Genomic DNA, 144,179 nt, shown 5'->3' on the forward strand with positions numbered 1-144,179 from the left:
TATTTTATTTCACCTTTATTTAACCCGGGTAGCAAAGATTATAGCAAACACCACTGAAACTGAATTGGTGCTCGCTAGCTTTGCAAATTCAGCTATTGTTGGAAGCCAGCCAATATGAAACAAACTATTAAAATTACAAAAGGTTGCAGCATATGTTGTGTAAATGGTGAACTCATACAGCTGTCAACTCTTGTCATTTTAATCCGTTTCACATTTGCTAGCTACCTTTTAGATCGAAGCCCAAATAGAATGATTGAAGATGATAGAAGCCCATCTCCTACTGTAAATAACCTACACACTGTGTGTGTAGCCAGCCAGCCAGCCAGGTAGAAAAATGGCAGAAAAATAAGACGGACATCAGAGTATTTTTCAATGCACCAAAACGCATAGTAAGAACCCTAGTATCTCAAAGACTAGTTGATAAAATGTTCATAAGAAAGAAATTAAATTCTAATGGAAATGTTTCACAATGATGTCATTAGGCAGAGCAGGCAACAGATGGCACACAGACAGCAGAGTTGGGGACAGATATGCAGGGACAGACTGGCAGAGACAGGGAGTCTCAGGTAAGTTTGTTGAGTCTTTGTTTGGCAACATTATGAAAGGTTCTCCATTTTTTTTACTTGTAAAATAGGAACATATTTTAAACTTAAACTGGTGACTGAACTAAGATTTGTTAAAGGCAATGGTATTGCTGTTGTGATTAGTTGTGTAGTTTTGGGTACCGGTAGTTAGGAGTACGGCAAACACCTTATTTCTTTGGTTCCTCAATATACATTTACCATATTACAATGTAGGCTATGTGTTACAGCACTATTTTTGGTGTCCCCCTCAGGAATTGCTCTTGAAAGAATTTCATGTAATTGTCCCCTCCAAAGTGGATATCAGATTTTTGCCCCTGATGGGACCACACAGACGTCATACCGCTCAGGAAGGAGACGCGTTCTGTCTCCTAGAGATGAACGTACTTTGGTGAGAAAAGTGCAAATCAATCCCAGAATAACAGCAAAAGACCCTGTGAAGATGCTGGAGGAAAAAGTTACAAAAGGTTCTATATCCACAGTAAAACGAGTCCTATATCAACATAACCTGAAAGGCCACTCAGCAAGGAAGAAGCCACTGCTCCAAAACTGCCATAAAAAAGCCAGACTACCGTTTGCAACTGCACATGGGGACACAAAGATTGTACATTTTGGAGAAATGTCCTCTTGTCTGATGGAACAAAAATAGAACTGTTTGGCCATAATGACCATCGTTATGCTTGGAGAAAAAAAGATGAGGCTTTAAGCTGAAGAACACCATCCCAACCATGAAGGATGGGGGTGGCAGCATCATGTTGTGGGGGTGCTTTTCTGCAAGAGGGACTGGTGCACTTCACAAAAAGATGGCATCATGAGGATGGAAAATTATGTGGATATGTTGAATCAACATCTCAAGACATCAGTCAGGAAGTTAAAGCTTGGTCGCAAGTGGGACTCCCAAATGGACAATGACCCCAAGCATACTTCCAAAGTTGTGGCAAAATGGCTTAAGGACAACAAAGTTAAGGTATTGGAGTGGCCATCACAAAGCTCTGACCTCAAACCTATAGAAAATGTGTGGTCAGAACTGAAAAAGCATGTGGGAGCAAGGAGGCCTACAAACCTGACTCAGTTACACCAGCTCTGTCAGGAGGAATGAGCCAAAATTCGCCCAATGGAAGGCTACCCGAAACGTTTGACCCATGTTAAATAATTTAAAGGCAATGCTACCAAATACTAATTGAGTGTATGTACAGTAAACTTCTGACCCACTGGGAATATAATGAAATAAATAAAAGCTGAAGTAAATCAATCTCTCTACTATTATTCTGACATTTCACATTCTTAAAATAAAGTGGGGATCCTAACTGACCTAAGACAGGGAATATTTTTACTAGGATTAAATGTCAGGAATTGTGACAAACTGAGTTTAAATGTATTTGGCTAAGGTGTATGTAAACTTCCGACTTCAACTGTAAGTGTGCAGAATTATTAGGAAACTAAATTACAAAAATAATTTCTCCCGACTCACTTGCTTATTCTCAATTTGTAGAGTAAGTGTTACAAATAAGTAACACAAAATGACAATTAAATAACATTTTTGGCCTTTCAAAAATATTCAGTGAGCAATGTAGCCACCCTTCTTTTAAATAACTGCCTTGAGCCTTCCATCCATGGAGTCTGTCAGTTTTTTGATCTGTTCACGATCAACTTTCGCTGAAGCAGCAACCACAGCCTCCCAAATGCTGTTCAAAGAGGTGTATTGTCTTCCCTCACTGTAAATCTCACGTTTGGGAAGGACCCACAAGTTCTCAATAGGATTTAAGTCAGGTGAGGAAGGGGGCCAGGTCATTATTTGGGCATCTTTGAGGCCCTTGCTGGCTATCCAAGCAGTGGGATACTTGGATGCATGCGATGGAGCATTGTCCTGCATAAAGATCATGGCCTTCTTGAATGCTGAGGACTTCTTCCTGTACCACTGCTTGAAGAAAGTATCTTCCAGTTTCAGTCCATCTTCAAACCGAAAAGGTCCAACTACCTCATCCTTAATGATAGCAGCCCATACCAGTACCTCTCCTTCACCTTGCCTGACTCGAAGTGGTGCCCTGTGTCCATTATTGATCTAGCCATGGGCCCATCTATCTGGTCCATCAAGAGTCACTCTCATTTTATCTGTCCATAAAACCATTGAAAAATCTATCTTTAGGTATTTCTTTGCTCAATCTTGACGCTTCAACTCTTGAATCTTATTCAGTGGTGGTCGTGTTTCAGCCTTCTTGACCTTGGCCATGTCTCTGAGCACTTGACACCTTGTAGATCTGGACACTCCAGGTAGGTTGCAGTTCTGGATTATGGTGGCACTGGAGGATAATGGGTTCCTGGTACCTTGACGGTTAATTAAGTATTTTGCAGTTAGTTTGCGCCTTTTCTTCTCCATGCATTTTTTGCACCCCAGTTGACTATTCGCAACAAAACGTTTGATTTTCCGGGGGTCACGCCTCAATAGTTTAGCTATTTCAAGAGTGTTGCATCTGTCTGAAAGGCATTTGACCATTTTTGACTTTTCGGTGTCAGTTAAATCTCTTTTGGCCAATTTTACCTGAGGTAATGAAGCTGCCTAATAATTATGCACACCTTGACATAAGGTGTTATTCACTTTCGCCACACCCTCCCTCATTACACAAATACATATCACCTGAAAATGATTCAATCCAATAAGCATTCAAGTGTATATGGTTTGGAGTTGGAAAATGTGCATAGAAATAATGAGAAGATCAGAATACTCACTTGTCTAATAATTGTGCATGCAGTGCAGAAACAGATTGAAAGCAGAAAATGTTGACTCATTGGGATGTAAACTTTAGGCACTGTACTTGTTTTGGGAGATTGTTAATACATGCACTTTGACATTTTCATTAGTGTACCTCTTGGGCACATGGATTTTCATTGGGTGGTGTTTGATGATTTCAAACCCAAAGGTCACGGGCAGTCCAGTAAGATCAACTTTGATCAGTTGAATCAATGTGTTGTCCCAGGTAAAACACATAGGAGGAAGGAACTTGTCAAACCTTGTTAGTGCTTCTTTCCACTGAGATAATTAGACAGCCAGGACTGAGTCGAGTTTGTTTGCAACGGTGCATGAAGATGCAATTGTGTGATGGCAGGATAAACAAGAGAACAATTTCCTGTCTGAGAGATTCTTAGTTGCTCCCTCTTAGACTGAATACTTCAGCCGCTGTGAGTTATCAAATTAGAGAGAGAGAGAGAGAGAGAGAGAGACAGAGAGAGAGAGAGAGAGAGAGAGTTGTTGTCTATAGTTCCGCATCTGATATGAACATACCCACAATTAATGCTCAAACTGACATGAAATGACCTGTCACTCATTCCATCTCTAGCAGCTGTCCTAATTTAGCTGCCTTTGGGATGCCTGTGATGTGTTACTGGGACAGAGAATAAGTCACATAATCAGGTCTCTGAGTCTGGACAGTCTGCCATATAGACCAGTCCGCTCATCTCCTGACCCCCTTCGTTCCCTCTGACCAGCCCTGCTAGCCCCCCATCTCCTCTAGTCAGGCTTCCAGTCACGTGGGCCCAAGGAGCCCCAGTCAGAGAGGCCCCATCACAGGCTCTCATCAGGGACAAGATAGCGGTCTGTGTTCTCCTCATAATCAAAGCAACAGATGCCATTAGTCTGTGGTGGGTTGGCACAGTTTGGCCTACCCCTGGGTAATCAATTTGCAATGGCAGATGCTCACAGGGGTACAAATTTCCATGCCTCGCAGCAGCTGTTCCCAAATAAATATCAAGGATCGTTCTTTTTCCGTCTCCCTCTCTTTTCCAATCTACTTTTATCTCCCTGAACTATGTTGTTTGGTATGCCAGCAGTAATCCCAATGCATGTTTGTATATGTATTGAAAAAGTTTGATCATATGCTTTTGTTTCTTTATCTTGTGCAAACAAGTCCGTCTGCAAATCACCCCCTCCTTTTTCTCTCTATTCTCCTGTCTCTTCAGTCCACGCTTTCCCTCTCTCAGGGATACGTGGTGCATCTGAGATCGATATCTCTCTCTGAGCTGCCAGCAGAGGATGGGTGGAGACAGATGAGATAACTTTGGCAGCCGCTCAAAAAAAGTTTCCTCCAACATCAACACTGATTAATGGCAATTAAAACATCAGCAGGTGAATGGATGAATGTATGAACCCACCAGTGGAGCAAAGTGGCAAAGCAAAGGCACTCATAAAACAAACTCAAGTCATTCATGTAAAGTCCAGGTTTGTTCAGCACAACTATGATAAATGTTACATCAACATCAGCATGCCTACCTGTCTTTACCTCCATGACTCTGCAGGACACTGGATTCATCAAGCCCTCCCTGTATAGCGTACAGCCCCAATCTGGCAACCATGATGGTGGGCTATTCTCTGAACCTTACGCATAGTCCACCTTCAATGACTCTAAATGTCTCGTTATTGTGATGAAAAGGCAATTATTTCCATTGTGCTTGTCACACACCCGAGGAGTTTTGACAGATGGCGGTGTGTCGCCTGGCAGCCGTGTCCATCCATTCTAATTAAGTGGTTGTGTTGGTGTGGTACCGGCACAGCGGGGAGCAGGCCGCAAGGAGAGGGCTGGGGTAGTGGTGGGTCGGGGACTGGGGAGGAGTGGTCAGGAGAACAGCGCCACCAAACAGGAGGTGCCAAACCTGGCATTCCAGCTGGTACACTGGCTGTGGTGAGACCTACTGTACACAAACCACCCAGAGGAGAATTACTGAAGGTCTGGCTAGGATGGGACGTCTGCTCAACTTTCTGGTGAAACATTCGTTAACTTTGTTAAACATGATTGGAACACCTCCAATATCCTTTGAGTGCAGAGTGAGAGAGGGAACATGGCAAACAGACAAGGTCGTTGGATGATCCCTGCCCTTTTCTGCTCACTACAGAAACTCTGGTGTCAGGGGGCCAACCAAGGAGTGGGCAAATGTGTGTTGTCCTTGACTTATTGACTCCAGGAGTCAAGACCTGTGGGAATTGAGACACACAACACAGGGCTAAAAGTGGCTGAGAGTAAGGAACACACTCAGCTCTTGTTACTGTCACAGAGCAGCAAACACTGGTGCAAGTTCTTCATCCAGTTCCTTTCTCTCTCTTCTTCTCTCGTTCTCTCACACTCTTTCAAATTAGTGATCTATTAAAGTGTGATTAAATGTAGATGAAATGGCCTTCTGTTGCTGATAAAGAGGGCCTTACTACCAATCTCTCTCTCTTTCTCTCTCTCTCTCTCAAGCTCTAACCTCTGTGAGTAGGAAAATATAGACGGTAGTGCTGAAGGGTTTGCTCATTGAGCTGTCTGGACTGTTTTGCCTTATCTCTGTGTGAATTGCACTCAGAGAAAATTGGAATGGTGTCCCTGGTCTCACTGGGCGTGTCTTCCCTTCCTCACCAGGCTCAGTGTTGTAGCTAGTGGAGTCACACAGACCCATTACTGCTGTCTCAGTGGGCGCTGTGGACGAACTGTCAAAGCACTCTCACACCTGGGGCTTCTCTCTTGCTGCCGCCTCACACTACACTAGTAGAGGTTTACTGCTGTTTGGTGGTTACTGAAGTCTGAAGTCATTGACACAAGTAATATCTGCTGTGTTTTTGGTGGTAAAATACATTAGATAGATACAGCAAACACCTTTGTAGCAGAACCCTGATCTGTTTCCTTGAGTCTATTTATATCATTGTGATAAGATGATATTGATGTAGTCATTCATGACAATATGTTGTATCTCATTCTCTGGTGGTTACACTATATTTCCACTCTTCATCTCAGACTGAAATACGCTGATAAGGAGTTCAGAAATAGAGGGGTGTTGCATAACAACCACGTGGGGCAAAGAGTAGCTCTTAGCTCCGGGGTCAAGGTTGATGTGACCCTGCATCCAGAGATGTGGGGCTCGTATGGGATCGTTTACCAGTGATAGGGAGAACCGAACACATGAATGAATTTGGCTTCCCAGCTGATTTCCTTTGGGGAAACTTCCATCCGCCGCTCCAAAAAGCAGCATCCAGGGCACTGTAAACCCACTCTGTTATCTTTCCACCTCTCTCTCTCTCTCTCTCTCTCTCTCTCTCTCTCTCTCTCTCTCTCTCTCTCTCTCTCTCTCTCTCTCTCTCTCTCTCTCACACAAAACACTCTCTTGATCCCCCTCTCTCACTTTCCTCCTCCTCCGTTTCATCCCACGGTGTCTCCACACTCCTGCTTTTTATTAGCTCTTTTTAAGTTTCCAATTGAACGGTTGAAGAGCAGTACAGAGAAAAAAAGAGTTGATCCTACAACGCAAACAATGAGATTTCCCTCCCTCTCTCCTTCCTTCTCCTCTATCTGGGAGTGGAGAGGAGATTAATGAGACTCAAGCACTTCCTAATTAGACAGCCATTTGTTTCCGAGCGCTCCCCAGTAGGGTTGTGAAGTAGTGCCTCGCTCTTCAACGGGACCCTGCAGTGCTACGTCCTGGGGTTGGGTAATTCACTACTTACAAAGAGCCAAGCCTACCACTGGTGGCTCTGTACCCCACACAGGACATGGAGAGGAGCTGGAAGGGAGACAGAGGTGGAGTTTAGGCTGCTCGCTAGCTTGCCTTATCAGCAGACTGGTGTCAGTCAGAGTGATGTGGTGAGGCGCTAGCTAAAGCTGCTGCAGAGTCATTGACAGAGGATGAGTTGGACTGGCCTCCATCCATGTCCTTCAACCTCTACTTAATGTATACTGCAGTGACAATTACATTAGGGGTGGCGAACAACAATACATGGCTGTTTGCTGATGATGCTTGAGGGTTTTAAGCAGAGGAGGCTGCTTAAAACCACAGTGTTGTGTATGTATAAAGCCACAAAACCTTCCTACTGCATAGGAAACTTCACCGGGCTAAATAAAGCGTGTTTGGCACTGAACACATCTTTTGAGAGAGAGAGAGAGTTAACTTTGTGGAGTGGAACCTCCACTGTGCTGTACTTATCACAGTAGATTAATGTGGTAATTTCTCCCGAGGTGTCACAGGCCACATTTGGCCTTGTGAGGAAAATCAATAACAAAAATGATCAGGAGTCAACCATCTGGAATGTGTGTGATAGTGAAATCCATAGGAGCGTATGAGGATGAGTCGATTCCATGTAGCCAGACTACAGGCTCATTGACTGCAGGGCAGAAAACAATAAATGTATCAACCAGCGCTGATGGATCGTGCTGCCTACAGAGACAAAGGGAACTTGGAATGTGTTCTCGATGACACGGCTAACTGCATTTCCCTCTTTGCGGAAGGGATTTGAGATTTTAAAACCAGTGTGTCACCGGTGGGTGTAGCTGGTGCATGGAAGTCAGGCGCAGGAGAGCAGAGATGAGTGAACAAAGAAGCACTTTACTGAGGCAATTGTAAGAACAGAACGCAACCGCATCACAAAAACAAATGCCCAAAGAACAAGTGAGGCAGCACAAAGTACAACAACCTAGTACAAAGTACCGGCTGCCACAAATCATGGGTACAAAATAAACCCGGCGCAAACCAGCCGGAAGCGTGCCAACCTAGACAATAAACAATACCCCACACAGACATGGAGGGAACAGAGGGCTAAATACACATAGTAATCATGAGGAGATGTAAACCAGGTGTGCGGGAAAACAAGACAAAACAAATGAAAATTAAAGGTGGAGTGGCGATGGCTAGAAGACCGGTGACGTCGACCGCCGAACGCCGCCCGAACAAGGAGAGGGACCAACTTCGGCGAAAGTCGTGACACAGTGTTGGAATGGGAAAAATGGACAATTATGGATCAACAGTTGTTAATTGAAGATTGATAATTCAGGGCTGCTGTTCATCATTTCACATTGCATTTTGTTCATCTAGACTAGTCTGCCACAATTGTGAATAGTAAGGTTGTGATGAATCCATATTCAAATAGGAAATAAATATTTGATAACATTTATTATTTTCTAAGTTGTCTCTATTCTTTATCAGACCAGATTGATTGACATGTTGAGAAGTGGGACATTCATCCACTGATATGGATCATTCAGATGCCATTAGTTCCACTTTGATCTATTTTTGACTTGGTATTACCAACACAATCTCTGGCATGCATACAAACACTGAACACAGTCCACCAATAGCATTAGCATGTCTCTCTGCTATGCATGTAAGTTGAAAAGTCAGGGGGAAAGTAGGAATGGAGTGAGGGAGGGAGGGGAAGGAGGGTCCAAGTCCCATTAGGGCACTCCCATTGCCCTTGTCTTGGGCACTGCCAAAGGCATGCTCGACAGGGGTTTACAGTCAGTAGTAAAGCTAGCAGCCAGTGGTAGAGCCAGCAGTGGAGCCAGCAGCCAGCCTTAGAACCAGCCAGCAGTAGAGCCAGCCAGCAGTAGAGCCAGCAGGAAGCCTTAGAGCTTGGAGCTAGCAGCTAGCAGTAGAGCCAGCCAGCAGTGGAGCCAGCGGCCAGCTTTAGAGCCAGCCAGCAGTAGAGCCAGCCAGCAGTAGAGCCGTAGAGCTAGCAGCTAGCAGTAGAGGCAGCCAGCAGTGGAGCCAGCAGCCAGCCGTAGAGCCAGACAGCAGTAGAGCCAGCCAGCAGTAGAGCCAGCAGTAGAGCCAGCCGTAGAGCCAGACAGCAGTAGAGCCAGCAGGCAGCCGTAGAGCTTGGAGCTAGCAGCTAGCAGTTGAACCAGCCAGCAGTGGAGCCAGCGGCCAGCTTTAGAGCCAGCAGTAGATCCAGCAGGCAGCGTAGAGCTAGCAGCTAGCAGTAGAGCCAGCCAGCAGTGGAGCCAGCAGCCAGCCGTAGAGCCAGACAGCAGTAGAGCCAGCCAGCAGTAGAGCCAGCAGTGGAGCCAGCAGCCAGCCGTAGAGCCAGCCAGCAGTAGAGCCAGCCAGCCGTAGAGCTAGCAGCCAGCAATAAAGCTAGCAGCTAGCAGTAGAGCCAGCAGTGGAGCCAGCAGTCAGTCGTAGAGCCAGACAGCAGTAGAGCCAGCCAGCAGTAGAGCCAGCAGGCAGCCGTAGATCTAGCAGCTAGCAGTAGAGCCAGCCTGCAGTGGAGCCAACAGCCAGCTTTAGAGCCAGCCAGCAGTAGAGTCAGCTAGCAGTAGCCAGCCAGCAGTAGAGCCAGCAGGCAGCCGTAGAGCTAGTAGCTAGCAGTAGAGCCAGCCAGCAGTGGAGCCAGCCGTAGAGCCAGACAGCAGTAGAGCTAGCCAGCAGTAGAGCCAGCAGTGGAGCCAGCAGCCAGCCGTAGAGCCAGACAGCAGTAGAGCCAGCCAGCAGCAGAGCCAGCAGGCAGCCGTAGAGGTAGCAGCTAGCAGTAGAGCCAGCCAGCAGTGGAGCCAGCAGCCAGCTTTAGAGCCAGACAGCAGTAGAGCCAGCCAGCAGTAGAGCCAGCAGGCAGCCGTAGAGCTAGCAGCTAGCAGTAGAGCCAACCAGCAGTGGAGCCAGCAGCCAGCCGTATAGCCAGCCAGCAGTAGAGCCAGCCAGCAGTAGAGCTAGCAGCCAGCAGTAGAGCCAGCAGTGGAGCTGGCGCCTGAGGGGATGGCTGCCATTTTACGGGCTCCTAACCAACTGTGTTATTTTGTTTGTTTTTTCGCATTGTTTGTAACTCATTTTGTACATGATGTTGCTGTCAAACTGGACGATCATTTTTTCTTTAATGAGTCCAATGCAAAGGATATAATGCTTTATCAAGACAAGGCCCAAATCTCTGTCATCAACGTGAAGAAAAGACGGAGAAAAGAGGGAGGAGGGTGGGGTGCCTTGTAAGAATTTGCCGACGAGTATGTAAACCCCCACTACCCTCCTTATTATTGGCCAACGTGCAATGATTGGAAAACAAACTGGACGATCTACGATTAAGTGTCACGATCGTCGTTGTAATGAGTAGACCAAGGCGCAGCGTGCGTAGAGTTCCACATGTTTTAATAAATGAAACTCACCAAAAGAAATACAGCAGCAAACGAAACATGAAGTAATGGTGTGCACACAGGCACAACACAAAAACAAGATGCCACAACTAAAGGTGGAAAAAAGGGCTGCCTAAGTATGATTCCTAATCAGAGACAACGATAGACAGCTGCCTCTGATTAAGAACCATACTCGGCTCAACACAAAGAAATAGACCAACTAGATTGCCCACCCCACATCACACCCTGACCTAACCAAACTAGAGGAAAATAAACGTCTCTCTAAGGTCAGGGCGTGACATTAAGACTGTCCTACCAACGGGATGTGGCTGAACGACGACACGGATATTATAGAGCTGACTGGCTTCTCCGTGCATCGGCAGGCAGGACAGAGCAGCTACGTCTGGTAAGACGAGGGGCGGGGGTGTGTGTCTATTTGTCAATAACTGCTGGTGCGCGATGTCTAATATTAAAGAAGTCTCACGGTATTGCTCGCCTAAGGTAGAATACCTCATGATAAGCTGTAGACACTGAAGCAACACTGAAGCATGCATGATGCACTTTACAAATTACTTCGACTAACCTGTACCGCTGCACATTGACTAGGTACTGATACCACCTGTATATAGCCTCGTTAATGTCAAGTGGAACCATCCGGTTGGATAGAAATAACACCATTTTCGATGCACGGTCATTTGCAAATTGCTACTCTAAGAGCTTTGGATAAGAGCTAGGTAAATGAGTAAGCCGTTAGGATAAGGGGAATGTAAATATAAATGACAATTGTTTTAGATATATTTGACCTTATGGTCGCTGGAGACAAATGTGAAACCAGTCATATGGCAGCAAACTGAAGTCTATCAACATCTTTTCCACTGTGAAGTTTATAATATGTTGGCCTTATAACTTGCATTTGCAGGCCACGGATGCAATTTGGAGACCTAAGCTATAGGCTACTGTAGTCATGCGCAAATGACAGTAAACCCACGGAGTTGATTTATGATTCATGGAATGTTTTAATTATATGCCCAGACTTTTCACTGTTTTTAAAAAAAATATTAGCTACTATCCACCGTCAGTTATACCCACATACATTTATATCTGTCACTGACTTTACTGTTAGTTTCCTTACATTTTGTATCATTCCATTACATCATGTAGCCTGTCTGAATCATTATGGAATGTAGACCATATGTAGCAGTTTAAACCTGGAGCATGGCGCACTGTTTACGACTGGACCGTTGTCATCACAGTTCCTTGATTAGTGATGGTTATTAGGGTAGATTTTATAAGACTACTGTTCAACACCTATTGTACACTTTTCTCACCTTCCAATATTTAATGGATTGAATAATTGAATATGGTAACTTTCAGGATTAATCAAACCACTGTATGTTTTATTCACCAATATATTTAGTGCATAAAGGCTCTCCAACCCTGTTTTTTTTATTAATAAATACTTTCCTAACCCTAAATAATATACAAGATCAGAGTAAAGTACTGTAAAGGAGACTAATATGTGTGTATTTATATGGCTTTCTTTCATTTATGCCAAATATTCTGAACGTTCTCTTCATATATTCTAGTGCAGGGCTCTCCAACCCTGTTCCTGGAGAGCTACCTTCCTGTAGGTTTTCACTCCAACCTCATTTATAGCTAACCTGATTCAGTTTATCAACCAGCTAATTATTACAATCAGGCAGTGCTCTAGGAGCAGTGAGTCTGTCCAGAAAATTTCAAATTAAAGGTACACCAAATTTAAAGGGATGGCTTTAGATAAATGTACTGAAAACCCTATTGAATGAAAACTCCTTCAGAAAATCTATTGCCTAGCAAGTGGGAGGGTTTTCAGTAGTGTTTTCATCTTATTCCAACCAGTGTTGTAAACATTGAAATTAAATACATTGACTTCGTCATCAGAAATAGGTATACATTGAAATTGCATTGAAAATTCCACATAGAAATGTTAAACATATTTTTCATCCTATATTCAATATATATATATATTGGGTGGTTGAAATTACGTAGAATTTTAAATTTGATTATACATTTTATTTGACCTTGTTTCAAGGTTGATAGTAAAATGTTATGCTTGAATCAACATCCCTCACAGTCCAATGATTTCTGCCTGGTCAGGGACTCCTACTGGTATAGGAGGAGTAATGCATTTCAGTGAGAACAAGTCCACCATCCAGATGCCTACCTCTATATACCCTGCTAAGCAAACAAGCTGTGTTGGTTTCAGCTGAACTATCATGTCAACACATTTAGACATTGATCAGCTTTCATACTCCTTTGTGTAGACTACCTAAATAACATAGAATAGTCGAAAGTAATTCTAACTTTTCATACCCAAGCAGTATGTGGAAGTAAATTCAGGGTGAGGTTGGGTTTATGACTACATTGACATCTGATTTGCCCAACAAAGGACACCATCATTTCAACGTGTAGCTAGATATACTATCATTCATCCATGGTTGATTGGATTATGGGATGTTTAGAAGTTGTTACCATTAGCCCTGTAAATAGGATGTCAAATTCATGATAATAATAAAACTCTTTTACCATAGGCGATGGTTGACCCCAGGTAGTATCAGGATAATCGAATTACATCTTCCAATTACTGCTACAGCAGATAGGCTGCTACGGTGTGCTACTGCTACTGTGGTGTCTGGGCTGTGATGAGAAATGAGGAGGAACACAAAGCAGTAACCAAGTGTTGCCAACTTTATTACTATGCCCTGCTGGCATAAGCAATGGCCCTGATTAGATTTAGAGCAGTCCTCCACACAGAGGCCTTTTCAATGCCCCATGAATCATTAGCCCATTACAACCCAGGCTACGGTCTGAGGAGGATCCTGTCGTTTTAATGTATTTGTTTACTGTGTGATGGATTAGTATTTCATCAGATATTGGCGAAATGTTACAATTTGATCGACTTTAAGATAATTTACTATTCAGTTTGAATAGTAAAATATTTTGTGGATGATTTTTTTTTATCACTACTTGATTGCTACTTCACTGGATTATATTGTAATGGTCAGCCTAGAGGATATTTCTGTAGCCTACACAGACGGACACAAATCTACTGTGCCCTTGCCCTTGCCATATACAGAATTTTATGGCTATTTTATTAAAATGCTCCACTACAAACACAGAGAAAGAAAGATTTATTCTGTAGCGTCCTGTTGTATATGTTTGAGGGATAAGTGAAGATTGTGCACACAGTCATGTGTTTTTTTTTAACCCTCCTGGATACAAAGTTTATGTGTGTGTATTTTTCATTTGCAAGCATTTGACAGCCATTTTCAGCTGCTCATGTTAGCTGGACTCTCTCTCTGGCTCGCCCCCTCCCCTGCCCTCATCCCCCCCCCCCGCCACCACAACTGATAGGATCCTAAGCCCTATACTCAAGGTGACTTAGTGTCTGGGAAAATGTATGGAGTGTGAGGTACTGTAATTAATTCAAAGCACGGATGTGCCGAGAATGCCGTTACACAGCCCTTCTGTAGATGGCGCAGGACTCAGCCTGGAGTGTGGGAACGTATTAGCCAGCTGTGTGTGTGTGTGTGTGTGTGTGTGTGTGTGTGTGTGTGTGTGTGTGTGTGTGTGTGTGTGTGTGTGTGTGTGCATGTTTACAGCTCACTGATCCACATCAGAGATAAGTAACATGACATGAGCACTGTGAGAGGGGGAAGGGAGCGGAGCAGAAGAGTAATACAATGAAATGCGTTTTGAAACAGTCTGACTGCCATACGGATTAGAGGTCGACCGATTAATCGGAATGGCCGATTAATTGGGGCCGATTTCAAGTTAACAATCGGTAATCGGCATTTTTGGACACCGATTATGGCCGATTACATTGCACTCCACGAGGAGACTGCGTGGCAGGCTGACTACCTGTTATGCGAGTGCAGCAAGGAGCCAAGGTAAGGTGCTAGCTAGCATTAAACTTATCTTATAAAAAACAATCAATCTTAACATAATCACTAGTTAACTACACATGGTTGATGATAGTTTATCTAGCTTGTCCTGCGTTGCATATAATCGATGCGGTGCCTGTTAATTTATCATTGAATCACAGCCTACTTCACCAAACAGGTGATTTAACAAGCGCATTTGCGAAAAAAAGCACTGTCGTTGCACCAATGTGTACCTAAACATAAACATCAACGCCTTTCTTAAAATCAATACACAAGTATATATTTTTAAACCTGCATATTTAGTTAATATTGCCTGCTAACATGAATTTCTTTTAACTAGGGAAATTGTGTCACTTCTCTTGCTTTCTGTGCAACAGAGTCAGGGTATATGCAGCAGTTTGGGCCGCCTGGCTCATTGCGAACTGTGTGAAGAACATTTCTTCCTAACAAAGACAGCCAACTTCGCCAAACGGGGGATGATTTAACAAAAGCGCATTTGCGAAAAAAGCACAATCGTTGCACGAATGTACCTAACCATAAACATCAATGCCTTTCTTAAAATCAATACACAGAAGTATATATTTTTAAACCTGCATATTTAGTTAAAAGAAATTCATGTTAGCAGGCAATATTAACTAGGCAAATTGTGTCACTTCTCTTGCGTTCATTGCACGCAGAGTCAGGGTATATGCAACAGTTTGGGCCGCCTGGCTTGTTGCGAACTAATTTGCCAGAATTTTACATAATTATGACATAACATTGAAGGTTGTGCAATGTAACAGCAATATTTAGACTTAGGGATGCCACCCGTTCGATAAAATACGGAACAGTTCCGTATTTCACTGAAAGAATAAACGTTTTGTTTTCGAGATGATAGTTTCCTGATTTTACCATATTAATGACCTATGGCTCATATTTCTGTGTGTTATTATATTAGAATTAAGTCTATGATTTGATAGCGCAGTCTGACTGAGCGGTGGTAGGCAGCAGCAGGCTCGTAAGCATTCATTCAAACAGCACTTTCCTGCGTTTGCCAGCAGCTCTTCGTAATGCTTCAAACATTGCGCTGTTTATGACTTCAAGCCTATCAACTCCCGAGATTAGGCTGGCAATACTAAAGTACCTATTAGAACATCCAATAGTCAAAGGTATATGATATACAAATGGTATAGAGAGAAATAGTCCTATAATAACAACAACCTAAAACTTCTTACCTGGGAATATTGAATACTCATGTTAAAAGGAACCACCAGCTTTCATATGTTCTCATATTCTGAGCAAGGAACTTAAACGTTAGCTTTTTTACATATTGCACTTTTACTTTCTTCTCGAACACTTTATTTTTGCATTATTTAAACCAAATTGAACATGTTTCATTATTTATTTGAGACTAAATTAATTTTATTGATGTTTTATATTAAGTTAAAATAAAAGTGTTCATTGTTCATTCAGTATTGTTGTAATTGTCATTATTACACACATATATATATATATATATATATATATATATATATAAAAATCGGCCGATTAATTGGTATCGGCTTTTTTTGCTCCTCCAATAATCGATATTGGTATCGGCGTTGAAAAATCATAATCGGTCGACCTCTAATACGGATTAATGGATGAAACTGGTAGTTAATTGATGGCATGCCACTTCACTGGAGAATAAATAGCCATGGAGTCACAGGGTCAATAAGTCAACCTGACTTTGCCTTAGGAAATAATATGCAAGTATCATCCTCACCATTATCACCATTATCATCATCATCATCATCATCATCAACATTCTTCTTCTTCTTCTCATTCTTCCCATACTCATGTTGTGTCCTTTCCTGTGTGTCCCTTTGGCTGTTGTCCTCAGTAAGTGGTTCCACTTACACCGCCGTGGGAGTAGAGGGACCCATCTGCAGGGCCTGGGTAATGAATGATCACAATCAGCCTCCATCAGGACCCTCAATCTGCTACAGGGAAGACTGCATGCCAACGCACCTCCAGCACCAGCACACCCTGATGGGCTCGCACTAACCCTGGGACAAGATGTCAGGGCATCTGCCCCTCACAAACCCAGAGTAATGCTCATACCCTGGGGGACCAGCTCAATGTGGACAGCCTGGACTGGGGGCTTGATCATCAGAGGCCACCGGCCGGCTGGTCGGCCCAGAGACAGTCCCATGGTCTGATGGGGTTATGGGTCGGCAGTACAAGAGAGGCTAATATGTGCTCACGACAGTATGTGTTCCATCCAGACTCATTTCAACTTTGGCAAGAGATGAGACATGATGAGATGGACCATGAGGATCACATTTCATTATAAGGAATTTCAGTTGAATAGTCTCAGAAAGAGTACAATCTGTTTTGGTTAGTATTTGTCTCCTCAAGGGCAGCTGTCCAATAGACGTGATAAAATCTTCAGTGTCAATTTCAAAGTCAATGTGAATCATGAAGGTTTTTTACTACACGCCTCACTAATCTACAGGTGTCCTCTGTATGTTGTGCCACCCTGTTCCACCCATACCCAACAAGATCGGGCTAACACTGGCAGCGTCTCAGATCTCATCACCCTGAAAGCCTTTTAATGTCCACTAAAGCCTAGTAATGCCCCATAAACCTGATTCCCTTCTGGCCCTGGCCCTGCCATTCAACTGCCACTCAACACTGGCACCTCCTGTCACTGTTTGCCTCTGGGACTGTGAGCCAAGAATCAACAGTTTCAGTATGTGTTGTGGGTGCAACAAGTATCAGTCTCTCACATGGATGTATGTCTTCTATATTTAAGAAATGTCCATGTTATGCCCACTTGTCGGAAATGCATTAGCCAACAGAGCTAAGCGAGAATTTTTAATCTGAGCCAAAATGCAACCCAGCTATGAAAAATGATAATTCATATACTGTAGATATTTTGTATTGATATTTTCTCCACTGAGCAGTTCCGTCCACACATTACTTTAAACCTGAGGTATGATGAACAGGGGCTGATTTGGTGCTTAACCTCTATAGGCTAGGTGGGACGTGACGTCCCACTCTATTCAACAGCCAGAGGAACAGCGTGGCGCGAAATACAAAAACCTAAAAAATGCAATAATTTCAATTTTTCAAACATACAACTATTTTACACCATTTTAAAGATAAGACTCTCGTTAATCTAACCACATTGTCCGATTTCAAAAAGGCTTTACAGCGAAAACAAAACATTAGATTATGTCAGGAGAGTACCCTGCCAAAAATAATCACACAGCCATTTTCAAAGCAAGCATATATGTCACAAAAACCCAAAACACAGCTGAATGAAGCACTAACCTTTGATGATCTTCATCAGATGACACTCCTAGGACATTATGTTATACAATACATGTATGTTTTGTTCAATCAAGTTCATATTTATATCCAAAAACAGCTTTTTACATTGGCGTGTGATGTTCAGAACATGCATTCCAACCAAAAACTTACGGTGAATTTACTAAATTACTCATCATAAACGTTGACAAAATACATAACAATTATTTTAAGAATTATAGATACAGAACTCCTTTATGCAATCGCTATGTCAGATTTTAAAATAGCTTTTCGGCAAAAGCACATTTTTCAATATTCTGAGTACATAGCTCAGCCATCACGGCTAGCTATTTTGACACCCGCCAAGTTCGAGGCACACTAAACTCAGAATTAGTATTAGAAATATTGTATTACCTTAGCTGACCTTCGTCAGAATGCACTCCCAGGACTGCTACTTCCACAAGAAATGTTGTTTTTGTTCCAAATAATCCATAGTTATGTCCAAATACCTGCGTTCAGGTCACTATCCAAAGGGTAACGCGCGAGCGCATTTCGAGACAAAAAATTCAAAATGTTCCATTACCGTACTTAGAAGCATGTCAAACGCTGTTTAAAATCAATTTTTATGGTATTTTTCTCGTAAAATAGCGATAATATTCCAACCGGACAATAGTGTATTCATTCAAAGAGGAAAAGAAAAACAGCATGCTTGCGTGAAAGCGCATATCCAATCTCTTTGTCACCAGGCAGACCACTGAGAAACTGAGCTACTATACTCTGCCCAGAGACAGAAGACACCTCAATCCGCTTTCTGAAGGCTTTAGAGAGCCAATGGAAGCCTTAGAAAGTGCAACGTAACCCCACAGATACTGTAGTTTCGATAGAGAATCAAGAGAAGAACTACAAATTCTCAGACAGGCCACTTCCTGCTTGGAATTTTCTCAGGTTTTTGCCTGCCACATGAGTTCTGTTATACTCACAGACACCATTCAAACCATTCAACCATTTTAGAAACTTCAGAGTGTTTTCTATCCAAATCTACTAATAATATGCATATTCTCGTTTCTGGGCAAGAGTAGTAACCAGTTTAAATCGGGTACGTTTTTTATCCAGCCGTGAAAATACTGCCCCCTAGCCCAGACAGGTTAAAATCATATCCGTTCCCTTTCCCAACATCTTTTCCCCCTTTGTAACTCTTGACCTTCAACCCCTTCATCCTCCCTGCACCTCACCAGCAGTATGTTTCTGCTAGAGCCCTGTATAGAACCAGGTGAAATAGATCCATCCATCCACATGGTGTCCTCTACACCACCACACTTAGTCATGTAACTCTTTATCCCTTCACTTAGCCTCGCCTGTCATTACCACCTGATTTATGTTGCATGAAAGATACATTCCATCATGAGAATACAATTTTGATGATAATTGTTGGAGCGAAATAGAAAATAAAGGGAAGGGGTATTCACATGGGATCTAGATTGCTTTTCCCCCACTATGATGATATTTATCTTCAAGATGAGACAATATATCAGGAGAAAGTATCAATTATAAAATTCTATGGAAATTAATTTCATAGTTACGTTCCAGAGGAAGATATAATCTAATGAGTATCTGTGTCTGTTTGGATGTTCTCTGATGTGTCATCGCATTTGTATGGAGGTGGTGGTGCAGTGACTACAGTAGTAGTAGTTGTAGCAGCAGTAGCAGTAGCAGTAGCAGCAGTAGCAGTAGCAGTAGTAGCAGTAGCAGTAGTAGCAGTAGTAGCAGCAGTAGCAGTAGTAGCAGCAGTAGCAGTAGTAGCAGTAGTAGCAGTAGTAGCAGTAGGATCAGTAGCAGTAGCAGCAGTAGTAGTAGTAGCAGTAGCAGCTGTAGTAGCAGTAGCAGTAGTAGTAGTAGCAGTAGTAGTAGTAGTAGTAGCAGCAGTAGCAGTAGTACCAGTAGTAGTAGTAGTAGCAGTAGTAGCAGCAGCAGTAGTAGCAGTAGCAGTTGTAGCAGTAGTAGCAGCAGTAGCAGTAGTAGTAGCAGCAGTAGCAGTAGTAGCAATAGTAGTAGTAGTAGCAGCAGTAGTAGTAGTAGCAGCAGTAGCAGTAGCAGTAGTAGCAGTAGTAGCAGTAGCAGTAGCAGTAGCAGAAGCAGCAGTAGCAGTAGTAGTAGCAGTAGTAGTAGCAGTAGTAGCAGTAGTTGTAGTAGTAGCAGTAGGATCAGTAGCAGTAGCAGCTGTAGTAGCAGTAGCAGCAGTAGCAGTAGTAGTAGTAGTAGTAGCAGTAGTAGTAGTAGTAGCAGCAGTAGTAGCAGCAGTAGTAGTAGCAGTAGCAGTTGTAGCAGTAGTAGCAGCAGTAGCAGCAGTAGCAGTAGTAGCAGTAGTAGTAGTAGCAGTAGTAGTAGCAATAGCAGTTGCAGTAGTAGCAGTAGCAGTAGTAGTAGCAGCTGTAGTAGTAGTAGTAGCAGTAGTAGTAGCAGTAGCAGTAGTAGCAGTTGTAGTAGTAGTAGTAGTAGCAGCAGCAGCAGTAGTAGCAGTAGTAGTAGTAGTAGTCGTAGGAGTGTATAGCATGAACAGCTATTATCTTTCCCACCTATCCATGTACATGTATATGTAGCTAGCTGTCATCAGTGTGGTGGAAGGAGAGTTCAAGGATTCGTTAGACAAACTCCCAGCAGGGCCTGGTTTTGGTCTCCATGGTGACCTGCCCTGTTGGTTAGTTTGGGTCCACACATCATGGCTGGGCTAATGAGGGAGGGCTGCACAGGTCTGAACATGTTGATTAAACATACCACTAACCCTGTCCCAGGGTTAATCAGTCTATTCATCCAGCCATGCCTCATTGACCCCTGTGTTCTCAGATCCCTGCTCTGGGCCTGCCTGGGTGGGATTATACATTTGGGGCTGACCAACCTGTATGTTTTGTACACTCCAGCCCAGCACACGTAGGGCCAACAGAACCAGAACCATGGAGGAAGCAGCAGTCAGTGTGGCTGAGATAGGATGGGGTGAGGGGTAGTACTAAGGCAGAATTAAACCTATTTGCCACAGGATAAGGGGGTTAAGGTTTGCTGCAACTCTCACAGAATGAAAATCCTGTTTTGAATGCCCTCTAAAGTAACTGTGCATGAAGAACAGATAGATATATAGACCTTGGGTTTCTCTGACTACAGCTGTACATCAGGAGGGCTTCAGGCATCATCTTTTTTTTGTGATCTGGGCCTGAATGAACAGTAAAATATGTAGCACCATGCTGAGGGAATCAAGAGTGAAATTGTATTCATAAAATATTCCCTCAGGTTGGATATAATCTTGTCCTATATTTATGTGGTAATTCTGAGAAGTGAATTGGCGGGCATTGACCGCCTTTGTAGGCCTACCCCTCGTGAATTTCAACATTTCAAGAAGGAGCGCGAGAGGGAGCACATTTGTCACATTACAAAGCACGCAGATCACAGAATTAGTCATTAATTACTGTGTGAAATGAAAAAGATTGTTCTGAGCAGTGAGCATACTGAAAGAGTGCCTATATTGCTCTGAAAAGGTTCATTTTGGGGAACTTGAAAGGGTTTTATTCAGCCACGATGCGTTTCTCACACTTATTAAGTGCTAAATGCATTAATCTCTCTTTGTTGAATTAGAAATCACGTTTCAATGATATTTGGCTTAGCTGAGAAGCACTCATCGCTCAGTGATATCAGTGAAGGGATCCCAAGAGCTGGAGCATAAGAGCATAAGATGTTCAAATGAAGACCTTCAGAAATATTACCTCAATAGCACATCTTGATTTTCCCTCTTTGTATTGTACTGCATACAGTGCATTCTTTCATACAGTATCTTGAATACATAATACCTATTGTTGAATAATAATGTTTTTTACTAGACAAGTGGCATTCACACACATATTATAAAAACACCTGTGACTTAGTTGAACTAGCAGAGAAATAATCATCTTTCCATAGTGTGCAAAGCTGTCATCAATGCAAAGGGTGGCTACTTTGAAGAATCTAAAATCTAAAATAGATGTTGATTTGTTTAACACATTTCATGATACCATATGTGTTATTTCATAGTTTTGATGTCTTCACTATTATTCTACAATGTAGAAAATAGTAAAAATAAAGAAAAACCCTTTTGACTGGTACTATATAAACTCAGCAAAAAAAGAAACGTCCTCTCACTGTCAACTGCGTTTATTTTCAGCATACTTAACATGTGTAAATATTTGTATGAACTAGAGGTCGACCGATTATGATTTTTCAATGCCGATACCGATACCGATTATTGGAGGACCAAAAAAGGCCGGTACCGATTAATCGGACAATTACATTTTTTACATGTATTTTATTTATTTGTAATAATGACAATTACAACAATACTGAATGAACACTTATTTTAACTTAATATAATACATCAATAAAATCAATTTAGCCTCAAATAAATAATGAAAGCTGGTGGTTCCTTTTAACATGAGTCTTCAATATTCCCAGGTAAGAAGTTTTAGGTTGTAGTTATTATAGGAATTATAGGACTATTTCTCTCTATACGATTTGTATTTCATATACCTTTGACTATTGGATGTTCTTATAGGCACTTTAGTATTGCCAGTGTAACAGTATAGCTTCTGTCCCTCTCCTCACTCCTACCTGGGCTCGAACCAGGAACACATCGACAACAGCCACCCTCAAAGCAGCGTCACTCATGTAGAGCAAGGGGAACAACTACTCCAAGTCTCAGAGCGAGTGACGTTTGAAACGCTATTAACGCGCACCCGCTAACTAGCTAGCCATTTCACATCGGTTACACCAGCCTAATCTTGGGAGTTGACAGGCTTGAAGTCATAAACAGCGCAATGCATTGCAAAGAGCTGCTGGCAAAACGCACAAAAGTGCTGTTTCAAAGAATGCTTACGAGCCTGCTGGTGCCTACCACAGCTCAGTCAGACTGCTCTATCAAATCATAGACTTAATTATTATATAATAAACACACAGAAATACGAGCCTTAGGTCATTAATATGGTCGAATCCGGAAACTATCATCTCGAAAACAAAACGTTTTTTTCTTTCAGTGAAATACGGAACCGGTCCGTATTTTATCTAACGGGTGGCATCCCCAAATCTAAATATTCCTGTTACATTGCACAACCTTCAATGGTATGTCATAATTACGTAAAATTCTGGCAAATTAGTTCGCAACCAGCCAGGCAATGAACGCAAGAGCAGTGACACAATTTCATATTAGCAGGCAATATTAACTAAATATGCAGGTTTAAAAATATATACTTGTGTATTGATTTTAAAGAAAGGCATTGATGTTTATGGTTAGGTACATTGATGCAACGACAGTGCTTTTTCGCAAATGCGCTTGTTAAATCATCACCCGTTTGTCGAAGTAGGCTGTGATTCGATGAGAAATTAACAGCCACCGCATCGATTATATGCAACGCAGGACACGTTAGATAAACGGATAATATCATAAACCATGTGTAGTTAACTAGTGATTATGTTAAGATTGATAGTTTTAATAAGATAAGTTTAATGCTAGCTAGCAACTTACCTTGGCTTCTTGCTGCCCTCGCGTAACAGGTAGTCAGCCTGCCATGCAGGCTCCTCATGGAGTGCAATGTAAGGCAGGTGGTTAGAGCGTTGGACTAGTAACCAGAAGGTTGCAAAAACGAATCCCCGAATCCCCCCTGAACAAGGCAGTTAACCCCCGTTCCTAGGCCGTCATTGAAAATAAGAATGTGTTCTTAATCTGATTTGCCTAGTTAAATAAAGGTGTAAAAAAACAAAAATAATATCGGCAAATCGGTGGCCAAAAATACCGATTACCGATTGTTATGAAAACTTGAAATCGGCCCTAATTAATCGGCCATTCTGATTAATCGGTCGACCTCTAGTATGAACATAACAAAATTCAACAACTGAGACATGAACTGAACAAGTTCCACAGATATGTGACTAACAGAAATGGAATAATGTGTCCCTGAACAAAGGGGCGGGGGGGTTCAAAATCAAAAGTAACAGTCAGTGTCTGGTGTGGCCACCAGCTGCATTAAGTACTGCAGTGCATCTCCTCCTCATGGACTGCACCAGATTTGCCAGTTCTTGTTGTGAGATGTTAGCCCTCACCCTCCAATCCAACAGGTCCCAGACATGCTCAATGGGATTGGGATTGAGAACACTGACATTCCTGTCTTGCAGGAAATCAGGCACAGAACGAGCAGTATGGCTGATTACCATTGTCATGCTGGAGGACCATGTCAGGATGAGCCTGCAGGAAGGGTACCACATGAGGGAGGAGGATGTCTTCCGTGTAACGCACAGCGTTGAGATTTGCTGCAATGACAACAAGCTCAGTCCGATGATGCTGTGACACACCGCTCCAGACCATGATGGACCCTCCACCTCCAAATCCTCCAAGGCCTCGGTGTAATGCTCATTCCTTCAATGATAAACGCGAATCCGACCATCACTCCTGGTGAGACAAAACCATAATTTGTCAGTGAAGAGCACTTTTTGCCAGTCCTGTCTGGTCCAGCGACGGTGGGTTTGTGCCCATAGGCGACGTTGTTGCCAGGTGAGGAACTGCCTTACAACAGGCCTACAAGCCTTCAGTCCAGCCTCTCTCAGCCTATTGCAGACAGTCTGAGCACTGATGGAGGGATTGTGTGTTTCTTGGTGTAACTCAGGCAGTTGTTGTTGCCATCCTGTACCTGTCCCGCAGATGTGATGTTCAGATCTACCGATCCTGTGCAGGTGGTGTTACACGTGGTCTGCCACTGTGAGGACGATCAGCTGTCTGTCCTGTCTCCCTGTAGTGCTGTTTTAGGTGTCTCACAGTACAGACATTGCAATTTATTGCCCTGGCCACATCTGCAGTCCTCATGCCTCCTTGCAGCATGCCTAAGGCACATTCAAACAGATGTGCAGGGACCCTGGGCATCTTTCAGAGTCAGTAGAAAGGCCTCATTAGTGTTCTAAGTTTTCATAACTGTGAACTTAACTTATTTTTTTTTTACCTTTATTTAACTAATCAACTCAATTAAGAACACATTCTTATTTTCAATGACGGCCTAGAAACAGTGGGTTAACTGCCTTGTTCAGGGGTAGAATCACAGATTTTTACCTTGTCAGCTCGGCTATTTGATCTTGCAACCTTTCGGTTACAAGTCCAACGCTCTAACTGCTAGGCTACCTGCCACTCCCAATTGCCTACTGTCTGTAAGATGTTAGTGTCTTAACGACCGTTCCATAGGTGCATGTTCATTAATTGTTTATGGTTCATTGAACAAGCATGGGAAACAGTGTTTAAACCCTTAACAATGAAGATCTGTGAAGTTATTTGGATATTTACGAATTATCTTTGAAAGACAGGGTACTGAAAAAGGGCAGTTTCTTTTTTTGCTGAGTTTATATGGGTGGGGACTCAGTCAGGGTCTCAACTTAATGTTGAGGGTTAGAATAGTAGAATACACAAGTAAAAATGTTATATACACTGAGTGTGCAAAACATTAATAAGACCTGCTCTTTCGATGGCGTAGACTGACCAGGTGAATCCAGCTGAAAGCTATGATCCCTTATTGATGTCACTTGTTAAATCCACTTCAAAATGTATAAATGAATGGGCAAGACAAAGGATTGAAGTGCCCTTGAACGGGGTATGGTAGTAGGTGCCAGGCGCACTGGTTTGGGTGTGTCAAGAACTGCAACACTTCTGGGTTTTTCACGCTCAACAGTTTCCCGTGTGTATCAAGAATAGTCCACCACCCAAAGGACATCCAGCCAACTTGACACAACTGTGGGAAGCATTGGAGTCAACATGGGCCAGCATCCCTGTGGAACTCTTTCGACATCTTGTAGAGTCCATGCCCCGACAAATTCAGGCTGTTCTGAGGGCAACTCAATATTAGGAAGGTGCTCTTAATGTTTTGTACACTCAGTATATTTTTTGGAAGTTGATCCGGGGGCCATTTGCCCATCCCTGACCAGTGTGGACAATGATGGATGTGGTGTGCCAAAGCTCCCCCTAGTCATTGGTAAATAAGTAAAGTGAGGTGTTGATGAACACCACCCTTTGAAGCCTGTGTGTGTGTGTGTGTGTGTGTGTGTGTGTGTGTGTGTGTGTGTGTGTGTGTGTGTGTGTGTGTGTGTGTGTGTGTGTGTGTGTGTGTGTGTGTGTGTGTGTGCGCGTGCGTGCGTGCGTGCGTGCGTGCGTGCGTGCGTGCGTGCGTGCGTGCGTGCGTGCGTGCGTCTTGGCAGAATCACTGATAGGCTAATGTCATTGGAATCCCATGATGAGCCCTGAGGGAAGATTTACTGTCACAGGTATCACTGCTCAGACAATAGCATGGCCATCCTGGTCATATAGACAATTCAAAGCCTCTGTTTGGATTTGTTACCTAACTGAACATGTTTCTATTCCACTTCATCTTTTTAAAATGTATTTACGATGTTCAGCAGAATACTCATACAGTGATTTGATAGATTGATGACATATCACAGTTTCTGAACAGATTTTGTGGGGTGTTAGTAAAATACAAATGTGTTCTTGTCTTTTAAGGAGCTGTAGTTTACTTGTCTGCCCTATTGTTGGCATGTGAACTGAACACAGCGCTGTCTAGTGGATCTGATATCCAGTGACCTTTCTGGATGAGTCAACAGAGGTGGCCCACTTAATGAACTGAAGCAGACACAAACATCTAGAGTGCTGGGACCTGACCTGCTATTCCATTCTGCTGGCATTACAGACCATATGTGGAGTTTTACTCAGAAAAGGAAAATATAGACAATTCCAAAAGGGCCTTGTGGTGGCCTTGTCATTTATTAAAGAGTAGAGTAACAATGGAAATACAGATGATAATTAAAAATGTTCCCTTTTAAAATCCAAGTCAAATTACATCAGTGACCACGGGAGCCAAAAAGCCTTAAACAGACAGCTTTCCCTAGAGCTCCTGGACTTACAAAAGTTGTGGAAGACATTTATGTGGTTTGATAACAGAAGTATTATTTTCTTTTTATATGTGTCTAAATTTAAATGGAAGGATACCGAAATGATTGAAGAGAAAAGTAAAATGTGTCTAAACTGAGTGAGCGGCTACAGTGTATTGTCATCCAGGTCTCTCTCTCTCACAGCAAGACAGCATTTAAAAATATTTTAAATAACAATCAGCAGGTTAAATTTGAAGGTATTAAATACTATTCAACATTGTCTTTTCTTTTCGTATCGCTTAATGTTTACTTGACAATGTCCCAGCAGTAACAGCCTTTCAATGTCCTCTACTTCCTTCCATCAGCCAAGGATATTATTGCACTGAGTAAACACTCTCAAGTCATCCATATTCATAGCTAATTCATTCATTTTTGCCTAAACCAAAGGCTGAGGGGGAGGCCCCAGGTAGGCTTCCCCCTCCCCAGAGGGAGGGATAGTCCATCAGCCTGAAGGTATGAAGGGGGAGGGGCTTGGGGCTCAGACCTCAGACTCCAGACTGGATACCCTGCCCCAGGTCTTTGGCACATAGGGACTGTTGACTCTTCTGGCTACCAGGACCTCCCTTCGATCCCTGCTTCCAGATCCGGGTAGGGGGGGCTCCTCCCGTGACCGCCCCACCGCACCCTCGTAGCCCCCAAACATATTGTTCTGGTACACTACCTGCCGGTCCCCCATACGGGGCAACAGGGCATTGTTGTTAGGGCAGTGGCTTGCACAGGGGAACAAGTGGCACATGTCCTTGTCGTAGAACGGGCCGGGCCCCTGGGGCAGCGGCCCCACGTATACCGGCAGGTCTGTGTAGGAGTTCAGGTAGGTGGAGTAGTGTCTGTGCACCACAGTGGAGGAGGAGCGCCGCAATGCGGCTGCGTTCTGCAGGATAGCCTCCCTGTAGGATGGTAACCGGGTGGACTGGGAGCACTTGAGCTTCTGCTGCTTGTAGGGGTAGGAACGCATATGGGCTGGGTCTAGGTAGGCAGGCTCAGCGGCCAGGGGGTAGCACAGGTTGTTCCCCTGGCTGCCGTACAGCTTGTGGGGCTTGGGGTTGGCCACCACTACGCGGGGGAACAGGTCAGGCATAGTGGAGGTGGAGGGCTTCTCGCCCAGCTGGCGAATCCTGTCACTGCTCCAGGTGGCCTTGAGAAAAGAGGCCTGGCGGTTGACCTTGTCCTTCCCCAGCAAGGGCACATCCTCCATTTCAGGCTCCAGGTAGGGCTTCAAGCAGGAGTTGCAGCTGCCGCTGCCGCTGGGGTAGTGGCCCCCCATACAGGCCAATGTTGATGCAGAAGGGGCATGGTTGTTCAGGAGGTGGTTGGCCCTCAGCTCAGCCAGACAGGAGGTTGGCTCATCATAGTCGTTCCTCCCCCTGGTGTCTTGGGCCTCAGAAAACACGTAGCTGTGGGACCTCTTCTTCCTGCCCATGTGGTCAGGGGGGTAGCTGAACTTCCGTCCCAGGGGCCGCTTGTGGTGTTCCACATAGATGTCAGGCACCTGGAACTCTCTGTAGGGGACAAACGGGGAGGTGGGGTGCCGGGGATGGCTCTCCACGTACAGCCTGCTGCTGTGGTGGGGGTGTGGGTTGTGACTGGAGGTGCTGGGGGGAGCAGGGTCCCTCATGGCGATGTGGGGGCTGCTGAGGCTGGAGATGGGTAGGGTCCTCTCGTAGAAGTGGTGGCTGCCACGGGCCGGAAGGGTGTAGCGGAGCGGGGTAGGCCGTGTCACCACCCTGGATTTGTCCAGCAGGGGCTGGGTGGCGCTGTCCGAGTAGTGGATGGGGAAGGTGGAAGCGAGCGCCCTCTGGGGGTAGGGCGAGTGGTTGTCTGTGATGCTGGAGATGTAGGGCAGGCGGCTGTGGCCCATGTCTATAGTGGTTGCCACCCGAGGCGGAAGGCCAACCCGCACATTGTCGGCTCCTCGCCGGCTCCAGTTCTCTATGGTCTTGGTGGCATTGTCCAGGGAGTTCTCCACTCTGGTCGAGGTCACGATGTCCTTGGCTGTCTGCAGCATCTTCAGCATGTTGGCCTGGGTGTAGTTGGTGGTGACATCAGGGTTCTGCAAGTTTCCGTTGCGGTCAGATTCCTCCACACCGTTGAAGCAGCTGTAGATTCCCTGCAGAGACAGCGAAGGAGGAGGAGATTAGCATCCATCAAAAAGCCTTGTCAGGTGTTGGAACAGATCCACATTTCTCACCCTACACAAAGTTTGACAAGATTAAATCCCACAGGTGTTAATTATCTTTGGCCATTGTTTCTAATCATGACTTTACAAAACATTATTGCTTGTGTTGATAACATTCACTTTGAGCAAATGCAATTTCTATTAACCTGTCTGACCAATGAAGTGAAGACAATTACACAGAGAAGTGTGAAAGCCAAATTAGATTCAGTATTGTCCAAAAGAGTTTATAGACAATATGTTTTGTTTTGAAAGCTTGTATGCATTCAGGTCGGTGTTAAACACACACAAAACTGTGCAAGACAGTAAATGAAAAAGCAGGAGCTGACCATGCACTTGCTAAATTAGTTTTCCAGTTTTTATTCGGACGGCTTTATGTTACTTTCAAATTGGGTCTCAGTCTAGAATGCTTAATCTCACCTCACCACTGTCAACACTGAGATGGATTGTTAATGGGCCTATTTAAATTCAATTTCAGATGGATCAGGACCGTAACAGTATTGCATGGTCTCCATAAATTAATTTTATGGCTTTTTACTCATTTTATTTTTGCATCAATTTTATTTTAGTGCCCTTGAAATATCCTGTTCATGTACACCTTTGACTTAGTGCATTACCAATATTTCCCAAGCATTACTGTGAGGCAAAAATCTAAGAAAGACTGAGAACTTTATGGTCAGGAAGTAGAAGATTTTTTTCTGCTGTGTTTGTGAAAAGAGAAACAACACATTTTGTGGTTTCTTAGACATTGCAAAATTATGCCGTTGTTGCTGCTTTCATTGAATTGTTGCTTACACTGTATGTAATTTCTTTATGGAATTCATTACTATAAAAAACGGGTTTGTACCTTAGATTAACAGATCAACTTTCCCATGGTGATTGGACCACATTCTCTCTGCAGAACCCAAGGCCTTCGCAATCTAAGACATGCCTCAGTGTGTACATCCCATTAGGCCTATGTACACCCCTGTCCCTCGGAAGAAGGATCAGCCACACCTACCCTGCTGATGGCGAGCAGGAAGTCGAGGCGTTCAGACTTGCGTACTGAGTGTCTCAGCTTCCAGTAGAGCAGATGTTCCCAGCTGAACACCAGGAGACTGAGCCCCATGGCCACCAGCAGCATGTAGAAGACGCCCGCCATGTTATCTATGTCCAGCTTACTGCTCATCACTTCCTTCTTCTCGTTACGACAGATCCCTGTGAGCCACACCGTCTGCAGCTTCTGTGTGTCACCTGCAGAGAGTGGGAAGAACAGAACACAGAGAGGCTTGAAGGTGTTCATTAAAACACTCTTGCGCCGGTTGTTGTCATTGTGTGTCAATGCCAATCTCACACCCTCATCACTCCCCTCGACACACCCTGACTCAGCATTTTACACTTGGATCACAGTCAAAACTCTATGTTACAGTACCTCTGAGTGATCCATGGTGCAATGTACGCCAGTATTTTCATTAAAGTTGAGTTTTTTCTAATCTTGAGGCTCTGCGGGCCTATACTAGCTTACTTGTGTGAGTTACGCATTTTTATCATTAATGGGCAGTTTACCAGTTTAGCAAATTTGTGAGTATTTGGGAACTAAAAGGATAAGTACACCTAAGAAGTACAATTAGCCGCCCATCCCACTCCACACGAGGTTAATTGTAATTTACCATCAGCTAGAAACTGGAGCAGGGCCAGGTCTATAGGACGTTTCCATCGGGACTCCTTCTGCAAGGCGATGCCGTAGCCAGTGGTGGCAAAGACCTTCCCACTGCCGATGGTCACCAGCTTACAGCCCTCGTCTTTACCTGCCATGTAGTTCAGCACAGCAGCGTCATAGATGAAGGCATCCAGTTTCCTATATATAATAACAATAGGGATTTATCTTGTGGGAAAATGCAATGATAGACAAATGTATTTTTAATTACTATTTAATTACCATGTAATAACTTATCTAATGAATTATAATTTCATCAAACATAAAATATTTACTTAGACATTTCAGAATGTGTTACGCTGATGTCTGTTTTCTGTCACTATAATGATTATTTACAGAGTGTTACCCTGATTTGAGGCTGTTGAGGGCGTCCTCCACACCCTTCTGGTTGTATTTGACCATGTGGGCATGCATCTCAGGGTAGTTGCTCCGGATGTTCCTCTCTGTGCTTCCATTTGGGACCGTACCAAAACGAAATGGTGGATACTGCTCCTGTGGCTTCTGGAACTGTTTGGGAAATGTAGAAGTTTGAATTATAAATGCATGAACAAGAAACATTTTGAACAGGATACCCAACATGTCTAGGAAGAATATATGCACTATTCATCATTTTTATATATTTTTTAAATATCAAATACATTGACATACTTGCATATTAAGTAATAACATTTTTTTTTTTCCACCCTCTCCTAAGGTCTGATGTCTCAACCCTTTTAGGTTCAAGATAGCACTTTATTTATAAGAGTGTATGATAGATATGCCAAGCAAACCCAGAGGAGTGAATATAAACCTCAAAGAAACGAACACAACGACACTGATGACCTTGTCCTTGACTACACTAGACCACTGTCTCTTTGATATCTGCCTGTACCCTCAAGTGCTGTTCACTCAATTAAGTGGTCAGCTAAGGTTACCCTCTCTATAATTCCTCTCTCAATTCGACAATTAGAGGGCACAATGAACAGAAATGAAGTCCAGGCCATACTTTCCAGAGAATTAGAAAATTACTTCTTCCCCCTTGACTGTAATAAAAACTCCTAATTTCTCCTTATTTTGCCATGCCCCTTTGACACAGAGTGGACCATGTTCATTTAAATACCCTGACTGTGCAATATACTGGAAATAAATTGTACTTGTTCATTAACGCAAATACTTCAGTGAGCGATAATTCCTAGTAACCTTGGCTTGTCAGAATGAGAGAAATGTCCTCTGAGCCATTTCACATGAATTAATGAGACCCTTGGTGCCAGTCTTATGCATCCCACGTCTCACTGCTGTCTGGTGGAGGAGCTGGAGAGATGACAGAGTGTTGTCCTCGTTCCCATTTGTCCTGTATCCTGTACACTGGCTGCATTAGGACACTCAGCCTGTGTTCCTCATCTCACCCAACAGACCAAGGTTACACTGCTGCTATGTGAATGAGGGAATGCTGTAGCAGTGTGATAGTGCCCCCAGGGCACAGGATGTCATACAGTGCTCTGTGTTGTAAATGCCTGTTGGGAAGCAGTGAAAACCCTGACTAAAAGTATGGATGACGGTTGACCCATAGAGCTTGAGTCTAGCTGGCCAAAGTTGTGTATAGGATTCTTACAAAAATCTGTTAACATCTGACAGCTTGTACAGAAAGGAGAGACTAGCACAGACAGGGTCTAAAGAGGGAGGTGCCTGTCTGTACATGATGTCACTCTGAGGAAATGGCAAGGTCTTGTCCATGCATGACTCCATGCCTGTGAAGTGAACAGTCCCAGGAGGAGAAACAATCATCTGTCACTACATAAACACCAGTTACTGTCCTTTAACCAGTTTGTATTCCGCACAAGCCTCTAGTTTGAAACACTTTCAGAGAACGTTCCTTTTTAGAGATCATACACCTCAATTTAAATGTTCCACCTGCAGTGTCCAGTCTGTCTATTCTCTCTGAGCTTCTGTGGAATCTGCCCTGGTTTTGATCTGTAGACTCACTGTCAAAAGACACTTTATGGGTTCTCGTCTTTTTTTCACAAAGTAGAGCTAATGGATTATGTGGGAAGAATATTAAATGAGTTCCCGGAATTATAATGAGCAGTGGACAGCTTGGTCTTTTCCCTCAAATGCCTCTCTAATCCCTCAGTGCCTTAAAGCAGAGAGTCTACAAATCATTTCTAACACTGAAGGTTTAACATGGATTTCCTTGTCAATACTGGTGTAGAGCACCTCCACAGGCCACACAAATATGCATAAGTTAATACTAGAATATATAATCACTGGCAGCTTGGCAAATCCACTGGTGTAATACAATCCAGGGGATTTTCACAGACATCATACCTAAAGACTTCAGGGATCTAATTTAATTTCACCACAGACGCTGGGTATCCTATTATGTTTTTAGTATGAGTGGAAAAAGTCACAGTCATGACATTGAGGCTTTGCCCGTGGTTATTTGTATTCTCTCAAACCGTTCGCAGCCAGGCACTGTTTGCTCATCAGAAATAGGCCACTCTATATTTTGCCTAAGCCTAACATCAAACACTACAGTATGTCCATAATTATTTTCCCTTTCAAAGACTGAACACAGACAGAATCACCAATGACTGATGAATCCTCCTACCTTTTTGTCACTCAGTCCAGAGACTGTGTCAGTGTATTGCTCCTGGATCATGAAGGCTGCCAGGTTGGCAGTGTAGGAGGCCAGGAAGATGACAGCGAAGAAGGCCCATACCAGGACCATGACCTTGCTGGTGGTGCCCTTGGGGTTCTCAATTGGAACAGAGTTGTTGAAGACGATGCCCCACAGCAGCCACACAGACTTCCCAATAGTGAAGGTGGGGCCTCCGGGATCTGGAGAAGACAGGATGGTGGTTGTGGTAAAGACAGAAGGGATTCAGAGCGGGCGTATATAACATGCGTTTGCATTCCATTTCAATGTCATTTAATATTTTCTGTGATATAATATAGAGTTCTTTCAACCTACTTTGCCGTGACTTTCTACCTTTGCTGATACGGGAGGGTAGAGGTAGAGGGAAAGGTGGTCGGAGCTGACACTCACCCTTGGCGCTCACCAGACTCCGGTTGTACCCCACAGGGCTGCAGTACTCAAAGATAAACACTGTGACAGCTACCACCGTTAAGCACATCACAAACATCATCACCCACACCGCCGGACTGTAGGGCTCTATAGAGGAGGAGGGAGAGAGGAATCAGAACACCTATAGAAGAATCAGAACATCTTTCTGGTAATTGTTGAAACCATGTGCTCTGACAGCTGCTTGCTAGATAATGGCTAGGACAACGTGGTATTGTATTACCATAGTAGCACACTGTCAGCAGCTTCTGAAAGGGATGCTCTTTAAGAAGTATTAAAGTAAGTAGCGTAGCCTTGAACGAGCCTTGAGCTTTTGCGAGTCGGAACCACTCATAGGAGAAGAATCTCCTGTTTCTGTAGCGTGAGGCAGCTTGTTGTACAATAAACTCAGTTTTGAGTTCTAAACTCTGTCCAGAGAAAGTACCATTTGCCATCTCTGTTTTCAGATGGTAAAACAAGCTTTTTTAAGCCAAGTCATTTGTTATCTCTGTAGAGAAACGTTTTGTTTGTTTACATGAGCAGGTTTAACATGCTCACCAAGAAAGGCAGAGGGTGAGACGGTCCCATTGCTCCTGGCGACCATCACACTGATCCCCGTCTCCACGAACGGCACGGAGAAGTCGATAATTTCTGAGCGCTCTTCGTTTATGGTCAGCGAGCCAATGGCCATGTCCGCCCGCTTGTATACCACCTAGGGAGAACGGAAGAGGACATTTTTATGACATAGAAAGTCTACAGTCTATATGTTCCATGATCTGTAATAAATCGAACACTGTAGTAGGTGGGATTAGGGATGCCCCCTGTTGACCTGTTTGATTCATTTTATCCATAAACATTGATATGCAAGACTTAAATCCCTGTAGGTGATATACAGTGTGTACAGTGTTATCCCTGATATACTACACAACCCATCCAGACAGATGCAGATAACAGCCCATGGCATCTACCCACCCATTCATGCAATGTCATCCATCATGCAATATCAATCCTAATTCCTAATCCATTAGATATTGTTGCATATAGCATAGACCTAATACCTGTTACATTAGTCCCTGACTCCGGCTGACAAATTGGGCATTGTAAACACTGGCATACCAGACACCCCCCGCAAGGCAGAGGGCCCACGAGCCATGGGGGCCCCACGAGCTCTTGGGGTCCATGCGCCTGCCATTGATGTCATCCTTTTGACAGTAACCCTCCAAAAAGTAATTCATAAAACTTTTACATTTTTCAGGAATGTGACTGAAAAAGTGATTTTTTTTTAATAAACTGATTAAAGGTATAATGGGATTACAGTGAACAAATGCTGTGGTCAAGGCTACGACGGCGCCATTGCAACGAGTGGCACTTACTCAGGTGTTCAAAAGCACATATCAGACTGAGAGCCTAATGCTTATTAGGTCGTTCTTCATCAGTTTTAGTTTATAAAATAATCTCTCTGCAGAAGTGACAGTTACAGAGATGGTAAAAAACAACTTGATTGCCATAGCAACATCAAGGAAACTGGGCAGAAGGGAGTTGTGCCAGTTTTGTAACATCTTTAATTGAGCCTCTCATTCTCCTTAATTGCCGGCCTCAAGATGTTAAAGAAAGAGATTAACTGTATAGGAAGCTATGGGGACAGGTCGTCTGGATACAGGACGGTCAATAAATTGGCAGATGCAAACAGATTATCATCTTTAGCAGACAACAGTTCCTGAGGGCTTGAACAACAAAAAATTGTTTGCAACTTCATTCATACTTGTGAATTGGCGTTTGACTTGTGTGGCTACAATATCAAGAGTCCCTTATCTCGGGTATATCTTGGCCTGCATCGTTCAAGACTAAGTTTAAATTGTGTGCAGCTGTCTTTCCTGACAGTCTCAGGAAAGACTGTCTGGGTTGGCAATACTCAGTACAGAAAAACAGTCTGGCCCGCAACCTGGACCTACAGGCTGTGGTGAAAACATTTACAGACAAAAAAAGGAGGACTTCAGGACACCAGGTTCAGGATCAAATTAAGGTAAATTTAATTGATTTAATGAAATTTACCTTGAATATTGCAGCCCATTTGTGTAGGCTATTAGCCAGACAAAACCCGCTGAGTTCAACAATAAAGAGTGACTGAATTTATCTTCAAGCCGATAACTTTTTTTACCTATAGTTAGGCTATTTGATGTGACATTTTAAAAAAGTTTATAAATAGCAGCTAAATACGGTATATAGTTATAGATAGTATACTGCATAATGAAACAATCCCTAGTAAGCTAGTGTTTTCAGGGTGGACTGATTGTATTATTTGGCATTATTGGTCTGGTTTTGTGCACAACTTTCTATCCAATCTGGGAGAGAGCGCGAGAACGTCTCATGTCATGCAGGTTAAGGTAGCCTATACAGGACAGTTGTATATTTAAAAAAAATCTATTGGTAGCTGATTAGTATGCTGTTGCATCTAATATTTATCTTACAATCTGCAATGGTTGAATTTCCAACTGTAATTACTGTAATTACATTATTGCCACGAGCCAGCAGTCTAAATATTACAGTGTATAGCTTTGTGAAATGTTAAGCTTAACATGAGAAAATGATGACGAAATAGGCCTACCAATAAACATTTATCCACTAGCTAATGCAAAGCTAAACCCTGGCACCACAGAAAGCCTATCATTGATTTGATAGGCATGCAGCTGCATAGACCTTGCGGAGATCCAGAGAAACTGCGGCATGCCAGTGGTTGTGAAGCTGATAACCCTATATAAAGGTTGTTGCTAGTCTAGTCAGAGTCAGTCCTGTTGTTCTACCCCTCCTTTCCCCGCAGTACGATATCTCCTCTTAATAACCTCTACTGACGTTTTCCCCTACACAACTGTAATGTTTAACATGCTGATGGACTCGCCAGTGGGTTTACAGTCCAGGCACTCTGCCTGGCATTGTGTCAGCCGTTACCGGTGCTACTGTGGCCAATGCCCCAGTGAGAACAATAGCTTCCCTGAAAACTAATGTTGTAACCTCAAACTCTTCCGGAACACGGTCAGCAAGAAGAATGAACTTTCAACAACTTCCTTCTGGAAAACTTCCCTGGTTTTCCAGAAATGATGGTTGGAGGATTCCAGATCTCCTGCTTATGCCCTCCTGATTCTGAGAATACACCAATGGGATTTTGGGAAAACCAGGGAGTTTATTGAATGTTGCAACCCTACACTCTAGTCTAGTTTCCCTTTATTTGGATTTGGACCATAATACCTATTTGTTTTTATTAAGGGCAATTAATTCATTGTTATTCATGACTTTTTCTTTTTAATGTTTATCTGAACTCAGCGCCAACATTGTCACACCCTGATCTGTTTCACCTGTCTTTGTGCTTGTCTCCACCCCCTCCAGGTGTTGCCCATTTTCCCCATTATGTGTATTTATACCTGTGTTCTCTGTTTGTCTGTTGCCAGTTTGTCTTGTCTCGTCAAGCCTACCAGCGTTTTCCCGTACTCCTGTTTTCTCTCTAGTCCATGTTTTCTTTTTCCCCCGGTTTTGACCATTCTGCCTGCCCTGAGCCTGCCTGCCGTTCTGTACCTTTCGGACTCTGCTCTAGATTACTGACCTCTTCCTGCCCTTGACCTATCGTTTGCCTGCCCCCTGTTTTTGTAATAAATGTTTGTTACTTCGAACTGTCTGCATCTGGGTCTTATCATGAGGTCTGATAAACATAAACCTAAATCATGTCAAGAATTGAAACACGACCACTTTTGAATGGTGTCTCTGAGCTCAGAGGAGGCAGAAAATGCTCTGTCATCAGTTATATGAAATGGGGCTAAATTGATCATATTTATTTTACAGTTATAGGAAATGTGAAATCTTACAGTAAGTCATTTATAATTTGATTGTTACTATATTTAGAAAGCATTTCAGTCATTTCAAGCCCTATTCCCACACTTTTGATGAATAGGAAAAAAAATCATATATGGTTTTTAATATTTTAATAATATTTGTACTATATACTTGAGCTTGTCCTCAAAATCCACCTCAGCAATTTATAACACCTTTTTACCAAAAAGGTGAGTGCCAGACATTTCTAGAACTATGCAGCATCACTAGTTATTGTTTATGGCCATCTCATGAGAAATAATTACTTTTGGGTATGTCTATATAAATGGAAATAAAAGTTTTGTATTATCCTTCAATTTAATTGGCTAAATCTAATGTATTTAATATGCTAACTTTTTAGCAGGTGGCTAATTATAATGCTTGTTAGAATAACCATCATCTCCTTACCTCTCCGATCATGCCGTTCCAACTGCCTCTGACCAGCTTGCCGTGCTTCCCGTTGGTGACCAGGTAGAGGTCGTATGAGAATTTGGTGGTGCGGGACAGCTTCTTCAGGATGTCTATGCAGAAACCCTTACAGCACAGTTTGGTGTAGGGCTCAGTATGACCTACAATACTGGGGAGACAGAGGACAAAATAATACACTAGAATAGTAAAGATTTCCAAAGCCTTCAACAGTAGCAATTTTATCACTTCTACTGTGACCTGGGTTAACACTAGAAGAGCTAACCCAGCAAACCAAAATTGGTTCTGTGAAAGTTACCAGAACATTCATTAGGTTGCGGCAACTGTTCTCATAAAACAAAAACTGTCCAGTCGTGCTGATGATTCAGGAATGTTTGTATAAAACATTTGCTCGATGTTGCAAGAACATTCCTAGAACGCATTTAATCTCTTCTTTAAAGGTTCTCAGAATGTTTTTTAGGTTGTGGGAACAATCTGGTGAGAACATTGTGGGGCCATAAGAAAAGATATGTTCCCAAAACACAAAATCTGTCCAGTTGTGCAGATAATTCTGTTTCTTTTAGGATAAAAAAAATACAAAGTATGCTCAGTTGTGATAACATGCATACAATGTTTAAGTTAGGTTGCACAGCACATTCCTATAATGTTGTAAGAATGTTGACAGAACACCTGGTATAAGTTCTTTAACCTCCCTGGGCAAGGTGGGACGTTTGCGTCCCACCTAGTCAACAGCCATTGGAATCGTGTGGTGCGAAATACAAATACCTCATAAATGCTATAACTTCAATTTCTCAAACATATGACTATTTTACACCATTTTAAAGACAAGACTCTCGTTAATCTAACCACACTGTCCGATTTCAAAAAGGCTTTACAGCGAAAGCAAAACATTAGATTATGTCAGGAGAGTACCCTGCCAAAAATAATCACACAGCCATTTTCAAAGCAAGCATATATGTCACAAAAACCCAAACCACAGCTAAATGCAGCACTAACCTTTGATGATCTTCATCAGATGACACTCCTAGGACATTATGTTATACAATACATGCATGTTTTGTTCAATCAAGTTCATATTTATATCAAAAAACAGCTTTTTACATTAGCATGTGATGTTCAGAACTAGCATACCCACTGCAAACTTCCGGTGAATTTACTAAATTACTCATGATAAACGTTTACAAAATACATAACAATTATTTTAAGAATTATAGATACAGAACTCCTTTATGCAATCGCGGTGTCAGATTTTAAAATAGCTTTTCGGCGAAAGCACATTTTGCAATATTCTGAGTAGATAGCCCGGCCATCATGGCTAGATAATTTGACACCCACCAAGTTTGGCCCTCACCAAACTCAGATTTACTATAAGAAAAATTGGATTACCTTTGCTGTTCTTCGTCAGAATGCAGTCCCAGGACTTCTACTTCAACAACAAATGTTGTTTTGGTTCGAAATAATCCATAGTTATATTGAAATAGCTCCGTTTTGTTCATGCGTTCAGGTAACTATCCGAAGGGTGACGCGCGGGCGTATTTCGTGACAAAAAAAATCAAAATATTCCATTACCGTACTTCGAAGCATGTCAAACGCTGTTTAAAATAAATTTTTATGCGATTTTTCTCGTAAAATAGCGATAATATTCCAACCGGGCGACGTTGTATTCGTTCAAAGACTGAAAGAACAAAATGGAGAATTCAGATGAACGCGCATCTCCAGTGTCACTGTCCCCAGGCAGGCCAGTAAGAAACAGAGCTGCTGTACTTAGCCCAGAGACTGCAGAGCTCTCATTCCACTTTCTGTCGCCTTCTGAGAGCCAATGGAAGCCTTAGAAAATGTCACGTTACAGCAGAGATGCTGTATTTTTGATAGAGATAACCTAGAAGGACAACAAATTGTCAGACAGGGCACTTCCTGCATGGAATCTTCTCAGGTTTTGGCCTGCCATATGAGTTCTGTTATACTCACAGACTAATATATGCATATTCTAGTTTCTGGGCAGGAGTAGTAACCAGATTAAATCGGGTACGTTTTTTATCCGGCCGTGCAAATACTGCCCCCTAGCCCCTACAGGTTCCCAGAACATTTAATTAAGTTATGGGAGTTGTCTGGGATGTTGCAAGAATATTCTTGTGATATTCATACAGGATGGAAAAAACATTCCCAGTGTTGCACAATTTCCAAATAAGTCAGTTTTTATGACGTTCATAGCATATTTATTTTAGGTTTAACATAATATTCCATTGAGGTTCACACAATATACATTTGACCTTGCCTTGAAGGTCCTCAGAAATGTTCAAAAATGTTATATTTAAGTTTTACCTAATATTACCACAACATTCTCAGCATGAGAATTTGTAGCTCCTTAAAGCATGATAAAGCAGACTGGAATACATCCCCATTATGTTTTATCTTCTGATTTAATGGCAATTTGCATTTGAAGGTGATCTAGAGTCACATGGCATGTTAATTTCTTTCAAAGGACATTGAACATTAACACATTATTTAATTCAGTCGCACATGACTCCAACACCATCGTTAAGTTTGCAGATGACACGACTGTGGTAGGGCTGATCACCGATGATGATGAGACAGCCACAGGGAGGAAGTCAGAGACCTGGCAGTGTGGTGCAAGCACAACAACTTTTCCCTCAACGTCAGCAAGACAAAAGAGCTGATCGTGGACTACAGGAAACGGAGAACCGAGCACACCCCCATTCACATCGACGGGGCTGTAGTGGACCGGGTCGAGAACTCCAAGTTCCTCGGTGTCCACATCACTAAGGACCTATCATGGTCCAAACACACCGACACAATTGTGAAGAGGGCACGACAACGCCTCTTCCCCCTCAGGAGGCTGAAAAGATTTGGCATGGGCCCTCAAAAAGTTATACAGCTGCACCATCGAGAGCATTTGACTGCCTGATCACCGCTTGGTATGGCAACTGCTTGGCATCCGACCGCAAGGCGCTACAGAGGAGAGTGCGTATAGCCCAGTACATCACTGGGGCCGAGCTCCCTGACACCCAGGACCTCTATATCAGGCGGTGTCAGAGGAAGTTGTCAAAGACTCCAGCCACCCAAGTCATAGACGGTAAGTGAGTATTTCACAGTAAAGTCTACACATGTTGTATTCAGTGCATGTGACAAGTACAATTTTAATTTGATCATAGGACATTTCATATGTTGACAATCTGCACATGTGGGTTCTGAACCTGCAATGTTCGGTTCTCAAGCCAGGTCTTTTATCCTCTGCAACACCAGGGAAGCTCTCTTACATTTTCTTTTTTCAGCATATAGCCATGGCAGTGTGGTCAGTCAGGAATTCCATTCTTCCTTTTTAGTTTTCTTAGACGTGTCACGTCCTGGCCAGTATAAGGTTAATTGTTTTTGTAGTTTGGTCAGGACGTGGCAGAGGGTATTTGTTTTATGTGGTTCGGGGTGGTGTGTTTGTGTAAAGGGTGTTTGATTTAGTATTTCCGGGTTTTTGGTTGATGGTCTATGTGTTTGTATTCTATGGTTAGTCTGGTGTGTGTGTTTCTATGTTTGGTTAATTGGGGTTGGGACTCTCAGTTGAAGGCAGGTGTTGTCTATCTGCCTTTGATTGAGAGTCCCATATATTAGGGTGTGTTTGTGTGTGTGATTTGTGGGTGATTGTTCTGTGTTGAGCCTATGCTTTGCAGACTGTCAGTTTATCGTTCGTTTTCTTGTTTGTTATTTTGTATTAGTTTTGATTGAATTAAATGTTCAAATTGAACAACTGCACACCTGCTGCGTATTGGTCTACCTTTTCCGACGATGATTTCGTTATATCGTCAGAAGACGAAGAAATCCGTGACAAGACGTGACTAAGCCAGGGAAATACTGGTAGCTGGGTTATACACCATCACATCACCCATCCTCTTTATATGCTGCGTACTTGGGGGCCCAAATTTACAAAGTATCCAAGACTATGAGTGCTGATCTAGGATCACGTTTGCTTTTCAGATCGTGAAAAATAGGGCAGGGGGACCATGGGAAGCGTCGCAAAATAGGAATTATATCGGATGTGTTTTTGATAAGTTGAACAGTCAATTTTTACACAACGCAATTTTTTTTACGGTTAGTCTAAATTCTGCATTTCTGTTGGATTTATACATTTGTATGAAATAAAGACTATCTTTTAGTAGATTATATCTGAGCCTCAATTTCATTAAAAAAAAAGAAACATGGTTAAAGAAAATGTGGGATTGAACCTGCAATCTTGCAGCCAAATCATTAACCATGTGCCACCAGGAGATAGCTGTGGTATTGTGGGGGTTTTCAGTCTAATATGGTCAATCAGGACACAGAACACAATTTCTGAGTTATTAAAAATGTTCCCATCCTATTCATAGTACGTGTAAAATATGGTTGTATTTCTATGATTAAATGTTGTTCAAATGAAATAATGTGCATTTTGTCAACATATGAAGTGTAAAAAATATGGTTGTCTTTGTAGGATAAACACTGTTCAAATGTCCTATTAATCAATTAAAATGCCATGTATTACCTTATAGTGGGCCTACAATATCTCACGCCCTGATCTGTTTCTCCTGTCCTTGTGATTGTCTTCACCCCCTCCAGGTGTCGCTTATTTTCCCCAGTGTATTTATCCCTGTGTTTCCTGTCTCTCTGTGCCAGTCTTGTATGTTTCCAAGTCAACCAGCGTTGTTCCCGTTCTCCTGCTTTTTGCATTCTCCTTTTTATAGTTCTCCTGGTTTTGACCCTTGCCTGTTTCTGGACTTTGTACCCGTCTGCCTGACCATTCTGCCTGCCTTGACCACGAGCCTGTCTGCCACTCTGTACTTCCTGGATTCTGATCTGGTTTTGACCTTTTTGCCTGGCCATGACCATTCTCTTGCCTACCCCTTTGGATGAATAAAAATTAAGACTCCAACAATCTGGCTCCTGTGTCTGCATTTGGGTCTCGCCTTGTGCCTTGATAAATAGTCTCAAATTTGGACTCATCAGACCAAAGTACAGATTTCAACGGGTCTAATGTCCATTGCTTGTGTTTCTTGGCCCAAGCAAGCCTCTTCTTATTATTGGTGTCTTTTAGTAGTGGTATCTTTGCAGCAATTTGACCATGAAGACCTGATTCACACAGTCTCCTCTGAACAGTTGATCTAGAGATGTCTCTGTTACTTGAACTCCGTAACTCTGGGTTTTCCTTTCCTGTGGCGGTCCCCATGAGAGCCAGTTTCATCATAGTGCTTGATGGTTTTTGCGACTGCACTTGGAGAATCTTTCAAAGTCCTTGAAATGTTCCGGATTGATTGACATTCATGTCTTAAAGTAATGATGGATGGTCATTTCTCTTTGCTTATTTGAGCTGTTATTGCCATAGTATGGACTTAGTCTTTTACCAAATAGGACTATTTTCTGTATACCACCCCTACCTTGTCACAACACAACTGATTGGCTCAAACGCATTAAGAAGAAAAGAAATTCCACAAATTAACTTTTAACAAGGCACACCTGATAATTGAAATGCTTTCCAGGTGACTACCTCATGAAGCTGGATGAGAGAATGCCAAGAGTGTGCAAAGCTGTCTTCAAGGCAAAGGGTGGCTACTTTGAAGAATCTCAAATATGAAATATGTTTGGATTTGTTTAACACTCTTTTGCTTACTACATGATTCCATATGTGTTATTTCATAGTTTTGATGTCCTCACTATTATTCTACAATGTAGAAATAAAGATAAACCCTTGAATGAGTTGGTGTGTCCAAACTTTTGACTGGTACTGTATATATTCTGCGTGAACATCATAAAAACGTACTTATTTGAAAATTGTGGACCATTATGCAACATTGTGGAAATGTTCTGTGCAACCTTCGTGAATATATCACAAAATATTTCTTGCAACGTTACGTGAATGTCCTGTGAAACCTAAGTTAAACATTGTATGAATGTCATCACAACTGAGCATATTTTGTGTTTTAGGAACCTGTTTCTTCGAATGTATCCACACTGTTCCAACAACCGAATGAAATGTTCTGGAAACCTTTAAAGAACTCAGAAAGGCTGTTCTGTTGACATTTTTGCAACATCAAAGGAATGTTTTGTGCACCCTGATACAAACATTATCTGAATGTCAGCACAACTGGACAGTTTTAGTGTTTTGGGAACCTATCTCTTGTCATATCCCCACAATGTAATCAATCATTCTGTGTAGATGTAATTCTGTGTGATTATTTAGGTATTTAGTAAATAAATAATTAAACCAAATTTTGTATTGCTGATTCAACTTGTTAGCCAGGGTTCGTAAAGATAACCAAGAATTTACAACTTTCAGATGAGACGAAATAAGGTGAAGATTAAATATATATATTTATTTTTTTATTTTTATTGACTGCTACTGATGTAAAAGATTACTAGGTCTTAATAAGAGTTTATTCGGAAGATAACAGCTCTATAAACATTATTTCGTGGTGCCCCGACTATTCTGGGAAATTTAATCGAACCAGTTTTGGCTTGCTGGGATAACATTACTGGTACATTGTGTTATTACATTACCTGGAAACATAGTGAGAACTTTTGGGGAATGTCCTGTGGTGGTTGATACATATGTTGTTCACAACATTTTAGTGAATGTTAGGAGAATATTACAAGGATATTTAATTTAAAACATAAAATTGTATAAATATATAAAAAAAACATTCATTAAATTATTTTGGAATGTTATCAACCCTAACTGGAACTTAAAGGGAATCTTTGCTAATGTTCGGGAAATGTTCACAGTTTGCTTGGAAGTGTGTCATTTTGACTCAATATGAATTTAAAATTGAAATATCTCTACCATTTTTGAAGTCATCCCCCACTCCGTACTTGACTTTTAAGAGTCACATGCAGGTAAAACGTTTTAAGCGTTTGGAGACATGAGCTCTATTTCAAAATATCACTTTTTCCAAGAATAACCACTGTTCCAGGAGCTCCACACTTGAGCATGAGGCAACAGATATCCTACAGTAACATAAACTCATGAAAATTATATACTTTGTTCTTTGAAATAATACTTTTTTCATTATCCAAGGCCTTCATTTACACAACCCAAATATTTTTTTCCCGATAGCATATATGAAATGTATGATCATATCTCCCTCAATGTGATCAAGACAAAGGAGATGATTGCGGACTACAGGAAAAGGAGGACCGAGCACACCCCCATTCTCATCTGTAGTGGAGATGGTTGAGAGCTTCAATTCCTTGGTGTCCACATCACCAACAAACTATCATGGTCCAAACACACCAAGACAGTCATGAAGAGGGCACGACAAAGCCTATTCCCCCTCAGGTGACTGAACAGATTTGGCATGGGTCCTCAGATCCTCAAAAAGTTCAAAAAGCTCAAAAAGTTCTACAGCTGCACCATCGAGAGCATCCTGACTGGTTGCATCACTGCCTGGTATGGCAACTGCTCAGCCGCTGACCGCAAGGCACTACAGAGGCCAGCCACCCTAGTCATAGACTGTTCTCTCTGCTACTGCACGGTAAGTGGTACCGGAGCGCCAAGTCTAGGTCCAAAAGGCTTCTTACCAGCTTCTACCCCCAAGCCATAAGACTCCTGAACAGCTAATCAAATGTCTCCACAGACTTTGCATTTTACACTGCTGCTACTCTCTGTTAATTATCTATGCATAATCACTTTAACTCTACCTACATGTACATATTACCTCAATTACCTCGACTAACCTGTGCCCCCGCACATTGACTCTGTACCAGTACCCCCTGTATATAGCTTCGCTACTGTTATTTTACTGCTGCTCTTTAATAATTTTTTATTTGTATTTTTTACTTATCTATGTTTTACTTAAAATCTCTTTAGGATCGGCCCCTTTTTAAAATGACGAACCCAAATCTAACTGCCTGACCTCAGGCCCTGAAGGAAGGATATGCATATTCTTGGTACCATTTCAAAGGAAACACTGTGAAAGGAATGTGAAAGGAATGTAGGAGAATATAACACAATAGATCTGGTAAAAGATAATACAAGAAAAAAAACATTATTTTGTAATTTTTTTTAACCATCATCTTTGAAATGCAAGAGAAAGGCCACAATGTATTATTCCAGCCCAGATGCAATTTAGATTTTGGCCACTAGATGGCAGCAGTGCATGTGCAAAGTTTTAGACTGATCCATTGAACCATGACATTTCTGTTCAAAATTTTGTATCAAGACTGCCCAAATGTGCCTAATTTGTTTATTAGTAACTTTTCGTGTTAAAAATTGTGCACTCTCCTCAAACAATAGCATGGCATTCTTTCACTGTAATAGCTACTGTAAATTGGACAGTACAGTTAGATTAACAGGAATTTAAGCTTTCTACCTGGGAAATGTTCTTGTTATTTACAACCTCATGCTAATCGCATTAGCCAACGTTAGCTCAACCGTCCCGTGGACGTGACACCGATCCCGAAGAAGTTTTAACACTTATTTTTCTTAAAACTGCATTGTTGGTTAAGGGCTTGTAAGTAAGAATTTCATTGTAAGGTCTACAACAAAAATTTCAAAGATTTGATTTGATTTGATATTTATTGGACCGTTAGAATGTTGGAGTCAAAATGACTAGGTTTGGCTTGAATGGGTTCCCTCTAGGCCAGGGTTTCTAGTGTTAAGGCCAATACAAAGGCAGTCTAATTATTTCCTAGATCTGAAAGGAACAGCTATGATTGAATCAAGAATGCAGACAACAAAAATATTGTTGTGAAATGTAATTAATCTGTTACCATTGCAGCTTGTTATTGATTGAGACAGACAGGTGTGAGTTGATTAATATAAAGGTGGCCATTTGTCGCTCTTCCAGGGTTATTAATCGGTGGAGAAATGTTATTGGCTGAGAGTTTTTGGGGATATTCACAAGTCTTCACCTGATTCATATTCTTATTGAATAGCGACTACAGAGCTCCTGTACATGGATTGGATGTGAATGGAAGAGATGAGTGACCAATGGCATGTCATAATGATTCGATAATGCATGGGGATGAATTAGGAACTCAGCTAATGTGGCCATTTTCAATCAAGATAGTCGATGCACCAATTCCCCCCATCAGGTTACAAACAGTAATAACATCTATTCTCGTTTCATAAAAGCCCATCGTTAACTTCATGCTCCTGGAGCAATAGAGCAAGAGGCTCCAGCTTATATGGCAAACATCTCATTAGCATGATTTCCTAAAGGAGATGTAGGAGGAAGAAACATACCAGAAGAAGGTGGAGGAGGGAGAGTGACAGAGAGAAACAGAATGGTATAAAAAGGCCTCCTTGATGTGTGCCCAGGAGCTGATGTCAGGAGTGGGGTTGCAGGGACAACTGGAGGGACTGGGACTGGGCGGCTCCACAGGCCTGCACATTATGTCATGGCTGCGACAGATGGACGGACAGCTGGGGCTGACCAAAACAAATCTGACACAAATTAATCACAAACAAACAAAGGCAGGGGTGAAACACAATGCTGTATTATTTGCTGCCTGGCTAATGGCGGGCTCATCCATGGCAGATAACCAGCCTACATACTCAGTCCTGTAGACCTTGCACCATTACCAATGTCTTTGGGGCTCAGGCATTGCTCTGTCTCTTTATCTCGACCCCCCCCTTCCCTACCCTGGGCGAAACGATTTGACCTAAACCTCAATGCAACACACACATCCTTATGCTAAACCATGGTAACGAAGTGTACACCAGCATGGGGCCCACTACATGTGGAGCGGCTGGAATGACCCTGACAAAGTAGCTTTACCTGTATACACAACCACTGTAATGATCTACAGAGAGAGAGAGAGAGAGAGAGAGAGAGAGAGAGAGAGAGAGAGAGAGAGAGAGAGAGAGAGAGAGAGAGAGAGAGAGAGAGAGAGAGAGAGAGAGAGAGAGAGAGAGAGAGAGAGAGAATCCAAGGGAACTAAATGGACAGCACTAGCTGTGCATATCAAGTGGAGGAAGCTGACGCTGGTATAATCCATGCCCTCCAGTTTCACGCTAACTGGATTATGGGAGCGTCGTTGGAATATGTGGGTGGAAAACATAGTGACGTCATTATCAAGTTGGAGACTTGAATAGGGTTCAAATTAAACATTGACTCTTGGGGGTGCCAAACGTCTCTTAGGGGCACACAATGTCTCTAGGAGGCGCACAACGTTGGCACATTGATATTGCAGCAGTTCGAGGATGTTAGAAACCTCCAGTATAGAGCGAAGGAGAAAACAGACAGTCAGAAAGAGGAGGGGCTCATTCCATAGCTCACTGACAGTGGCACATAGGGAGGGGCGGTGTGGGGGACCAAGTGAACCATGATGAGATGCAGAGAGCACTAATGACACATCACCCTTAACCTCCCTCAGACCTTCAGACTAATGGAGTGTGCCCTCAGCCCTCAGACACAGGGAAGAGGAGGAGGGCGAGGGGCAATGAGACGCGCAGACAGCCGATGGAGGCGCAGAGCTGCAGCCGCAACAAAAGGAAACAAATTAAGTGTTTGGAGGAAACGAGCGGGTGGTGTGAGACATCGCAGAGTAAACAGACAGGTCCCAACATCCCCTGTCTCACCAGCTGCTAGGGATCACCGCTGGGAGGTTAAGTGGGCTTCTGACTGCATCCAAACAGGTTTGGGAATATAAGAGAATGTGTGTGTGTGTGTGTGTGTGTGTGTGTGTGTGTGTGTGTGTGTGTGTGTGTGTGTGTGTGTGTGTGTGTGTGTGTGTGTGTGTGTGTGTGTGTGTGTGTGTGTGTGTGTGTGTCTGTTTGTGGTGTGTGGTGTGTGTTTGTGTGCATGTGGTGTGTGTGTGCGCATGTGTGTTCACGTGTTTGTGTGTTTGATACACATGTTTGTGTGTAGTTGTCACCACAGAAACAATTATTTGTGTAAATAGGTATCTGCTTGTTGTCTGAAAGATATCCAAAGGCACTGTTGTTTTGGGTCCCTATATCCAGCAGGAATCCCTTGAAACATTCACCTTTGAAACAAACTTAATTGGACTACGGTGCTGTGCATTGTTCCTGCCAATGTGTGGCTCGGAGGGGGCTCACCCACTGCTGAACCCAGTCTCAGTTTTAATCAAATCAACCGATTATCATCTCGCTCTAATTAGGCAAAATTGTTATATGATGACATCATCGTCTAACGTCAACGCTACTGTTCACCTAGGGATCACCAGCAATGGCAAGAGGCTAATGCGCTGACGTGTGGTCACTGTAAGGGTCTGTAACAAGCTAGTGAAGTGAAAAACGTTACAAAGAGCTTTACAGAAGAATAGGACTTGTCTCTCTGGACAACCTGACACATAAGGAGGAGTTATATCAGTCTGACCACAGTGGAGCAGAGTGAACAGAGTGACTGTTTGTTTTGTCTCTTCAAGGAGGAATAAGCGTGTCTCCATGCGAAGCCGCACAGATGGTCCGGTACGCAGGCTTCTCTCGTCTGCTGAGGGCTTGAGGGATTGGAACAGAGGGCCCAGAAATACTCCCGCCTGACGGATGGATCGTGGCGCTGGCACCCAGCTCGGACGAGTCGAGTAGGTGTGAGTTATGGGCGATACGTGCCTCGGCGGGAGTCTCGGGGCATGGAAGCGGTTTCTGAGAGAGGCCGCTGATGGCCCTTAATAAATGAGAATGCCAGGTCCTCTTGCTCCCTGTCCTGCCGGCCAGGAAATATGACTGGCGGCCAAGATTAAAAAAAACACCACAGCCCTGGGGTCCATTATTAGCATCAGCCCCCAGGGCTGGTCTTTAGTGGCAGGGCTGTTGGTGTTTTAACATTATCAATCATTGGGCCTCTATCTCAACCCACTAACTGCATCATTTAGTTGCTCACTTGGTTTAGCCAATTTCTCCCATATGAACTCAAGGAAAATGTTTCCTTGTTCAACATGGCAAACTGCAATCTAAGTCAACACAAAACACACTAGAACTATGCCGATTATAATAATGGGGTGTTTTGGTCAGTGCAAGCTAAAAAAAGATCTGGTCTGCTTCCCAAGCAGATTTTCACTGAATTGAGCTCATCCCGTCTTCTCATTAACAACCATTGTCAGTAATGGATAATGTTTCCTTTCCCCATATCCATTCACTAATGAACATCACTATCAGTCTCTAGGTGTCCAGGATTGATGAGGCGGCCTAATCGGCCCATCTAATTGATATCCCAGCAAGCAGCACATATATTTCCCTTATTGGGTCACACTGTGATTACTGTGATGTCGCACTCTGGCTGTCTGCTTTAATGAAGATCTCACCCCATTGTATGATAAGAACTCATGGCTGGGCTAATGGTAGGGGAAGACACTGTTCATCCTCTTCACACCTTATGGCACTCTCCAAGTTACAGTCCAAACGAATCAACCACAGCATGTTCTACATGTTGGACCGTATGTGGGATTGTAACACCAATGGGTTAGTATGGTGGTTATTAATATGGTGTCTGTAGTAGTTCTTAGCTCAGTTTACGTTCAACAAGTAGTGGTGACCCGTCATTCAGGGAAGGTGGGGGAGAGCCCCACCTGATTTGAGCCCCACCTGTTCAGCTAAATAATGTGTTGCCTGTTTTTTGTTATTTTGGGATCAATATGTGTCACTACGGGACACTACGTTACTGCAATATCTACAGGGAGAGCTCGAAAATTCAAACCCCATTGGGTGCTGTAATATTAGAAGTGCCCATCCAAGAAGGCTCAAGGTCATTGGCCACAGATAAAATGATGTCAAATCACATTATATCTACAATAGCTTTGATTGGACTCATCATGTCAACATCATACTTTCAAAATCTTAGCTAGCAAGCTAGACAAGCAGTCATCATCATGAATTACGTCAACAATCTACTGGCAAATTATTTTCATTCCTTGTCATATGAAGAAAAATTATAGATAAATTGTATCGGTGCTCATCGGCCATTCCACATAAACATTACACAACAAGTTGGAAATCGCAAATTCAACAATGAGTGTTTTGGAATAAATCAGTGGATAACTGCAAGCATTGCAAAGCAATCACTAGCCTGCTATTCAGTGGAGTGGGTGTGTGGTCCAAGTCTGGGTTTAAGGGTCTCTTTTCCAAGCTTAAAAGGATAAACACTCACATGCCATGAGCCAGAAAAGGTTGAATACATTGGTCATGCTGGGAACTCTGAAACAACTGGGAACTGGAAACTTTGAAAAAACCGAGCTCCGACTGGGAAAATACGTTTTGAACGGTCATCCAACTCGGAACTCCGGCCTCTTTCTAGAGCTCTGACCTGAAGATCACTGACTTCATGATTTGACCTTATTTATTTCCGAGTTCCCAATTGTCTTGAAAGGACCATAAATCCAGAGAATGCCAGACTTTGATGACAAAGTTTGATTACAAAATTTGCCCACAAATATTCCTGTTCAAGTGAGCACAACACAAGAAGTTGAGTCTAAAAAGTATTGTATGCTACTGCATAAATTATGTAATATGCCAGGGAGATATGTATACTGTAGCTAAGAAAGTAATACTAAGTGTATGTTGTGAAGTAATCTGTTAGTAGCCCATGTGCCTCACCCTAATAATTTGGCCCCTTTCCCCATCATAACTTAGCCAACTGTTCTGACTTAGTGATGCACATGTAGCCTATAGCCTGTTTTAGAGAAATGTAATAATTGAATATTGTAAGAGCTTTCATTGTCTGCTTATATGCCCCCTTTATTTATCCTATGCTTCTGACTTGGTATACAGGGAGAATACTGTAAGAACGACCCATGTTCTGAACTCTGTCACTGTACATTTCAAAAGTGGTGAACAAATAGTTATATTGACTATGTCCATCCTAGATCGCTCATTGTTGTCTTAATCAAAATTACCAATTGCCTCTTATCAGCTTGTGCCATAGTTTGTACATCTCAATTGTCAGTAGAAACCACATTTTTTTAAGCAAGTCAGCCATATCAGTTATGTGTTTTTTTTAAAGGCAGTAAACGAGGCTGAATGAACTGTTTCGCTGCCAGACAAGGCTCCACTGATAGCCAGGTGTAGCGGTGGTAAGGATTCACTGCATGGTGCTGAACAGCTTTATGCAAGCCCTAATGCCACTCTAAATAATGCCACTTTAATAATGTCTACATATCTTACATTACTCATATCACATGTATATACTGTATTGAGACCCAATCACTGGACACTTTAATAAATGGATCACTAGTCACTTTAAATAATGGCACTTTAAATAATGCCACTAATAATGTTTACATATCTTACATTACTCATATCACATGTATATACTGTATTTTATATAATCTACTGCACCTTGCCTACGCTGCTCGGCCATCGCTCATCCATATACGTATATGTATATATTCTCATTCACCCCTTTAGATTTATGTGTATTAGGTAGTTGTTGGGGAATTATTAGATTACATGTTAGATATTACTGCACTGTTGGAACTAGAAGCACAAGTATTTTGCTACACTCGCATTAACATCTGCTAACCATGTGTATGTGACCAATCAAATTTGATTTGAACAGATTTTGGGCACTGTTTGTCACCGTTATAGTGCAATTAATGTATTATTTAGTGTTGTTTTGTGTTGTGTAGTGGCTTGGCTGGAATGCATCTAAAAATGTTTTTCGGAGTTTGCCCCACCAAGATATACATGCTAAAATCGCCACTGACAACAGGTAATGGTTAGTGAAACAGGATAATGGATGTACATGACCATAGTAGTACACAACACTTTTATGCTCTGTTTCATCCTTCTCATCAGAAAACGTTTGTCGTCATTAATATCAGAGAAGACCAAAAGGTTTCAAGGAATATTGTTCCACTCACGTCTCTGTCTTGTTGGACTGGCGGCGGCAGGGCACAGTGTTGCTGACACAGGTCCCAGTCATGGGGTCGACAGCCTCCACTATGACAAAGGGACGTTCCTCCAGTGTGGCCACAGTCAAGTGTCTGTTATCTGATACGGGCTCCAGATAGGTGCCGTAGCGAGGCCACACCGGGTATCTCATCTGCAGGATCCCCATCTCATAGTTCCCCACCTGGAAGAGGAGAGAGAGAAGGGAAAATAACAGGCATGAGTCATACTTTAGCTTATCGGTATTCAAACCTGCAATACAATCACATCTCAAACTACTCCTCAGAGATTCGTGTCTGATTTTCATGCAGCCGTGTGGGAAATGCCAGGATAGATTATGTCGAGGAAATGTTATTTCCAGGTCTGCATTTTTTGTTATCAATTTTCCTGTGTATTTTATTATAGAAAAAAACTAAATACATTTTACTGTTGAATGCTAAGTGATGGATTCTCTCATTTCCACAAGGAAAACATACAGTCGATCAAATATATATCAGGATGCAGAAAGACAAGATCTTTGCCCATTTTAAATAGACCTCAAAAATCCTGAGGGACACACTGAGGAGTTGCACCACCTGTGACGTCTCCTTGCACTAAGTTAGAGAAGTTTGTCTAGTCTCACTCTGAACATCTGTACTTAAGCTGTGAGGATCAGCCGGTCACAGAGGACCAAACTCTTTATCTGTTGTTTCCTCCATTACCAAACACAGTTGTCCATCTCAGTGGTGATGAAGTAGTTCAGTATGCTGAACAGCACTTCTCTGCTTCATTGCAGTGACTCAGAAAAAAAGTGATCACACGCAGTAATTAAACTGTGGCTTTCACAGAGCCCAAAGCAGTAACACTTCTATTATTGTTCTCTGTGGTTTTATGTGTTGAGAATGAGGTTGTAAACTTTTACATAGTGATGATGATTTAACCGTTCTTAATGGCACACATATTGTGCCTTTAATCAGTGAAGTTCCATAATTAAGAGTTGTTTAAGGTTAAACAAAGAGTCGAATAAGTATTCTCTCCAGAATGTTTTTGTGTTAATTGTTTTTTATGCCTCCTAATTATTACGGAGCTACATTAAAATGGATCGTGAACTGTGTTGATAATTGTATTCATTGTTACTGTGTTTGCACATAGAGCATATTGATCCACTTTTATGTTTCTGTCAATATATTGGTGGATTGTCACATGTATCAGCAACAAAAGGCTGCAGGGTAAAACCATTTCATTGCTCACATTAACAACATGTTTGTGTTCAATCAACTACCTCTACAATGGCAGATACTGGTCAATAACTTTTTAGAATGTATGGATTGCACTGCCATCTTTAATTCATGTCAGGGGTCACTGAAAGGATGCTTGGCCAACTCTGAGGCATCTAAGATGCAATAAAGTGACCAATGAAGTTACAACCTTACAATAACAATAATACTATTTGACATATCCCGGCTGCCGAGCGGTCTAAGGCACTGCATCTCAGTGCTAGAGGAGTCACTACAGACACCCTGGTTCGAATACTGGAAGGTATCTGATTATTGCAGTCATTATTGTCAGATGTCACAAAGGACAACAAAATACAACTATTAGAATATCCTCTGTTTTACTGGTATGCTTAGTTATTCCTGTCTCTCCTGCTGGACTCTTGATTAATCCTCTTGTTTTCCTTTCTCACAGTTTATGGGCCTTGTCAATGGATCACAATGGTAAAAGAGAGCGTAAGAGTGTCCCCTCACTCTTTTTGCTGGCTTTACAGAGCCAAACCTCTTTGTTTGTGTCAAAGAACAGACTTGTCAGTTTGCCTTTGTAACATATTGGAGATGAGAGAGGAAACCAAGATCTCAAATACCTATAGCCTGTCTGGATCCCCAGACTTCTTCTCCTCCTCTTCTTCTTGTTCTTCTCTTCTTATCCTTCTCTTCTTCTCCTCCTCCTCTTCTTCTTCTTCTCCTCTTCTCCTCCCTTCTTCTCCTTCTCTTCTCCTGTTCTTCCTCTTCTGCTTCTTCTTCTCTTCTTCTCCTCCTCCTCTTCTTCTTCTTCTCCTCTTCTCCTCCCCTTCTTCTTCTTCTTCTCCTCTTCTTCTTCTCCTTCTCTTCTTCTCCTTCTCTTCTCCTCTTCTTTTCCGCTTCTCCTTCTCCTTCTCTTCTCCTTCTTCTTCTTCTCTTCTTCTCCTCCTCTTCTTCTCCTTCTCTTCTTCTTCTTTTCTTCTCCTTCTCTTCTTCTTCTCCTTCTTTTCTCATTCTCTTCTTCTTCTTTTCTTCTTCTTCTCTTCTTCTCCTTCTCTTCTTCTCCTCCTCTCCTTCTCTTTGTCTTCCTCTTCTTCTCTCATCTCCTCCTCTTCTTCTTCTCCTTCTCCTTTTCTTCTTCTTCTCCTCTTCTCCTTCTCCTTATCTTCTTCTTCTCTTCATCTCTTCTTCTTCTCCTATTTTTCTTCTTCTCCTCTTCTTCTCCTTCTCTTCTTCTTCTCTTCTTCTCCTCTTCTCCATCTCCTTATCTTCGTCTTCTTGTCTTCATTTCCTCCTCTTCTTCTCCTTCTCTTTTTCTTCTTCTTCTCTTCGTCTTCTCCTTCTATTCTTCTTCTTCTTCTTCATCATCTAATCCTCTTCTTCTCCTTCTCTTCTTCTTCTTCTTCTCTTCTTCTCCTTCTCTTCTTCTTCTTCTTCTTCTCTTCTTCTCCTTCTCTTCTTCTTCTTCTTCTTCTTCTTTTCTTTTCCTTGTCTTCTCCTTCTCTTCTCCTTCTCTTCTTCTCCTTCTCTTCTTCTTCTTCTTCTTCTCTTCTTCTCCTTCTCTTCTTCTTCTTCTTCTTCTTCTTTTCTTTTCCTTGTCTTCTCCTTCTCTTCTCCTTTTCTTCTTCTCTTCTTCTCCTTCTCTTCTTCTCCTTCTCTTCTTCTCCTTCTCTTCTTCTTCTTCTTCTTCTTCTTCTCTTCTTCTCCTTCTCCTTCTTCTTCTTCTCTTCTTCTTCCCTTCTCCTTCTCTTCCTCTTCTCTTCTTTTCTTATTCTCCTCCTCTTCTCCTCTTTTCTTATTCTCCTTCTCTTCTTCTTTGAACCTCAATTCGTTGGGGCATGGACTCTACAAGGTGTCGAAAGCGTTCCATAGGGATTCTTGCCCATGTTGACTCCAATGCTTAGTTAGCTTGATGTCCTTTGGGTGGTGGATCATTCCTGATACACATGGGAAACTGTTGAGTGTGAAAAACCCAGCAGCGTTGCAGTTCTTGATACATACCTGCTGCGCCTGGCACCTACTACCATACCCTGTTCAAAGGCTCTTCAATATTTTGTCTTGTCTATTCACCCTCTGAATGGCACACATACACAATCCATGTCTCAATTGTCTCAAGGGTAAAAAAGTATTATTTAACCTGTCTCCTCCTCTTCATCTACACTGATTGAAGTGGATTTAACAAGTGACATCAATAAGAGATCATATCTTTCACCCGGATTCACCTGGTTGGTCTATGTCATGGAAAGAGCAGGTGTTCCTAATGTTTTATACACTCAGTGTAAGTTTGCCTCATTGATCTGCAATTGATCTGCAATGAGCTGAGCTGTGAGGGGTTGTTTCCGAGATGGCTGAACATAATGCGATGAGTGGCTGGGACTTCTAGTATAAATGACAAAAGCAATCAGAAGGAGAGATTGATTCTAAGCTCTTGGTGAAAAGACACAAGTAGTTTATCAGCTGTAAGAGGAAAAGAGAGCGTAAGAGTGTCCCCTCACTCTTTTTGCTGGCTTTACAGAGCCAAACCTCTTTGTTTGTGTCAAAGAACATACTTGTCAGTTTGCCTTTGTAACATATTGGAGACGAGAGAGGAAGCCAAGATCTCAAATACCTATAGCCTGAGCTTGGATAATACTTGGAGTGAGCAATGTTCCTAATGATTTGGTATTTTTGGTATCTTATTAGGATCCCCATTAGCTGTTGTCAAATCCAGAAACATACTTTAAGGCTCAGACTGGCTAAAATTAAGGAAAGATAAAGACTTCTTCTCCTTGTCTTCTTCTTCTTCTCTTCTTCTCCTTCTCTTCTCCTCCTCTTCCTCTTCTCTTCACTTCTTCACCTTCTCTTCTTTTCTTTCTCTTCTTTTCCTTCTCTTCTTCTTCGAGCCTCAATTCGTTGGGGCATGGACTCTACAAGGTGTCGAAAGCGTTCCATAGGGATTCTGGCCCATGTTGACTCCAGTGCTTCTCACTGTTGTGTCAAGTTAGCTTGATGTCCTTTGGGTGGTGGATCATTCCTGATACACATGGGAAACTGTTGAGCGTGAAAAAACCCAGCAGTGTTGCAGTTCTTGACACACCCAAACCGGTGTGCTTTGCAACTACTACCATACCCTGTTCAAAGGCACTTAAATATTTTGTCTTGTCTATTCACCCTCTGAATGGCACACTTACACAATCCATGTCTCAATTGTCTCAAGGGTAAAAAAGTATTATTTAACCTGTCTCCATCTACACTGACTGAAGTGGATAAATAAGTGACATCAATAAGGGATCATATCTTTCACCCGGATTCACCTGGTTGGTCTATGTCATGGAAAGAGCAGGTGTTCCTAATGTTTTATACACTCAGTGTAAGTTTGCCTCATTGATCTGCAATGAATGAATGAGCATGTTTTCTTGTTATTCTTTTGAAGTAACACTTCAGGTAATTTTTTGAGTAGCTCAGATATTTCCAGTAACAGAGTTTAAAGAGGAGTCTTTTAGATCACGTCCAGCAGTAAGTTTGTTGACTTCTCAACCTCAAAGTGGACTCACTACACTGCAACAGCTACGTTCATTTTCTGTTGTATTTTTAATTGCAACCTTTCCATTGGCACAAGCTGTCAATAGACTACTACTCTCTCTCTCTCTCTCTCTCTCTCTGACCAACCACACATCTGATAGCCTTCAGTACAGCCTGCTGTCAGACCCTCCAAATTACAGAGGCATAGGCCTCAGTTTCAATAACATACCTGAAATTAATAGGAACCAACCTTGAGAGAACATCGATGGCATGTAATAAGCTGGAGAAGGCCTGGAGCTGTTTACCCAGAGATGTGGTTTGGCCCAACATGCTCTGACACACATCAACCTCCATTCAACCACTGACTTCATTTAAGGAAGAAAACTAACCTCCACCTCCCTTCAGTGTCTACTCCCTACTGGGAACCTCCTGACAATATCAACCGTCAATAAGAAGGGCGTTACAGGGAGAGGGAAGGTGTGTTGTGAAGTTGGGATGAATATGTGAGACAAGGTTCCGTTCGCTAAGAGTCGGTGGCTCTGAGGTAGTGAAACGCTAGGCAGGCTCATTTGAATAGCTGGTGTTTGTAGAGAGATCAGTCAGACGTGTAATCACACTAGGCCTGTGGTATGGAGAGACACTGGGTATAGTGGCCGGTTAGGACACTGTGATTGGTAGGAGGCAGTTAGAGCAAAATGCTAGCCTATTAGGTGGACAGTCTGTATTTTGTAACAGGTGATGCAAAGGAAACGTAACAGCCCACAATATGCCCAAGTCAAGACCTGTCAGTGATAGTTCATGATAATACACAGTGAATGAGGCAGTAATTCATGTGTTGTTAATAACACTTTGTGGAGTTTTTCCTTTCGTAATGAGCAGAGTCAGATAACACAAAGACTAACCCTAGTTTTACTGATTGGGAGGAAAATAATGAAGTGTAATGTCTCACCTTATCCCACTGTCTCTCTCGATCTAAGGTGATGATGACCATAGCTGGGTTGATCAGGTACCCTTCAGGGTTGAACGAGAAGTCATTGTGTTCCCATGTTACGTTTAACATGTGCCTGAAAACAAAGGAAATCAATCAAAGAGTTAAATACTATTACAACATTATACTAATAGTCGTTACTGTCCATTAATCTAATCTTCCAATGGTTTCATCCTATTTCTAAAGCACTACCTGCTGCTTGTTGTGCACAAAGCTATCGACGTGTTGTGAACTCCCTGTCATCACGCCCTGCCAGGCTGCTCTCTCACCTCTCCTCCCTCTCTTTCAGTAAGCAGAGGTGATGAAAGCATGCTGGGTAATGAACGGGCCCTCTGTCTAGTCCATGTGAAAAGCTCGTTTAATCTGGTAATCTGTGATAATCTTATTAACAGGCGGAGTGATTTATAATCAAAAGCTCATTAAAAAGGGACCTAATTAAATGAGGTGTTGAGTCTATTGACCGCCGAGGAGAGAGCGAGGCACTGCACCGTTTGAAGCGCCTCCCTTTGAATAGGGAGGTCTGTCAGAAAGAACAACATTGTACCAGGGAGGGAAATAAAAGAGTGGACAGCAGAAAAAGAGTGCTACACCAGGCTTTGTCCTGCCTGCCGGACCCTCATATTACCAACTTTGGTCATTGCTATTCCACTCAGGATTTTTTGGTCTTTAAAGTGGAAAATCGTAGGGGTTGGAAACAGCAGCATGACTCAAATCAAAGGCTGAAATACAGCTGCTCAGACGGTTCTCCTTTTTCATGAAGGATTTCGATTTACAAAAAGAGAAGTTATCTTTCCCTCAGGCTAGCCACTTTCAGAAAAGAGAAAATTACTTCTGAGGAGAAAGTGATGTTTTAATACCACTGAACTGTGTCAGATTTCATATTACGATCCTGGTCCACAAAAATGTATAAAGAATAGCTCCTTGTACCCTGCCTGGAAACTCTCCAATCCTCCCAGTCCAGTCTCAATGACCTTGGCTAGTGCCAAATGCTGACGCTGAATCTGTTTTCCCTACAGAAGCCGAGCCTCCCTTTGACTGATTAAAAATGTTTTAGAACCAAATAGGATTTGCTCCATGTTCCCTGGCACAGATGGCGCCAGATTGCTCTTTTGGGCTGGGCTGGGCTGGGCAGGTATGACAGGCCACATCATCTCCCTGTGATGCCAGTGCTTCCAACAGTGAGGTGATGGGACAGAGGTAGGATGGATGAATTGGCAGGCAGGGGTTAAGGGAGTGACAGGGAGAGTACCATGTTGCCCCCCACCACAACATTAAGCAGATGGAAAGCCACAGCTAAATGACTGTTGAGCAACTGTTAACTGATGTTGCCAACTCTCTCTCTCTGTTTCAAGTCAGTCCTTCTCAATCTGCTACAGTTACAGTTGAAGTCAGAAGTTTACAAATACTTAGGTTGGAGTCATTAAAACTCATTTTTCAAACACTCCACAAATTTCTTGTTAACAAACTATAGTTTTGGCAAGTCGGTTAGGACATCTACTTTGTGCATGACACAAGTAATTTTTCCAACAATTGTTTACAGACAGATTATTCCACTTATAATTCACTGTATCACAATTCCAGTGGGTCAGAAGTTTACATACACTAAGTTGACTGTGCCTTTAAACAGCTTGGAAAATTCCAGAAAATGATGTGATGGCTTTAGAAGCTTCTGATACGCTAATTGACATCATTTGAGTTAATTGGAGGTGTACCTGTGGATATATTTCAAGGCCTACCTTCAAACTCAGTGCCTCTTTGCTTGACATCATGGGAAAATCAAAAGAAATCAGCCAAGACCTCAGAAAAAAATGGTAGACCTCCACAAGTCTGGTTCATCCTTGGGAGCAATTTCGAAACGCCTGAAGGTACCACGTTCATCTCTACAAACAATATACGCAAGTATAAACACCATGGGACCATGCAGCCGTCATACCGCTCAGGAAGGAGACGTGTTCTGTCTCCTAGAGATGAACGTACTTTGGTGAGAAAAGTGAAAATCAATCCCAGAACAACAGCAAAGGACTTTGTGAAGATGCTGTAGGAAACAGGTACAAAAGTATCTATATCCACAGTAAAATGAGTCCTATATCGACATAACCTGAAAGGACGCTCAGCAAGGAAGAAGCCACTGCTCCATAACCACCATAAAAATGCCAGACTACGGTTTGCAACTGTACATGGGGACAAAGATCGTACTTTTTGGAGAAATGTCCTCTGGTCGGATGAAACAAATATAGAACTGATTGGCCATAATGACCATCGTCATGTTTGGAGGAAAAAGGGGGAGACTTGCAAGCCAAAGAACACCATCCCAACCGTGAAGCACGGGGGTGGAAGCATAATGTTGTGGGGGTGCTTTGCTGCAGGAGGGACTGGTGCACTTCACAAAATAGATGGCATCATGAGGCGGGACAATTATGTGGATATATTGAAGCAACATCTCAAGACATCAGTCAGGAAGTTAAAGCTTGGTCGCAAATGGGTCTTCCAAATGGACAATGACCCCAAGCATACTTCCAAAGTTGTGTCAAAATGGCTTAAGGACAACAAAGTCAAGGTATTGGAGTGGCCATCACAAAGCCCTGACCTCAACCCTATAGAAAATGTGTGGGCAGAACTGAAAAAGCATATGTGAGCAAGGAGGCCTACAAACCTGACTCAGTTACACCAGCTCTGTCAGGAGGAATGGGCCAAATATCACCCAATTTATTGTGGGAAGCTTGTGGAAGGCTACCCGAAATGTTTGACCCAAGTTCAACAATTCTAAGGCAAATGCTACCAAATACTAATTGTGTGTTTGTAAACTTCTGACTCACTGGGAATGTGATGAAAGAAATAAAAGCTGAAATAAATCTTTCTTCACATTCTTAAAATAAAGTGGTGACCTAAGACAGGGACTTTTTTACTAGGATTAAATGTCAGGAATTGTGAAAAACTGTTGAACTTCCGACTTCAACTGTATCACTTAATCTCTCCATTTTGGTTGGCTTCTCTTATTGCAATGAACAATCTACAACATACAGTATGTCAGTATGCCCCCCTTCCATCCTCCCACCTCCACTCACCTGAACAGTGTATCATTAGAAGATGCCCTAACCGGGCTGTGGCAGTCGTTGTGGCCCTCGGGGATGAAGCCCCTCTGTTTGCGGAAGCTCTGCACCCCTTTGACCACGATGGCCACCCCATCCCGCACCCTCTTCCTCAAGCTCATCCGCCAGCGGTCGGTGATGATGCTGATGAGGCCCACAGGGAAGCTGTTTGGTGGGGGCATATCTGGGTTCCCCACGGCAAGGCTGGGGAGGATCCAGATGTAGCCAGGCCCCAGCAGGCCGGCCTCTCCGGCCATACTGAACAGGTACTGGGCCTCCTCGTGGGAGCAGTATACCAGCAGTACCTGGGCGTCGATCTGCTGCAGCAGGCGTCGTGCCCGGATGTCGTTCATGCCGTCGGCAGACATGTCGAAGGTCAGCACGTCCTGCAGTTCCCACATGAAGTAGCTGGTGTCAGTGAAGGTCTTGACATAGTCCACGTAGACCTCGTAGCCCGGGTACAGGCTGGTGATGACCACAAAGCTGTCCCAGTTGTACTCCTCCATCACCTTGAACATGCCGTTTATCTGTTGCTCGATGGAGGAGCCCAGCTGGAGGAACGTGGAGCCATCGCCCTGCAGAGAGACACAGACAGCAGAGTGAGCACAGATAACAGCCCTTAATGGATAGTTAATTTAAGCTCAATCAATTTGCTAAATTTATCTAACAAGCACAATTAAAACCTTCTAATGACCTAATGCAGTGACTTTCTTAATAGCCTGCTTAGTGGCAATTATATGATTGTGTTTTATGTAATTCAGCCAGTCATATGTAAAAAATTAAATAATAATCAAGAAATGACAGTAGAATCCTGAGGGTAGCTTGACAGTGTGTCTGTGTGCTCCGTCCACACCATCCAGCTCCTGACCACCAGCCAGCCCACCCAGAAGTAGTGTGTAGTCTCTGGGCTGAGATGCAGTACTCTACAGTAAGTGATTCTGTTTGGTGTTGCTCTCCCTGTAGCCCAGGCACCATTCATCACTTTAACCCAGGTGTCTCCCACTTGCCACAGCAACATTGGCCCTCATATATACTTGGCACTATCACTGAGCCCACTGTCACTGAGCCCAGCCCCTGTTTTCTCTTTTTATCTCTTTTTATCTCTTTTCTCAAGATGTCTCTCCTCTTTGACCTTGGAGAGAGGAGTATGAAAATGCTGTGTTGTGTTAACTAAAGTGATCCAGGAATTTTGGCTGGACCTCTACACCAGGCGGTGTCAGAGGAAGGCCCTAAAAATTGTCAAAGACCCCAGCCACCCCAGTCATAGACTGTTCTCTCTACTACCGCATGGCAAGCGGTACCGGAGGGCCAAGTCTAGGACAAAAAGGCTTCTCAACAGTTTTTACCCCCAAGCCATAAGACTCCTGAACAGGTAATCAAATGGTTACCCGGACTATTTGCATTGTGTGCCCCCCCCCCCAACCTCTGTTTTACGCTGCTGCTACTCTCTGTTTATCATATATGCATAGTCACTTTAACCATACCTACATGTACCTCAATAAGCCTGACTAACCGGTGTCTGTATATAGCCTTGCTACAGTTATTTTCAAATGTGTTTTTACTGTTGTTTTATTTCTTTACTTACCTACACACACACACACACACACACACACACACACACACACACACACACACACACACACACACACACACACACACACACACACACACACACATACCTTTTTTTCGCACTATTGTTAGAGCCTGTAAGTAAGCATTTCACTGTAAGGTCTACACCTGTTGTGCGCACGTGACAAATACACTTTGATTTGATTTGAGGAGGAGGATTATTTAAGATACTGTTTGAAGAGGTAGGGTTCAGAGTTTTTGGAAGATGGGCAGGGACTCAGGGGGAAGCAGGTTCCACCATTGGGGTGCCAGGACAGAGAAGAACTTGGACTGGGCAGGGGTGGGGTGGGGTGGGAGGGCCAAGAGACCTGAGGTGGCAGAACGGAGTGCTCGGGTTGGGGTGTAGGGTTTGAGCATAGCCTGAAGGTAGGGAGTTGCAGTTCCCCTTGGTAAGCACCATGGTCTTGTAGTGGATGAGAGCTTCAACTGGAAGCCAGTGGAGTGTGCGGAGGAGCGGTGTGACATGAGAGAACTTGGGAAGGTTGAAAACCAGGCGGGCTGCAGCGTTTTGGATAAGTTGCAGGGGTTTGATGGCACAAGCGGGGAGCCCAGCCTACAGCGAGTTGCCATGTGCCTGGATTAGGACCTGCAGCGCTTCCTGCGTGAGGTAGGGTCGTACTCTACGGATGTTGTAGACCTGCAGGAGTGAGTCGCTGCTTTGATGTTTGCAGAGAACGACAGGGTGTTGTCCAGGGTCACGCCAAGGTTCGTTGCACTCTGGGAGGGCAACACTAGAGTTGTCAACCGTGATGGAGAGGTCTTTCCCGGAAGGAAGAGCAGCTCCGTCTTGTCGAGGTTAAGCTTGAGGTGATGGGCCGACATCCAAGTTCAGATATTTGCCAGGCACGCAGAGATGCGTGTCGCCACCTGGGTGTCAGAAGGGGGAAGGAGAAAAGTAGTTGAGTGTCATCCGCATAGCAATGATAGGAGAGACCATATCAGGATATGACGGAGCCGAGTGACTTGCTGTATAGAGAGAAGAGGAGAGGGCCTAGAACCGAGCCCTAGGGGACACCAGCAGTGAGAGTAAGTTGTGCAGGCAGATCCTCTCCACATCACCTGGTAGGAGCAGCCTGCCAGGAAGGATGCAATCCAAGAATATGCAGAGCTTGAGACGCCCAGCCCTGAGAGGGTGGAGAGGAGGATCTGATGGTTCACGGTGTCAAAGACAGTGTATAGATCTAGGAGGATGAGAACAGAGGAGAGAGAGTCAGCTTTGGCAGTGCGGAGAGTCTCCGTGACACAGAGAAGAGCAGTCTCGGTTGAGTGATCCGTCTTGAAGCCTGACTGGTTAGAGTCTAGAATATTATTTTGATAGAGATAATGAGAAAGTTGATCAGAGACAGCACTCTCAAGTGTTTTGGAAAGAAAAGAAGGAAGGAAAGAAAAACATTTACAGAGTTTAATGGCTGTGATAGGAGAAAACCTTCAGTATTAGTAATTTTAGTTACTCCACAATACTAACCTTATTGACAGAGTGAAAAAAAGTAAGTCTTTACCGAATAAAAATATTCCAAAACATGCATCTTGTTTGCAACAAGGCACTAAAATAATACTTCAAGAAAGTGTGGCAAAGCAATTAACTTTTATCCTGAATACAAAGTGTTATGTTTGGGGCAAATCCAATATAACATATTACTGAGTACCAGTCCATATTTTCAAGCATAGTGGTGGCTGCATCATGTTATGGGTATGCTTGAAATAGTTTCAAGATAAAAAAGAAGCTGAATGGAGCTAAGCACAGGCAAAATCCTAGAGGAAGACATGGTGCAGTCTGCTTTCCACCAGACACTGGGAGATTAATTCACCTTTCAGCAGGACAATAACCTTACACATAAGGCCAAAAATACACTGGAGTTGCTAACCAAGATGGCAGTGAATGTTCCTGAGCGGCCGAGTTACAGTTTTGACTTAAATCTACTTGAACATTTATGACAAGACCTGAAAATGGTTGTCTAGCAATGATCAACCACCAACTTGACAGAGCTTGAAGAATTTTTTAAAGAATAATGGAAAATGTTGCCCAATCCAGGTGTGGAACACTTTTAGAGACTTACCCAGAAAGACTCACAGCTGTAATCGCTGTCAAAGGTGATTCTAACATACTTATCTAATCAAGATATATATATGTAATACCCTTGTTTGAACCAGGTATTGAGTTTATTTGTTATAATTAATTGGTTATATATTTAAAAGATAAGTGAATAGTTTGTTTTACTTTGAATTGTAAGTTTTGCCCAATAAGGTCGCTCGTTAAGTTGTGGCCATGGGAGTTGACCTGGTTAACGGGAGGCCTGGGAAAAAAGAGGGAAAAAAGACGTTGATGAAAAGAATGGACGTTTTTACCTTAGGATGGTTGGTAAAGAAATTATAAAAGAAGACGACAGAACTAGAACAAAACCCATACCTACTGGGATATGAAGGGAAATACATGTTTTATTTTATAAAAGAGTTGTTATAATTTTGTTAAAACTTAGTAAAGACTGAAGCTACCGTCTCGTCGTGGAGGTATTTGTCAGCATTGAGGTTAGCCTAGCATCGTGTGACACTGGGAGATAATTGCTTGGGAAGCTTAACGAGTTCGTGTTCCCATGGGATATCAGTTACGGCTAAGGAGTACTGTCTGCATGGGTAGCTGTGCTTGCCTTGGACTTTGTGAGGAAACCTGCATGGAACTGCCATACTTCGCTGAGGGAATATCTACCAAGCAGTGAGTAACCACAACGTGAGGTGCTTCAGGATATTTTTTGGGTGTCATCATTTTTTGAGCTCCAACGCGCGCCAACGGTTTATTTAAGCGAACTTGAAATAATTTGGACTCATTGGGGTTTATTATTTTCTATTTCTTTTGTTGTGTCTGAAAATGTATTTGTGTTTGAAAATGTTTTAATACACATATGGAACGTTATGTATATTGAGTTGGTGGAGTCATTGATTGTCTCAATTTAATTTAATGCATGGGATGGTCTATCCTGATTCAATAACAGAAACCTATAATCATTTATTCTGAAGTTAATACCCTATTGTCATAACCCTAGATAGTTTACAATAGGAATTCTTATTGGAGATGTCCTTCTCACCTAACATCCCATGCTGCTGAGATACTCTGCATAAGTTAATATTGTGAGAGTCATATTCGAGCCTGGTGAGAGGGTTACATATATATATATTTTTGTTTATTTTTTTGTGAAGATTGTTGACAAAAAAAAAATTACAGTTAAATCCATTTTAATCCCACTTTGTAACACAACAAAATATGGAAAAAAGTCAAGAGGTGTGAATACTTTCTGAAGGCACCGTATGCCATTTTTCCTTGATGCTATCAGAGCAGTACCCAGAAGTCACTGCTTCACTCAAGCTGGACCTTACCTGTCCCTTTCCTTCTCTAGGGGACTGTGCTCTGTCTCTGTCATGGTCATCAAGCTTGTTGAGGTTTGGGGTTACAGAAAGCCAGGTATCCAGAGACCAGGACTACTCTGTTCTCTTGTTCTGCTGTTTCATTCTGTCTCCTTGTTGTCCTTCAGAGAAGTCTAAAGTAGGTTAGAACCATCTGTGTGTCTCCTGATGTCAGACATCATACTGGTCTATTCCTCTGAGTGTCTCCACTGACCGTTCTTATTGCTCTGAATATCACATCCTCTCTGTTTCTATTTCAATTAGTAACATTGAACATTTAGCAATTTGTGTTCTACCCTTTTCCATATACAAAATACCTCCTCCTATATTACCTTGGAGGTACTGTAGATGTGATACAGTAGAAGGGACAATAAAACATCTTGCAACATTAGCTTAGCAAGAGCAAGGGTGTTATGCAGGTTAGTAAAGGAGCAGGTTGCGAATATGACATAAATCTACAAATGTTCTAACTCCTCTCAGTGTCCCTCAGCAAATCTGTTTAAGTTACTGCCTTCTTTCTGTGTAAAATCAATTTGCTCCAAGGCATGTGTGTGCGTGTGTGTGTGTGTGTATGTGCCTGTGTGTAGTATGTGTACACGATCACACTGTGACTCTCAGCCAAAAACACCCTAAGGTTCTATCTAGAGAAGTGTGGTAGCAACCACTCAATTCCAACTGTACTGTAGTCCAAATGAGCCCTGAGCATGGACAGCAATAGGCTCAGCTACAGCCATGCCCAGCATGCTAAAGCTCTTTTTATTTATTTAACTAGGCAAGTCAGTTAAGAACAAATTCTTATTTACAATGACAGTCTACCCCGGACAACGCTGGGCCAATTGTGCAACACCCTATGGGACTCCCAATCACGGCCAGTTGTGATACAGCCTGGAATCGAACCAGGGTCTGTAGTGAAACCTCTAGCACTGATATACAGTGCCTTAGACTGCTGCACCACTCGGGAGCTCTTAACCATGATGCATCAGGACACAACCCATATCTGATGATACATTCTGTTGGACATGGACAATACTGCCCGAATCACATGGCTTGGGGGGATTTAAGAGAATCTGGTTGGAAACAGGTGTCCATTACCAATACTACGTTCTCCTATAGGTGTAGGGCCAGATGTTTGTTTCTTTATTTTGATGGCGATTAGTATACGGTGTTGTTGTTTCCATGAAACGGTTGTGACTATAGACTGACGTCCCATTGTGTCTCTTTACTGTAAGTGTGTACATTTCAGAAAGAAGATTAAAAGGCATCTAGTTAACAGCTTAGCTTCCACTGGCACTGTGAGAGTTTAGGACTGCAAGGTTCTATCTGCAAAAAAATATGATTCTGATATAACTGGCTTTAAAGTTCCATCCCGTTATTGGTTTGAATGGTGCCAGCAATTTTTGTATAGTATTCTTTTGAACTGAACACCATGAATTGGGGTATTTAGAGTAGTATCTGCAGAAATGCAGATAGAACCTTAGTTCCAAGCTGTGGAGTCTGGTCAGTGGTCAGTTTAACAAGAATGATATGTCTTCTGTAATTGGCTTACAAACAACAAGATAGAGTGATGTGTCTTTATATACTGTAACAAAAACACATATCTCATGTCTTCTCTCTAATTTTATGTTTTATATTAGCCAAATGGCTCTTTGCTTGAGTGCTTTGTGGGTAACAGACTAGCAGCTGAATGCTTTTCAAATGGGTTGAATCGGGGTCAGATGAGAGATTAAAGCCATATATATCACGGCACAGATGCTTTTATAGGACCACTGGTCAGTGGTCAAGAACCCCAATACAACAGATTTTCCTTTCAGAATACAATGCTCTCTACACACAAAGTTTAGGCTACTGATTTTTCTTTTTAACCTGGACCAATGGTGGGCATTTGAAGGACTCTCACAGAAACAAAGAGCTGTCACTAATTATTGGTGGAGATGGAATGATTTTTAAAAAAACAAAGGAAAAGAAACGAGGCTTTTCAATAAAACACAAAGTTGCAACTGCAAGGACACCTGAAATTGTGGTCCTAGGGGCTTGAGAGATTAGAGCAGGGGGTCTGTACTGTGTTGTAAATGATTCAGAAGTTGCACAATAAATCTGAGGGAGGGAGAGAGGGAGGGAGGCCGGCAGCGAGTAGCCCTTCCAGAAGGGCCGGTGGAGAGAAGAAGGCCGACGTGCTCTCCCTTGTTCTCTCTCTAGTTCTCTCTTTCTCTATTCTTCCTCCCTTAGTGCAAGAGCAGCACATGGCAACCTGCTCTCTTTCTCGCTCTTTCTCTGTCTCTCTCTCTCTCCCCCTCCCCCCTCTCTCTCTCTCTCTCCCTCTCTCTCCGATGTTGAGTAACTTCTGGACATGGATCTTTGCTGCGGCATATGTCTGCCTGCAACTCCCAGCGTGATGTGCCCTGGCACTGTCGTCATGTGCTCGTCCTATGTGCTGACGTCACAGGGACCCTGCGCAGGGCCAAGGAACAGACGTACACCGCCGTAGTCATTTGTCCTTCCTCACAACGATAGAGGAGATCCAAATGCAGTAACACATAGCACTGAATTACAATCATATTGTACGTTTGAGTGTTATTATGTCAATTTTGAATGCATTTATATTACATTGTAACACTAAAGTGAGCACAAACTCATTAGTCTGTCTGAATTGTATTGTACTCTGCAATTCTCATTCTAAATGATCTATTATTATGCGCTATAAACAATGTTTATTATATGCCTTTGACTTGCAGAAAACCAGGACAAACATATATTAGGTAATTTTTTTATGTATTCATGCATCCCTACTGAGATTGCAGATTCCCATACAGTTCCTCTGAATACCATCCCAGCCTATTTAGCCCTGTCTAGACAGTTCATACTGTATCTGTGTCACTGGCCCCAGGATGCAAAGCAACGAGGTGGAGAGGGACACAAGTAGGTTTAGGATGTGAAGAAAGGAAGGGAGAAAAAGGTTTCTCTACTTTAGGGATGGGCCTCAGGCTCCCCTTCCTGCTTTGAGAAATGAGGTCTGCTACTGCTGCTGCTCACCCTGCTTCCCAACACCTCTTCAGACAACTGAAACAAAGAGACTCTGGACCCAATCCTAACTTAAGATACATTTAAACGTATGCATAAATTATGCGTTAATGTCAATGGGAGATTTAAGATGTAATAAAAAAAATTGGGTTACATCCATAAATCTCAAGTTAGGATGCGGTCCCCAATTATAGAAGGTGTGTGAAGCGAGACGGCTGGACAGACACAGTCTGAAGGTTGTCTTGTCTATCTGGGACTACTATGTCTCCGTCTATTGGGCTTTGCTGCAAGTGTGTTGTGGTTAAACATTTGATACATGACTGTACCCTGCTATTCCCCTTGTGAATCATGTTAAACATGGCTTAGTCATGTAATATAGTACATATCAAATCACAATTTGGGTTCCGTTGTTTGTATCACAGGAGGTTGGTGACACCTTCTTTGGGGAGGACGGGCTTGTGGTAATGGCTGGAGCGTAATGGGTGGAATGGTATCAAATACAATAAACACATGGTTTCCTGTCACGCCTGCCCCCGCTCCCCCTCTCTGGAGCTCAAGGGTGCCAGGCGGCCCATCATTACGCACACCTGTCACCATCATTACATGCATCTGCGCAATATTGGACTCACCCGGACTCCATTACTTTGTTGATTGTCCCTCTAAATCTGTCTGCTCCTCAGTTTGTTCCCTGTGTCAGCATTGATGTCGTTACGTTTTCCCCTGCCAAGACGCTGTCCTTGTTTGTTTCTTGTCTATTATCCATTACATTTTCACTCCCTGTACTTGCTTCTCGTCTCCCAGGGTCGGTCCTTACAGTTTCCATGTGTATGATGCCATTCCATTTGCTCCGTTCCAGACATTATTATGAGCCGTCCTCCCCTCAGCAGCATCCACTGGTTTGTAAGTACATTTCCCTGGTATGCATGTGATTCTGTGTTTTGTCCTACATATGTAGGATCTTAATTTGATCACCCTGTTGGTGCAGGAAATGTCCTGTATAGCAGGAAATGCAAACGTGTAGTGTATTCAATGTTTAAAAATGCTTCTAAAGTTTGTAATTACCACTTAAAAATGTCAGACTTGATTTGCCCTAACAAAAAATGTATCAACCCCTACAAAAAATGTCCATTAATTATAATACACAAAATAATAATAATTTCCTGTTGCTGCAGGATTATTTTCCAGCTGTGAGAAATTGGTCAAATGAAGATCCTACAAATGTATTTCATCCTGAGAAGGAAGAGGATGATAAGGCTGAAGCATCTCTACCGCCATGTCGTACATAGCAGCCACCAGTCACCCCTGGTTGTAAATCCCCAGTGGGAATGAATGCACCAAAGCCCCCCTTGCATTTTAACATTCCAGGCATGCGTGTTAGCCATGATTGATTGGCAATAGTGAAGCAGATTTTACTTAAATTCCATCAGAAGGTGATATATGGCTGCATGCCTCACAGCTAGATTAGAATCCTCTATTCAGGATGTTCTCTCTCAGTTCAACGACTGCAGACAGACAACTAACAGACAACAGACAAGCACATTCAGTTTGGTTTGTCTGAATTTGTCCTATACTTCTTGTAAAACCCTGTTTGTCCTCACCCATATACATTCCATTGATTGGATTCTTTGTGTCTGCCAGGCTACTGATTATCCAATGATTGTTTTAACTTTTTCTAATTGCGAGAAAAAAAGGGAATAATAGGTTTCTAATGGGTTATTGTAATTTAGCTAATCAACATGCTAATTGAGCAAAATCTCCTCAGGATAGGAATCTGTTCTCTGTTAATTTTCGCCTTCCTCTTCGTGCAAGATCAAACTCCATGCTTTCTCAGAGACAACATTTTAAGTGATTGAGTTGGCTTGTCGACTGACACCTTGGACTGCGTCCCACCAATCAATCAATGGTGAGCAATCGCTCAGCCTCATTGAAAAGCTAATTTAAAGGTATCTTAAAGGTTCACATAAATGGCTACATCTGTGGTGACATTTAAGTGCCATCACATTTTAAATGAAGTCATGAATATTCATTTCTAGTGCGTAAGCACACAAACACATTTTGTGAGCGTTAATTTCCATATTCTGTAAATTAACTCACTTTTCCATAGGATTGTATCTTTGAACATTTATATCACTCTGTTTGGTACTGGCACACATCGTGTAAGTAGCATATAGACCAGCCCAAGCCTGGATTTGAGTCCATGGTTCCACCAACAGTTAGTTAATTCTATGTAACACTAATTGTTCCAGTGCAGACAGTTTAGTTGACTTAAGCCATAGGAAGGATGACATCACTACACAAGGCTGCACTAGCTGCAAACTAACTCGGTTTCCTGTGGAAAGGTACCGTTTATGTTCAGGCTCAGGGACACGAAACAGACGTGCTGATGAACATCACATCCCGTCATACTTGTCTCCACCTGCTCTGGCAGAGGCTGTTGATGGCCTTGGTTTTTATGAAGATAGAGCTCTTCTAATCAGTCTGAGCCCGTGAGTGCCACCATGCTGTGGGCAAGGCTCTATGCCAGCCTCTAATAAGGTCTGTGCCACTTCAGTTTCTCTCTCTGCCATCAACTCTGGATCCAACAACATTAAGTGTTCTCTGCTCTGCTCTGCGTTTTGTATCGTACTATTGTTATTACATAGATACAATAACAAACGTTCTTATAACTGATTATAAGCCAAGTCACATGGCCCATTTGTCATTACGAACTAGCCTTCACAGTATTGTACATACAGTTGAAGTCGGAAGTTTACATACACCTTAGTCAAATACATTAAAATGTCATAATTCGTGACATTTATTCATAGCAACAATTCCGTCTTAGGTCAGTTAGGATCACCACTTTATTTTAAGAATGTGAAATGTCAGAATAATAGTAGAGAGAATGATTTATTTCAGCTTTTATTTATTTCATCACATTCCCAGTGGGTCAGAAGTTTACATACACTCAATTAGTATTTGGTAGCATTGCCTTTAAATTGTTTAACTTGGGTCAAACGTTTCTGGTAGCCTTCCACAAGGTTCCCACAATAAGTTGGGTGAATTTTGGCCCATTCCTCCTGACAGAGCTGGTGTAGAGCTGGTTTGTAGGGCTCCTTGCTCGCATACGCTTTTCCAGTTCTGCCCACATATTGTCTATAGGATTGAGGTCAGGGCTTTGTGATGGCCACTCCAATACCTTGACTTTGTTGTACTTAAGCCATTTTGCCACAACTTTGGAAGTATGCTTGGGGTCATTGTCCATTTGGAAGACCCATTTGCGACCAAGCTTTAACTTCCTGACTGATGTCTTGAGATGTTGCTTCAATAAATCCACCAGATTTTCCAAACCGTAGTCTGGCTTTTTTATGGAGGTTTTGGAGCAGTGGCTTCTTCCTTGATGAGCGGCCTTTCAGGTTATGTCGATATAGGACTCGTTTTGCTGTGGATATAGATACTTTTGTACCTGTTTCCTCCAGCATCTTCACAAGGTCCTTTGCTGTTGTTCTGGGATTGATTTGCACTTTTCGCACCAAAGTACGTTCATCTCTAGGAGACAGAACACGTCTCCTTCCTGAGCGGTATGACGGCTGCATGGTCCCATGGTGTTTATACTTGCGTACTATTGTTTGTGCAGATGAACATGGTACCTTCAGGCGTTTGGAAATTGCTCCCAATGATGAACCAGACTTGTGGAGGTCTTGGCTGATTTCTTTTGATTTTCCCATGATGTCAAGCAAAGAGGCAGTGAGTTTGAAGGTAGGCCTTGAAATACATCCACAGGTACACCTCCAATTGACTCAAATTATGTCAATTAGCCTATCAGAAGCTTCTAAAGCCATGACATCATTTTCTGGAATTTTCCAAGCTGTTTAAAGGCACAGTCAACTTAGTGTATGTAAACTTCTGACCCACTGGAATTGTGATACAGTGAATTATAAGTGAAATAATCTGTCTGTAAACAATTGTTGGAAAAATGATTTGTGTCATGCACAAAGTAGATGTCCTAACCGACTTGCCAAAACTATAGTTTGTTAACAAGAAATTTGTGGAGTGGTTGAAAAACTATTTTTAATGACTCCAACCTAAGTGTATGTAAACTTCTGACTTCAACTATAGTACACATAGTAATTACCACACACTATCAATTAAACTGCTGCCAACCTTTAGATAATTGCATTTTTCCTATTTTATTTATGTTGGATTTTATCATGAATGATTAGCTGTTGTGTTCCCCAACTTGGCGTAATTAAATGTGTAAATGACCTGCTGGAGGTATTAGCTAGCCTGTGACACTGCTTTTATTGCCCATAAGAAGCAATGCCCATGCCCTGATTGCCCAACATGTTTCCTTGACTTAATGTGGCTATTTGACAAGGGAGCAGTCCAGTAATGTGTGGACTGGAATAAGGAAATTCCAATTACAACGACAGCTGTTGGGAGACGAGGTTGCTGGATGTAACAAAGCACAGTGTCTAATACACCAGCCTATTGCCAGTCTGTTGGGCCCTATATCGATTACTGCTTTGTTGATGGACCCCGGGTTACTTCTAACAAATACACTTTCCCCCTCAATCGTCTCGGCCACACACAAAGTAAAGATTGAATCAATGAATCCATTTTTTGTTTAGAAAAAAGTATTTAAATTCAATTGAGTTGGAATGCATCCATTTTAACCAGCTCTCTATTGAACTGCAACCCCATGAGGATCTGTATGAATGTGAATGCATAATCAAGGTACTGTGAGTCATTGCCCTGGTCGTCTCCTGTTGTGGAGGAACACGTTTCTCACGTTTATTATGAAAATCTCACAAACATGAGGGATAGAAAATCCTATATGAGCTGTGGATTAACTGATGGAAATCGAGGGTGGCAGGCAGACCTCATATTTTCCGCTACTCAGTTCCCTGTGTGCCGCATACACAAACAGACAGTTACCGGAGCTGAAATTACTAGAATTGATTAGACATTACAATGCAGCAGTATTCTCTTCTTGCTCTGACCGGCCGAGGTCAGCCAGCCTGCTTTATCACCCTCCATTTTCCCCCGCTTAATAAACTCTTTGTTTATGGTCGGTGGATTGGTGAGCTATGCCTCACCAGTCCTCTGTATCCTCAGCCTACATCAATTTGCATAGAACCAATAAAGATGTGATGCTCATAACGTGCATTCTCTGTCTCTGTGAGTTGTATTGTGATGCTCATAACGTGCATTCTCTGTCTCTGTGAGTAGTATTGTGATGCTCATAACGTGCATTCTCGGTCTCTGTGAGTAGTATTGTGATGCTCATAATCTACATTCTCTGTCTCTGTGAGTAGTATTGTGATGCTCATAACGTGCATTCTCTGTCTCTGTGAGTAGTATTGTGATGCTCATAATCTACATTCTCTGTCTCTGTGAGTAGTATTATGATGCTCATAATCTGCATTCTCTGTCTCTGTGAGTAGTAATGTGATGCTCATAATCTGCATTCGCTGTCTCTGTGAGTAGTATTGTGATTCTCTGCAAAACGCAGAGCTGTGTTTGTCGTATGGGAAGATTGATGGGGATATAGTTAGAGAATACAGCCATTTCAGTCTAATTAAAGTTTCTCTCTGTGGCTGAGCCCTTTGTGTAACACTCTGGGAGAGGGATCATTGCTCCTAAACCTATGAGGCTTTACTCTAAAAGCAATTTAACGGCAGTCTAATCTGTATCACAAACATCCCTCTGACAATTTACTGGTGCCAAACTCCAGTGCATGATGCCGGGTAATACAACATTTCAAATCATTGCATAACTCTATTGACATGAGGGGTCCAACTGTAAACTGTACATTTGTTAGCAGCGAATACAAACAGATTTCTCTAGTTTAACATCTTTGTGTCTCGTGGGACCAGAAGTTTACAAATAGAACAAGGATGAAGTGGCAGAGGCTAACAGGTTTTGATTTTGACCATCATATTTTAATGAGTGTACTAGATGCAGTATTTGGACATCACTCTGCTTCCTGGTTTAACACCGTATGTTGTTGTTTCAGTCTTTCTGGCCTAGGACCGCCAGATACAAAAAACCCAGTGTCTGCATGGGCAGCGTTAACATTCAGTGAGTTTATAATCATGTGCTGTAAGTCACCTGGAAATGGCAATGTGTGTCTGCTAATGTTCATTATGACTGATAATCACCAGACTAATGACGGTTGGCCTGTGCGTGTGTGTGGTGGAGCGCTTTCAAGATCTGAGTGCTTTGCTCACCTTGGGGGACCTGTGTTGTTGTTTTGGTTTTATTATTTGTGCTGTGAGTTGTGCCAGGGGTCTTTACCGGTTCTTTATTTCCCGGACACTAGAATATAAAGGGTTTAAAACCTCTGATGTAATATGACTGTGTAGTCATAAACCACACATCAGTTAAGCTGCTACGTCCTACAGCAGTTTGGGGAAACAAATAATGTGGCATTCAAGATTATTTCAAAAATAAAAAGAAGATGAACTTAAGCATGTTCCTCAGGCAGCCTAGACACTAGGAGCCAAGTGTCCCCCAGCCCAATCCTGGTCACTGACCTTGTGTGGCAGGACCATGGCGGAGCCCCCGCTGATGCCCACGATGGGCACTGCCGTCTGCAGGGCAATGAAGTCCAGGATCTGTGCCACGGCTTCCGAGCCGATGTTGTCTTCAAACACTACACCGTGTACACGGTTGGCCGCCAGTGTGTCACAGATGCGTGTGAGCAGGGCCCGAGGGTTGGTGTTGTTTACCAGCACTGTGATGGGATTCACCTCCAAGGGCAGGTCCATGAAGTTCTCCCTGCTGAGACGCCCCTTGATCTCCTGCTGGTAGGCCGAGCCACTGAACACCACCGCCACGTTGACTGCTGGCAAGGGCGTTGCGAAAGGCCGACCTTGGCACCAGGGGGCAGTGCAGAGCAGCAACAGCAGCAGCAGCGGCCACCACCACGGGGAGTCACTCAAGCGGCCTAGACGAACGCCCATCTCAGTCACCTACTGCCTGAGAGAGGGGACGAGGGTGGGGATGACAGGAGGAGAGAAGAGAGATGAGTAAAGACATTTGTATTAGATACATGGGACCGTTTAGTGTAATTTGTGCAATGTTGTGATAATGCTTAGTAATCCCTCCAGGCAAGCTTACCAAACCAACTGCCTGTAGTTTAGAGACATTCTAGCTTCATCTGTGAGTCATGTGCTTCATGTGCAGGTGTGTCTCTATGTAAGCGGCCATGAGTGGTGGGTTGGGTCAGGTGGATGATGAGAGACCCAGGTACTATTTTCTGTGTGAGTGTTTAGCGTGCAACACAAGGCAGTGAGCAGGTTGCTGTGCCTGCGGATGGCAGCTGCGGCCCCACTACTGTTGTACTCTGCAGTCGAATACAGCAGATGGTGCCTACTGTTTAATGCAACAAATGGAGAACAAGGATTTACCATTTATCTCTCGTGACATTTTTTCCCCCTCTGAAATAATGCTGCAGAGCTATTCCAACTTAATCTGCAAAACATCTGAATGCATGGGTATTATGTGCTGTGAATAGGTGGAGACCTGGTTTTGGCCATGGAGGCTATTTTTAACGGCAGCTACATGCTGTATTTCTAAGGCATTGCTTACGGAAAAAACCTAATGCAACTTAAGTTGGATGACAGTTTTCCCTTAGATGAGCCTTTGAAATGAATTGATAAGATCAGTGTTTAAAAACACTGCATTGCTAATAGACTTCAATGCAATTTTCCCAAAGTACAGTGACACAGTGACAGTAACACAGTTTGTTAAGGGATTCACTTTTAGTTTGAAATCATAAATCCTACATTCATGTTCCAGGTAATGAATAAATTATCAAATCGACCAAACACTCTTTAGCTTGTTTTGATCTTCCAGATATGTATAGCTGTAGGGCAGAGTAGAAAAAATGATGTATTTCACAATAGAGTTGAATGGAGTTAGATCCTACAGCATTATATTCACCAATCCATTTAATGTCTGGTCAGATACTGTGTCCCTCTGTCAGACAGAGTCATCCTCTATGACTTATCTGTCACACTGCTGCCTGCGGGCCTGACTCTGTGTGGTGTGTGTGTGTGTGTGTGTGTGTGGTATCCTGTCAAGGGGACCTGATTTAGCATGCGTTTTAATCACAGTGGGGTGAATACAATGTAATCCTCAATATTCCTTGGCAGGTGTCATGGCCCACGACATGATTGTGTCTCCCTATCAAGACATGTAGGATAGCTGGGGACCCACTGCAGTCCCCCATTCCTCAACCCCTGCCTGATAGAGGGAATGGGATGAAGGGCTTGTGTTAGCGTAGATGGAGTGTACCAGTAAAGTGGCGGTGACGTTCTCACGGGGTAATTGGTTGGACTACGTGATAATATAGTCTCCACTCTGAAAAGCTGCCTCCCAGAGGACCGTAGGGATTTCTGCATCACACTGCTGGTCAGGGACCTTATCAGCAGCACATGGCTGAGAAAGGACCATTATAGATTGTCATTAGTAGCGGAGCAGCCTAGAATACCAATGATGGTAGGCTGCTGAGAATGGAAAGGCATTATGAAAGTTGCTAGATATTGACCATGTCAAAAACATGATGGATTTGTTGTGCTGATTGACATACATATTTTCCTTTTATGACATCATTGCTGAGTTTCCTCTGTCATAAAAATAGGCAATATTTCTGTCATTGATCATGCAGGCTGATTGATAATCCCTTAAATTGTTAAGAACACAGAGCAGGAATGTATTGCTTTCCTTCAATGACATTATCCATGTCTTATGCGGCCATTGTATGATGGAACACGTTAGGGTTAATGTCTTTGAGGAGGATCTCATTAAAAGAGCTTGACCTTCCACATGTTTAATCAAGGCAGTGAAACCGCTGAGGTGGTTGTCTGAAGGTCACCTACATGGGGGATTACTGTGGTCAAATGGGGATGTGGAATTAAACACAACAGCCAATGAGTCATCATCGACTTAATCAGATGACTTATGTTTGTCGATATGCCCCCTATTACCAAGGTGTATTCCAAACAGAGACACAGAACAGCTATCGGGAGGTAATTAAAGCACAGTGGAAACATTGATTTGACCATCTAGCCCAATTTGACCTTGCTGACAACAAAAGTGGAACACTGTGATTTGCAATAACGCTGGGCAATATAGTCATGAAACCTGTTCAAAGTTGTTGAACATTGCAGTCGTTCTGTAGCTTGGTCACAACCCAAAGTCTCCAAAACACAGGAAAGAGGCTTTTATTACTGTGCTACATGGAGCTAAATCCACCCCCAAACTCGTACATTGGCTTGAGGCTTTATTCCAATGTAAGGGATCAAAATTCACTGTGGATATTTATTTTAGTCAGGGATATTGTAATAGAAAATGCACGTCTGGGTACATCATTTACACTGTTCTTATTATATATTGATTTATTTTCAGATCACAGTTTATTTGTTTCTTAAGCCTGGTTGCCAGAGATGAGTGGTAAATACTGTAGTTTGGGACCATGGAAAAGAGACTGGTTGCTGTTTAGTCATGATGCAGTCATGAAAAGCTAGTTTTATGACTTTTGTGTCATGTTGAGTCAGTAGAAACAAACAAAATCCCACTGTGAAACTAGTGAAGATGAACATAAGCATACTCTATTACAATATATCTATGATACTCTAAGTATGCAAACAGTCATTACTGTGAGACATGCAGGCATAGGGAGAAGATGTGCCTGAAGGAGATTTTCCCCAATCTACACAGACAAGAGATAATTTGTCTTCATTGCTATGACCTCTGTAATCTGGGGTTGGATTTTGGAATGCATTACCATGTCAAATTCTTTGCACTCTAGAGATGTAATCCACTCTGTGAATCTGCAAGTCCCCAATTTTCAGCGCCTGGATTTGATATGTGTTAGTTGTCTGCTCGAGTTTTCACAGCTCCAGCTCCCAGCCTCCTATCAGTGGGATGTGTTCAGCTTAGCGACCTCTCTCTCTCACTTGACTCTGCCCATGTCACCGCTGGCTGGTGCGAGGGCACACAGACCAGATTAGATCAAAGCTTCTGCCACTGTTCCAGTCTGGCACTTAGAAGGCCTCAGACCGTTTCCCCATGCACCGTTACTACTGAGCAAATCCCTGGTGCGACCGCAAAGATTATGCCATGCCTTTTTAGAACTGGCATCCAGCTAAAAGTGTTAGGGAGAGGGAGATGACAGAGTAAAACAGATACCAGATCTAACTACGTGACAGTTGATATTTTATCTCTGTTTAATGGCACACAGTCCTAACAGAATCCTTCAAGATCTTTACCTTGGCTTTCAGACCGGATGGGTTTACAATGAGGAATTGCTTATCCCCCTCTAGTGGGTGAGTTGGTAAAAGCAGTTCACTTAGAATATCAGTTGTCCTCTGCTGTTTCCTTATGAAACCAGAGAAGCTGATTATTTCTGTCTCTGTACCACTTCACTTATGTAATCTGTGGGATAACTGTCTCTACTGTAACACATTTGACTAATAACAAGGGTCAAGGAGTTACATTTACATTTGTTATTGTAATAACACCTGCCAGATGTGTTTTGTTTTGTCTGGACTGGCCTGAGAAATGAAATGATTTTAGTTTTACACCTTTTCAGCTATTCCTTTGTCCTAAAGGTGATTGGTTGAAAGTCAGCTGAGATGACACATTTATTTATTTACAGTGTTACAATTATCACATCTGTTCAGGAGCCACTGCACAGATATTTGACTGTACTCTCCTCATGCCCAATTCCTAGCCCTGCTCAGTATCTTAAGACCACAGTGGTACAGTAAGTGCATCTTGTTATGGGGGGGTTGTTGTGCTCGTCACTGCTGACGTAATGGGTCATTTCGTATTCAGAGCATGAAACTGCTGCTAAGACTTACACCTGTCTCATCCTGGGCACAGTTTGGTCAATATGCTCCAAGCCTTGGATAGGCATGCTGGTGCCTCGTGGCTCTCTGCTGGTAACTTTACCTCTTCTCTTGCTTTTCATCAATGAAACATCAGCTGACGAGCCCAATGTTTAATACCTATCACATTTTAGACTTGAGTAAGTAAACCTTATAATTTGCAGGTACTCAACAATGGGTTAACATGAAAAAGACATACTTACATTAAATCCTATTAGAATTCCTTTATAATAAACCCTTTCAAGTCTAATCAGTATAAATCTCCTTTTCATTCCCATATATTATGCATGTGTTCAGTATAAAGGATTAGTTTAACCCTACACAGTGTAATTGACAATTTGACCTTCGCTAATGCAAAGACCGCCAACTATTTCATCCGATCATTGTGGTCACAGTTCATTTCCCATTCACCTGTGATTATGGGTTTAGCTAAGCCATGAAGATAAAATGTGTCATTCTAATCCCCAAAAATCCATTCCCTTTCAACTAATCTGGTAATTCATGAGCATTTTGAGTATATTTAAACAGGAATAATAAAATGCTTTTCTGAATACAGTGAATCGGCTTCTTCCAGTCATGCACTGTCAAGTAAATTAGAATCAATTAGGCTTTTACTGTTAACCACTGAGTATCCTCTCAACTCCCATTCATTGGCCCTCACTGCTACCGTGGTTTCCAGACTTTGTTTAGCTTGGATCTATCTAAAGAGCTTTGTGGAACATCTGATAAACAAAACAACACTTGTAGACAGAACCCAGGCTTTAGCTGCGACCCAGGAGGATATAGCTTCAACCCAGGGGGATATACTGTAGCTGCGACCCAGCCTGGGTCCTGATCCACCATCTGGGGAACACTTAACTAGTCAATCGCCAATAACATGACTCCCTCATTGTGATGTAAAATAATGTCATATCAAGCTGGATCTAATATAATAATATAATCCTTAATGCCAAAAGCGTCTGCCTCTTTTTTCTCTACTTTAGACAACATTCAATAAACGTTCTATTGCACATCAAATAATATTACCTACATTCCTGGTACTACTGCCAGCTATACAAAGCACTCTGAGAATATTTTGACTTGGTATAGTCAATAGTTTAGTTCACAGAATTATTACTGTTAAGTGACATTTGTTTCCTGCCTTTTCAGATGGTGACCAAAATAGAACAAGTTGGGGAAGCAGCTTTGTGACAATACTGCACACTGATAAAAACAGACTAGAGTAGCCACACTCACAGAGTGTTTATATTCTATTTCCACTAACAGAACAACATGGTAGTTTGACAGTTAATATTTTCTCTTAAAGACATCTTAGCCTTTAGACACACTGCCTCATCTGGAAGGATGTGACTTCGACATATCTGCCATGTCTCAAATCAGACACATGCACCTGCTTGTCCCCTCCACCAAGACGTAATGTCTTGTATTGTTGTCACATTTTATCTAGGTCAATATTCAACTCAATTTTACATCCCGATGCCAGGTGTCACCACAATATTGGATGCAGTGCAAGGTGAGTCCCTCTCAGCTGTGACTCTATGTCCGTCGTCTGGTGATTTGATAATCGTGGGCCCTAGCGGAGCGTGGACAGGGCATGTCAACCTGTCATATCCCTGACACCTCCCTGTAGATTTACTTCTTTAGTCCTGATGAAATTATTCTCCATATCATGGCCTCATAATAAACTGGAGCTATAGGCTGTCATAGTAAAAATGTATCCTACTGTCCAATATTCAGCCCCATGTTCCCTCTACCCTAACTGCTTCCATACAGGGATCTCCCAGTCTGCATGTTTCCAATCCCAGCAGCCTCTGACATATTTCAACTCTCATGACCCCCTGGAAGAAAATCACTAAATACCTATAAACCCTGCCCTATCCCATCTGGACAAGAGAAATACCTGTTCATAATGCTGTTCATTGACTGTAGTTCAGCATTCAACACCATAGTCCCCTCTAAGCTCATCATTAAGCTTGGGGCCCTAGGGTCTGAACCCTGCCTTGTGCAACTGGGTCCTGGACTTCCTGACGGGCTGCCCCCAGGTGGTGAAGGTAGGAAACAACACCACCACTTCGCTGATTCTCAGCACAGGGGCCCCACAAGGTTGAGTGCTCAGCCCCCTCCTGTACTCCCTGTTCACCCATGACTGCGTGGCCACGCACACCTCCAGCTCAATCATCAAGTTTTCAGACGACACAACAGTAGTAGGCCTGATTACCAACAATGACGAGACAGCCAGCAGGGAGGTGAGGGCCCTGGGAGAGTGGTGCCAGGAACATAACCTCTCACTCAACATCAATGAAACAAAGGAGTTGATTGTGGACTTCAGGAAACAGCAGAGGGAGCATGCCCCTATCCACATCGACGGGACTGCAGTGGAGAAGGTGATTCCTTGGCGTACACATCACTGACGATCTGAAATGGTCCACCCACACAGACAGTGTGGTGAAGAAGGCACAACAGTGCCTCTTCAACCTCAGGAGGCTGAAGAAATTTGGCTTGACCTCTAAAACAAACTTTTACAGATGAGAGCACCCTGTCCAATTGAGAGCATCCTGTCGGGCTGTATCGCCGCTTGGTACAGCAACTGCACCGCCATCAACCTCAGGGCTCTCCAGACGGTGGTGAGGTCTACCCAAAACATCACCGGGGCAAACTACCTGCCCTCCAGGACACCTACAGCACCTGATGTCACAGGAAGGCCAAAAAGATCATCAAGGACATTAACCACCCCAGCCATGGCCTGTTCACCCCTCTATCATCCAGAAGGCGAGGTATGTACAGGTGCATCAAAGCTGGGACAGAGAGACTGGAAAAACAACTTCTATCTTAAGGCCATCAGACTGTTAGATAGCCATCACTAGCCGGCTTCCACCCGGTGATGCAACATTGCACCTTAGAGGGTGCTGCCCTATATACATAGACTTGGAATCACTGGCCACTTTAAGAAGGGAACACAAGTCACTTTAATAATGTTTAAATAATGTTTACATACTGCTTTACTCATCTCATATGTATATACTGTATTCTATTTTACTGTATTTTAGTCAATGCCACTCCGACAATGCTCAATCTAATATTTATATATTTTTTTAATTCCATTCTTTTACTTATAGATTTGTGTGTATTGTTGTGAATCGTTTTTAGATACTACTGCACTGTTGGAGCTAGGAACACAAGCATTTCGTTACACCCGCAATAAGATCTGCTAAATATGTGTATGTGACCAATACAATTTGATTTGAATTGAATACATTTTTAAAGGTGGAACAGTGATGCTGAAATGGTCACCGTTCTCATGGACTGGTAACACAGGAGGTTGGTGGCACCTTAATTGGGGAGGACCGGCTCGTGGTAATGGCTGGAGCGGAATAGGTGGAATGGTATCAAATACATCATACACATGGTGTTTGATGCCATTTCATTCGCACCGTTCCAGCCATTATTATGAGCAGTCCTCCCCTCTGCAGCCTCCACTGACTTACCAGTCAGTAAGTGTTAGGTTGTGTGTTTAGCCTGCTAGCTACGTTAGCTGCTAACCTTAGTGTGTTCAATGTTCAAGCTAGCTAACAAGGCTACTTAGCTGGCTAGCTAACATCTTCTGTATTCGGGTTGTTTTGTACTCAAAGGAATCTAACAATGGCATCATAAAATCTACACTGCACAAACCCCCCAATGCCTTTATTTCAACTAACTAACATTATCTAGCAAAAGCTAGATATGCAGATTGTTGACATGATAGTGTTTCATTTGTAGATAACTAGCTAGCTAGCTAGGTGGTCAACAGCATTTTCGGCCAATGTACACCCCAAAAAACACATCTATGCATAACATTTGGTAAAGTAACATCACACAAACCTCACACAGGGAGATACTGGTGGAGACGGTCGGATTTCGAGGGAATCTGAGGCTGTTTAAATTGTGGTTGTGCAAACCCCAACACTGAAAGAGAGGTAAGAAATGCTGTATGCATTTTCTGTTATGCTTTGTGATTCAATAATTATTTTGTTGTTAATCGACCAAGGTAAGAAATGCTGTATGCATTTTCTGTTGTGCTTTGTAATTCAATAATTGTTTTGTTGTTAATTGACCAAGGTAAGAAATGCTGTATGCATTTTCTGTTATGCTTTGTGATTCAGTAATTATTTTGCTTGAAATTGACCAAAATAGTTATCTATGTTTGCCTGTTCAGCACATTGCCTATCTGTATAGAGCATTGATTCCTACTTAGTGTGAATTACCCACCAGATCGGCTGAATGAATATCCAGCGTGGTCAGTCAAGTAAACAATGGTTCATCTTCATGACGTATTGGTGTACTATTGGCAATCAAGTGATAGGATGGTTACATTAGGATGTTACACTGGTTACTGCAAAACACCACATATTCCATCCATATTATGTTATCAAAATCAATGTTTATTTGGAATATGAACAGGATACAGTGGGATGTATACGGGAATATGGCATTGCATTGTACCATGTACTATTGAAGTAAAAATGTATCTTATGTTTTTCCACAGTGCCAACAACCCCCACAAACATACTTGTCCCTCCTGTCCCACTACCAACCAAGCAAGAGTATCTCCAGAAGCATCAGTGCCAAGGGCTTGGTAGGAAACTTTTGTTCATACAGAATGGCAGACTGTAACGGGCGTCATATGAAGGGGATAAAGGCGTAGCGTGTTGAGTGCTCATCGTAAATTTTAATGAAAATGAACACTGAATACAAATCAACAAAAATGACAGCTGACAGTTCTGTCAGGTTAATCTAACAAAACAGAAAACAACTACCCACACAAACCAAGGGAAAAGGCTGCCTAAGTATGGCTTCCAATCAGAGACAGCGATAGACAGCTGCCTCTGACTGGAAACCATACCCGGCCAAAACATAGAAAACAAAAACCTAGAATGCCCACCCCCTATCACACCCTGACCTAACTAAACAGAGATAAAACAGCTTTCCTAAGTCAGAGCGTGACACAGACATTACGCTCGTTACAAGTATTACATAGTAGTATATTACCTACCCTCTCTCTCAGGTGAGACTATGGCCAGTATATTATTACCTACATCCTCTCTCTCAGGTGAGACTATGGCCAGTATATTATTACCTACATCCTCTCTCTCAGGTGAGACCATGGCCAGTATATTATTACCTACATCCTCTTTCTCAGGTGAGATCATTGCCAATATTATTACCTAGCTTCTCTCTCCCAGGTGAGACTATGGCCAGTATTTATTACCTGCCTTCTCTCTCTCGGTGAGACCATTGCCAGTATTACCTACCTCCTCCTCTCTCTCAGGTTAGACCATTGCCAGTATATTACCTACCTCCTCTCTCTCAGGTTAGACCATTGCCAGTATTACCTACCTCCCTCTCTCTCAGGTTAGACCATTGCCAGTATTTACCTACCTCCTCTCTCTCAGGTTAGACCATTGCCAGTATTACCTACCTCCTCTCTCTCAGGTTAGACCATTGCCAGTATTACCTACCTCCTCTCTCTCAGGTTAGACCATGGCCAGTATATTACCTGCCTTCTCTCTCTCAGGTTAGACCATGGCCAGTATTACCTACCTCCTCTCTCTCAGGTTAGACCATGGCCAATATGTTACCAAGCATCAATTCATTAGTGGTTAAATTCATAAACGGTGCATACGTTCTCACTATAATTAACTCAAATTCCATTACATTTTTTAATCAAATCTAAATCAAAGTTTATTTGGCATATACACAGGATACAGTGGGGTGTACGGGAATATGACATTGCATTTTACCATATACTTTTGAAGTAACAACTAATTTGATGATTTCCCACACAGTGCCAACAACCTCCAAATACTGACTTGTCCCTCCTGTCTCACTACTAACCAAACAAGAGTTCATCCAGGAACATCAGTGCTAAGGGCTTGGTGGGGAACTTTTATTCATACAGAATGGCAGACATTATGCTTGTTAGAGTATTTGACCTTTTCCTGCTGAAACTTGAGAAATTAATATACAATTACATTGGGTTAGAATCAATACTATGAAAACTTGGTTCTGAAAGGCCATTGACACTTGCGCTAATACAGTAAGTGATTCCAATATTTTGTTTTAAGTCAGTTAAGAACAAATTCGTATTTACAATGACGGCCTATACCAGCCAAACCCGGACGACGCTGGGCCAATTGTGCGCCACCCTACGGGACTCCAAATCACGGTAGGTTGTGATACAGCCTGGATTCAAACCAGGGTGTCTGTAGTGATGCAGTGCCTTAGACCGCTGCGCCACTCGGGAGCCCAATACATGTCAGTGATATGATTTTTTTTCTCCCATCAGCATCAACACTGCCGTAGTAACAGATTCATGGATGACTGGGACTGTTTGCCGCATGATAAAAGACTGACCACATAAATGCATCTCTGTTATGTAAAAATCCCCATAATTCATAATTTAAAAAAGTTACTGTTTTCATACAAAAACAATGAGACAATTACAATGACAACTGAACACTTAAAACAATAAAACACAAATACAAGGTAGGACATATACAGCTATCTCCCAGCTCCCAGGCAAAAGCCTACATGTTGCCGCAGCGGATCAAGGGAGGCAAGTACTCTCCACACACAGCAGTTTGGAATGACGACCATGTTGTTAGGTCCCACACCTCCAGGCCACAAACTGTTATGTGCTACTCCTGGTTCCCTCCTTTCACTCCCTACTAGGAGGTCATCAGAGCAAGTATGACTGCAATGCATCCTTACGGCCCTGCCACAGAGGTTCAATTCTCAAATAAGTCAGTGTCAAAACAGTGTCCTTGATGTTGTGCTGTAACCAGTTTAACATGTGTCATGCTAATGTACCATTCTGTGACATGATGGCCAATAGTACACCAATAGGCCATGCAGATTAACCATTGTTTACTTGACTGACCACACTAGTTATTAACTCAGTCATTCTGGTGGGTAGTTCACACTAAGTAGGAATCAAAGCTGTATATAGACAGGCAATATGCGGAACAGGCAAATATAGCTAACTATTTTGGTTGATTACCAACAAAATAATGATTGAATCACAAAGCATAACAGAAAATGCATACAGCATTTCTTTCCCTCTAAATCAGACTGTCCCCACCCATATCTCCCTGAGAAATACATGTTTGTGTGATGTTACCGTACCAAGTGTATAGCTAGATGCATTTTTTGGCGTGGTCCTGGGCCAAAAATCCTGTTCACCACCTAGCTAGCTAGCATTATCATCTACATGCGAAACAATCTGCTAGCTAATGTTAGCTAGCTGAAATAAAGGCATTGGGCATCTTGTAGGGTTTATGTAGTGTAGCTACATGATGCCATTGTTAGATTCCTTTGAGTACAAAGGAGGTTGTTGGCAAAAAAATACAGAAGATGTTAGTTAGCTTGCTAAGTAGCCTTGTTAGCTAGCTTGAACACTGAACACTCTAAGGTTAGCAGCTAACATATGGATTGGTCAGTTTATGGATTGGTCATGAGCCTTCATTTTCTTGCTTCTTTGTCTCGTTTGGGGTCGAGTGGATTCAGATCCAAGAACCGAGAATGATGCTTGTTGGCTTCACCTGCTCGGTTTGTTTCTGGCAGCTGTAATGTTAGGTTGCAAGTGACTTTCACTTTCGCTCCAGCTCTGGGGCAGCAGGGTCGTTCGAGTTGGCGGGATTAACACAAAGACACTCCTAGCCCAGAAGGCCACCCCAAGGCGGCTCAGGGCTCAACCCCCTTGTTTTCGTTCAAAGTGAAAACACAACAAAAGAAGTGGGGAGCATTGGGTCACACACAACCTGCCGATTTCTGATTTAAGATTATGCTTTTGGATTTGAGGGTGTGTAAGGTAGAATGAGTTTGGGGGTTTACAGTGTGTCCTGTCTCTGTGGTGTTAGTAGGGCAAAGGCCAGCAGGTTATGTCCTGTCTCTGTGTGTCAGTGGTACAATGACAGGCAGGTTGTTAATAACTTAGCAGATGTCCTGTCTCTGTGTGTCAGTGGTACAATGACAGTCAGGTTGTTAATAACTTAGCAGATGTCCTGTCTCTGTGTGTCAGTGGTACAATGACAGGCAGGTTGTTAATAACTTAGCAGATGTCCTGTCTCTGTGTGTCAGTGGTACAATGACAGGCAGGTTGTTAATAACTTAGCAGATGGGTAATAATGCAGGACTACTACATTTTCATGTCATCTTCATGCAGCTGCAGCACAGGAGTAAGGTGATAATGTCTCATACTATATTGAAAGTGCACAGAACACATTTGTTGCCCTCACAAACAGAGGGCAACAGGTCATATAGAACCAATTTGTCATCATTGCCAGACCCATTAGGAAGGAAACCCAATGAAAGACTATATACTGTGTCATCAGCCAACATTTGATCATTAATCACATTTTCTGTTTGATCAATTATTTTAAGGGCAATACATCAAAGGCACAAGGGTATACAACTAATTTCTCAAAGCCAAGAATAGAGTAACGTGTTGTCCTGTCATTTGACAAATGTTGATATACACTGTATATCTCTACACACCCTTATCACATTTATAGCACCAAACTCCATCCTCTGCATTTGCTTTGTCAGCACTCTCTGTGGCGAGATTGAACAGATTGCATGTAGAAGAGCGTGAGGGTAATAATCTTTGAGAGGCAGTAGCAGATTACAGTGGTATCCGGGGTGTAATCTATTTTACCTAACACGTGTTTACTTGAGCCTTTCTCAGCACTGGCCTGGCAGGATTCATCAGTCATGTCCTTCTCACCCTGGTCATGCTAACACAGATGTACAGCGCCTTCAGAAAGTATTCACACCGCTTGACTTTTTCCACATGTTGTTGTGTTACAGCCTGAATTTAAAATGGATTACATTTCAATTGTGTGTCACTGATCTACACACAATACCGCATAATGTCAAAGTGGAATTATGTTTTTAGAAATGTTTACAAATTAATTTAAAATGTAAAGCTGAAATGTCTTGAGTCAATATGTATTCAACCCTTTTGTTATGGCAAGCCTAAATAAGTTCAGGAATAAAAATGTGCTTAACAAGTCACATAATAAGTTGTGTGCAATAATAGTGTTTAATATGATTTTTAAATGACTACCCTATCTTTGTACACCATACATAAATTTACCTGTAGACTTGCAGACTTGTTTACGTGCTGCTGTGCGTTTTGTTGCTAACCTTACTTTGCTACCTGACAACTTTACAGTTTTTACTTTTTATTAATTTCATATTTTTTGTTTTTCCCTCACTCAACTTTTTTTCATTAAACCTTTTCACTCCGGACGCTTTATCTGGACGTGGTTCGTCAGGACCTCCACCAGCCGAAGCTAAGTAGTAACATTAACATGATGCCTTCTAATTGCAGTCGCTGTACTCATAATATACAGGAGAACGATTGCCTTACGGCGAGGATAGCTGTGCTGCAAGCCTAGCTTCAGATGCAATTGTTAGGCAAGGGTAATTTCAGTGCTGGAAAGGATGAAACAGCGTCTGTGCCACCAGTAAGTACAGATAGTAGTATAAATCCCCTCGCACAGTCCCCGCAGCCGGACAACTTTCTCATGGCTCTGGAGGGAAATGCTGTAGGAATGCTCAACTGGTGTCGCTCATTCAGCCGACAGAAACTTTCAACCAGTTCCCCCCACTAAGCAGCGAGTCGGAGTCAGAGGCTAAGCCTTCTCTGGTCTCTACTCCTCCTGTTACGGCGTCTAAGACGCCGAAGCCTACCACCATAAGCTCTGACACATTGAAAACCCTAGTCATTGGTGACTCCATTACCGTAGTATTAGACTTAAAACGAATCATCCAGCGATCATACACTGTTTACCAGGGGGCAGGGCTACCGACGTTAAGGCTAATCTGAAGATGGTGCTGGCTAAAGTTAAAACTGGCGAGTATAGAGAATATAGGGATATTGTTATCCACGTCGGCACCAACGATGTAGGATGAAACAGTCAGAGGTCACCAAGCACAACATAGCTTCAGCGTGTAAATCAGCTAGAAAGATGTGTCAGCATCGAGTAATTGTCTCTGGCCCCCTCCCAGTTAGGGGGAGTGATGAGCTCTACAGCAGAGTCTCACAACTGAAAACTGTTTTCTGCCCCTCCCAAAAGATAGAATTTGTAGATAATTGGCCCTCTTTCTGGGACTCACCCACAAACAGGACCAAGCCTGGCCTGTTGAGGAGTGACGGACTCCATCCTAGCTGGAGGGGTGCTCTCATCTTATCTACGAACATAGACGGGGCTCTCACTCCCCTAGCTCCACAATAAGATAGGGTGCAGGCCAGGCAGCAGGCTGTTAGCCAGCCTGCCAGCTTAGTGGAGTCTGCCACTAGCACAGTCAGTGTAGTCAGCTCAGCTATCCCCATTGAGACTGTGTCTGTGCCTCGACCTAGGTTGGGCAAAACTAAACATGGCAGTGTTCGCCTTAGCAATCTCATTGGAATAAAGACCTCCTCCATTCCTGCCATTATTGAAAGAGATTGTGATACCTCACATGTGAAAATAGGGCTACTTAATGTTAGATCCCTCACTTAAAAGGCAGTTATAGTTAATGAACTAATCACTGATCATAATCTTGATGTGATTGGCCTGATTGAAACATGGCTTAAGCCTGATGAATTTACTGTGTTAAATGAGGCCTCATCTCCTGGTTATACTAGTGACCATATCCCCCGCGCATCTCGCAAAGGCGGAGGTGTTGCTAACATTTATGAGAGCAAATTTCAATTTACAAAAAAACCCGACGTTTTCATCTTTTGAGCTTCTAGTCATGAAATCTATGCAGCCTACTCAATCAATTTTTATAGCTACTGTTTACAGGCCTTCTGGGCCATATACAGCGTTCCTCACTGAGTTCCCTGAATTCCTATCGGACCTTGTAGTCATGGCAGATAATATTCCAATTTTTGGTGACTTTAATATTCACATGGAAAAGTCCACAGAAAAAAAAAGTCCCACTCCAAAAGGCTTTCGGAACCATCATCGACTCAGTGGGTTTTGTCCAACATTTCTCCGGACCTACTCACTGCCACAGTCATACTCTGGACCTAGTTTTGTCCCGAGGAATAAATGTTGTGGATCTTATTGTTTTTCCTCATAATCCTGGACTGTTGGACCACCATTTTATTACGTTTGCAATTGCAAAAAATCTGCTCAGACCCCAACCAAGAATAATCAAAAGCCGTGCTATAAACCCAAAGATTCCTAGATGCCCTTCCAGACTCCCTCCGCCTACCCAAGGACGTCAGAGTACAAAAATCAGTTAACCACCTAACTGAGGAACTCAATTTAACCTTGATACCCTAGATGCAGTCGCACCCCCAAAAACAAAAAACATTTGTCATAAGAAACTAACTTCCTGGTATACAGAAAATACCCGAACTCTGAAGCAAGCTTCCAGAAAATTGGAACGGAAATGGCGCCACACCAAACTGGAAGTCTTCCGACTAGCTTGGAAAGACAGTACTGTGCAGTATCGAAGAGCCCTCACTGCTTCTCGATCATCCTATTTTTCCAACTTAATTGAGGAAAATAAGAACAATCCAAAATGTATTTTTGATACTGTCGCAAAGCTAACTAAAAAGCAGCATTCCCCAAGAGAGAATGGCTTTCACTTCAGCAGTGATAAATTCATGAACTTCTTCGAGGAAAAGATCATGATCATTAGAAAGCAAATTACGGACTCCTCTTTAAATCTGCGTATTCCTCCAAACCTCAGTTGTCCTGAGTCTGCACAACTCTGCCAGGACCTAGGGTCAAGGGAGACACTCAAGTGTTTTAGTACTATATCTCTTGACAAAATGATGAAAATAATCATAGCCTCTAAACCTTCAAGCTGCATATTGGACCCTATTCCAACTAAACTACTGAAAGAGCTGCTTCCTGTGCTTGGCCCACATATGTTGAACATAATAAACGGCTATCGATCCATGTGTACCAAACTCACTAAAAGTGGCAGAAATAAAGCCTCTCTTGAAAAAGCCAAACCTTGACCCAGAAAATATAAAAAACTATCGGCCTATATCGAATCTCCCATTCCTCTCAAAAAATTTAGAAAAAGCTGTTGCGCAGCAACTCACTGCCTTCCTGAAGACAAACAATGTATATGAAATGCTTCAGTCTGGTTTTAGACCCCATCATAGCACTGAGACTGCACTTGTGAAGGTGGTAAATTACCTTTGAATGGCGTCAGACCGAGGCTCTGCATCTGTCCTCGTGCTCCTAGACCTTAGTGCTGCTTTTGATACCATTGATCACCACATTCTTTTGGAGAGACTGGAAACCCAAATTGGTCTACACAGACAAGTTCTGGCCTGGTTTAGATCTTATCTGTTAGAAAGATATCAGTTTGTCTCTGTGGATGGTTTGTCCTCTGACAAATCAACTGTACATTTCGGTGTTCCTCAAGGTTCCATGCATCCTGTTTGCAATAAGGTACTAAAGTAATACTGCAAAAAATGTGGCAAAGAAATTAACTTTTTGTCCTGAACACGAAGCGTTATGTTTGGGGCAAATCCAACACAACACATCACTGAGTACCACTCTTCATATGTTCAAGCATGGTGGTGGCTGCATAATGTTAGGTGTATGCTTGTCATTGGAAAGGACTAGAGAGTTTTTTAGGATAAATAAACGGAATAGAGCTAAGCACAGGCAAAATTCTAGAGGAGAACTTGGTTCAGTCTGCTTTCCAACAGACACTGGGAGACAAATTCACCTTTCAGCAGGACAATAACCTAAAACACAAGGCCAAATATATACTGGAGTTGGTTACCAAGACGGCATTGAATTTTCCCGAGTGGCCTAGTTACAGTTTTGAATTAAATTGGCTTGAAAATCTATGGCAAGACCTGAAAATGGCTGTCTAGCAATGATCAAAAACCAACTTGACAGAGCTTGAAGAATTCCTTAAAGAATAATGGGAAATATTGTACAATCCAGGTGTCCAGAGCTGTAATCGCTGCCAAAGGTGATTTTAACCTGTATTGACTCAGGGGGTTGAATCATTTTCTAATCAAGATATATTAGTGCTTTATTTTCCATTCATAAAAAAAAAAAACGTAAAATGTTCTTCCACTTTGACATAACAGAGTATTTTGTGAAGATCTTTGTCAATAAAATCACAATTAAATCTATTTTAACACAACAAAATGTGGAAAAGGTCAAGGGGGTGTGAATGCTTTCTAAAGGCACTGTAAATCAGAGTGTCAAGTGAGAAACGGTTGGGTCGACATGGTCATGGTGGTGTAAGCTTTGGGTTGTAGTCCTGGCCTTTGACCGTGCTGTCTGTGGCCCTCATGTGTGTCCGTATGGTATGTGGAGCAGAGATCAGGATAAAACCCTGGTTAAGCTGAGGTCAATGGATGACGATGACGATGGGAGAATCCCCTCCCGGTCCAGATGTCACCATCCTGCTCTGACAGCTGACTTGCTGGCTGCTGCCCACCCATCCGCCCTGACAGACCCCTCACACAAGCACTAACCCACGTATGAACACACCACTTTGTTTTTTAATCAACCTCTGGGATACAGTATACTATACGGTAACCATCCCATTGAGTGTTTGCTGCTTTAAACATTGTGTTGCCATGTGCTGAGACCAGCTACAACACTATGTTCCGCCTCTCTCCCTGACATCTCACTAACATGCCAAAACTGGGCCAAATACATGTCAAAGCTATCAGATTCTTCTCATACGCATGGTTACAAATGCTGTTCTACAGAAACCCATGGAAGCTATAGTCGTAAAGGATCTGACTTTTATACTTTTCAGTGGAGCTAAAGTATTGATTGAAGTGACAGTGTTGGTGCAAAACAAACTGAAGGTACTGATAAACTGAATGTACCCTTATTAAGTTCTTTAAATGAGCCCTGAGGGACTTCTTTGCCCAAGGCTGCATCACAGAACCCCAAACCTGATTCATATAAATGAATCATGTCCACTCCAAGCTATTCAAATGGAATTAGATATGTTCTTTATATTTTGACGTGGACAGCCATGGCATCGATATCTAATTGCACTAAGCAGCACATCAATTCTCAGGAATGGGTTCTAAGGTTGTAGTTGTAATTGTGAAATATTATGTACGACACAAACAAGCGTGAATAGATGGCAATTAGGCTACTACATTTTTTTCCATTACAAATCACACACGCACACACACATTCTCACAGATGCACACGCGTATGATCTAAGGTGGGTGTCAGTGTCCGAGAGAGAGAGAGGGAGAGAGAAAGAGACAGAGAGAGATGGATGAGAAGATGCCGCTCTGCTCCCCCAGCCAGGCAACATTGTGTCAGTTTTCCTTTTCAACAGCGACAGGACGTTAGACAAGGTGCACACAGCACTGCACCCTGAATACAAATGGGGACCAGAGTCTCTGTTGCCCGTGAAGCAGTACAGCGGCAATAAACGTCTGGAGGAGAACGACACTGACTGAAGCCAGCCTCTAAATTCCCCTTTAAAATCTCACCAGAGACCTCTACCCCCTGCTATGTGAGTGCTACAGGGGCATACTGTAACATACACACCAGGCAGCAAACACGTATAACTGTTACAGTTCATGTGTTCCTCAACATGTATGGTGCCCTGTCAATTATTCCCTACTTTATGGGGGCCATATATCACTGGAAAAGGATTACGTGACGACGCAGCGTCGTTGGTTCTGGGTGGAATTTACGTTCTTCTTTGACGTTGGCTCGATTGCTCTGGTATGAAGCCACCTTCCCCCTGCAGTAAATTGTTTACTGCTCAGTGTGTGCTTGTCTGGCTGGTCCCTGTGGCTTGATCAATTTGCATCTCATGCATGTGTGTCTTGTGTGTCTTTGTTCAGGTGTAAAGGCCCCTTGTCATTTTACCAGCCTCCTGTCTCCACCTCCCTCCTATCCCCCTTCTCCATGCCCTTTCTCCACTCAGAGTTGAGGGATGTGTTGCTGTGTGGAGGGACAGGGGGAGACTGGGTGAGGATGGGGTGAGGACTGATAGCTTTACCATTTCATTAAGTTGATCAGCTCTGAGTGTCGTGGGGCAGGCTGGACAGCTGACGAAGCAGCAGCTAACCCTGAGATAAGAGCTCTGGAGGTCATTGGAGACACACTGGGATGGGAGGGAACAAACAGCCAGCTAATGGGACTTGGTGTGGGGTCTCCTAGTTTGGCTCAGACTAGACAGAGTGCAAATTTCGGAAGCTATACGGTTTCATATGCACACATTAGGTACACATGCACGCACCATTAAAGCAGGACAAACACCCAGTGGAGAATGCTGTGATTATCCTCATGTTTGTGCTCTATGAGACTAAACTACACAGCTAAAGAGAAAGCTAAGTGTAAACATTGGCTAACCCTTTCTGTGTGCAGTGCTGTGTGTGTAATAGTGGTTGAGTGTGTCTGTGTGATGTAGTGGAGGAAGGCTGGTTTAAGCCCAGCATCTGTTAAAAAACATCTCGGCTTGATTGCTGATTTGATTTATTCTCTAGGTGACCTACTGTACGCCCCTCCCCCTCCCCCTCCCACAGTCCCGTGTCCTTCAGGGTTTAACCCTCTGTTGCCCTGCTCTATAGTGTCTCTCAAGGTTGGGGACGTCTGGATATTTTCAACCCTAAAAGCCCCTTTTAAAAAGCACTCCAAAAACAATATACAAGTAGACAGGTGGTCTCCCATGGTAGGATGGATCGAATGAGTGTGTGTGTATGTATGTGTGCATGTGCGTGTGAGTGCTTGTGGATGCTTGTGCTTTTGCAATAGTGTGTGTGTGTGCTTTTGCAATAGTGTGTGTGTGTGTTTTAGCGTCAGTGTGTGAGTGAGTGCTTGTGTGTGCATCTGTGTGTGTGTGTGTAAGCACGCATGTGTGTGTGCATCTGTGTGTGTGTGTGTATTCCATGCTGTGTGATGGACCAGTTCTAGAAGAGGGGAGCCAGCATACCCAGGGATCAATGCATCTGTTCCCCTGTCACACAGAGCCTTGCTACCAACGATGGGACGGTCTCATCTGTTAACCATCTCCCCCCCAACACACGCACACGCACACACACACACACACACACACACACACACACACACACACACACACACACACACACACACACACACACACACACACACACACACTCCCTTATACACTATACATCTCAGGGAACCACGATATGGAAGGAATAACATAATGAACAGCCATTTTTCACTACAACAACCGGTGCTAAGCTGTCTACTGTTTATAATACATTATTTCATTCTGCTCACACATTATTCTCTCCCAAGTGAAACACACAGAGAAAAGGTAGACACAGTAATGCATAATGCCAATGTACTATATTGGCATACAAATATCCAAACTGTTAGGCAGGTAATGCTTGGCCATGCATGGAACTAGACAATCTGCCTTGGTTAGAACCAGGCTCACACACGCTTCAGCTCTTCTAAAAATACCACAGGTGTTAGGAAATGGTCTCGGAAGCACTCAGGTGAAATGCCCCCCCCCCAAAAAAATTATAAAACCGGGTGCTTGATCTTTTTTTCTTAACTGTCTTTTTTCAGAGCAGTGACACTGTCTTACAGGAAACCCTAAAGGGGTTCATACAGTGTATATGGATATCCAAGTTGACAAGTTCTCCCTGCTTGGGGTTCTCTCACCGGTATCTGACCTTGAACGTTGTTGTGGATACGGTCATTGTAGTTTGAATAACGTGGTCAGTTTAACAATCACATTTCAACAATCAATTTAACAAGCAAATTGTGAACAATTTGACATGTTTCTCATATTAAAGTGACTGAACATGTCCTGTGTAGTAGGTTGAGAAACAGAGATACACTTTTGAAATGCCCTTCAAGACAGGGCTGAATGATAGCCACTGTCCTCACAAACTATGCCATCAAGGCGCTTTCTAATAAATATTTCTCTCTCTCTCCCTCTCTGTCTTTCTCTTTCCCTCTTTCTCTTTCTCTCTCTCTCTCTCCCTTTCTTTCATTCATTCATTATTTCATTCTTCATCTTTCTCTTTCTTTCTTCCTTCAGTTGAAATAGAAATACAAACGCAGGGTGAGAGTGCCATAACAGAAGCCAATTGACAGGTAGAGTGTGTCTACAGAACATCAAGGAACTGCTCTGTATTCATGAAACTAAAGCACTGGGATGGATGCTAGTATAATTACAGAAGTCTCATTCACTCTCCTGTCCCAAAGGACCAAAGTCACTCCTCAGTGGCAATTCAATTTCTCTGGCAGTTTCAGCATGCAGTGTACAACTGCAGTCCTTCTCAGCTGTTCTGTTTTTCCTGTTTATAATGATGAATCGATCAACTTTGCCAAATCCTCTGTGACACTGTGAAGTAAAGCACAGCCACAGACACACAGGCACAGTCATACTGCCACACGGTCACACAGCCAACAGCCAGTCCTTTGATGCCTTACACAGGTCCTGTGATCTAGTCCCCACAGTTCACAGTAAACTGTTTATTCAGTTCCAACTTCCAAGCATACATTCCATTTCATCTGACTTGAGTGGGAGGAGGATGGGTCTGCTATCTACACCGTCTCTTTACTTTCGAAGAGCAAAACAAAAACATGTAGCACCTGTGACAAAGCAGCAGTCTCCTCACTTCTGAGATACATTACAATATTAACAGCAGCCCATTGCAATCACATTTGTCATATGGAATTATTTCAATCCAGCCGACCCTCCCTCTCTGTCCGGTATAACAGGCAGTCTGAGACAGTAAAGTGTGGTGGGTCTGGGTACAGCGCTAGGCTAGGCAGTGGTAGGGGAAGGGAAAGGGAAGGTGATTCATTACCTGCGTTGGCAATCCGCATCCAGCCCTGGCTCCCACCGGCTCATTCCGTGTCCGTGGCTTCAGCTGTCCTGCTTCTCTTTTTTCCCTTCCCTCACTCCCCCTCTCCCTTCCTTTCGGCACTTGTTTGAGTCTATTTCAGTAGCAACAGAGGAGCCCGCTGCGACCGTGGCATGGTTTCCAGCACTTTGGCAGAAGGTCACATTATCTCTTGCTGGTAAGGGAGGTGGGGGGGGGGAGTATGGATAAAGTGATAGAGGGTGATTGAAGAAAGCAGGTACCAGAGGAAAGAAGGAACAACTAATAAACAGACTGAAGCAGTCCACGGCCGTAGTGACAGGCTAATTTCCAGTGTAAGGCGTGAGGATAGAAGTTGGAACAGCTAACCCCAGAGAGGTTTGTTATGGTAACAAGTCCCCGAACGTTGTGCGAGATGGGCTGTGTCTGTATGTGTGTATGTGAGTATGTGTGTGCTCAATAGGGCAGAAAGTGTATATATGTACTCATTGTTATGAAGCATACCGAATAGGTGTGTGTGTGTGTGTGTGTGTGTGTGTGTGTGTGTGTGTGTGTGTGTGTGTGTGTGTGTGTGTGTGTGTGTGTGTGTGTGTGTGTGTGTGTGTGTGTGTGTGTGTTAATTTCTGTGTCTTGGCTGGTCTTCAGCAGCCTCTCACCTCTGATAACACATCTAATCTGTATCCACTTCCTGGCCAAGAGAAAATATCTCAGAAGTGGCCCAATAACGCAGTTAGAGCCATAAAAAAACAACTGAAAACAAGTGGTCGATTCAGTGAAATTCTTCACATCTTCCGACAGTCAAGACTTTGCGCCCGACGCCCACTGCTGTCTCGCCCAGGTGAAATAAACAGATGTACTCCATCTTTTTGATGACACACTCATTGACTATATGTCAATTTCTCATCGAATTCACGTCTGCAGGATAACCTGAGCCTCCGGTTGCTCCCCGTGCTCTCCAGCAGCACGCTGGCCCCTCCATTAAGTAAGACACAGTGCTGTCCAGATGCTGGGCTTGGGTCTGCTAGGTCCAACGCCCACAGACAGATGGCCCAGGCAGAGGACAGCAGCAGCAGGTCAGCCGGTGAGGTTCCAAATCGCTCTTGATGCAGGCTGTTGCATGGATCCCTGAAACCTTTAGTGGCCGTGTTCAATGCACTTCTTGTTCCCGTGTGCCCCTTCCTCTTCTTGCACCTGTGTCCCTCCTTCCCCCTGTGTTGCCTGCAGCCTCTTTACTCTGTCCTGTTGTAATCCTGGCTTCTACACTCCATGTCACAGGAAGGGCTTGTGAGTCCTAATCATTATGTAGTAAGGATTTATCCTTTGATTCTCTCTCTCCCTCTCTCACTCACTCTCCCTCCCTGCTTACTATTTCTCCACCCCTCCCCTCGGTCTCTCCCTCCCTACTGCTCGGCACTGCCCGCTATCTGCAACTCATTCAACGTGACTCCATATCCTCTCTCTCTCTCTCTCTCTCTCTCTCTCTCTCTCTCTCTCTCTCTCTCTCTCTCTCTCTCTCTCTCTCTAGTCCCAGTCCCACAGTACAATGTATCTTTCTCTCTCAATTGCCCCTTCACACTGATTCATTCATTCATTCATTGAGCTCTGTCTGTCTTTCTCCTGCTGACTCCATCACATCAACAGGTCTAGCATTTAAATGCTCACATGGAAAACATGGTATGCCTTACCTTCTCTCTACCTCTCCTCTCTCTCCCTCACTTAAACTCTCTCATGTCTCTCCTGTGCTTTCTCCCCCTAACTATATTTTCATTTCTCCCTCTCTTCTCTCTCCTATATATTTATCTGTTCTCTCTCTCGCTCTCTCTCGTGCTCTCTTTCTCTCTCTCTCTCTCTTTCTCTCTCTCCCCCCTCTCTATCTCTTTCTCTCTCTCGCTCTCTCTCTCTCCCTCTCTTTCTCTCTCTCTCTCTCTCCCCTCTCTCTCTCTCTCTCTCTCTCTCTCTCTCTCTCTCTCTCTTTCTCTCTCTCCCCCCTCTCTCTGTTTCTCTCTCTCTCTCTCTCTCTCTCTCTCTCTCTCTCTCTCTCTCTCTCTCTCTCGCTCTCTCTCTCTCCCTCTCTTTCTCTCTCTCTCTCTCAATTTCAATTTTAAATTGAAGGGCTTTAATGGCATAGTATGTTTACATTGCCAAAGCAAGTGAAATAGATAGTAAACAAAAGTGAAATAAACAATAAAAATGAACAGTAAATATTACACTTACAAAAGTATTTCTCTCTCTTTCTCTCTCTCTCCTCTTTTTTAATTCCCCATTGTGTCTCTGTCTATCATTTTTTTCTCTTTCCCTCTGTCGCTCCAAATCTCTGTCTCTCTTTCTCTCTTTTTGTCTGCCCTCTGTCTTTTCGTTATCTGACACTGAAGTGCACTCCAGTACTTTTAGGAGACACTATTATAAGTGAAAGGTTTTGAGGAAAGGAACCAATGACAACAAAATAAGTAGGGCACCATTCACAATCATCCCCCAGGTATACATCAGTACAGAGTCAATGGCTTGTTTACTCTTTAACTCTCTTTTAGAAGGGACTGATTCCCTCTCTTGTCTCATTTATGTAACATAGTGATTGATTCAGCTCACTGGGAGTGAATAAACTGCTTGGCTAAGAGCTCCAGAGCAGGAGCCAGATGCTGCTTCGCCATTGAGTCAGCGTCAGAATCCTCAGTCTGGACAAGGAGTGAGCTGTGAAGTGAACTTATGCTTACAAGTGTAAGCGTTGTTTACATAATTTGGAGAGTCTGCATTTGATCATCCATCATCTGTTCCCTCTTTCTTATACTGTAGCATAGCGACTGTGAATGTGCCAATCTGTGGTAACCATAACAATGGTTCTAGTTATCTCAATTTTAATTGGTTTCCAGGGACTCTGATTTACATGTTCTCTCTCATCTCTTATTTATATTGCATTTTCGGTTTGAAAAATAGTCCCATGTTTTGACCTGCTTGTCCCAACAAATACTATCATAAAACAAGGAAACTAGCAATTTCGAAGGAAGGAAGAGGCAATCATAAAAGGAGAGCCAAAATTATATTTTGGAGAGAAATACAGTGCTGGATAGAAGATTGAAATTGCTGTGAAAAAAATGTCAGGGATACTTTAAATCATGTTTTGTAGTGTACTTCCTCTCTTCTCAGTAAAGCAGCAATGAAGTGAATCTGTACAGAAGATGTTTGTCTTGCAGTCTGGTTGAGTAGCCTGCAAATTATTTGACTACGCCACCACACGCAAGCACACATGCACATGAATACATGCATGCTTACGCACACAGGAATGAACACCCCTCATCAGGTGGCATTTTTATACTGTCATCTCCTCATCATAATATCCACAGAGGCAAGGCATGTGCAATGGGTTGAAAGAGTTTTTGAAGAATGACATGGGATTTTACTTCCTATTGCAAAACAACAACAGTTTTAAAACACTCTCCCACTTCTGTTCGAGACAAGGGACTGCCAAACCACACATTAAACTCTCTCGTAAATAATATAGCTGTAAAAATCTCTATTTTTTTCTCTCAAAATGTATCTCACCAAAAATGTATCTTGTTTCCAGGCAGGGGAACATCAGCGGCATTTTATGACCCTGTCATGGCAGAGCTGAGAGATGTGTCGCTACTGTGATATGTTCCTCTTTAGCTGTTGGGAGAGGCCCGGGGGCTGTGATATGTTCCTCTTTAGCTGTTGGGAGAGGCCCAGGGGCTGTGATATGTTCCTCTTTAGCTGTTGGGAGAGGCCCGGGGGCTGTGATATGTTCCTCTTTAGCTGTTGGGAGAGGCCCGGGGGCTGTGATATGTTCCTCTTTAGCTGTTGGGAAAGGCCCGGGGGCTGTGATATGTTCCTCTTTAACTGTTGGGAGAGGCCCGGGGGCTGTGATATGTTCCTCTTTAGCTGTTGGGAGAGGCCCGGGGGCTGTGATATGTTCCTCTTTAGCTGTTGGGAGAGGCCCGGGGGCTGTGATATGTCCTCTTTAGCTGTTTAGAGGCCCAGGGGCTGTGATATGTTCCTCTTTAGCTGTTGGGAGAGGCCCGGGGGCTGTGATATGTTCCTCTTTAGCTGTTGGGAGAGGCCCGGGGGCTGTGATATGTTCCTCTTTAGCTGTTGGGAAAGGCCCGGGGGCTGTGATATGTTCCTCTTTAGCTGTTGGGAGAGGCCCAGGGGCTGTGATATGTTCCTCTTTAGCTGTTGGGAGAGGCCCGGGGGCTGTGATATGTTTCTCTTTAGCTGTTGGGAGAGGCCCGGGGGCTGTGATATGTTCCTCTTTAGCTGTTGGGAGAGGCCCGGGGCTGTGATATGTTCCTCTTTAGCTGTTGGGAGAGGCCCGGGGCTGTGATATGTTCCTCTTTAGCTGTTGGGAGAGGCCCGGGGCTGTGATATGTTCCTCTTTAGCTGTTGGGAGAGGCCCGGGGGCTGTGATATGTTCCTCTTTAGCTGTTGGGAGAGGCCCAGGGGCTGTGATATGTTCCTCTTTAGCTGTTGGGAGAGGCCCAGGGGCTGTGATATGTTCCTCTTTAGCTGTTGGGAGAGGCCCGGGGGCTGTGATATGTTCCTCTTTAGCTGTTGGGAGAGGCCCGGGGGCTGTGATATGTTCCTCTTTAGCTGTTTAGAGGCCCAGGGGCTGTGATATGTTCCTCTTTAGCTGTTGGGAGAGGCCCAGGGGCTGTGATATGTTCCTCTTTAGCTGTTGGGAGAGGCCCGGGGGCTGTGGCTGTATGACCCCATCGATTTCCCCATATAATAAATATCTATGGATTCTCTGCTCTTGATCAACAGTTTATAAAGATGGCATTCCATGATCGCTAACTAATCAATAAGGCAAACAGATGGGAGAGATGTAAAGCAAGAGATAAGGAGAGTGTAGGGAGCGGCTCTAATGGATACAGTAATGTGTCTGCTTCTGAAGGTTGGTACAAACAGTCTTCCTCCCTGTGCCATTTTGAATAGAAGCATTTGGTAGACCCTCCATGTGGTCCCAGTATTAACGTCATTACAGCTGATGCCTCATATCTCATTGGCTCACCATATTTTCTCCACAACATTATACGTACTTACAGTAATTGGGGTTCACTTGAGTGCCAGGGTCTTAATGTCATAGTCAGTGTTTCTTCCTGTTTATATTGAAGCTTTAGGGGATGTTGGGGATGTAAAACAGCACAGATTACAGAGATATTTACCTCCAGAAAACCTGATATTGATCATTATAGGTTGTTAGCTCCTCCCTCAAACAGCTACCATCCATGCCTCCCTACATAGCTCCTCAAAACAGCTACCATCCCTCCTTACATAGCTCCTCAAAACAGCTACCATCCATCCCTCCCTACATAGCTCCTCAAAACAGCTACCATCCCTCCCTCCCTACATAGCTCCTCAAAACAGCTACCATCCATCCCTCCCTACATAACTCCTCAAAACAGCTACCATCCATCCCTCCCTACATAGCTCCTCAAAACAGCTACCATCCCTCCTTACATAGCTCCTCAAAACAGCTACCATCCATCCCTCCCTACATAGCTCCTCAAAACAGCTACCATCCATCCCTCCTTACATAGCTCCTCAAAACAGCTACCACCCATCCCTCCTTACATAGCTCCTCAAAACAGCTACCATCCATCCCTCCTTACATAGCTCCTCAAAACAGCTACCATCCATCCCTCCTTACATAGCTCCTCAAAACAGCTACCATCCATCCCTCCCTACATAGCTCCCTCCATTGTTCCTCACCTTCCTGTGTCATTGGAGCAGTGATTGTAGCTGTTAGATCATCTCCAGGGGCTGAGTGGCGATGCTGAGGATTAGATGTGGAACAGGTGGGTCTGGGCGTGTCTGGGCTGGTCTGGTCACACATGTCAGGGGCAGGAGCAGTGGGAAAGGGAGGCATATGCGCTCTCTCCATGACCTGACTGTGCTGCTTTAACAGGCAATATGGCGGTGGGGCACCTCTGACCCAAAATAAAACTCAATAAAACTCAAACGGCATCACAAACAGCCATGCTTGAAACCCTGGCATTACTCTTTTTTTTCAATCCCCGATTTTGGGGCTATTTTAAGCCATGTTCCTGTGACAGGATCAGGGAAAACTAGAGGGAAAAGGCCACACTTGGCGTCACAGAGCCCAGGGGAGAGGCCACATATATCCTGCCGTCTCTGAGTATTGACCAACGAAAGCTCCACTTACATCCTGAAATCTGCATCACCCCCTGTACACTGAGCTCTCACTGACTCTCACCCTTTCTAAACCCTCTCTGTCTCTCTCTGTCTCACTGTATCTCTATCGCTCTCTTTCTCTCTCTCTCTTTCGCACCCTCCCTCCCTACCTACCTCCCTCCCTCCCTCCCTCTTTCTCTTCGTTTCTGTCTCTGTCTTTTTCTCTCTCCCCCTCTCTCTCTCCAACACACACACACACACACACTAACATGAAAATGATAAGCAAATTGATCATCCCTCCATCACACTATATTACAGTGTTGGTATAATTGTTTCACTGTATTCATACTAAATGTATCCGATGATCTGTCCCCTAACCCTGACCCGAGCTTCATATCCACGTTCCAGCTCAACTCTAACCCTAGCCTCAACCATAACCCTGACCCGAGCTTCATGTTTACATTCCAGCTCAACCCTAACCCTAGCCTCAACCATAACCCTGACCCGAGCTTCATGTTTACATGCCAGTTCAACCCCTAACCCTAGCCTTAACCATAACCCTGACCCGAGCTTCATGTTTACATGCCAGTTCAACCCTAACCCTAGCCTCAACCATAACCCTGACCCGAACTTCATGTTTACATTCCAGTTCAACCCTAACATTAGTGTCGTGTCTTTGGGCACCATTAAACTGAAGACATGTTTATCAATTAACTCCCTGTAATTATTATTACGCGATTAAACTGATTAATCGTTTAACTGTAATTAACTAGGAGATCGGGGCACCAAGGAAAATATTCAGATTACAAAGTTATAATTTTCCTAATATAACTTTCCTATATTATAACATTATATATTATATTATAGTATAGGCCGATTATCTTCTGGTTTAAATGGTGTATTTTACCTCGCGTCCAGTCTCATTCCAAACGTCGTAAATTGTTGTATCTGCACGAATCCAGCCTTTACTAAAGTCATCCATACATCAATTGTCTTAAAATCATGTATTTACTAAACTAAGTAATTCACAGAAAGCATACAAACAGTAGTTATCGTTACAAAGAAATGGTAGAGGAATGTGCCCTAGTGGGCTAAACAGGCATGGTGGCCTGTTAAACAAAGGGTCATAAAGGGCAGCTGAGAAGACACTACAGAGTTGATAAATATTAACAATTGATATGCTAATCCTTTGCACATGAACGCTCACTCATTCGGGAACAATTGCAATCAATATATATTTACGCTCAGTGTGTGTCGGGGATCCTTGTTGGAGAGTTCTGTTCTGTTGGAGAGTTTTGTCCTGTTCTCTCTCTCGGGTTAGAATGGATCTTTCAAAGCGACATTCATTGATGTCGTTATAGAATGGTTGTTTCGTCGGTCTTCGCGTTCAATGATATAATTTACTTAGCTGCAGACTAATAATTAATATCAAAGACTTGTTCTTATTCTGTCGACTATCGATAGTCTAAAAGTTAACCACGCTGGTGTAGTTAACTTTCAGTAGAGGAATTGGATGGTCAAACCTATTGGCCAACTCGCAATGAAGTGGAGGCCTGGTCTGAAGAAAGTAAATCAGGGTGGGGTTTTATACGTGAACATAGAACAGGGCTTGTCACATGACGCCTGGTCCTGTCTGTGTCCCTGGGGGCGTGCCGATGACTGATTTAAGCTTTGAACAGAAATACATTCTATCACATTAACATCAGTACATAGCATCTCAACGTATTACAAATAGCTTTATCCTTATTAATACATTTTATACAACCATTTAGATGCAAGTCCTATAGCTGAGGCTATTATATAAACAGTATTATGGTAATATGGCTATATTGTCTCTTCTGAGTATCACAAAATTGTACTAAGCGGACCAGTTCGTAGCTGGATTCTTCACCAATCTTTATACCTTCTCCAGAACATAAATGTCGTTCGGTTCCCCAATTCTGTGAGTTGGAAGAATTTCCTGTGTCTCTCTATGAAACCCCTCTGTGTCTCAACTGGGCCATATGGCAGGAGATTCTCCTCTAGAATTTTACCACCCCTTCACACAGGGCCTGGGTGGGGGAGGTAGGTTGGGGGGATGGTGCAAGGGGAGAGGGTCAACTGTCCTCCCTGTACTCAAAGAGGGCAACGTCATGACACTAGCCTCAACCATAACCCTGACCCAAGCTTCATGTTTACATGCCAGCTCAACCCTAACCCTAGCCTCAACCATAACCCTGACCCGAGCTTCCATACATGTTCCAGTTCAACCCTAACCCTAGCCTCAACAATAACCCTGACCCGAGCTTCATGTCCACGTTCCAGCTCAACCCTAACCCTAGCCTCAACCATAACCCTGACCCGAGCTTCATGTCCACGTTCCAGCTCAACCTACCTCAACCATAACTCACACCGAACTTCATACTGAATGTATCCAATGATCTGTCCCCTAACACTAACCCTAGCGTCATGTCCACATTCCAGCTCAATCCTAACCATAGCCTCAACCATAACCCTGACTCGAGCTTCATGTTTACCTGCCAGTTCAACCCTAACCGTAGGGCTTGATTCAATCCGTAGTGCTGAATATCTGTGCTACAGCGCGATAGAAATTTAAAGACAATGTTCCTGCGTTAGTGGAGACCGCATTCATAGTAAACGGAGATACTGTAAACTTCAGCAATACGGATTGAATCAAGCCCCTAATCTTTTCCATAACCCTTTTCCCCTTGCATTAATCTAATGGTGCAATTTGGATATTCCGTCCCCTTCCACCTGAATTCTGTGTCTGCACATTTGTTTGTGCTGTGAATGTTGGTAGATGATTAACTCTCATTAACAAGAAACATCCCATCCAAACAGTAAATCTTGACACAGAGACACAGACTCTGCTTGGATGATGCTCCAGGCACAGCTCTCTGCTGTTTTCCATTCATCTCTCTGAAAGGGAGCGCTGCAGACAGGTGATTATTCAGGGCACAGGGCTATGGTGTGTCATGGCATTGAGAGGCAATAGATCCAGGGACTACAGGGCATTGTTCCACTACATCATAAGGAAGGGCCTGCAGCTGTACTGCAGCTGAGTCCAGTGCTGCAGAGGAAATGCCTGGTGGCGTATCCATTGTACTGCCCAGCAGATTTCATGAGACAGGTAAGGTTGGCATTGCTGGCATCTCCCTCTACCAGCCAGGGCCGAGAGTCCTGGGGGTCTGGACATAACCTGTCATGTCATTAAGCATCTGTGCGCTCAGGGGCCTAAGCCAAGTCCAGGTCTGTTGAACTGATGGATGATGCAATCACTGTAAACTACAGCACAAAACCCCACCAGCCACTGTTCCCTTTTAACCAATAAATATATACTGTGCTGGTGAATGTACGATCCTTTAACAATCAAAGCAACAATGATAACAACACAACTATAAAGGGACTACTTGCATCGTAATCATTCTAATGGCGGTTACTTGTGGTTTTGTTGTTGATATTTAGACTCAAGCCAAGGCATTAGTTACACATACCCGTGAGATGCTGTACATGGCATATGCTGGGGATAGTCCAGACAGACTGATCAATGCTGAGTAAAGTGCCAAATCTCAATACCCCATACCAGAATTCAGTTCACTATTCATCCAACCCACCATTACACTTCTAGCAGAAGCTTACCTCTTTGCATAGCAGCCTCATGTAAAAATGGATGTTAGCTCTAGTTGGACTATCTACGTGTGCATCCAGAATATGTCCCTGGGTAACAAGCACACATGGAATTCTCATGCTAGAAATCCAACTGTTCTCCCTCCATAACTATTTTCTATAGGGACAGCAGAGAATAGCAGAGAACCAGTAGGAGAGCTGGAGAGCGTTATTAACTCTTAAACCCATATGAATGTCCAGACGCCCTATTACTAGCCTGTTCAACCTCTCTTTCGTATCGTCTGAGATTCCTAAAGATTGGGAAAGCGGCCGCGGTCATCCCCTTTTCAAAGGGGGAGACACTCTAGACCCAAACTGTTTCAGACCTATATTCATCCTGCCCTGCCTTTCTAAAGTCTTCGAAAGCCAAGTGAACAAACAGATCATCGACCATTTCGAATCTCACCGTACCTTCTCCGCTATGCAATCCGGTTTCCGAGCTGGTCACGGGTGCACCTCAGCCACGCTCAAGGTCCTAAACGATATCATAACCGCCATCGATAAAAGACAGTACTGTGCAGCCGTCTTCATCGACCTGGCCAAGGCTTTCGACTCTGTCAATCACCGTATCCTTATCGGCAGACTCAACAGCCTTGGTTTCTCTAATGACTGCCTCGCCTGGTTCACCAACTACTTCTCAGATAGAGTTCAGTGTGTCAAATCGGAGGGCCTGTTGTCGGGACCTCTGGCAGTCTCTACAGGGGTGCCACTGGGTTCAATTCTCGGGCCGACTCTTTCCTCTGTATATATCAATGATGTCGCTCTTGCTGCGGGCGATTCTTTGATCCACCTTTACGCAGATGACACCATTCTGTATACATCTGGCCCTTCTTTGGACACTGTGTTAACAAACCTCCAAATGAGCTTCAATGCCATACAACACTCCTTCCGTGGCCTCCAACTGCTCTTAAATGCTAGTGAAACTAAATGCATGCACTTCAACCGATCGCTGCCCGCACCTGCTCGCCCGACTAGCACTACTCTGGATGGTTCTGACTTAGAATACGTGGACAACTACAAATACCTAGGTTTCTGGCTAGACTGTAAACTCTCCTTCCAGACTCATTTTAAGCATCTCCAATCCAAAAATACATCTATAATCGGCTTCTTTCGCAACAAAGCCTCTTTCACTCATGCTGCCAAACATGTCCTCGTAAAACTGACTATCCTACCGATCTTTGACTTCGGCGATGTCATTTACAAAATAGCCTCCAACACTCTACTCAGCAAATTGGATGCAGTCTATCACAGTGCCATCCATTTTGTCACCAAAGCCCCATATACTACACACCACTGCGCCCTGTATGCTCTCGTTGGCTGGTCCTCGCTACATATTCGTCGCCAAACCCACTGGATCCAGGTCATCTATAAATCTTTGCTAGGAAAAGCTCTGCCTTATCTCAGTTCATTGGTCACCATAGCAACACCCACCTGTAGCAAGCGCTCCAGCAGGTATAGTTCACGGGTCATCCCCAAAGCAAACACCCCCTTTGGCCGCCTTTCCTTCCTGTTCTCTGCTGGAAGGAATTTGCAATTTGCTGGAACAAATTGCAAAAATCACTGAAGTTGGAGACTTGTATCTCCCTCACTAACTTTAAGCATTAGCTGTCAGAGCAGCTTACCGATCGCTGCAGCTGTACATAGCCCATCTGTAAATAGCCCATCCAACCAACTACCTACCTCATCCCATATTTGATTTAGTTTTTCTGCTGTTTTGCACACCAGTATTTCTACTTGCACATCCTCTTCTGAACATATATCACTCTAGTGTTAATTGCTCAATTGTAATTACTTTGCCACTATGGCCTATTTATTGCCTTACCTCCTTACTTCATTCGCACACACTGTATACAGATTTTTCTATTGTGTTATTGACTGTACATTTGTTTATCCCATGTGAAACTCTGTGTTGTTGTTTTTGTCGCACTGCTTTGCTTCATCTTGGCCAGGTCGCAGTTGTAAATGAGAACTTGTTCTCAACTGGCCTACCTGGTTAAATAAAGGTGAAATAAAATAAAAAATATAATAAATGAAGTTACTATATATTCATTGGTAGCATGCATTCCTGGGGAACAAAGATAATGATAGTGTATTGGTATGATCTAGATATATGCATCCAATCTTAATACAAATGTGTTACAATGTTGTTACTATAGTAAATGCAGTGAAGAACAACATGACACTTAGAATTCCAACCCAGCACCATGTACAGTATTATGAAGGTGTATGGATCTCATTGAGGACACTCTCTGTAGGGGACCGTCACTTGTTAGCACCTGCCTGTCACACTGACTGTGTATGAGTGCTGTGGTGTCCCTATGACTTCACACACATGCCGAGACTGAGAAGTGTGTCCTCAGCACCAGTCTGGGTGCCTCGTCTCAACACCAGCGTGTCACCGCCCTCTAAAGGCCAGCAGGGAGAATGCAACACTGAAGCTTTCCTCTAACAACTGAACAAATTTGTTTACACATGATATAAAATGGAGTGGACACAGTATATAAAGTAGTCTAAAAACAAAAAGCTCAAGTCAAAAGGTATCCCTTCAGACTCCTATAAGAGTGGCCCTAGAGCTCCACCTGGCCAGTGCTTGGCTCAGATGACATGTTGGAGGAAGTGCCAAGTCAGTGCTGTAATCCACAGGGTGAATAAAAATGGATTTAGCTGACTACAGCTCAGAGACAGAATCGTACATATTAATCACCTCAGTCAACCTCAGTCATTACATATACTGTACATCCAGATATACAGTAAATAGACTGGAGCGGTAACTAACAATGTCTGTACCACAAATCAGTCTATGCACAACATATTCATACTCTGATTTCAGCACAGATATGGGTCTACATTATAACTCTAGACTGGAAGATAATATGGTAAGATAAGCTTTGGACGCAATGATTTTGGAGAGCCTTTTTCCTGGCGTCAAGCTCTCTCTCTCTCCGGCCGCTCTCTCTCCTGTCCTCCAACAGACGGTCGCAGCGAAGCCACACTCCAAATCCGGTGTGCAGATGGACACCAGTGCCAGATCTAATCCTGAGCCGCTTGGCACTGGGAGAGAGAGAGAGAGAGAGAGAGAGAGAGAGAGAGAGAGAGAGAGAGAGAGTGTTGGGAAGAAGGAAACAGTACTGGACATTTGGTTAGGCGGTGCAAATTGAATCCTGCCCCTCATTCTGTTAGCAGCATAAGCAGCTGGGCCCTATAGCTCCCTGTACTGAGCCCAGGCAGCATCCAGACTGACGCTAGCAGATTGCTTGGATTTTATTATTTTCCGACCCTTGATTACGTGGCCAAAACACTAAACGTCTGGTAAACTCTCTTTTCCATTCGCTTCAAAGTCTGCAATTCCCTCTCCTCCAAGGAGTGACCTCGTCCTGTCTGTTCTGCAGCCCAGGAGAGGAGGAAAGGAGGAGAGAGGACAGGGGTTATCACAGAGCCCTCCATCACTCCCAGCAACACGTTCTCCTGTTCAATTCCTCATCAGCCACTCATGAACGAGGGGCACCATGCCAGAGACATGCCACTATACTCCTCGCACTCAGTCACATTGACATTGCGGACGATTTTCTTTAACATCAGCACACTTCCTCTTCCTCCTCTCTCTCTCTCTCTCTTTCTCGCTGTCTCTCTCTCTCTCTCTCTCTCTCATTCCTTCTCCCTCCCTCTCTCGGTCCAGTGGCTGAGGGAGAAGGCCTGTCCTGTGCCAAGGCAGGCAGTGTTCTAATGCATGCCTTTCGGAGCACCTAATTTCCCACCTGACCCCGCCACTACCCATAAAGCACTGGTCCACCAGCCGCCCACTCACCTCATCACACAAATTGTGTCAGCACAGGGCACCAGGGTCCTTTTCTGTCCAGCCCAGCACTTTTGTTTCCATTTATAGCGGGAGTCTTTTCAGCGATCCTTATCATTATTTCCCCTAATAGGTAGACGGAGGGTGGGTGGGTGGATTTCAATGACGCTGAATCCCGGTGCTAACGACAGCACCTTTAAAATGTTGGAATTGTTATTAAGCCCAAATCATATTAAGTCGTTCAGCTGGAGTTTGGCTCGGCCACTCTTTCCTCTTGCCTTTATAGTTCACGTCTGAAGGGTGCACACTTTTCTGACATGGCTGAAACAGAGACAACAAAATATACATAGTGTTTCATCCCGGTTTGCAGCCCTGTGTGTTACAGAGTGGCGCAGGACATTCAGTCATGTCGTTTGCAGCCCTGTGTGTTAAAGAGTGGCGCAGGACATTCAGTCATGTCGTTTGCAGCCCTGTGTGTTAAAGAGTGGCGCAGGACATTCAGTCATGTCGTTTGCAGCCCTGTGTGTTAAAGAGTGGCGCAGGACATTCAGTCATGTCGTTTGCAGCCCTGTGTGTTAAAGAGTGGCGCAGGACATTCAGTCATGTCGTTTGCAGCCCTGTGTGTTAAAGAGTGGCGCAGGACATTCAGTCATTTCGTTTGCAGCCCTGTGTGTTAAAGAGTGGCGCAGGACATTCAGTCATGTCGTTTGCAGCCCTGTGTGTTAAAGAGTGGTGCAGGACATTCAGTCATGTCCTTTTTATGCCCTCTGTGGGTCAAATTCAATCAAGCATCCCTTAAAGCCATCTTTATCTCTCACTGGCTCTATACCTCCCTGTTGGAGCTCACACCCAGGCTCGCTGTGGATACATTTGGCAAAGGGCCTGCAGAGTCTCTTGGCACATATATGTATTTCACTTACAGTACCAGTCAAAAGTTTGGACACACCTACTCATTCAAGGGTTTTGCTTTATTTTTACTATTTTCTACATTGTAGAATAATAGTGAAGATATCAGAACTATGAAATAACACATATGGAATCATGTAGTAACCAGAAAAGTGTTAAACAAATCAAAATATATTTCATATTTGAGATTCTTCAAAGTAGCCACCCTTTGTCTTGATGACAGGTTTGTACACTCTTGGCATTCTCTCAACCAGCATCACCTGGAATGCTTTTCCAACAGTCTTGAAGAAGTTCCCACATATACTGTACTGAGCACTTGTTGGCTGCTTTTTCTTCACTCTGCGGTCCAACTCATCCCAAACCATCTCAATTGGGTTGAGGTCTGGTGATTGTGGAGGCCAGGTCATCTGATGCATCTCTCCATCACTCTCCTTCTTGGTCAAATAGCCCTTACACAGCATGGAGGTGTGTTGGGTCATTGTCCTGTTGAAAAATAAATTATAGTCCCACTAAGCGCAAACCAGATGGGATGGCGTATCACTGAATAATGATGTGGTAGCCATGCTGGTTAAGTGGGCCTTAAATTCTAAATAAATCACAGACAGTGTCACCAGCAAAGCACCCTCACACCATCACACGTCCTCCTCTATGCTTCATGGTGGGAACCACACATGTAGAGATCATCCGTTCACCTACTCTGCGTCTCACAAAGACATGGCGGATGGAACCAAAAATCTCCAATTTGGACTCTAGACCAAAGGACAGATTTCCACCGGTCTAATGTCCATTGATTGTGTTTCTTGGCCCAAGCAAGTCTCTTCTTCTTATTGGTGTCATTCGGTAGTGGTTTCTTTGCAGCAATTTGACAATGAAGGCCTGATTCACAGTCTTCTCTGAACAGTTGATGTTGAGATGTGTTTGTTACTTGAACTCTGTGATGCATTTATTTGGGCTGCAATTTCTTAGGCTGGTAACTCTAATGAACTTATCCCCTGCAGCAGAGGTAACTGGGTCTTCCATTCCTGTGGCAGTCCTCATGAGAGCTAGTTTCATCATAGCGCTTGATGGTTTTTGCGACTGCATTTGAAGAAACTTTCAAAGTTCTTGACATTTTCCGGATTGACTGACTTTCATGTTTTAAAGTAATGATGGACTGTCGTTTCTCTTTGCTTATTTGAGCTGTTCTTGTCATAATATGGACTTGGTCTTTTACCAAATAGGGATATCTTCTGTATACCACCCTACCTTATCACAACACAACTGATTGACCTAAACGCATTAAGAAGGAAAGAAATTCCACAAATTGTAACGGCTGTCGTAGAGAGGGGACCAAAGCGCAGCGTGGTGAGTGTTCATGATTTTATTTCACTATGAAACACTCGAACAAAATAACAAAACAAAAACAAGCCATGGATCATCACTACAGGTTCCGCGCCATGGATCATCACTGAAGGCTTTGTGCCATGGATCATCACTGAAGGCTTTGTGCCATGGATCATCACTGGAGGCTTTGTGCCATGGATCATCACTGGAGGCTCCGGGCCATGGATTATCACTGGAGGCTTTGTGCCATGGATCATCACTGGAGGCTCCGGGCCATGGATTATCACTGGAGGCTTTGTGCCATGGGTCATCTCTACAGGCTCCGGGCCATGGATCATCCCTACAGGCTTCTTGCCATGGATTCTCCCAACAGGCTCCGGGCCATGGATTATCACAGGAGGCTTCGTGCCATGGATCATCACTGGAGGCTTCCTACGTGGAGCTGGGACCAGTCTCACCGGACTGGGGAGACGCACAGGAGACTGGGTGCGCAGAGCAGGCACAGGGTATACTGGGCCGTGGAGGCGCACTGGAGGTCTGGAGCTTAGGGCTGGCACACCCCGTCCTGGCTGGATTTACTTTAGCCCTGCAAGGGCGGAGCGCGGGCACAGGACGAACTGGTTTGTGCTGGTGGACCGGGGCTACCGTGCGTAGAGTTGGCGCAGAATAACCTGGGCCGAAGAGACGCACTGGAGACCAGGAACGCTGAGCCGGCACAATTCTTCCTGGCTCACTGCCAACTCTAGCACGGCAACTGTGGGAAGCTTGCATCGAGCTCACTGGGCTGTAGCTGCACACTGGCGTCACAGTGCGCATCCCCGCATAACACGATGCTTGCTCGGTCACTCGCTCCCCACGGTAAGCACGGGGAGTTGGCTCAGTTCTCAACCCCAACTTCGCCAATCTCCCCATGTGCCCCCCCCCCCCCACCCCCCCACCCCAACAACGGGCTTCCGTCGTTGGGCTAGCTCCTCGTAATGTCGCCGTTCCGCTTTCGCTGCCTCTATTTCCTCCTTCGGACGGCGATACTCCCCATCCTGCCTCCAGGGTTCCTTGCCGTCTAGGATTTCCTCCCAGGTCCATTCATCCTGACCACGCTGCTTGGTTCTTTGGTGGTGGGTAGTTCTGTTACGGCTGTCGTAGAGAGGGGACCAAAGCGCAGCGTGGTGAGTGTCCATGATTTTCTTTCACTATGAAACACTCGAACAAAATAACAAAACGAAAACAAGCCAACAGTTCTGTCAGGTACAGAAAACTAAACAGAAAACAACTACCCACAAACACAGGTAAAGGCTGCCTAAGTATGATTCCTAATCAGAGACAACAATAGACAGCTGTCTCTGATTAGGAACCATACTCGGCCCAAAACAAAGAAATACAAACATAGAATGCCCAGCCCACACCCTGACCTAACAAAATAGAGAAATAAACCGTTTCTCTCAGGTCAGGGCGTGACACAAATTAACTTTTTAGAAGGCACACCTGTTAATTGAAATGCATTACAGGAGACTACCTCATGAAGCTAGTTGAGAGAATGCCAAGAGTGTGCAAAGCTGTCATCAAGGCAAAGGGTGGCTACTTTGAAGAATAATTGTTTAACACTTTTTTGGTTACTACATGATTCCATATGTGTTATTTAATAGTTTTGATGTCTTCAGTATTATTCTACAATATAAAAAAATGGTAAAGCTTTTGACTGGTACAGTATGTTAACGTCACACAATGACAAATATGTTACTTCATAGAATCCTGAAGGTGGTCTTGTTGGTTTGGCTTGGTGTTTCATTGTGTATGCATGATTGGATCACAGCCTCAGTAGATTAAAACCGCAAAGCATGAAATTATAGTCAGAGAGAAGCAGAGGAATTTCTTGCTACAGAGCAGCATGGACAGAGCAGTGAGATAAGAGTGGGTAAAGTGCTGAGTATTGGTGCTTGGCAAATCTGCTGACATCACAGTGGCTGCAAAAGCTGCTCTTCTGTGTAAGTTGCAAAAACTATTCTCCCGATACCTCTTCTTTCCTGATTGTGTGCTAGTCATTCACCAAGAGCCATCAAACTCAACTCTGGACTTCGAAGCCAGTGCCATTGTGTTTTTTCATTGTTCCCCTCTAATCAGGGACTGATTTATACCTGGGACACCAGGTAGGTGCAATTATTTTTCAGGTAGAATAGAAAACCAGCAGGCTCCAGACCTCGTACGGTAAGAGTTGAATACCATGACCTAGAGCAACATGATGAGGTGAGTTTAGAGAGGGATAGGATGCCCTCTCCTGGACAAGTAGTCTCAAAGCATAGTGCACAGAGCCAAACATACAACATGGGTGAGGTGATGTGAGATAACACATAACATCATTGATTAAATAACATTGATTACATAACTGCATTGATAATACATAACCGCATTGATCAAATAGCTAGACCATTCACACATTACATTTAGTTTCAATATCCTTGTTTTTCATCACTCATCCCTATGTGGCAGGTGTAGAAAGTTGTGTGCTATACATCATTACATCCTGTGCTAATCTCATAAGGACTTCCAGCCAGGTAGTGATGTGAAGCTACATCCATACTGTAGTAGCAGCAGCAGCAGCAGCAGCAGCAGCAGTGTCTAGACCAGATGGCTGAGTGGTGATCTGATGGATGAAGTATCGACTGCTCCAGACACCCAGCCTGATGGTCCCGCCTTCCTCTCTCTCTCTCTCTCTCTGAGCCCTGGACACAGGGATACAGGACCACAGGTACAGTATAGAGCAACGCAACTTATCTGTCCACAAAAACACTGACTACAAGTATAGCTGTGCAAGGCTGGCTAGTATTCACGCGTCAGTTAAAGCAACAAAAAGGTTGTAACAAGGCTTGGTCTATGAAATCCTGCTGACATCAGCCACACACTGCACACTGATATGTGAATGATCAATTAATATATTAATAGTGTTTCATCGTTGTCTCTGTTCACGCCATGTTCACATCAACTGGGTTTAAGGCAGATCAATACCTATATTCGTCATCGCTCCATGGGATTGGAGCGATGGTGTAAGCCTAAACGCAGTGGTCCATTCATATTTGATGGAGTGTTACGCAGGCTCTACTAAAATGTGATGTGGTCTATGGTTTACAATAAAGGGCTTTGAATAGATACAAACCTGATATTTCACGTTGAGTGTCACGGTCCAATCAAAAGTAGCATGTGGTCATTCAGTACTACAAAATGCAACAGCACGATTACCAGAGAAATCTAACCGCTTTCATTTAAACTCTATTAAAGTTATAGATTTGTTGTTCATTAGATAATTTCTATTTTTTTATATCAAAGTTGATTATAACTCTTTATTAAAGAGGTACAATTGTAAGTATTTGTAGATTTTTTATATGGCTTATTATATTTTTATTTAAAGACTTAAAATTGTACCTCTTTAATAAAGAGTTTGTTAATACCTTTGTTAATATTACAGTAAATATAGGCATAATTAGTTACCTACTTGTTGCCTACATGTTTATTAAAAAGTTAACTGTTCAAAATGTTTTAGAATCTCAAGGGTCCTAAATAAGAAGGGACAGGTTGGAAAGTCCTGAGGTATTGGAATCATTTCAGCAGATCTTCATATCTAATCCTACTGTGTTCCATTTCTCCAGCACGCAGCACCTCAGGCAGCGTTGCCCTTCTATCAGGCACTGGAGGCTGCTGCTCTTTGTTCTATATGCCATGGCTTGATGTATAGGGTCTTTTAGCCCCCGGTTTGGCTCAAATCCGAGGGCCCATTTGTACAGATGGGCTTTTACATGGGCCATTTTAGCAAAGCACCCACCCCAAAGTGCCTCATAGCTTCATAATTGTGTGATTATGGTCATTTCCTGTGGTCGAGGTGATAGATTATAATTTAGTCCAACAGAGGCTTTTATCATTTTTTATCTTCTCGCTTGACCTTAATCAACCACGGGATGTTTGAACAAAGCCCAAAGACAATATTTCAGATAAAAGGTGTGCGTGGTCAGATCACACAATTGGTGATGGGGGAGCCTATTGTATTAAAGGACGTATGGCCTAATTGGAAACAAGTGATAAAACATGTAATGATGTTATATAGCTAAGTAATACTAACACGTAGTGGCTCTTGTAGGTTAAGGTACGAGGCTATGGTGCCACCAAGTGGGGGAACCTTGATATTACAGTCTGTAAAGCGGATGGACAACCCATTACATCACATTTACCGTCACAAAACAAGGCTCTGATGCTTTCTGATCCCCATTTTACAAACCAATTAAATCTAAAGATACTGCTAAATTAATACAATATAAATCCAATTTGATGATGTCAGCCAAACTTCACCTAATAAGCACACATGCGTTTCCCCTTCCTGTTCTTCTAAACCACTTATTCATCATATACACAGGTAACTGCCAAAATAAAGGAAACACCAACATAAAGTGTCTTAATAGGGTGTTGGGCCACCACGAGCCACCAGAACAGCTTCAATGCACCTTGACATAGATTCTGAAACTCTATTGGAGGGATGTGACACCATTTTTCCACGAGAAATTGCATTATTTGGTGTTTTGTTGATGGTGGTGGAAAACACTGTCTCAGGCACCACTCCAGAATCTCCTAAAAGTGTTCAACTGGGTTGAGATCTGGTGACTGAGGCACAGATACACACACACACACACACACACACACACACACACACACACACACACACACACACACACACACTTTTTCTAGCCATGGTAGCCAAAATAATGGGCAACTGGGCATTTTTATACATGACCATAAGCATAATAGGATGTTTTAATTGCTTAATTAACTGAGGAACCACACCTGTTGGGAAGCAGCTGCTTTCAATATTTGCTGTACCCTTCATTAACTCAAGTGCTTTCTTTATGTTGGCAGTTACTTGTAGATCCCCTTACCATAATAAATGGAAGCATATATGCGGCGTTCACATGCTAGTCAAAACTAGGAAAACTCAGAAATGTTCGACTTGCTAACTGGCTGAATGTAGCATGTGTATAACTATACTGAACAAAAATATGAAGGCAACATGCAATAATTTCAGCGATTTTACTGAGTAACAGATCATATAAGGAAATCAGTCAATTGAAATAAATTAATTAGGCCATAATCTATGGATTTCACATGACTGGGCAGGGACGCTGCCATGGGCATAGGCCCACCCACTCGGGAGCCAGGTCCCCCCCGGGGTAAAACAAATGGGCTTAGGAGTTGTGCCCCACCCCCCTTCCACCTGGCACATCTCCCCCAGCTCTCAGTGTCATTGTCATTGTGATGTCCCATCAAGGGATGTTCTTTCCTTAGAGAGTCTACACACACTGCCACAGTAACTCATCTTCCTCTACACTGTATCACTCAGGCCAAAAATACACTACCTTTTGGTTGAAGTAGACAAGTTTATTAATGATAATAATGATGATGATGAGGATGATGATAATATTAATAATTAGTCATAATTATAATAACGTTAATGTCATAATAAATAGAACTCTTAATCTGAAGCACATAAGAGAAGCATACAGAAAGAGAAAAAAAGAAACACAAAGTTTAGAATACAGAGCCAGAGGAGAGGGGACTTTTAGAGACTTTTACCGTTCAATATATCCATTGAATTTTTTAACATTTTTTAACTTTATTTAACTGGAACATTTACAAAAAGGAGAAAGAGATATATTTAAAAAATTCTTATAAATAAATGTGTCATTATAGAACAAAATACAAGATTTTGGGAGTCAGAGGGGAGGGGGTATCGCGAGGGGGGATATTATGTACAGTAGGGTCAGGAATACAAAAGGGGCGGTAGACTCACACAGTAGAACGGGAGGGGGTGGTACAGTAGTAACTCTCTCTCAGAGGGATATCCTGCTCATGTCACAGCTCAAGCCATTGTGCTCAGGGCTCAGGAAGATAAGGACTGGTACTTGCAGTCTACACAGAGATCAGGAGGGTGGCCTACTGCCTGCCTGCCTGCCACCACACCTGTTTCTTCACACTCACATTTCACCTGAAACTGACTGGGAGTTAGTTAGCCACATACACTATGTAACTCTCACAATCAAATCTACATCTGTACACTAAACCTGCTTATGATCATTGCCTTCCTCAACAGGACCTGTTACTTAATGTGATGATGAATATACATGTTATTTCCATAAGGGTGTCTGTAATATAGCTGAGAGAAAGTAGCTGGGGCCCTTCAGGGCCAGAGTAGCTGGGGCCCTGCAGGGCCAGAGTAGTTGTGTATGACTATCTGGAGCACTAGCTATCTGTTGGCAATCAGCAAGTTGTTAAGCAGTTCTGTAGCATATTTCTTGGCCAAAACGTGTGTCTGTGATTCTCTGTATTTGAGTGTGTGTTCATGTGTGTTTGTTTAAAGATGCATTATGAAGGTTTCATTTAATTTCAGCCAGTAGTTTTTCGGTTCCCGAAAACTGTGCACAATTGTGTACAACGTCATCCATTTTGTCTTGCAAAAAGAATGTGCATGATATGTTACGAATTCCAATTCATACAGCATGTTACGAATTTGTAAGTGCTTAAGATCCTGTCCAATCTCTTTAAGTGCAGGGGGAGGGGAAGATCAGTTCACACAATCACCATCACGCTTTCAGTCATATAACACATGATCACATGTTACAGTATATCAGGGGTATAGCTTGTAGGAGGGTGCCCCTTATCTACCCCCTCTACTCCCTGACACCATCACAGCCCATATAATAGATATGTATATATATATATATATATATATATATATACACATATACAGAAAAAGAATACATACTTGTTGGACACCCTAGACATTAAAATACATTCAAGAACTGAACCAACATTCTTGTTTAAACACATGTTTACAGTGACTCCTGATATAAAGTAAGGTTGCTTCAACAAATTAAAACGTTTTTTTCTTCTTTAAAAGTTTTCAGTGCTGCAAATCACACAAATAAATATTCTCAGAATACATTGACAAAACAACATTGTAATTGACATGTTTCAGCCCTCATTCCTTTATTACCATTGGATGGGCACTAGTTCTATAATGTTTATCAAGCGACATAGTCCATATGCCTTAGGCTTGTGTTTTGGTTATGCACCTGCTGATGTATTACAATTAGATTATTCGATTATAATTCAATTGTTACATGGACATTGATGAGTATTTCTCTTCTCTGGAAACGTGCATCGTTAGTTAAATGCACCCTGGCTTGTTGGTCTGTCTGTTTGAGATACTTTGTCCACTGGTGCAGATAGAGACACAAAGGCTTGGGCTTTGACCCTGGCAGGTGAAGAAAGTCAGGGACTAACGCATCAAACTCTCTCTCTCTCTTTCTCTCGTGGTGAATCAGAGACCTCTGCTGGGGCTTGGAGAGGAAAGGGAGCTGGGAGAGGAACATATCTCATTTCTCTACTAGCCTACCCACAGACAAGTAGACCAGTGACAGTACTGCCCATGGAGAGTGGACCAGTGGTGCTGCCAGGAGGAAGTGGAGTCATGACGACAGTATCCACAGGGAAGTAGAGAACAGCAGTGACTACCCATAGGAAGCTGGCCAGTGACACTGCAACAGGAAGTGGAACAGTGGAACAGTGGCACCAGCGCAAGGAAGGAAGCGGACCAGTGAGACCACGAAAAGACCGCACACAGGAAGTGTAACCAGAGAGACATCCAGCTGGAAGTTAACCATTGACTCCGACCCACAGAAAGTGGACCTGTAATACAATGCTTCTGCCCGGATGCTGAACCCTCCAAACCTGCCACTGTAACATTACTGTGTGTATATATATATATATATATACATATATATATATCACCTCCTCTTGTCTGTCAGTGACAGGAGTGGTGTGCCAGAGAGAGAAGAGCAGGACTCTCCCTCTCCACCACAGAATCAGCATCGAGGGCCAACTGTTCGTCTTCCTTACCAAAAACATAAAAACATATTTGTACATATATACTGTTTTATACACACTTTTTACTTGTAAATCACAAGCTGTAAATCACAAAAGTATAGAAAAATAAAATGTGTTATAATAACAGGATGCTTTCTCTCTTTTTTTCTCTCGTTGTCTTTCTCTTCTACCCGGCAAAGGTGGTCCCTGGTGGAAACTGGCTCACTCCGTCTGTAGCGCTTGTGGCTGGTTTTGACACCGCCGCGGCACCACTCCACATGCACGCCTCCCGTCTTTCCTCACCAGCCTCAGTAGAGGGACTCCTTCTCTTGTTGTTTTCTTAAAGCTAGTTCTCCTCTTCTCGTTGTTTTCATCTGTGATGTCCATCAATACTGAGCACAGCGTTGCCTTTGTTATTTACTGGAGGTGAATAGGAAGAAGAGCAGGGAGACATGGGTAAGTATGCAGAACGTCGCATCTCTGATTGACACATATAGACAGACAACCTACTTGTGCATTTCACTACTTTTAATCATAAAGTTTGTCGTGTTAAGTTTGCTGTGTTTCCTATTCCAAAAAACCTATTCAATATGATGATTCCATACCAGAAACCAGAAAGTCATTTTTTAAATATACAAACATTGAGAAAATGTATAGAATAAAAAAGTACACTACTCTCACAAAAGTTCCCCTCCATCTTTGTTAAAGCACTGCACCCCAGGGAGGGGGAAAGGTACACAATGTCAGGTTAAGACGGGCTGACGGATTGATGTCAAACCACCCGATTGAGAAGCATGCTTAAAAAATCTTTTGAGGGAAAAAAAGAGAGCATTCTTTTTTTCATGCCAGTCTTAAAGTCATACAGCACAAAAGTGCGCTTTAAAGAGTGTAGGCCAAAGCAAATGCTACTTTTCTCCACAGAACAGAGGGCCATTATCACTCTACTGGAGTTCAGCAGTTTACAGTGAAAAGAGTTTTACTGAGGCCTATCGCAGTAGTGGAGAGTGGGAGAGAGGGGGAGAGGGAGGAGAGAGAGGAAGAGAGGGAGGAGAGAGAGGGAGAGAGGGAGGAGAGAGGGAGGAGAGAGAGGAAGGAGAGAGAGAGAGGGAGAGAGGGAGAAGAGAGGGAGGAGAGAGAGAGAGGGAGAAGAGAGGGAGAAGAGAGGGAGGAGAGAGAGGGAGAGAGGGAGGAGAGAGGGAGGAGAGAGGGAGGAGAGAGAGAGAGAGAGGGAGAGAGGGAGAAGAGAGGGAGGAGAGAGGGAGGAGAGAGAGGGAGACATGGAGAAGAGAGGGAAAGAGGGAGGAGAGAGAGGGAGAGAGGGAGGAGACAGAGGGAAGAGAGAGAGGAGTCCTGGGACTCTTGTCATGACAGTCTCTCCCTAATTCAGCAGCGCGCCGAGCTGTAGAGGAAAACGAGGCGAGGCTTTCATTTTGACATGGCTTTGTAGTGCTTTTTCACACCTCCTCTGGAGAAGTAACAATTGAACGCGTGGCATGCTAATCTCAGCCCAGAATGACTCTTTGTCTCTTCCTCCATCTCCCTGTCTCTCCCTCCATCTCCCTCTGTCTCTCCATCCATCTACCTCTGTCACTCCCTCCATCTCCCTCTGTCTCTCCCTCCCTCCATCTCCCTCTCACTCCCTCCATCTCCCTCTGTCTCTCCCTCCCTCCATCTCCCTCTCACTCCCTCCATCTCCCTCTGTCTCTCCCTCTGTCTCTCCCTCCATACTCCCTCTGTCTCTCCATCCATCTCCCTCTCACTCACTCCCTCCATCTCCCTCTGTCTCTCCCTCCCTCCATCTCCCTCTCACTCCCTCCATCTCCCTCTGTCTCTCCCTCTGTCTCTCCCTCCATACTCCCTCTGTCTCTCCATCCATCTCCCTCTCACTCCCTCCATCTCCCTCTGTCTCTCCCTCCCTCCATCTCCCTCTGTCTCTCCCTCCTTCTCCCTCTCTCTCCCTCCATCTCCCTCTGTCTCTCCCTCCATGGAGCAGCCTGCCTCATCTTCAGTCCTACGGAGGTCTCACTGGGGACTCTCTATACTAAAATATCCCCCATCACTGTATCACTATATAGCAGAGCAGAGTGGGAACACAATAGCACCTGCGCTACATATAGTGCTCCTCACTGACAGGCAGACCAGCATTGGAGGAGCTGCAGTGACAAATATATTAATCACTCATGGACAAGTCAACTCAGGGGAGGGTTGGGTCGGTGCTGTAGCAAGTGGCCACTGTCACTGAGGACGTTCAATCCATTGCACTGTACCTAAATTGAACATCTACTTATCTATACAATGCTGGTTTAAATCTGTAGAAATATTGGGTTTCATTAAGCGTGAACAGGAATTGTAGAAGATTTCATTTTACTGTGCCTGATCAGGATTACAATCAACAAGCTGGCAACAGATTAAACATAGAGCTCTAATGACAAACAAAATGCTCTCAGAACCGCTTTATTCTGACACTCAAAACAATCAGAGGTTGCTTAGATATGTCACATATACTAACAACTAAGTCAATGATGAAAGAAGACAAAGGAAATGTAATATACTGTACCAATAAATCAAAAGCCAATTACTTACACCTTTCAGACAATATATACTTTTTTAGAAATGACATACTGTACAATTCATAGAACAAGTTCAGCTGAATTGAAAATACACAGATAAAACCACTATATATATGAATACATAGAAACCAGATAATCAGAGAATTGGTAATATATGTATATATACATGTATATATTTTACAGGAAGTGTAACATTTTTGCTTATTTCCCTTTTTTTCTACAAATCTTTTGGATGGATAAAGAAATTAAACGGTCAGCTTATCAAGGCTTACTGACTATAATAGTAAATACATCATAATGAATTAACAAACTGTGCGTTCAATTTACACAAATAAACATGTTTAAATGTGAGCAAACTGTATATGACTGGGCATGTGGTTTAACACCTTCACTGAGTGTTTTTAATAATATAGCTAGCTATGAAAAACACATGTATATGGGATAGAGGATATTAGAAAACTGAAAAACCTTTCAGCCTCTACACTATAGATACACATTTTTAATATTTAGCAAAATATAATAAGACACAATATATATTAGCTATTTACATGTTATATGAAGCCTTGATAATTTGCCATTTGAACAGTGTAACAATGAAGACATTGATTATAAAGGGAGGAAGAGTTGTACGGACGCATTACAACTTTAACTGACAACACTCAAACCCATCCAAGTAAAAACATGACATCACTGCAATGTCCTCATGAATAAAACTGACCACGAGTAACCCTGAAAGTAGAGGATGTAAATGAAAAGGCGTGTTCTAGGCCGACTTTCTTTTTTAACTGTGAAATGTAGCTGCTGGTAGACTGAGATCTGCACATTGCTATAGTGAAGATGTAGTGTAGGAATGGCCTGTAAGTGAAGCTAGCGATACAGTGATTGATAGTGGCTAATTAGCCTGCTCTAATTTGTGGTGGTGAGGCATGGCGGCTAACACCCCTCCTGGGCATTGATGTTCCTCTCATAGGAGCTAGCATCTTATCAGGCTGGTTCACGTGCAGACAGGAAATGAGTGGCTGCTTAAAGTGGAAGATTCTGTTTTACTGTATCAAGGTTAGGTTATCAATGAGTTAGGAGTTATAAAGTGATTTATTGAGGCAAAGACTTGTCATGGAGAGAGATTTCAGGATGTCTAGACTAAAGGAAAGAAGTTGGCAAACCTCAAAAACACACAGCCAGTGAAAAACATGAATTACTATTCGTCACACTATTGCCTCCAGTGTATTTGCTAAACGATAGCTTCAGAAGAGCAGCATTCATTAAGATGTCTGCTCTCAGTCTCTGACACTGTGGCTTTTCTACTCAACTCATTTATGACTTATCTGCACCCAAACTGAACAGGGGGATTCAAATAGTCGATTTCCTTTCAAGCGGATCAACTGGTACTATAGTAATTACTAAGTTTCTCTCTCCAATTAAGTTCAGTGTAGAAGTAGCCGTCTGCAAAATAGGATTCTGAAACAACAGCTGTAATGACGGGCATCATTAGGAATTGGTAGGCAGTGAGAGGGAGAATTCAAAGCTACGAGGTTCTCTTTGACCAAGGCAGAGGGGAGTATTTTACTTGCCGTTCAGTGCATGCGTGTGGAGCTGTCTCTTTTATAATATATATATTTTATGTGTTCAAACAGCAGACTTCTACTGTTGTAAATTCAGCTTAAAACGTAGACGCTAATTGAGTTGAAGAAACAGTGGAACTTGGCTTCAGTGAGCCGTTGTTCTTGGGGGATTCTCTGTTAGTTCCCCTGGCGCTCAGAGCAGCCCTCCGTTTTATACTGGCGCAATGAAAGTGGATGGGGAGGAAAGTCATTTAAAATGGGTTGTGTCAACCCTACTATTCACACACACACACACACACACACACACACACACACACACACACACACACACACACACACACACACACACACACACACACACACACACACACACACACACACACACACACACACACAGTAATTTACTCAGAAACAGCTACAAATACATTCATAACTATGTCTGAAGCTTTTTTGAATCCTATAAAAGCCCCCATGGTAGAACCCTAAATACTGGTATATAAAAGGAAGAACAATGTTTTATGCTTTTCTTTGATCAAGTGATGATATATTATTTTGGTATACAACATTAATCTATATCATGTTCAACATGTTGACTAAACATAACTGCTTGTATAAGATGTCTTTATAAACATGTCACATCTTCAAAATGATCAAAATACACAAATAAAGTCTAACAAACAGAAAACACTTCAGAGGATACATTCGTAAATTATATCATTATACGAATAGTTGAGTAATTAAAGATTTCCATAGTTATATTCGGATCTTTATATCATGTCTCTTGGCTTGATCTACTTACAAAATAGTTGATTTGAAATGTTCCCATTTTCTCAAGAGTTCATATGGGTTAACTACTGAGTTGAAGACGTGTATTCGAGTACATTAATCTGGTATGACAACACGCACGTGTTATAATACATCAATGGAAGAAGTTTTGAACCACCAAGACTCTTCCTAGAGCTGTATGGAACAAGGTATTTTCTCCTGAAAGTGGAATATGATGCAATCATGTTCACAGTCCATTTCTCTCCTCATAATCAAAAGTCTATAATCTCTCTGTACCTGCTCTAGTAATTCAGCTCTTCCAGAGAGATTTGGGCAAAATAAACCAATAAGACAATGGTCTGTCATTGTAAAGTGGGGGAACCCACTGGTAGTGTTTGGTGGGTATGCTTGACTTGGACTGAAATAGGTGCCGGTACTCATTTTGGGTGCTGGTACTGTTTATATTTAGGTGCAGGAGCTCAAGCAGTAGAACATCTGAGGTCCCGGTGCTCAGCTCTGGTAAGCTCCTGCCCAAGTCAAGCACTGATTATGTCAAGAAAATAAACAGACAAGCATTCTACTGATACAATTAGTTGTCAGATCAAATCACTTGTAGTGGTTTATCCTGAGGTACAGAATGTTTTGTGCAATACTGAAAAGTGAATAGTTATCAGGAATTGCACTACAGTACTTCATAGATGAGTCGACAGTGTAGCCTACTAAAAATAATGATTAGCCACCTCTAAACGTCACATATAGTGCCTTCGGGAAGTATTCAGACAACTTGACTTTTTGAAAATGTTATGTTACAGCCTTATTCTAAAAATTATTAAATATATTTTTTTTCTTCAGCAATCTACAACCAATACCCCATAATGACAAAGTGAAGAGGTTTTTAGAAATGTTTGCAAATTTATTAAAAATAAAAAACTGAAATAAATAAGTATTCAGACCCTTTGCTATGAGACTCGAAATTGAGCTCAGGTGCATCCTGTTTCCATTGAACATCCATGAGATGTTTATACAACTTGATTGGAGTCCACCTATGGTAAATTCAATTGATTGGACATGATTTGGAAAGGCACACCTGTCATTATAAGGTCCCACAGCATGTCAGAGCAAAAACCAAGCCATGAGGTCGAAGGAATTGTCTGTAGAGCCAGGATTGTGTCGAGGCACAGATCTGGGGAAGGGTACCAAAACATTTCTGCAGCATTGAAGGTACCCAAGAACACAGTGGCCTCCACCATTCTTAAATGGAAGAAGTTTGGAACCACCAAGACCCTTCCTAGAGCTGGCCGCCCAGCCAAAATGAGCAATTGGGGGAGAAGGGCCTTGGTCAGGGAGGTGACCAAGAACCCAATGGTCACTCTGACAGAGCTCTAGAGTTCCTCTGTGGAGATGGGAGAATCTCCCAGAACGACAACCATCTCTGCATCACTCCACCAATCAGGCCTTTATGGTAGTGACCAGAAGGAAGCCACTCCCCAGTAAAAGGCACATGATAGCTCGCTTGGAGTTTGCCAAAAGGCACCTAAAGACTCTCAGACTATGAGAAACAAGATTCTCTGGTCTGATGAAACCAAGATTGAACTTTTTGGCCTGAATGCCAAGCGTCACGTTTGAAGGAAACCTGGCACCATCCCTACGGTGAAGCATGGTGGTGGCAGCATCAGGCTGTGGGGATGTTTTTAAGCGGCAGGGACTGGGAGACTAGTCAGGATCGAGGCAAATATAAATGGAGCAAAGTACAGAGAGATCCTTGATGAAAACCTGCTCCAGAGCGCTCAGGACCTCAGACTGGGGTGAAGGTTCACCTTCCAACAGGACAACAACCCTAAGCACACAGCCAAGACAACCCAGAAGTGGCTTCGGGACAAGTCTCTGAATCTCCTTAAGTGGCCCAGCCAGAGACCGGACTTGAACCCGATCAAACATCTCTGGAGAGATCTGAAAATAGCTGTGCAGCAACGCTCCACATCTAACCTGACAGAGCTTGAGAGGATCTGCAGAGAGGAATGGGAGAAACTCCCCACAGGTGTGCCAAGCTTACAGCGTCATAACCAAGAAGACTCGAGGCTGTAATTGCTACTAAAGGTGCTTCAACAAAGTACTTTGTAAAGGGTCTGAATACTTATGTAAATGTGATATTTCTGTTTTATTTTATATACATTTAAAAAAAAAAAAAAAAAAAAAGTTTTTGCTTTGTCATTATGGGGTACTGTGCGTAGACTGATGGGGGAGACAATGTCATCAATTTTAGAATAAGGCTGTAACGTAACAAAATGTGGAAAAAGTCAAGGGGTCTGAATATTTTCTGAATGCACTGTACACCTCAGTTAATAATACGTGAACATGCAAATTAGTGTAGAAAAAATCTGCCTGAAATAAACAAAGACATTGAATACTTAAAAATCCTAAGTAATTTCGCATAGAGTGCCATTACATTAGCGAGAGCTAGCCCAGTCTCAACCCCAGGTGAACTCTGACCCCTCACTGTGGTGCAATGTCCCTCACTCTGCATGCTGTCACACCACATCACTGTTAGGACTCCAATTCAAGTGCATTAGGACACTCCAACATTACAGAGCAATCATACAGTTGACAGTGGCGTCTTGTGAAATAAGAATTAGCAGGGCATGTGCATCGTCTTTGTTATTATTATCATTATGTATTTCTAATGCTAATTGGAATACAATATTTTGTTTCCTGCTTTAATTTAATTGAATTCCAATTCAAGAATAGGCTAAATAACAGTGTATCTAATGCCCCACTAGATTGTCATCCATCTGACGGTCACTGCAGAAACACACCCCTCTGATCATGCATCATGCGTACTACAGTAGGCTCACATTGGTTATGGTGACACAGCACCCATCTACAGCAGTCACATGTGCAGAACATAACTTCTCCCAAATCAATCCAAAGCACAAAATGAATACAAAACAAATCATAGGAGCAGACCAATGATGACATCAAAAAGGTTGTAGAAATCGTCTGTAGCGGGAGGGCGGGTGTCAGGGGGAGGGGTCAGCATTGGGACCTGGAAGCTTTTAGTTTGATTTAGCGCTCCACGAAGGATGAGGTGTTTGCTTGTTTGTTAATTTGTTTGATTTTTGTTTGTTGGGGGTTAATGTCTCTGTCTTTCTCTCTTTTTCTTTCTGTTAGTAGGGAGTGAAGCGACTGTACCCTCCTCTGTATAGGCTAGCCTGCAACATCAAAGATGAAAAAGGACCAATCAGTATTAAGGTGGTGACAGCTTGGTTGTTGAGTTCTGTTTTTTCCACAAATTTCCTTCCTTTATTGGTTTTGTTAAAATGTCTGTGTTTGAAGGACATGGGAGTAAATAGCATTTAATTGAGCTGGTTTAATGAAAGTAATAATAGTTCTTGTTCATTAGAGTATGCATAAGTTGGGTATGTGTGTGTTCTGAGGAGGGGCGGTCCAGGTGTTGGAGCTGGAGGATAAAGAACCTGGTAGTGATAAAGTCTGAAATTAGTCTGAAATAATTTCGCTATTTGTACCAGAGAGAAAAACCCTTTCCTAGATATCAATATTCTTCTTTCGGCTTGCTACATGGAGAAGTGCCCCCCCCCCCCTCAAATGCAGTTTCCATGCATTAATTACATTAAGCAACAAATTGGAAAATACTGTGCTTGTTTCATGCTTTTGACTGTAGGAAAACATTCCTCACGGAATGGCTTTCCAGGCTACAACAATGTCATAGATCCAACCAAAGCGAATTAAGTTCAAAGGAGTTTAATTGTAATTCTCTTTCAAGTCCAACCGTGGTGCCCACACCTTTCTGGATGTGTATTGCACCACAGGATATTGCTCCCTAGGTTTACTGCCATGCTCTGGTTAACCAGGGCAAACACACACACACACACACACACACACACACACACACACACACACACACACACACACACACACACACACACACACACACACACACAATATCCCATGTACTCTGAGCAAGCCCCAAACCTTCAAAGGGTAATTTAAAGGAACCCTCTTGCTTGTATAACATTTTCATCAGTATAAAAAAGCATTTGCAATTTTTTTGCACGCTGGAAATCTGCAAAGAGAATTTTAAGGAACCTCGGAGGAACTAATTATTGAAAGGTTTCTAAATGCAAAAATTGCTGCTCTCTCCTTTGGAACCATTAATCAAAGAGGACTAAAGAATTAGTAATCTATTTCATGGTGTGTCTCTGCACTGTAAGATCTGAACTCCTATTGTGTCAAGATGGTTTATTCACTACCAGGGTCTCGCACCTCACCAGCTTCCACCCCACCACAGTGATCCCCTCAACTTCCACCCCACCACAGTGATCCCCTCAACTTCCACCCCACCACAGTGATCCCCTCAACTTCCACCCCACCACAGTGATCCCCTCAACTTGCCCCACACACACAACCCAAGCTCAGACATGAAGGGCCAAATTCAGCCTGGCTAAGGAAGGGTGACTAAGAGTGGCAGAGAAGGGAAGGAAATTTGGAGGAAAAGAAGCACAGTTTTTAATTAAGTAAATGAAGAGGAAAAAAATAAATGTCTTAATTAATGAAAGCTTTTAGCTAGCAGCTGCACCGGGGAACTGTACGCTTTTTTTTATGTTGTTGAAAAATCGCATGCATGCCGGAATGGTACATTTAAGTCATTTGTCTGGCAGAGAGCGCTCGTCCCATCAACCTTGTGGACTGGAGGGGTGAGTGAGAGAACTCCCTCCATCCCTCTCTTTCTCTTCCATGTCCCACGGCACACTGCTGCATGCGTTTGATGGTCGTTAATCTTTCAAATTAGTCTATGAGCCCAATCCCATGCCCTCATTGTAAAACAAAACATTGAGAAACTATCTCCCCATTATAGGATGGTCTTTTACTGATAGTATTTTCATCTTTGATGTTAGCTGCAAAAGCTAGCTAAAAACAGACATTAACCATTCAACTTCACCCCTTTAAGTTTAGAGTTCGGCTGAAAGGAAGAATGGAACAACTCATTTGGAGTTGAATAGTGACAGGAATAGAATGATTATACTAGTGTTGAAGATGCCCATGTGTTGGACTGAATTAGTTGTAGTGATCAATCCCATTTTAGCAGTCAAAATCCTGAATCAAATTAATATTGTATGTATGAGGTGAGCTTGTGTGACATAACATGAAACAAATCCATTTCACTGAATTCACAATGACCACATGCTAGGGAATTCTGCTGCACTCCACTAAGTTGTGCCAAACAGCATGACAAAGAGGAAATAAAGCCCACTGACTTGGCTTAGTTCAATGGTCTTTATCTCCGAGTGCTCCTGGAGCGACAGAGTACTGCGGCTGGCGGCCTCTGCTCTGTGTTAGTGTGGCTAGCCAACAACCGGGTGCAGAGGAAAGCGAGAGTGGACTTACCATGGTCCCCACACTGTATGTAGCGGCAGGGCCGATTGTGTGGTGGTAGGGGTCTGCTGTTGCATAGACTCTGCCATAGCTGCAATGGAAAAGGCCAGGAGATTAGGGTCATTGACGTAGAGTATATTTTCAATGCTTGTTTGATACTTGGCCCTAAAGTCAACACTTTCAAGTCTCTAAAACAATTATTTCCCTCTTTCTACCCCCTGGTTTAGAAAATGATACAGGGCTGAGTAGAAAAGGAGTTCAAAGGTGGTTGGATCATTCTCTGTGAATACACATTGTACTTTTCACTGTCACCTCGATTAGTTGGCAGAGAGAGAGAGAAAGAGAGAAAGAAAGAGAAAACAGAGAAAGATAGAGGTGCTGGAGGGCTTGGGCCCAGTCTGTGTGCGCTCTCTCACCCTGCTGTTGTTTACCCAAGCTGAACAGTGGGCTCACACCACTGTCTTTTCATTGTTGCTGGTTTGGAACTAATCCTTCCAATTTCCTTCTGAGACAGGACAAGATGTGTGCCTTACTTATTTATTTATTTACTCGACTTCACATATTCCTTTATTTACTTTTTTTTCCTTCAATGCTCGCTTGCAAATGAGGGTCTGTACGGAGCAGATAAGGCACTCCCAGCCAAGCACTGAGGGCACCAAATCAACCAGGAATAAAAACCAAGAGGAGAGAAGGAGAAATGTCATTTTCCTTAAGGAGACAAGACATCCAGCCTACAAGGCTGGAGCGGGGCGAGGAGGACATTGAGTTATATAAGATCTAAATATGGTGTGTCCCATTGGAGTCCAACACCCAAGGTCAGTGAGCAGGACGTGGAGGGGGAAGGAGCTGGATGAGAAGGCTCCAGGGGAAGAGGATGGGCTGTACCATGTCAGGGGTGGTCTCTGTAATACTCTTATCTACTGTGAGCACCAAACCCCAGAGGCCCACTAAGGCTAATCTATCTACAAAATGGGCTCTCACCAGTGTGGCATTGCTAACCACCTCGAGGTCAAACGGCCCCTCAGAACGTACGTCACGCGGCTTCACTACGCTGATTGGCCCCTGGCAGGGCCTCGGTAACAAAAGCAGGCCTGTGGGCACAAGCTTTTTGAAAAATGAATGTTTCATATTTAATGGGGATTTTACAAGCCTCTTATGATCCCTGTGACCTCCTTTCATGATTGGCTGATTGCTCCGCTGGTAAGTCTGATAAGGTATTGCTGAGACAAACCCCTATTGATCCAATGGGCATGACCGCTTATTCAAAAAGAAACAAACAGACAAGGGAAGCAAAACAAAGCAAAACAAACAACTCGGGCGAATTACATTAAATCTCAGGAGGAAAATATAGGCAAGAGAAACAGGAATTAAATCACTCCCAGAGGAAAAAGCCGCTGTCCAATTTCTGCTCCCTCCGAGCACGGCTGCTCATAATTCGCAGTGCGGCGAGGCCAGATAAATCTTACATTATCGATATGATCTTCAGGCTCTCAGGCAGGGTGTATGTTATCACAAGTGACATGCTCAATCCCTCCCAGATTAGATTCCCAAACCAGCCCACATCCAGCCTGACAGCGGCTTTGAAGGCCCGAATGAATCAGCCACGCCTCCTCAAACGGAGCACACCTGAACCCGAATGACATCAGTCAGAAGTGATAGAGTCCCTGCCCATCCATCCATCCCTCCCTCTCTCCCTTCCTCCCGCAGACCGCAGGCCATTCATAAATACAGTTGATATGCCCTCTCGCCCGTCAAAGGCAGAGAGGCATGGGATAGATCATCTTGTCCAACAAGGTTACTTTTTTGTGTGCTTTAGCCTGAGGCCATAGTGGATCTCCTAATGGACAGTTCAATCTGAGGGAGGGTCACAACTCCAGAGAGAGTTTATCTTCACCCTCCTATGTGAGAGATATTTTGAAGAGTGGGGAAAGGTTGAAGTCACTTGTCAGACCTTGTCACAACTTCTAATTTAATCCATCACAATATCAATGGTCTTTTATTTTTTCAATTAATATTAGTTATTTTATTTTATGCAGCACGTGGAATGCACTCACCTGTCACTGTAGGCAGCAGCGGTGGTGGGCTGGGCGTATCTGTACGCAGCATAGCCCCCCTGTTGGACTCAGACAGTTAGACAACCACCCACAACAGCATGTATTCTCAAACAAATAATAGCAAGCATTTACTAAAAGATCCAACATCGGGTTTGCAACATTGTCCATTGTTGGGAACATATGAAAACTGCATATTCTATTCATTTTCCAAGTATTCATATGAAATCATTCAAAAAGTCTAATCGAAGAGTATGCACTGAGGCAACACAAGGTGCAAGATGCCCAGAACACAACCAGAGGGAGCTGTTTAATACTTGGTAGCTGAGGCAGCGGAGAATGAATGATCCCCTGTTAGGCTGGGGAGGAGAGCCATGTGTTCCCTCTGTGGCACCTTGCGTGACAGTAGGTGCACAACATGGTCCACATGAGAAAGAACAGAACAGCGGTGTGATAACGCTCCCCAAATTCATCCCACATTCAGAATGGGGAAGCAGCAATGGCCTGCTGCATTATTGAAGAGACTCCTTTTTCTTCACACGTACTGTGTTGCACAGGAGCAAACCAAGACGTACAGCGCCTTCAGAAAGTATTCACACCCCTGGACATTTTCCACATGTTGATGTGTTACAGCCGGAATTTAAAATGGATTGAATGGAGATGTTGTGTCACTGGCCTACACACAATACCCCATGATGTCAGAGTGGAAGTTTAGAAATGTTTACAATTTAATAAAAAATAAAAAGCTGAAATGCCTTGAGTCAATAAGAATTCAACCCCATTGTTATGGCAAGCCTAAATAATTTCAGGAGTAAAAATGTGCTTAACATGTCACATAAGTTGCATGGACTCACTCTGTGTGCAATAATAGTGTTTGACTACCTCATCTTTGTACCCCACACATATAATCATCTGTAAATTCCCTCAGTCAAGTAGTGAATATCAAGCACAGATTCAACCACAAAGACCAGGGAGGTTTTCAAATGCCTTGTAAAGAACATAACCTATTGGTAGATTGGTAAAAATCAAAAAGCAGGCATTGAATAACCCTTTGAGCATGGTGAAGTTATTAATTACACTATGGATGGTGTATCAACACACCCAGTCACTACAAAGATACAGGCATCCTTCATAACTCAGTTACCGGAGAGGAAGGTAGCCTCTCAGGGATTTCACCACGATACCAAAAGTTTTGAGTTTATTGGCTGTGATATGAGAAAACTGAGGATGGATCAACAACATTGTAGTTACTCTACAATACTAACCTAACTGACAGAGTCAAAAGAAGGAAGCCTGTACAGAATACAAATATTGCAAAACATGTATCCTGTTTGCAATAAGGCACTAAAGTAAAAAAATGTTAAAGTAAAGAAATTAACTTGATGTCCTGAATTCAAAGCGTTACGTTTTGGGCAAATCCAACACAACATATCACTGAGTACCTCTCCTCATATTTTCAAGCATGGTGGTGGCTGCATCATGTTATGAGCATGCTTGTTTTTAAGATAAAAATAAACGGAATTGAGCTAAGTACCGGCAAAATTCTCGAGGAAAACCTGGTTCAGTCTGCTTTCCAACAGACACTGGGAGACACATTCACCTTTCAGCAGGACAATAACCTAAAAGTTGCTTACCAAGATGACATTGAATGTGCCTGAGTTGCCCAGATACAGTTTTGACTTAAATCAGCTTGAAAATCTATGGCAAGACTTGAAAATGGCTGTCTATCAATGGTCAACAACCAACTTGACAGATCTTGAATCATGTTAAAAGTAATTATGTGCAAATATTGTACAATCCAGATGTGCAAAGCTCTTAGAGACTTACCCAGAAAGACCAAAGGTGATTCGAACATGTGTGAATACTTATGTAAATAGATATTTCTATATTTCATTTTCAATAAATTAGCAAACATTTCTAAAAACATGTTTTCACTTTGTCATTATGTGGAAAAAAATATATTTAATCCATTTTGAATTCAGGCTGTAACACAACAAAATATGGAATAGGTCAAGGTGTATGAATACTTTCTGAAGGCACTGTAACTGGGGCTTAGTGTTTGGGAAGTCAGGACCTGTGTATTCATTTGCCAGAGTGGGAGAAGGAATTAAAAACTTCATTGGGGAGAGCAGTCATTACTCCAACTGAAAAATTAAGCTGTTCACCTACTGTTTTTCTATTAGCACCAATGGAGCATTGGCCCATCTCCATCCTATATCCAACGGTGGGTATACAGGTGGTAGTGCTGAGAGTGCTTTTTGAGGTCAGTTCGGATTCGGTTCGATTATTAAAAAATATTCACGGTTTTCGATGACGATTTTGTTTTACATTAAATGTGCTATTTATTGTGTCGGTTGAATTGTGTAACAACCCCGAATAAAACAATTAATAAAAGTCCCATGATGGTAGTAACAGCTTATCACTTATTAATGTTTTATTCACATGACTTTACTTTAATAATATATTTTAGTTGTTGTGTATATTACATTTGTTTTATTTTATAACTTTTCTATTTCATTCCAAGTCATCATCTCTATAGAGCAGCTAGCTGCCTGACAAAATCACTATTTTAATAGTTCTTAAGTAAATAAGGAATACTTTTACGACTGCTGAATACCAACTATCAATCACTTAGATCATGTATTTTCAGGTAGAGATACCTCCCGAAGCAACTGCTCTCTCTCCTTCTCGATCGCACGTCTTCTGTCTCTTCTAGTCCCTCTCAGTGTGCCCCACACAGACCGGACAAGTAGGTAGTTAATTACCACGTTTTCTGCTCTAAACTATGTAGAATATTGGCCTGTTGAAAACTACAACTCCCTCCTACACCGCACAGTTCGGGCTTGATCTGATTCATCTATAGAGAAACTGCGCAAAGTGTGCATTGAGCTCACAGAAATAAAAAGGGAAAAAAAATAACCAACCTTTCAGTTAATCGCTCAGCACTAATAGGTGGCTGTTAATAATACATGTTTTCTATTAGTCCAAAGGCGAGCTACACTACCGTGGAGATGGAACGTCTAAAGACTGGCCAGGGCTCTTTGGGGAATCAGGTCAGAGGGCAGATGGACCAGGCTCTGTATTTGAGTCATCCTCCCTGCCCATGGAGGCAGGAAGTCATGGCTAAGGCCAGGCAGAGGAGTTCCTGTGGGATGGCCATGCCCTGGGACAGTGCTGCTGATTACAGCAACAAAACCCAACAACACACAGCCACAATAAATCACTTGCACACATGTCAAATCCTGCCCACAACAGTGCAACACATTTGTTATTGTGTCTCGCCCCAGTGTGTGTGCATGCGTGTGCACGTCACATGTGTGCCTGACTGTGTGTATGAATATGAATACATCCATTCCTAATATACTCCCTGTGAAGCAGGGTCTCATGCTGTGGTATCATCCTGGATGCTCTTTTTAATGACAAGTGCTTCAGGACTGTTGAAATGAATGGAATTTGACTAGGTCATGACAGTGACAGACATGGCTACTGTCTTCTGAATGATAGTGGAGGACAGAGAGGCTTGTGGGACTTGCTGTTGTTGTCACAGGAGACCTCTGGGCGCACTCCGGCAGTCTGAAGCCGTTCAGTGTCCGTGTAGTGGCCACTGCCAAAACTAACGGCAGTAAAGCACAGGGGGAAAGGCTGACGGCTTGAGCGATGGGGCGAGATACCCCAGGACTGGTCAGAGGGCACTGAGACCCAGGGCTTAGCTGGAGGTGAGGAGAGGAGAGGAGGGAGGGAGGGGAGGGGGCCAAAGCCCGCCGACAGGACCACATTAAGCCACTTTTCCTCTACACTGTTCACTCCGCTGGTGTCGCTAACAGCCACTCACAAACAGTGCTACGACATGGGGCTGTGTTTGAGCCATACATCATTGTGGAGTGCAGAACTTTTGTTCCCAGACACCGGCCCTTTGCTCGTATGCAGACAGGGTGAAAGTAAGAGGCAATCAGTAGCACTGTTGTCTGCACCTGCTGTCATCTCCCTATTGCAGAGGACAGAGAGGAACCAAAAAACTACAGATTCAAACGACAAATAACATTCCCCCCCAAACGCTTGGACTGCCATCAAACTGGGGCAGCCTGGTAATTTCAGCATTATCTCCACAGCGTCCCGCTTTTCTCTGTGAAGGGCAGCGTTCACTGGGGCCGGCCTGATGCTGTGTGTGCTGTGGCCCCTGCCTGCATGTACAGCCCCAGAGGGAAGCTTAATCCCTTTATCTGCCTCCGCTCCTCTTATCTCTCACACTGTGATGGCTTGGAGGCACACAAGCCCACTAAGGCCCCACACAGGCCCCACACAGGCCCACTAAGGCCCCATGCTGTCCCACTAAGGCCCCACGCAGGCCCCCTGGGCCAGAAAGAGAGAGGGTTGTCCCCACTCAGACACACAGAGACAGGCAGGCATGCATGCTCACACACACACACACACACACACACACACACACACACACACACACACACACACACACACACACACACACACACACACACACACACACACACACACACACACACAGGGCGGAGACAAGCCACCTCCAAAAGCCATTTTAAGGGGAGAGACGACCCGACTTGACATGGGACACTGAGCTGGGGTCTGTCTGTTTGCCAAATCTGACATCATAGGAGAGAGAGGGAGAGGAGGGAGGAGCTGAGGGGGTTTTAAATTTTGTTGTCGGGTTTCTTGGCACGGCAGAGAGATGCCTAATCGACGCGGGCTTGGCAGAGAGGCAGGGGGAACGCTGGGGGCTGGAGAGATGGTGTTTTAGTCTCCAGGGCTGGCTGCTTTTGTCTGCTTTACTTCTGTTTCATCTGAGCACGCAGAGAGAAAGAGACAACGGTACTTACATAGATTTCTGCTCCGTAGAAGCCATCCTGGTACACCACTCTGTGAAATGAGAGAGCAATGGCGGAGACGCCTTAGTTCATCTGGGTACTGGGCGGTTTTATATGCAGACAGATTGGATCAGCACACTGATGTTTAGAGCCTAGCCTATTTCCAATGAGAGCAAGCCAAGCAGACATCTGCATGGCGGAAAACAAGAGTGATGGAAATGGCTCTGCACGTCTACAGGGTCAGCTCTTACCGGCTGCTGCGCACCACAAATAATGAATGACATATTAAGGGGGGAAATGCAGCCATTTCACAATTCCCATGAAATGTTCTGCTCCAGTCACTGCAGTGTTGTCAGGAGGCTACGGTGGAGGGGAGGAAGTAAAGGAGGAAGAGAAAGGGAAGGGGAAATGAAAAGAGGGAGCTCAGCAGGGAAGTAGCTCGGTCACGTGATGCTAACATATAAATCACTGGGAAGTCAGGAGAGGAGGTGGGGAGAGGAGTGGAGGTGGGGAGAGGAGGAGGTGGGGAGAGGAGAGGAGGTGGGTAGAGGAGGTGGGGAGAGGAGGTGGGGAGAGGAGAGGAGGTGGGTAGAGGAGGTGGGGAGAGGAGGTGGGGAGAGGAGAGGAGGTGGGTAGAGGAGAGGAGGTGGGTAGAGGAGGTGGGGAGAGGAGGTGGGGAGAGGAGAGGAGGTGGGTAGAGGAGGTGGGGAGAGGAGAGGAGGTGGGTAGAGGAGGTGGGGAGAGGAGGTGGGAGAGAGGAGGTGGGGGAAAGAGGTTAGAGGAGGTGGGGAGAGGAGGTGGGGAGAGGAGAGGAGGTGGGTAGAGAGGTGGGGAGAGGAGGTGGGGAGAGGAGAGGAGGTGGGTAGAGGAGAGGAGGTGGGTAGAGGAGGTGGGGAGAGGAGGTGGGGAGAGGAGAGGAGGTGGGTAGAGGAGGTGGGGAGAGGAGAGGAGGTGGGTAGAGGAGGTGGGGAGAGGAGAGGAGGTGGGTAGAGGAGGTGGGGAGAGGAGGTGGGGAGAGGAGAGGAGGTGGGGAGAGGAGGTGGGGAGAGGAGAGGAGGTGGGTAGAGGAGGTGGGGAGAGGAGGTGGGGAGAGGAGAGGAGGTGGGTAGAGGAGGTGGGGAGAGGAGAGGAGGTGGGTAGAGGAGGTGGGGAGAGGAGAGGAGGTGGGTAGAGGAGGTGGGGAGAGGAGGTGGGGAGAGGAGGTGGGGAGAGGAGAGGAGGTGGGTAGAGGAGGTGGGGAGAGGAGGTGGGGAGAGGAGAGGAGGTGGGTAGAGGAGGTGGGGAGAGGAGAGGAGGTGGGTAGAGGAGGTGGGGAGAGGAGGTGGGGAGAGGAGAGGAGGTGGGTAGAGGAGGTGGGGAGAGGAGAGGAGGTGGGTAGAGGAGGTGGGGAGAGGAGGTGGGGAGAGGAGAGGAGGTGGGGAGAGGAGGTGGGGAGAGGAGAGGAGGTGGGTAGAGGAGGTGGGGAGAGGAGGTGGGGAGAGGAGAGGAGGTGGGTAGAGAGGAGGTGGGGAGAGGAGGTGGGGAGAGGAGAGGAGGTGGGTAGAGGAGGTGGGGAGAGGAGATGGGGAGAGGAGAGGAGGTGGGGAGAGGAGGTGGGGAGAGGAGAGGAGGTGGGTAGAGGAGGTGGGGAGAGGAGGTGGGGAGAGGAGAGGAGGTGGGTAGAGGAGGTGGGGAGAGGAGGTGGCGAGAGGAGAGGAGGTGGGTAGAGGAGGTGGGTAGAGGAGGTGGGGAGAGGAGGTGGGGAGAGGAGAGGAGGTGGGTAGAGGAGGTGGGGAGAGGAGGTGGGGAGAGGAGAGGAGGTGGGTAGAGGAGGTGGGGAGAGGAGGTGGGGAGAGGAGAGGAGGTGGGTAGAGGAGGTGGGGAGAGGAGAGGAGGTGGGTAGAGGAGGTGGGGAGAGGAGAGGAGGTGGGTAGAGGAGGTGGGGAGAGGAGGTGGGGAGAGGAGAGGAGGTGGGGAGAGGAGGTGGGTAGAGGAGGTGGGGAGAGGAGGTGGGGAGAGGAGAGGAGGTGGGTAGAGGAGGTGGGGAAAGGAGAGGAGCTGGGTAGAGGAGGTGGGGAGAGGAGAGGAGGTGGGTAGAGGAGGTGGGGAGAGGAGGTGGGGAGAGGAGAGGAGGTGGGTAGAGGAGGTGGGGAGAGGAGGTGGGGAGAGGAGAGGAGGTGGGTAGAGGAGGTGGGGAGAGGAGAGGAGGTGGGTAGAGGAGGTGGGGAGAGGAGGTGGCGAGAGGAGAGGAGGTGGGTAGAGGAGGTGGGTAGAGGAGGTGGGGAGAGGAGGTGGGGAGAGGAGAGGAGGTGGGTAGAGGAGGTGGGGAGAGGAGGTGGGGAGAGAAGAGGAGGTGGGTAGAGGAGGTGGGGAGAGGAGGTGGGGAGAGGAGAGGAGGTGGGGAGAGGAGGTGGGGAGAGGAGAGGAGGTGGGTAGAGGAGGTGGGGAGAGGAAGGTGGGGAGAGGAGGTGGGGAGAGGAGAGGAGGTGGGGAGAGGAGGTGGGGAGAGGAGGTGGGGAGAGGAGAGGAGGTGGGTAGAGGAGGTGGGGAGAGGAGGTGGGGAGAGGAGAGGAGGTGGGTAGAGGAGGTGGGGAGAGGAGGTGGCGAGAGGAGAGGAGGTGGGTAGAGGAGGTGGGTAGAGGAGGTGGGGAGAGGAGAGGAGGTGGGGAGAGGAGAGGAGGTGGGTAGAGGAGGTGGGGAGAGGAGGTGGCGAGAGGAGAGGAGGTGGGTAGAGGAGGTGGGTAGAGGAGGTGGGGAGAGGAGGTGGGGAGAGGAGAGGAGGTGGGTAGAGGAGGTGGGTAGAGGAGGTGGGGAGAGGAGAGGAGGCGGGAGAGGAGGTGGGGAGAACAAAGGAGAAGCAAGGAGTTGGGGAGAGGAGTGGAGAGGGGAGGAGGGGAGGGGAACGTAGAACCCCAGAGTGGGTAGGCGGTGTAGGGGACCCAGAGTCCTAGGACCCGTCTTCATCACTGGAGCCCTCCCCTCCCCTCTCCTCTCTTCCCCTCTACTCTCCACTCATCGCCACAGACAGGCTCTGATCTAATCACAGATAGCCAGGCAGCCAGGCTAGGCCCACGGTTAGCTAGACCTCTCCTCTCCCCTACACTCCCATTGCCACCCAGACACCTAGACACCCAGGCAGGCAGCCAGCCAGGCAGGCTGTGTGCAGATATAAGAGAGGAGTGTGATGCTGAATGCTTCACATCAACCAGGAGATCATCACAGTCCAGTGAGACCTGCTATCTCTGCTTTCTATAACTCCCTATGGCCTTGATATTCATCCTTTGGAACACACATATACATGTACACACACACACACACACACACACACACACACACACACACACACACACACACACACACACACACACACACACACACACACACACACACACACACACACACACACACACAGACATACACATGCTGCACTCATGCACAATAGCACACAAATGAAATAACACAATTGTTTGCGAATGCAGCAACTAAACATTTGAGAGTGAAACTGTTGTAATGGTTGATTGTTGATGTTGTCAGTATAGTGTACTACAGGTCCACAGATACTCACGCTCCATAGGCTGGAATAGGTGGTGGTGGAGGTGCTGTGCGGAAGGTGTTGTACACAGCCCGCCCCCGGCCTCGCAAGTGGGCACCCCTATAGGCCACCGTAGCCCCTGTGGCTGGGTAAGGGAAACCTGTTACTGAAACACATAGGAAGGAGGACTTTAGAGAGATGGAATGTTGGCATTGCTTACCTTACTGACAGAACACATTATATAAAGACATGTGGCAGTGGTTTCTCCTATGACAGAATACATTAGGGAAAGACACGGAAACATTAGATGTAATCTTTTCTGGGTGTGCCTCATCGAGCACTCTCCCCTTCCCCAACCCACTGCTTTGTGCCGTACTCAGCAAGGATCCACATTTGCTGTACGCATCCTTCCTGACGCCGCCTGCCACCGCCTCCCTCGCCACCCAGGGCTAGCCTTGAAACACAGCCTGGTAATGGATGCAATCCCACTAGTTCCACACTGTGGCTTTCACCTGGTTGAGGCAACAGTATGCCAGCTGAGGGGGAAGGTTGTTCTAGGTTGTTGTAGGTAGGTAAGGAGCAGTGTTGTTTGGTGCTGTAGTCCAGACAGAGACAGGCGGGAGGTGAAGGTTGCTGTGTAGCCATGCTGGATGTGCAGGCCCTGGGGGAGCACGGAGCAGATGGGCTGGATGGCGGGACCACTGAGACCCAAACATCCGGTTGACCAAATCCCACATCCCATCTGTGACTCCTCCCAGCCTATCACAGCCCCACGCTTGTCCTCCAGCAGCGCTTAACAGCCAATGGTGATGGGTGGAGGGTGTTGGGGGAGTTCCATGGTTACAGATTAGAGGACAAGCCTCTGGGCTGGGAGATCCCCAGATCCCTCCTTAACCTTCAATCAGTCCAGTCACTGTCTGATTACGAGCTGCAGCGCTGCATACAAACACATCTCTCTCTCTCTCTCTCTCTCTCTCTCTCATGATTAACCTGGTCCTGCGTTAAAGGCTCCTCCTGCTCTCGCCCTAGTCTCCCCCTCTCCTCTCCTCCTCCACTCCATCACAACACTGCTACCCCATCACTTCTATTATTCTTCATCCTCCTCATCTCCCCTGGACTGATTCATTCATTACCGTGACATGTTTTGGGTGAATTCATCATAGGCCTCCAGCCTGTGATTAATTCATTTTTGCAGTGAGGCTGGAGTGTAAATGTGTATGAAAAGGAGGAGGGGTGGGGGGTATATAGGGAGGAGCAGGAGATCAGATACACAACACATTCATAACACTATCAAATGATCTTCCAATGGACTCACAGGAGCAAAACTAGACACAGCGGAATCACACCTAGTGATTTTACAGTAAGTCTGCAATGGAGTTATATGATACCTCGTATAGAAGCACTCCTATGGACTGGTATAGGATTTCGCCTGGAGGACAATGGCCATTACGGCTGGCTGTATGTAGTGTAATTTGGTGTTAACCCTGCAGGTGGTTGGGATTGGGAAGTGTCCTAATGAACGGTACACACCAGCAACCCTGCTGACAGGGAGACAGATTAGTGGTGCTTTTAAAAACACGAACAGCCAGGTTTAATGTCTGAAGCCACT

At 43.7% G+C, this 144,179-nt stretch overlaps 2 protein-coding genes across 2 annotated transcripts in view; both read right to left on the reverse strand.

The window, feature by feature from the left end:
- Positions 1-26,419: 26,419 nt before the first annotated feature.
- Positions 26,420-98,695, reverse strand: LOC106606927 (glutamate receptor ionotropic, NMDA 2C-like). The gene is made up of 13 exons (XM_045715238.1): positions 98,137-98,695; positions 75,981-76,425; positions 61,396-61,994; positions 58,292-58,406; positions 52,597-52,808; positions 37,777-37,945; positions 34,069-34,222; positions 33,496-33,621; positions 33,058-33,287; positions 30,817-30,977; positions 30,424-30,611; positions 29,775-30,007; positions 26,420-28,708 (listed from the first exon to the last, which is right to left on the reverse strand). Exons 2-13 carry the CDS (start codon positions 76,407-76,409, stop codon positions 27,080-27,082), a joined length of 4,245 nt encoding a protein of 1,414 aa, XP_045571194.1. The 5' UTR covers positions 76,410-76,425; positions 98,137-98,695; the 3' UTR covers positions 26,420-27,079.
- A 20,682-nt stretch (positions 98,696-119,377) lies between these two features.
- The window catches only part of LOC106601169 (RNA binding protein fox-1 homolog 3-like), a 119,394-nt gene continuing 94,592 nt past the window's right edge, over positions 119,378-144,179 (reverse strand). The window contains 5 exon segments of the mRNA XM_045715239.1: positions 119,378-122,305; positions 132,186-132,264; positions 134,228-134,286; positions 139,072-139,111; positions 142,604-142,736. Of these exon segments, the coding sequence (XP_045571195.1) occupies positions 122,303-122,305; positions 132,186-132,264; positions 134,228-134,286; positions 139,072-139,111; positions 142,604-142,736 (314 nt within the window). The 3' untranslated portion in view covers positions 119,378-122,302.

Source organism: Salmo salar, chromosome ssa03 (genome assembly GCF_905237065.1).
Source record: "Salmo salar chromosome ssa03, Ssal_v3.1, whole genome shotgun sequence".
Taxonomy (NCBI): domain Eukaryota; kingdom Metazoa; phylum Chordata; class Actinopteri; order Salmoniformes; family Salmonidae; genus Salmo; species Salmo salar.

Coding starts and splice junctions, on each gene's coding strand:
- LOC106606927 (XM_045715238.1), bottom strand. CDS start 76,409: ATGGGCGTTCGTCTAGGCCGCTTGAGTGACTCCCCGTGGTGGTGGCCG. Junction 58,407..61,395: donor TCTAATGATACACTGTTCAG/GTGAGTGGAGGT, acceptor CTTTGTTTTCAG/GCACATGTTAAACGTAACAT. Junction 30,008..30,423: donor GCTCCAGTTTCTAGCTGATG/GTAAATTACAAT, acceptor CACTCTCTGCAG/GTGACACACAGAAGCTGCAG.